At 39.4% G+C, this 125,364-nt stretch overlaps 1 long non-coding RNA gene across 1 annotated transcript; it reads right to left on the reverse strand.

The window, feature by feature from the left end:
- Window positions 1–55,298: 55,298 nt before the first annotated feature.
- Window positions 55,299–118,583, reverse strand: LOC308495481. The gene is made up of 4 exons (XR_013992991.1): window positions 118,534–118,583; window positions 116,630–116,665; window positions 99,286–99,371; window positions 55,299–76,032 (listed from the first exon to the last, which is right to left on the reverse strand). It is a non-coding gene; the product is annotated as an uncharacterized lncRNA (long non-coding RNA).
- Between the last annotated feature and the right edge of the window lie 6,781 nt (window positions 118,584–125,364).

Consider the following 125,364-nt stretch of genomic DNA (forward strand, 5'->3'; position numbering starts at 1 on the left):
ATACTAAGATCGAAGAAACACCTTGGATTCAGACCCCTGAAATTGACAAGCATATACAAAATAATAACTCATTGGAAAAAATGGCATAATAGCATCAAATAAGAAATTATAGCTTTAGGCAAACAAACTATTGACATCCACAAAGCCCAGTTAGTACTTAATACCAATATGTTAATGAAGCACAATCTTGATGCTTTAAACCAGGGGTGTCCAAACTGCGGCCCGCAGCTGCCCGCGGGCCAACTGCGGCCCATGATCCATTGTTAATTGGCCTGCAGCAAATTCCAAAAATATATTTATTTTACTTAAATAAACCAGGTGAGGCGATACATACTTCACCTCGAGTGAGTGGCCGGCTGTTTGTATATTTTACTGCATATGGCCCTTGGTAAAAAACGTTGAAAAAAGTTTGGACACCCCTGCTTTAAACCAACCATGTTCTTTCTGGCAACTTATTTCTAGATCTTTTACACATACTGTTTGTAAAGGATATTGGTCTGATTGGAACCCTATTAATTGGATCAACTCTGGTTGGCATAATATTATAAACACTCTTTGGAAAATTCTCAGGGACTTGCTACCTTTGTACTCTGCATCTTCCTTTTAATTTTTGCTATGAAACTTTTATTCAGATTGATGTGTAACAACCGGCTTTGCAAAGCCAAGTCTAAGTAATAATAGGTATGTAACCATGTAATATTCCTGTATTATTACATGACTATAGTTCCACTTTCTTATGTGATGCCTTGGCACCATCTGTGATATGGCAACCAAGGAATCTGGCAATGGATTGTATAGAGCATTAATTATGACTCTGAGAGCTATGTCAGTCACAAAGGGACCGTCATGCCAGAGCATCACGTGACAGGTGTACCCAGGGAACGCCCTAACCAGGTAACTCCAGACGCAGGGTGGAGCGTGACCACGTGCACAGCTTTATCAGACTGCAGATGGGGGCACCGCACCCAGTCTCCAGCATAAAATCAGAGCTCTCTGAGGGCTCCTGGCTCAGGCCTCAACCGACGAGCTCACAGCCGCACCTGCACTCGTCCCAGACGGAGCCCTCAAAGCCTCGCCTCCTGACCGTCTCACCAGCCCGGCCTGATGCCTGACGCTCCACACCCCAGCGCCATAGGGTCTCTGGCTGAACACCGGACTCTCTCTCATCTTTCTTTCCTAAGACTCTGTTCGCCTGCCTAACCCTATTGCTTCCAAACCTGTGTGACCCTCTTGTGTGAAACCGCTCTCCCTCGACTACTGGAGGCTGTGCTCTGGCCGGAGCCTTGGTTAACATCCGTGGGAAACTGAGACAGGAGGACTAGATCCATGGCTTTATTCTAATAAAGTCTGACAGTGTGGAAAGACACAAACGTGTGTGAGACGGCTACTCTGATAGTCGCGGCCCGCTCACAACAGGCAGGTAAAGGCGAACCACCTACTTACAGTCCAACTCCCTTGTCTGTCTCCCTGTCCATCTCACATATTTACCCTTCCCCACAAAACAGGTTCAACTCTCTTTTCTTGTAAACCTGAACTTATACTTGTATATTTTACAACAGTAAAAACAGCTTTATTTCATCGGAAAAAATATACTTATAAAGACTAATAAGTATTAGTGACAGATCTTTCTGAGAAATTATTTATGAAGTATTTATTAAGTTCATGAAACTAAATGACCTAATTTGATCACATAACTTTAGACTCTTAAAATTCCAGAATCTCTCTTTACAAATTGAAGATAAGCTAGCTGGAAAGGGAAAGGATATTGACAACACTATAAAAATTCAAATATTCCTTCAGTTCCCCAACTAAATTTTGATAAACAGAGCAATTACATTTCAACTAGAGGACAAAGGCTACCGCTTTGTCTCTAGGGGCTGTGCCTGAGATAGTTGGCAAAATACACGCCCATGTTTTGAATACTGCAGGAAAATTTCCATAATGCCCCATTGCTAGGGCTAGCCAGACTGTATCTGTCTACCCCATCACAAAGTCAGCTTACCAAAGTTTGAAGTAGCTTAGGGTGAAGCATAGTGCTATAGATCCTGGGTTAGAGTTCTGCAGAGGTCTTGGGTTGCTTTGAAGTGCTTCAAGAGTGCAAACATTTTAGATTGAATTTAATTTGAGAAAAGCACTCTAAATTCTTTGTTAAGCTATAGTAAACATACTATTTTCCCTCAAATGCACCATGTTTGAACACATTGAAAGCCATAGATGTAGTTCCTTATATAGAACAGAATAGGTTTAAGGACAGATCTCAGAATATAGCTCTTCCTGTCAGAACTGGTATGGATTTGAACTTTTGGAGCTATATTATTGATTGAAGAATGTATAGATTTCCATTCACCATTTTATTTCAGACCTGTGCAGGTCCACTCACAGAAAATTGTACAAATAAGAGGAACGTAGAACATATGTACCGGGTCCAGTGAAACACAAGATAAGGCACAGAGTCACATTAACAGTGCTTGTTCTCAATTTCCTGATGATAGTTGTGCAATTACAGATGTACATATAATATGTTGCATTATAAGAATATTATCAAACTATAAAGTATTGCAGCAGGTTTTCTCTAGGGGCTTCATGTCATACTTTTATATTAACAACATGGCATGGGAGTTAACAGTTAGACTAGATGTTGTTAGTGATTCAAATTTAAAATAAAGATGTCCTCTCCCAATCCTCTTTTATGTTTCAGGATCAGTCAAGTTTAAATATCCTGAGATTGTTGGCATGCTATTTAACACATGTTACTATTTGCAACTACTACTCTTCTTAGGATTTCTCTGGATTTTCTCAATACTGAGCATTCAAAACAAAATTCATTAATAAATTGGATGGTGAGACTGTCACATGACTGCCACTGTCATCCAGATAGTTGATGTCTAATTTCTATGTTCATCAAAACAACTTTCATCATTCTTATTGACTGACATAATAAATCTTATGACATTGAAATAAAAAGATACTTACAGTGCATTTATAACTGTTCTCCATATCTCTGTGAATAAAATTTTGTTTGAAACCACAGCATTCTATTACTTGAAGAAAGGAAGGAAAAAAGAATGAAGGAAAGGAGGCAAAGAAGGAGAAGAGGGAAGGAGAGAAACAGGAGAAAGGAGGGGAGGGAGGAAGGGATATCTGAAAATCACTGGCTAAATCATAATACTGGCCTGGGAGACTACAGCCATGAATTCTAGTTGATTCTGTCAATGGACATGCTGTGTTCCTTTGAGCCTTTAAGTCCTTTCCCCTCAAAGCCTTGAGTTTTAAATCTGTAAAACCCATACATTTAACAAAGATTTACTTCTCTAAACTCAGAGCTGTGCCTGGTGCTAGGGTTCCCATGATAGAACAGGTGTGGCCCATGGGGCTTCTCATCAGAGGGAAGAGGGACAGAATACCAGGTTAAATAAGCATAGTAGCCATAATTCTACCTGCCTCATATGGATGTTGTGAGGCTCAAAGAAGATGATTGCTGCAAATGTGATTTGAAAACTCAAAGTATTGGCCAACTACATGCTGTCAGGGGTTGAAGTTTAGTTGTTTCATTGATATTAGCAGTTTTATCTCACCAATATGATTATAATCACATCGAGGATAAAGATCAACTTGAATGCTTTTTCTTTCTCCCTTTATAGAGACAGTATGTAATGAACATTTAGGGCATTTATTGTTTTACTAGAAATTTGCTCTCTCCCCCATTAATATATTCCCCATTTGGCCCCCTTTCATTTCCTGGAAAACACCAGGCTCTTTTCCTGCCTTTGAGTTTCTGGCCATGGTGTCCCAAAGCCTGGAATCCTGTTTCTCCTTCCCCTACTCCACCCCCACCCTCAGCCTTCACGTGGCTTGCTCCTTCTTACCCTTTAGATTTTAGCATTGATGTTCCCTCTTCCCTAAGGACTTCCCTCTCATCTGTAAGTGGGTGTTCCATTTGTCTCCTGTTCTCTTGCTGGAGACAGACTTCTCCAGCAAGTCTGTCTCTTGGCTACAGTTCAAATCTCAATTTTTCTTTCTTTTTTTTAAACCTTTAGTTGAGCTGCTTTGAGTGTGCCCTGCTGTCTGATTCAGTGGTCAGCCACAGAAGCAGAGGTTGTGATTGCCCCAGACTCTGTACTCCCATTCTTGAGGCTGAAAAGACTGCAGGTTTTCAGAGTTTTAGCCACTTTATGGTGCTGCCTTCAGCCTGCTCTCAGGCTAAATGTAACCTGAAAATAGGAATCTCACCCAAGGCTTCTTCCAAGTGTCAACCACTCCTTGCCATCCTTCCCCACCCCTACACAGAACTTTGGTTTTCTTTCCTATTCATTTTCCATTTTTCCCCCCGAAAAAAATTAAGTAGGAAATACTGGACCTACCACAAGTGGAACCCCCAGGGTGATTCTTTTAAATACAAATCAGGTCACGTAGTACCTCTGCTTAAAAACCCTACAATGGCTCCCCAAATTACTCAGATTAAAGCCAAATGACCCACATAACTACATAATTGGGCCCTCCCTATTCTTACTCTGCTTTTATCTCTGTTTACCCTTCCTTTTATTTACCCCATTTCATTCTCATTGATTTTGTTGTTCCTTCAAGAGATCAGGCGCGTTCTCTACTTTTTCCTCCTCACCTATAGCAGTTACCCCAGATGTCCAAAAGGCATACTGTCTCACTACTTTAAATCTTAGTTCAAATGTCACCTTTTCATTATCACAACTTTCCACCCCATCCTCCATAGCGCTTATTCCCTTTGCCCCTCTTTACCTTTTGTTTTGTTTGCAGCACTTATCACCTTCTGACATACTATATATTATTTATTTACATTGTTTTTGCCTATTGTGTGTCTTCCCTTACTTGGCTATAAGCTACATGGAGGCAGAAGCCTTTGTCTGTTTTGGTTTATTCCTGTATCCCCAGCATCTATATGGGATCTACCTGGAGAGTAGGAATCGGTATTCATTTGTTCAACGAGTGAATAACAAATGAATAAAAACTACATATTTCTTACATTGGGAAGCAACCATTGCACAGAGTATTTAGGGGGGATCTTCATTAGGATTGTCTTCAAATACTGGGGACATAGTTTGACCCTCTTTGGTTCTTAAGGATGTATTTACCTTTTGGAAACTACCAAAATTCTCTCAGAGCCAAGGAGAGTCAAAGAGAACAGTGGCCGGCCCGGTGGCTCAGGCGGTTAGAGCTCCATGCTCCTAACTCCGAAGGCTGCCGGTTCGATTCCCACATGGGCCAGTGGGCTCTCAACTACAAAGTTGCTGGTTCAACTCCTCAAGTCCCGCAAGGGATGGTGGGCTCCGCCCCCTGCAACGAAGATTGAACACGGCACCTTGAGCTGAGCTGCCGCTGAGCTCCCAGATGGCTCAGTTGGTTGGAGTGCGTCCTCTCAAGCACAAGGTTGCCGGGGTTCGACTCCTGCAAGGGATGGTGGGCTGTGCCCCCTGCAACTAGCAACTGGACCTGGAGCTGAGCTGTACCTTCCACAACTGAGACTGAAAGGACAACAACTTGACTTGGAAAAAAGTCCTGGAAGTACACACTGTTCCCCAATAAAGTCCTGTTCCCCTTCCCCAATAAAATAAAAGAGAGAGAAGGTGAATAAACTGAATAGTATCATTTTAGCTTAAAATGCTATTACCGTGTTTCCTCAAAAATAAGACCTAGCATGATTTTTCAGGATGACATTCCCTGAACATAAGCTGTAATGCATCTTTTGGAGCAAACCTTAAGATCCAGTCTTATTTTGGGGGAAACATGGTATAAGACCATGTTTAATTCTTTGGTTCATAGGCATGTTATGAAGCGATTCCCAGGAAGGAGTTTCAAAAACATTTCATTTGCCTGCTGTGTAGTTTATATTGGTATGTGATTTTCTAATGGAATAGTTTTGAAGTTAAGGGTTCTGATTTCTTTTAAGCACCATAGTCGTCTTTTGCAACATTGCTGAGATAAAAGTGTCCACTGAATTTAAATAGTGGAAATTCAGCTCTCGATTCCTATCAGATGTGAGCAGTATAAAGAACTTTCTCCTTAGTATCCTTTCAGAAAGTGTGGGGCTACTGAGTCTGGTGAAGCTAGCTGGGAAAGAAAACTGGGTCGGCAGAGTCTTGATTCCATTGATTTTGATGGTTAGTGGCACGGTTCCTGCATTTCAATAATGGGAAAATGAAGTTTACTGAGGGTTAATATTAAAGGTAGTTGTTGAATTTGTCTTTTTTTCTGGCTTCTGATATTCTTAGCAGTGCATTTTTTATTATTAATTATTTATATTATAATTCCATAATGTAAATCAAGTACATTCTAATCATGCTGTAGTATTTTTTGTTTTAATCACCCTACCTTTTCTCTGAGTAATGAGTGGCCATATAATTGCACTTTCTAGTACTTCTTAATTGGCCACTATTATCAAATGAGATAATAACCTATTGATTTAACACTGTGGGTGCTTATTAAGCAGACCTTCCTGGTACTGAGTGAATTAGAAAAAAGCACTGTCCTTGTTTAGTTAATAGATTATTGTGCTATCTGCACTATTACCCTCACTCTGCATGTATTTTTTTGTTTCCTAGTATTAGAATACGACATACTGTCTACCCCTACACTTTTGCTGTCAGCATACTAAGAAATGAGTGAATAGGTAATTAGGCTTTCCTATAGTTGTTTCTAATTCTTTTTCCTGATACTATAGACTGAAGATATCAAACAGGTTTCATCTGAAGTTCCCATCCAAATAATATTTTTAAATTTATTTTTCAGTTACAATTGACATACAATATTATATTAGTTTCAGGTGTACACATAGTGATTACACGTTTATATAACTTAAGAAGTGATCATCCTAATAAGTCTAGTATCCATCTGACCCCACACAGTTATTACAATATTATTACTATATTTTTTATGCTATACTTTACATTTCCATGACTATTTTGTAACTACCAAATCCTTTCTTAATCCTTTCACCTTTCTCACCCATCCTCCCGACCTCCCTCCCATCAGGCAACTGTCAATTTGTTCTCTGTATCTATGAGTCTGTTTCTGTTTTGCTCATTTATTCTGTTCTTTAGATTCCACATATAAGTGAAATCGGATGGTACATATTTGTTTTTCTCTGTCTGACTTACTTGACAATTTATAGTAATTATCTGAAGCACCACGTTGAGGAGTGTACAGCCAGTCCAGCTCAATGGGAAAGCATGCCATAATTGATTAGTGATGTCAGCCATCGGCCTATGATAGAAGAGATTCAAGACACATTCTGATCTTATTATAGGCCCTCGGAACAAGAACAAAAGACCTCAGGGGTGGGGGGGTGCTTAAAGGGTGAGAATAACTATATTTCCTTAACCTGAGTATTCTGTGCTCATGGACTTTTGGGTGACTATATTATTTCCCCAACAGACCACATGGTTCAGAACACCGTGACAAGAGTGGGGGGACGGACACAGGGAGAACACAGGAGTTTATATTCACTTTGGCTGGAAGTCTCTTCCTACGTGGAATCCAAATTTAAAAGGTTTTCCTTTTGTAAAGTGCTCTGATACTTCCTGACATAATGAAATACAGTTTACCACCAACCAAGGCAAACTAGTTTGGGATATTGCTATTTAAACACTTCATGCTCAATATTGTTTGCATTAAATATGCATAAAATATAATTCATAAGACTTTTTAACACCATTTTTTTCTGGTACCTATCAATACCTGCTGTAGTCAACTATTTGCTATTTGGGATGTTTTTCTGGTGGTGTGATCTAATTTTCATTCCTGATGGGTCTGAGCTCCCAGATTCCCTACTTGTATACTTGCAGTAATGGGCTATTATGCTTTACCTCTGGGCATTGCAGAACAATGGAACAGCCCAGGAGGTTCCCCCAAACTCCCTTCATACAAGGTGTGACAATTAAGTTTGTGAACTTGTTGCAACCATGTTGCTAAGCTTTTTTTGATATCAGAGGGATTACTCATTATGAATTCGTACAAACTGGACATACAGTTCACCAAATTTACTATTTGGAAGTGCTGAAAGGTTGCATGAAAAAGTTAGATGACCTGAACTTTTCACCAACAATTCATGGCTCTTGCATCATGACAATGTACCAGCTCACACGGCACTGTCTATGAGGGAGTTTTTAGCCAGTAAACAAATAACTGTGTTGGAACACTCTCCCTACTCACCAGGTCTGGCCCCCAATGACTTCTTTCTTTCCATGAAGATAAAGGAAATATTGAAAGGAAGATATTTTGATGACATTCAGGACACCAAGAGTAATACGATGACAGCTCTGAAGGCCAATCCAGAAAAAGAGTTCCAAAACTGCTTGGAAGGGTGGACTAGGCGCTGGCATCGGTGCATAGCTTCCCAAAGGGAGTACTTCGAAGGTGACCGTAGTGATATTCAGCAATGAGGTATGTAGCACTTTTTCTAGGATGCATTCATAAACTTAATTTTTCGACCTTGTACACTTTTCTACTCCACCATGTTGCAGCACCCTTATTCTCCTATATAATATCAGTCACTCAGAAAAAAAACACAGCCTAATTTTTGACCTCATTGCCTAGTAGGCAATGGCCAGATGTCATACTTAACTTCCAGCCACTGAAGCCACAGGTATGCTGCATGAGCAGAGTGGTAACCATCTTAATCTGCCTCTTATCATACTGCTGTTTCCCTCAAGCTGTACCTATTATCTCTTGGAGCTTTTCCTATGACCAGGTGAGTAAACAGGAAATTTGAGCCTAAGTTGTAGATTTGTAGATGCTGGTCCCAGTCAAAATGGTCTCTTACAGTATTACAGCCTCACTTGGACCCGCTCCCCCTCTTCTTGAGACTACTCTGGTATTACCTGCATCTAACATATTGTCTCTCCCCCTGGATTTTAGCCTCTTGACTGTTGTTCTCAAGGCCTGTTTTTTTTCCCATTTTTCTTCTGTCTCTGATCCTGACTCCCTCACTTCATTCATTGTATGTCATTGAAATTTGATTGGAATCATCTTACCCCTTATCCTGCTCCAGCTAACAATGCACTCCAAAAACTAACCACAAAGTTGGAAAGGCTGCTTGCTATACTCTCCTGGTTCCCTGAAAACTATATAACTAATTTGATTAACTATTTAATGATATAATGGTTTACCTTTCATTTTCTGCGAACAACTCATCATTTCTGAAGAAAAGATTTCAGGTTACAAAATGTTTGAATACTTAGAGTTATTCATCATCTGTTATCAGTGAGCAATTTACTCTCAAGATGATTTGTTAAGGCCCAGACGAGCTGTGGAACCAGGCTTGAAAAGAATTTACATGGAAGAAGTCTAAAAGTGTTCTTGTCCTCTTTCCAAATATAGAGATAAACATTCTGGATAATATGGGCATACATTCTAATTAATTAGTCAAAAGTTGCACTGTATAAAAATAGCAACACTTTGTATTCCAGAAAAAGTACTGGTGGTAGTTAACAAATAATAATTATATTCTCATTTTCAGTAATCAGAAAAATTGTTTGAATAGAACAAATGAATGGTTTCCCACAGCTGAATAAAAATCAAAATAATTAGCATTGTATTATAAAAGTTCACTTTAGAGACAAGCTATTTTTAGGACTCTATCCTTGCAAATATCCTAAGACATCCTACACAGAATAAAGAAATAAAAGAAGAATGAAAAATGCCATTAACAGCTCCAACTACTTATTCTGAATAAGAATGAACAATGTTTGGGCTTGGAAAAACATAGTAAGTAATAGACCAAAACATTGTTCGAGCCACTGTGTACATAAAGCGTACCAACAAAGCGCACAAACCGCAAACCCACATCTTGAAGAGAAGGGATTCCCTAAATTAAAAACATCCTCAGGAAATCCTGGCTAATTGAAGATGGTACAATAATTCCATGTTTCCCCCCAAATAAGTCCAGGTCTTATACCATATTTCCCCAAAAATAAGACTGGGTTTTATATTAATTTTTGCTCCAAAAGACACATTAGGGTGTCTTTTCAGGGGATGTTTTCCTTTTTCATGTACAACAATCTACATTTATTCAAATACAGTCATGTCACCTTTTTCTGGAACATTGTCATAACGTACTAAATGCGTCTGTCTGGCTCATGATGGTAACTGGGGCTTATTTTTGGGGTAGGTCTTATTTTCAGGGAAATACGATTCTTCACAGCAACTCGAAAAGAACTGAGTAAAATCTGTTGTCACAGGAAGGATAGAGTTCATTCATTTCCCATCTCCTGAAGTAGAAGTCAGTTGACTATAAATAGGCCACCCAAGCTTCAATATTTATTATTTACCTATTTCTTAATAGCTTAGCATCATTAAATAGAGTAACAAGGCACTGAATTCAAGACTAAATTAAGTCATATAAACAGAGTCCTTCTGAATATTGGTTCAAAAAATATAAAAATAGGGTTACAACCATGAATCTATCAATTAAAGTGACTTTTTAAAATGCCATCACCAACCAGCAAGAGAGCAGAACGTTCAAGGTCAGAACAACAGCTCTAATGCTGAAATTCATTTTGGACAGTTTACACATTACAGGTTTCTTTTGTGAAACATGGCCAAAGTGAAAGCCTTTGAAAACACAAATTGTAATTATGCTGCTGTGAGGAGTTCTGGAATCTATAACCATAGCTGGAAATCAAAGGATGATCTACAAATGCATTCCCAGATGTTTGTTGACCATCTTGTGTGCCCTATATGTTTCTTCAATTCAGTATGCCCAGACTGGGCTCGTTGTTTCTCCTCTCTCTTGCCCATGCATTTTAACTGGGATATAGCTTTTCAGCCCCAACAGTCCCCTTTCCCTGCTTGGCTCCCAGAATGCTATTAGCCAATTTATATTAGGGAAGAATGGAGTATTTATCTCTGTAGTAACAGCTACTGACAGCTGGTTCCTTAAAAATTGCCCTACGGTGAAGACTACCAGTCAAAAAACACAGTCAGTGGGTTTTCAACTACAAGGTTGCCGGTTCAACTCCTCGAGTCCCGCAAGGGATGGTGGGCTCCGCCCCCTGCAACTAAGATTGAACACGGCACCTTGAGCTGAGCTGCCTCCCAGATGGCTCAGTTGGTTCAAGCAGGTCCTCTCAACCACAAGGTTGCTAGTAGGACTCCTCCACTCCCGCAAGGGATGGTGGGCTCCACCCCCTGCAACTAACAATGGCAACTGGACCTGGAGCTGAACGGCACCCTCCACAGCTAAGATTAAAAGGACAACAAATTGACTTAGAAAAAGTCCTGGAAGTACACACTGTTCCCCAATAAAATCCTGTTCCCCTTCCCCAATAAAATTTTTTAAAAAACAAACAAATACCACACATAAAAGAAGAGCTTATCAGGTTTTCAGTGCATAGTCATTAACTACAATGGAAAGCAAATCAAAAGAAAGTCTCCAACATGAAAGAAAAGGCCAAAGTAAACAAACAACTCAGTGGAACTAGACAATCCATAAAGTAGAATTTCAAAATACTTATAAGTAGAATTTCAAAATATTTATAATTAATAGCTTGGGAGTTTAGAAACAAATAATGAATCCATGGAAATATTGAATCCAGGATATTTTAAAAAAGAAAAACAACGACTAGAGAATAAGAAAGAGCTCTTAAAAATCTACAGGATACTAGCCAAATTTTAAAATCCCCTGGAGGTGGTGGAAAGTAAAGTTGAAAATATTTCCCGAAATTAGAACTAAAGACAAAGAGAGAGAATCAAGTGAGTAAATGTAGAAAATTACAGAATCAATTGATGGAAACCCATATCCAAATAATAGAAGTTTCAGAAATAGAGAACAAGGAAAAAAAAAAAGGTGTAGGAAATCAAAGAAACCATACAAGAAAACTTCCCCGAATTGAAGGGTGTCGTGCAGGAGATGCTGCTCGCTGCGCCATTTGTCATGCAGGGCAGCATATGGAGTCTCTGGTCCCGCTCCCCACGCAGGACATGGTGAGGCCAAAAAGGAACACCCACGGAGCCACAGATAGGGAAGTCATACTACTATGTTCTTGCTGGCAGCACTATAGTCTCACTGGAAGCTGGATCCACACTGTCCGCAACCTGCCATCCTCTCTTGCTAGCTCAGCCACCATCTTCTTGCTAGCCCCCATTTTCTATTAGCGTAGCCACAGCAGTTATATTAGTGGGCAATGGCTCAGTGGTTACAGCTGACGGCCAACTAGCCACAGCTGATGGCCATCCAATCACAGTTGATGGCCATTTCCTACCTGAGCCAGCACCTTTCCACATGAGGCCAAGAGCCTGGAAACTGCACTCCTGGCTCTGTCCTCACAAAGGGTATGTTAGGATATTAGGAAGACCCACTGAGTGCCCAATACAAATTATAATATCAAATGTTAAATCATAATAAAAAGTTTTTTAGAGATGCAAAGAATCAGAAAAAGTTGTCCCTTAGGAATCTTTAAATTGGAAAAACTCAGTCTCTTCCCTCCTCTCACACTACTATCACACTCACAAAACTTGACACCAGGTGTGCGGGTTTTCCCCAACAGCAAGCAACTCTATAACACCAGCTGGGTATCCTACAATTCAACTCAATTCTAACACTACCCAGAAATAGTATCAGATCCCACAGGTTAAGGGCTCAGACCCATAAGACTGCCCCCACTTCAGATGCCAATTCCAAGTCCAGATTGTCACCTTTGCTTCTGACTGACTACAGATCAAAGGTTCCAGCGACCCCCTCCTTAGGTTCGATTAATTTGCTGGAGCATTCACAGAACTCAAACGTTTTACTTACTAGATTGCTGTGTAGTCTAGGGCTGGGTAGGGCACATGGAAGCGTTCTGATTCACCAACCTGGAAACTCTCTGAAACCTCTCCTTTTGGGTTATAGAGGCTTCATTACATAGGCTTGATAGATTAACTCAATCTTCAGCCCCTCTCCCCTTGCCAGAGGTCAGGGGGTGGGACTGAAAATTCCAATCCTCTATTTATAGGCTTGGTTCCCCTGGCAACCAACCACCATCCCTAGATTACCTAGGGGCTTTCCCAAAGTCACCTCATTAACATAACAAAAGACACCTTTGCTGCTCTCTTCACTTAGGAAATTTCAAGGGTTTTAGGAGTTCTGTGACAGAAACAGGGAGGAAGACCAAACATATATTTCTCAGTATAAATCACAATATCACTGCTTCTTAGGAAGCTATTTAAAGATGGGCTGCACCAAACCAAAGAAGAAAATCAAGAATGAATGAGAGGTGAGGTCCAAGAAACTGGGGATCAATACAAGAAAGAAATGAAGAAAATTCCCCCACACAATGGTGAAGGAAAGCCCCCAGGATGGCAATTGTGGTTAGATAACAACCAGTCTACATTGGAGTGAGAATGGAGGCAGGACGTGAAAAGGTAGGGAGAAGTGTGGGCTGAAAGAACACCTGATATGTTTCATTGTCACAAGGATTTTTAGCTATCTGGTAGAGAGTAGAGACTAGGGAAAGTTTAGGCAGCAGTATATAAATAAAGAAGCAGCAAACAAGGGAATTATTAATTCTATGAAAAGGAAAGTTGTACAGTTTTTCATAGTCACAATACACCATGTGGCTCAGCTATGTACAATATTTATATATCAAAATAATATTTGCAAGAGACAATATTGATTTTAAAATTATAATATAACTATCAGAAGAATAGAGTGTAGCTTTAGGGAACCGTATGAAAAATAAATCTGTTTTCAATAGTTACAACTTAATAGATAATGTCTAAACTGTGAAAAATAAGAAATAGCTGTAGAAGCATATAATGAAGGAATATGGAAATACATACCAGGCCAGAAGAAAAGCTGAAAGAGATACAAGTGGTTGCCTCTGGAGAACAGGACAGCAGTACGAGGTGAGGGTAAGGGACTCCAGTTGTTTTCAAGACTTCTAACACAATTAAACATTTTGAATATGTGATCAAACATCCGATTTAAAAAAAAAAGAATTTCAAATATATGGTGATGGAAGGAGAACTGACTCTGGGTGGTGAACACACAATGGGATTTATAGATGATGTAATTGTACAGAATTGTACACCTGAAATCTATGTGATTTTACTAACAATTGGCACCCCAGAAAATTGAAAAAAAAAAAGAATTTTATAAAATAAAATCAGTGCCTAACATTGTGCACAACCACCTTTTACTGCATGAGGAATAACGGACGTGTTCCCCATAGCAGTGAGCTGCCGGACTCGCCTGTTACCTCTACTACCAAAAGAACCACCTACCGTGTTTCCCCGAAAATAAGACCTAACCGGAAAATAAGCTCTAGCATGATTTTTCAGGATGACATCCCCTGAACATAAGCCCTAATGCGTCTTTTGGCACAAAAATTAATATAAGACCCAGGCTTATTTTGGGGGAAACATGGTCATAACTATGATTTGGAACTTGAGTTCAAATTCTGACTCTGCCAGGTACCAGCTACAAGACCTTAGACAAGGGACTTCATCTCTCTGCGTTTCAGTTTCTTCAGCTGTAAAATGGAGATTTTATCATCAATCTTAACTTTTTCACTGCATTGATTTCAAGTTTGTTTTTTTTCAAACTGTGTCAAAAATCCACAAAAAATTAAAAGTTGATATTTTGACTATTTTATGCATTCAATACCGTTTTGAGCTGCTTTGTACATAAATGACATTATTTTTATTTTAAACCTTTGTTATAGGGTAATAAATTTACCATTATATTGAATTTTAGCGAAAAATACTCTAAACATACTATGGCATCAATTAGATAGTGCAAGCCCCAGGAAAATATCCCAACATAGCAGCAAAAGAGTTAAAGTGGTGTTGTGAGGAATTAATGAGCTACTAGTGAAAGCAAAGATAATTTTGCCATACTCCTCTTAAAAGACATCAAAGTCTTTAAAATGAAGTCAGACTCCTTCAAAGAACTCCAGTCTATACTCGACCCTCTTTCTTTTTTTGTCTCTCTCTCTCTCTCTTTCTCTCTCTCTCTCTCCTTCCTTCCTTCTTTCCTTCCTTCCTTCCTTTTTTAAAATTGTATCTCCCACTACAACTCTACAGCCATTTTATAATCCAGGTGTATCAGATTATTCACCATTCCCCAAGTGCTTTCACATACGTACTTTTTTCCTTGCTAACCTAGCACCTGGAATGCTTCCTTCCTCTCTGATTCCCCCCACCCCTTCCTCACTAAATCCACCTGTATCAACAGTCTTGCCCATTCCTCATTGCCCAGCTCAAACCACACTTCCTTTTGCGGATTCCCCCAGTCACAACTCATCTCTCCATACCCTATATACCGGGGGTGCCAAAAAATGTACACATTTTAAAAGATGTTATCTATGTATTGCTTTTCGAAGTTGAATTGAATTACAGTAGCAATGTGTAGTATGACATTTGCTCAAAAGATGGCGTTAATCAAATGAATACTAGTGTCATTCGATGTATTACAATTTTAATGCATTTTTTTCTTTCTTAAAATATGTGTACATTTTTTTGGCACCCTCTGTATACTCCCATTGTTCTCTGTAACTGTACTTCTACCGCAGTTCTTTGTACATATTTGCTGCTCTCTCCAGACTAGTGTTTTTAGAGTGTGGATCAGAATTACTTGGAGTTCGTGGTAGCAATTCAGACTCCAGAGCCCTACCCCAGGCTTATAGAAGCAGAAGCTCTCCTGATGAGTGCTGAAAATTTGCATTTTTTCAAGCTCTCCAGGTGATTCTGGGGCTTACTAAAGTTCCAGAAAATTTGCCTGAGACAAGACTGAGACACCTTCTGAAAAGAATCACACCTCATTCTTCATGGATTCCTTCTTCCTCCAAATCTGTTGCTCAGGATATAGTAATCATTCAATAAAAGTTTTAAACATACATCTGACCCCCTTCACCCTCTTTTACCATCTCCTCTCCCCCTTACATGTTATATAGAATTGTACAGTGGAAACCTATGTAATTTTACTAACCATTATCACCCCAATAAATTTAATTTTTAAAAAAGAAAGTAAAAAAAGTTTTAAACATTAATTTAATGTGCCCACAAGGAGATCTTGGAATGCAAGGCATAGCTGCAAATCTCAAGACTTTTACAGCACCTTCTACAACTTAGTTTTCAGTGAATATTGCTTTAAAGGAAAAGGAAAGTGCTCAGAGTTCTTAAATATATCAAAATGCGTCATTCTCCCTTCTCTCCGCATTTCCAAATCTACGACTGAGTTTTCAGAAATGTGTAATAAAAGATAGAGCTTTTAACATCTACACCAAAAAATGAACTCTGTGTAGCAGTTCTTAATCAGAATGAGAATAATGTTCTTGCCCTTCACCCCTGCAGCTTTTAATATTGTATGCTATAGTTATCTGGTTCCCTTAATTTACTAACATTTAAATGATCTCAAATTAGATTTCCTGGAGCACTGTGGCAAATAAGTAACTTTTTAAAGATAATGCAGTCTTATTAGTCACAAATCATGCCACTGGTTGCCACGTGCAGCTTCGACAGCTTCCTGAAAAATTGCCCCATTAAAAAGTTTTTTTCATTGTGGTCAGAGTCTGTATATAACCATCTGAGTTTTTATATTTTAGCCACAGTAACATCAAAAGTGTAACATAATAGATAAGAGGCTTCTTTCTCATCCTTAGTGTAAAGCAGGTTCAAGCCCTTTAAACTTTAAATACTTCAAAATTAAATTTAAATATATAATAATATTTTTATATTTCTGTACTGTATCACTCTCCTATGTATCATTACATTTGGTCCTCAAAACATCCCTGAGAGGCTAATAGAGTTGCTATTATTAATTCAGTGTTAGAGATGAAGAAAATGGGTTTCAGGGAAGTCATGTGATTTAGCCCAAGGCATACCATTAGAGCTTAAATTCAAATCTTCTGACTCTACAAAGCACGTTGAGTTAACTGTATTGGAGTTTCTCAAATTTTTGGACTTCCATGGATAGGATATACATACCTAAGGTGTAACTACTGTCGTGCAGGGTGTCATGCAGGGTCTCAGCTCCCGCTCCCCACATAAGAACGCAGGATATGGTGAGGCCAAAAAGGAACACCCACGGAGCCATAGGTAGGGGAGTCACACCACTATATTCTCGCTGGCAGCGGGGTTGGAGACACAGGAAGCAGGAGCCAGACTGTCCACAACCCGCCATCCTAACTGCAATCTGCACTTGCTAGCTCAGCCACCATCTTCTTGCTAGCCCCCATTTTCTGCTAGCGTAGCCACGGCAGTTATATTAGTGGCCAATGGCTCACTGGTTATAGCTGACGGCCAGCTAGCCACAGCTGATGGCCATCCAATCACAGGTGATGGCCATTTACTACCCGAGCCAGCACCTTTCCATGTGAGGCCGAGAGCCTAGAAACTGCACTCCTGGCTCTGTCCCCACAACCCACCCCTACAGGGTCTCACCTCACAATCTACGTGACAAGCAACTTCCGCAAAGGGCCCTGTGCAAGGAGCCTGGAGGTGAATGCAATATCCTGGACATAGCCAGGCTCTCTGGGCACAGCCAGACTTCCTGGGCTTCTTAGGGTACCACCAGTCTCCCCGGGCACAGCCAGGACCTCTCAGGGCACCACCACTCTCTCTGGGCACAGCCAGACTTCCTGGACACAGCCAGGGCCTCTCAGGGCACTGCCACACTCTCTGGGCACAGCCAGGGTTTCTCAGGGTACCATTCTGGAACAGCAATGACTCACAGTCAAGGTGCTTACATATTCTCCATGGCAGTCGGTTGGGACACAAAAGCAAACGTCCGCCAGTTCCACTACATGGTGGTATGTTCCCAAGCAAACAGTCAAGTGGTCCATTAAATTAGGGATAACATCCATTCCCCATAGTCCATAGTCATTCGCCAGGGCTGTCCTTGGGGTGAGGGACCACCTTGACATCACCCTCATCTCCCACGGAGGACTCAGCAAGTGTTTCCTCCTGGGACTACAAGTCCAGCATCCGGGCTGCGTCAGCAAGCACTTCCCAGCCCACAGGGCCACAACGACCTTCGCTTTCTCCGGCCTCTGCTGGTTGGGGAACCGTCCACGTCTTCCCACCCCTCCACGGGGGTCCAGCTCTCCGGCAGCTGCTCCTCCTGGTCTTCCTCAGACTGGGTGTTCATACTCACAAACTGCTCCACCGCCCTTCGGAGAGCTTTGGCCGGCACCGTACTCCGCTCACTGCGCCATTTGTCGTGCAGGGTGTTGTGCGGGGCGGCCTGCAGGGTCTCAGCTCGTGCTCCCCACATAAGAACACAGGATATGGTGAGGCCAAAAGGGAACACCTAAGGTGCCATAGGTAGGGGAGTCATACCACTATATTCTTGCTGGTGGCTGGATTGGAGACACAGGAAGCAGGAGCCACACTGTCCGCAACCCACCGTCCTAACTGCAATCTACCCTTGCCAGCCACCATCTTCTTGCTAGCCCCCATTTTCTGCTAGCGTAGCCACAGCAGTTACATTAGTGGCCAATGGCTCAGTGGTTACAGCTGACGGCCAACTAACCACAGCTGATGGCCATTTACTACCCGAGTCAACACCTTTCCACATGAGGCCGAGAGCCTGGAAACTGCACTCCTGGCTCTGTCCCCACACTACCTACTTGTCCCTACCAACTCCAAGACACCATTGATCATGTACTGACAAACTGTGGCCATTCCAACTCTCTAATGGTGCTTTTCAGAGACGGTGAGATCCCGCAGTACAGGCAGCACCTACTTCACACACATACAAACCAGGCCAGCCTAGACTTCCTGTGGGAAAACGATGGCAGAGTACAAGTCTCTGTTAGTGACATGCTAAGTCTGCAGCTTTTTTTTCAATTATAGTTGACGTACAATATTATATTAGTTTCAGGTGTACAACATACTGATTAGACATTTATATAACTTGCAAAGTGATCACCCTAATAAATCTAGTACCTAATCTGACACCATACAGAGTTATTACAATATTGAGTATGTTCCTTATGCTGTACTTTATATCCCCATGACTACTTTGTAACTACCAATTTGTACTTCTTAATCCTGCCACATTTTTCACACATCCTACCAATCTCCCTCTCATCTATCAACCATAAAAATTTTCTCTGAGTTTGTTTCTGTTTTGTTCGTTAACTTCGTTCCTTAGATTCTGTATATAAGTGAAATTGTATGGTATTTGTCTTTTTCTGTCTGAGTTACTTCACTTAGCATAATGCCGTCTAGGTCCATCCATGTTGTTACAGATGGCAAGATTTCAGTCTTTTTTATGGTAGAGTAATATTCCATTGTATGTATCTACAACTTCTTCTTTATCTATTCGTCTATCATTGGACACTTAGGTTGCTTCCATATCTTTGCTATTGTAAATAACGCTGCAATGAACATACGGATACATATGTCTTTTCCCATTAGTGTTTTGGATTTCTTTGGATAAATACCTAGAAGTGAAATTGCTGGGTCATATGATAGTAGACAATTTTTACTAACAATTGTCACCCCAATGAACTTGAATTAAAAAAATTTGAAACAAGCCTAGGAAGTAGAAAGAATGGATGTATCCTTCTTTATACTCTGTTCACAATGAGGATATCTATGAGACTGGTCATATCAGAATATGAATGTTTTGATGTAAGTATTACTAATAGATATAGCACTGTCAGTCTAGACCATTCGAGATAGAATTGAAAAATAGATATTTTACTGTGGCATTTTGCATTCATCCAGTAACACATCTCACGAGGAAGCAGGTATTTTGTTCATCCAACTTCTACCTTCAGCAAGCAAATGGATCCTCTTGGGGACCCATATTCCCAAGTATAGGCTTGGCTGCACTTTTGAAGGGGGAGCTGGGGTGGAGAACCTAACAGCATAACTTGGGAGCAAAACTAGAGTTTGTAGATTGACCACCAGGCTTCCCAGAAGTGGTTATTGGAAGGTAACTTATAAAGGGAAGAAAAAAGGGAGACAAGTTTCACTAAATGTGAATTTAAATCTAGGATGCTCAATTTTTTATAAAATGGAATGGGCTTCTTCCATGAATATAATGGAAAACCAAAGACCAGATGTTCTACCAATTTTGAAAAATGGTTTGGGGATAGATGAATAAGCTTTGATATCATTGTGGAGAGAGGGTATATATGATATGGGCTGTGGCTGGATGACGAAAGGGAGAGAATTGTAGACATTTATATTTGAAAGGGATCTTACCCTATCATTTTCCCCATCTCTTTTGTAATATTCCCAATAGGTAAACTTCCAATTTTTGCTTTAGGGCTCAGAGATCCTTTGCATCCCTCACAAGGCAAACTTTTCTTTGGTCATACCATTGCAGTTGTTCTTCATTAGTTGGAATTAAAATATAATACTTTTAGACAGCTTCAATACAATGAGCCTTGGAGAAGGCCTGTTGGGGTTGAGGTAATTAGGTGTTCTATTTGCTTCTTGGATTCGAGGATCCAGTTCTGTCCACAAGTTTGGGAAGTTCTCATCGACAGTTTGTTTGAATATATTCTCTTTTCCTTTCTCTCTTTCTTCTCCTTCTGGTATGCCCATTATTCTTATATTGCTCTTTCTGATGGAGTCAGAAAGTTCTTGTAGAGTTCTTTCATTTCTTTTAAGTCTCAAGTCTCTTTCTTCTTCCCTCTGTGTAAATTCCAGGTTCCTATCTTCAATGTCACTGATTCTTTCCTCCATCTGGTCAACTGTACTACGTAAGCTGGTTATTTCATTCTTTATTTCTTCTATTGAGTTCTTAATCTCCAGAAATTCTGTTTGGTTCTTTTTTTAAAATTTCAATCTCTTTTGTAAAATGCTCATGTTGTTCTTTGATTGTGTTTCTGAGTTCATTAAACTGCCTCTCTGTGTTTTCTTGCATCTTGTTGAGTTTTTTCAGAACTGCAATCTTGAATTCTCTGTCATTTAAATCACATATTTCCATATCGTTAAGTTCCTTTTCTGGAGACTTTTCACTTTCTTTCTGAGCTGTCTTGTTGCCTTGGTTATTCATGGCACTTACTGATTTACTATTTCTCTTCCTAGACATCTATAGGAGTGTCTTCTGCAACAGGTTGATAGGAAGAGGTCTTCCTTTTTTTTCCAGTACTTGTTGATAGAATGTTTTATTTTCTTTCTGACTGCAGCCGTTTTTTCTCTCTCACACTGTAGTGTTATGTTTTCTCTGCACTATTCCAGCTTCTCACAGCATGGGGGGATTCCCTGGAAGGTGGGCTTCTCCTCTGTTAACAATTTGCCTGGGTCACAGGGAGCAGTATCCATGTGGGTATGCAGAGAGCTTTTGAAGTTCCAAAGGTCTTCCTGCACCAGATTCAGAGCCCGTTTGTTTCAGCAGTTCTGTTTACTCCTGCGGGGATCCGTCCAGATAGGTGGGTATAGGGGCGGGGTGAGTTGCGAGATGTGGCCCAGAGCAATGGCGGTGACCACCACCGCAGCTGGTCCTGCTTCCACAGCTCCCTCCCCTTTGCCGGAACTTGTTGGGCTGCAAATCTGTGTCTGCGGTCCACAGTTCTCAGAACAGCAAATATTCTGTTTTTTTGATCTGACAGTGCTACTCTTCTGCTTCTAGCACTGGGCAGGTAGGTGCGTGGCGAGCTCTGGGAGTGTAGGGAGTCTCTGCCGTGAGCACTGGGTTCAGCCGTTTTATATGTTGCCCCCTCAGCCCTGTGGGCCATAAGCGGAGCCCTAGCAGCCGGAGTCCTTCCCTATTCCGCAGCTGCAGTAGGTCCAGGATGCAGCGAGCTCCGAGCACAGAGCTAGGTCTGCGTCCTGCCCCTGCGCGTGTCCGTCTCCGCACTTCTTCCTTCCCTCCTCCCCAGCTGGCGCGATTCACCCACCTTTAGGTGAATTCAGTAGTGGGCCTCTTCATCTTTCCTGTCTGCTGTGCAGGGAGTCCTTTGTGGAGTTATAGCTGTTTAATTTGTTGTAAATTCCAGGGGAGATTTCCAGAGGCTCCCCTCATGCCTCCATTTTGATGACGTCTCCTCCATTTCCTTTCATCCATCCTATCTAGAGGGTCCATGTGAAGCCAGAAATAGCATAACGGGTGTAAGAGGAGGAGGACAAGAGCTGAAAAAAATGGGAAAAAGACAGATTATGCCCCTTTGGTGGACTCCATGATATGCTGCCCAGTTCCTTGTTTAGAAATGAGAGAGTATACTATCCTATCCCCTGGAATGCTGCCAGTTGACAGCCCTCGGCTCTCAGCCTGTTAAGGATATTGCCTTAGCTGAAAAAATCCTCCTTGCCTAAGGTCACACCTCCTTTCAGGAGGGACCTTTATGCAGTGACTGACCAATGCAGGTTATAAAGGTCTGGCCCCCACACCCAACTTCACACAACTCCTAAGGGTCATCTCAGCTACAGAGCACCCCAAAGAGTTGACTGAGACTGCCACTGAGATGCATTGCAGCTCAACTTCCTCCCCAGTCCTGCTTCTTTTCCCCATCCTTTCCTATCCACAGATGTTGGCCGAGCTCTAGCCTGCTCACTAATCTCCATCTCAGAGTCTGCTTCCCAGGAACACAACCTGCAACAGCTCTATTTTCCTTACTGGATGCTTGTGAGTCCAGGCTAGGCCGGGAGTTGTAAGGGAACAGAGCAGCTTTTAATTAAAAGAGACTCAAGTTCTGGTTTTTATGTGACTGTGCTTTTTAATACTTAGGTTGTGGTTGTTCGTTAAAAAACTACACATGACTGAAAACGTGTGGAATCTGCGTGAGATTCTGTACAGGAGCAAGACAGCAGATCTTACAGAATGGGCTTGAAAGTCACTATCATGACAAATTAATTTTATGATTTCACCCCACTGAGTCCAGCCTGGTCAATAAACTATTTCCATAGGTCAGACCAGAGATTTCCTGGTGTCAGAGTTTCATTCTTTTCTGGCATTCAAGTTTGGAGATGGTTGCTGTTACTTTCAAACTTGTCTCTGTTAGAAGCCATGCAGTGATTCCAATGATGCTACCAGAATTCCAAACGTGTTTGTCACTCATTTGGATGAGGCTTCAGAGGAGGTTTTTTGTCGGTTCATTTGTTTCTCCTTAATGGTGGTAACTGTTCATTCTATAAGCCCATTTTTTATTTCTGTATATTCTTAAATGTGACCCAACAAAACCTGCTGAATCAGGCAGGTAATAATATTCTCAGTCCAACATGCATATTAAAGTTATAAGAAAAATGTCCTTATTTGGCTAGATAACTGCCTCTGAAATCAAGAAAAATTCCTGAACGTATCTTGAGCAAGGCAGGAACTTTAGGATGAAACGAATATTTCTATATGGATGTTTGAGTTCTGATATGTTTATTTTCTAGGCATCGTCTATCTTGAATTTTCAATTACACTACTATATAATAACTCAGGAAGGCTCTGAAGATGGGAGGTTATCCCCTAATGCCAAGAACTTGGCAGTGATGCCAGAAGAATAGCAAAGAAATTATTCAAGGCAAAAAGCCTCACGCTGGGCTTTATATCGGGCAGCCTCTGCTAGTTATCAAATTGCCAAAACCAGACATTTGGGAACCTGTTATACTTATGCTATTGCAACACATGAAATATCACCCCATTCCCACCATCATCACATTTACTTGTATTACAAAATAGAGAAAAACTTTGTGTAAGGCATGACAGATGTTTGCTTCAGAAAGTAACAAAATGGGATTTGGGCAGGAAATCATTTTTACATGCATTAGGAAGGGTAGAACACAAGCCTTAACAAATCAGCAACCTTGGGCTCTGAGGGCCCGAAGGAGCAGAGAGAACTGGATGAGCTAACAACTGGCTCCTTTCACACTTCCTTTCCATGAGGGACCTAGAAGATCTAAACATCATCCATCTTTGTATTGCCCTCAAATATCAGACCAATATACAGAGAAGTTAAAACATAAAAGTATGTATAACTACATACCTTTACCCTAAAGACATGCAGTTTAGAATAGGATGAATTCTATAGCTGAAGTCAAGGGTATGCATCTACTAGGAAAAGAAAATAGGCATGGGGAAAGAAGTGGGGACAAATTTTGAATACCTCCATCTTAATGTAGAGCTTGGTTTTGAAAGTTTTGACATCAGAATAAGAATAATCAATACAGTTCTAGTTTCCTCTACAAAGCAAACAGAAAACATTTACAGAGCAGCTCTAATGGGCCTGGCATTGAGTTTATCACTGCAGGGAATAGAGAAATGAATGAGACAAGGACCATGCCCTTGAAAAACTCATACTGTAGAGAGGGAGGTAGAAACATAAATAATTACAGAACATGGGGAGACGTCATCAAAATGGCAACTTGAGGTGAGCCTCTGTAATTCTCCCCTGAAATTTATAACTAATCAAAGAACTATAACTCCACAAAGCACTCCCTGCACACAGCAGACAGGCAAGACGAAGAGGCCCACTACTGAATTCACCTACAGATGAGCAAATCATGTGAACAGGGGAGGAGGGAAGGGAGAAGTGCAGAGACGGCGCCATGTGGAAACAGGATGCAGACCTGGCTCTGTGCTCTGAGCTCGCTGCATCCCGGAACTAGCGCAGCTGCGGGAGAGGGAAGAACTCGGACTGCTAGGGCTCCGCTTACGGCCCACAGGGCTGAGAGGGCAGCATATAACACGGCTGAACCCAACGCTCACAGCACAGACCTCGGAGAAAAGACTGAGGGAAGAAGGCTGAAAACGGTGGTTTAAGACATCACTGCCACAGAGAATGGAAGGCTTAGGCACTGAGACTTGCTGCCCCCTCCCTACCTTCCCAGAGCTCACCCCAACCCCACCTGCCCAATGCTAGAAGTAGAAGAGTAGCAGTCAGATCAAAAGAACAGAATATTTGCTGTTCTGAGAACTGTGGACCACAGACACAGATTCACAGCCCAATTAGTTCCGACAAAGGAGAAGGAGCTGTGGAAGCAGGACTGGCTGTGGTGGTGGTCGTAGCCATTTCCCTGGGCCACCTCTCATAACTCACCCCACCACTGGCCCCACCTATCTGGGTGGATCCCTGCAGGAGTAAACAGAACGGCTGAAACGTACTGGCTCTGAATCTGGTGCAGAAAGAGCTTTGGAACTTCAAAAGCTCTCCACAAACCCACACAGACACTGCGCCCTGTAACCAGGTGAACTATTAAGAGAGGAGAAAAGCCCAACTCCCAGGGAATCCCCCTGTGGGGACAGAGCCCCAGGGAGCAGTTTCAAGGCTCTTGGCCTCATGTGGAGAGGTGCTGGCTCCGGTAGTAGCAGATAGCTGTCAGCTGTGGCTGTTTGGCCTTCAGCTGTAACCATTGAGCCATTGGCCACTGATATAACTGCCGCAGCTATGGAGGGAAGCTAAAGAGAGTGCAGAGGAGTGGAGGAGAGTAAAGGAGACTTGAGGAGAGTCAGTCGGTTGGCAGGAAAGCAGACAGCAGGTCACACGTTGTGTGAACCTAGCCTCCAGTGAGACCATAGTGGTATGACTTCCCTACCTATGGTTCTGTGGGTGTTCCTTTTTGGCCTAGCCATATCTTGCATTCTTAACTGGGGAGCGAGAGCAGAGACCCCCCAGGCCACCCCGCACGACACACCCCATTGTGTGAGAAGCAGGAATAGTGCAGAGAAAACAGCACTACTGTGTGAGAGAGAGAGAAAAGGCTGCAGTCGGAAAGAAAACAAAATATTCTACCAACAAGTACTGAAAAACAAAAAAAAGACCTCTTCCTATCAACCTGTTGCAGAAGCCACTCCTATAGATGTCTAGGAAGAGAAATAATAAATCAGTAAGTGCCATGAATAACCAAGGCAACAAGACAGCTCAGAAAGAAAGTGAAAAGTCTCCAGAAAAGGAACTTAAATATATAGAAATCTGTGACTTAAATGACAGAGAATTCAAGATTGCAGTTCTGAAAAAACTCAACGAGATGCAAGAAAATACAGAGAGGCAGTTTAATGAACTCAGAAACACAATCAAAGAACAACATGAGCATTTTACAAAAGAGACTGAAATTTTAAAAAAGAACCAAACAGAATTTCTGGAGATTAAGAACTCAATAGAAGAAATTAAGAGTGAAACAGCCAGCTTAGGTATTAGAGTTGACCAGATGGAGGAAAGAATCAGTGACATCAAAGATAGAAACCTGGAAATTACATGGATGGAAGAAGAAAGAGACTTGAGACTTAAAAGAAATGAAAGAACTCTACAAGAACTTTCTGACTCCATCAGAAAGAGCAATATAAGAATAATGGGAATACCAGAAGGAGAAGAAAGAGAGAAGGGAACAGAGAATACATTAAAACAAATTGTTGATGAGAACTTCCCAAACATGTGGACAGAACTGGATCCTTGAATCCAAGAAGCAAATAGAACACCTTATTACCTCAATCCCAACAGACCTTCTCTAAGGCAAATTGTATTAAAGCTGTCTAAAGTCAACGACAAAGAAAGAATCCTAAAGGCAGCCAGGGAAAAGAAGATGGTTACCTACAAAGGAAAGCCCATTAGATTATCATCAGATTTTTCAGCAGAAACTCTACAAGCCAAGAGGGAGTTGAACCAAATATTCAAACTATTGAAAGAGAGAAATTATGAGCTAAGAATAACATATCCAGCAAAGATATCCTTTAGATATGAAGGAGGAATAAAGACCTTCCCAGACATACAGAAGTTGAGGGAATTTTCTAATACACGACCTGCACTACAAGAAATATAAATAAGGCTATTCAACCACCATCACCAGGGACAATTTGTGGCAACGCAAACATAAAAAGGGGGAGAGTAAAGGCCTGAACTGGAATATGGGAATGGAGAAAGTAAGCGTGCTGAAGAAAATGGAATACTCTAAATATCAAACTTTGTTTTCCATAAACTTAAGGGTAACCACTCAAAAAAATCCAGAACTGAAATATGTACTGTAATAAAAGAAGAAACAGATGGAAACATCATAGATTACCACCACACAGAAATAATAGACAACAACAAAAAGGCAAAGAAACAATGGAGACACAGCCTTACCAGAAAACTAAAGATAGAATGACAGGAAATCCTCACATATCAATAATCACCCTAAATATAAATGGACTGAACTAACCAATAAAAGGTCACAGAGTAGCAGATTGGATCAGAAAGCTGAGCCCAACCATATGCTGTCTACAAGAGACACATCTCAGCTACAAGGACAAGCATAGACTCAAAGTGAAAGGGTGTAAATTGACACTCCAAGCAAATGGTACCCCGAGAAAATCAGGTGTAGCCATAATGATATCAGATGAAACAGACTTCAGGGTGAAAAAGATAACAAGAGACAAAGATGGACATTTCATAATGGTAAAGGGGACTATACAACAAGAAGACATAACAGTCATCAATATTTATGTCCCCAATCAGGGAGCACCGAAATATACCAAGCAACTACTAACAGAACTAAAGGGAGAAATTGACTAGAACACAATTATACTAGGAGACTTAAATACATCATTGACAACTATGGACAGATCATCCAAACAGAAAATAAATAATGAAATAGCAGCCCTAAATGACACATTAGATAAAATGGACATAATTGGCATATATAGAGCGCTTCTTCCTAAAACATCAGACTATACATTCTTTTCTAGTGTACATGGAACATTCTCAAGGATAGACCCTTCGTTTGGGACATAAAATCAGCCTCAGCAAATTTAAGAAGATTGAAATCATACCAAGCATATTCTCTGATCACAAGGTTTTGAAATTGGATGTCAACTGCAAAAATAAAGCAGGAAAAAAACACAATGCATGGAGATTAAACAACATACTTTTAAAGAATGGCTGGGTCAAAGAAGAAATTAGAGGAGAGATGAAAAGATACATAGAAAAAAATGACAATGAAAATACATCCTACCAAAATTTTTGGGATATCGCAAAAGCAGTTTTAAGAGGGAAATTTATATCATTACAGGACTATCTCAAGAAACAAGAAAAATCCCATATAAATAACCTCATGTTAGACCTTAAAGAACTAGAAAAAGAAGAACCAGTGAAACCCAAGGTCAGCAGAAGAAAGGAAATAACCAAACTCAGAGTAGAACTAAATGAAATAGAGAACAAAAAGACAATAGAAAAAATTAATATGACAAAGAGCTGGTTTTTTGAAAAGATTAACAAAATTCACAAACACTTGGCTAGACTCACTAAGATAAGAAGAGAGAAGACACTAACAAAATCAGAAATGAAACAGGGGAAGTTATCACAGACACCACAGAAATACAAAGGTTCATCCAAGACTACTATGAAGGACTATATGCCACCAAATTCAATAACCTAGAAGAAATGGACAAGATCTTACAAACATATTGCCTTCCAAGGCTGAACCACGAAGTACTGGAAAATCTAAACAGACTGATCACCAGTAACAAAATTGAATCAGTCATTCAAAGCCTTCCCAAAAGCAAAAGTCCGGGACCAGATGGCTTCCCTAGTGAATTCTACCAAACCTTCAAACATGATCTAATACCAATCCTGCCCAAACTCTTCCAAAAAATTGAAGAGGAGACAGTACTCCCTAACTCATTTTAAGAGGCCAACATTACCCGGATACCAAAACCTGATAAGGACAACACAAGAAAAGAAAACTACAGACCAATATCTCTGATGAATACAGATGCAAAAATCCTAAACAAAATTCTAGCAAATCGAATACAACAAGGCATTAAAAAGATTATTCATCACGACCAAGTGGGGTTCATCCCCGGGGCTCAAGGATGGTTCAACATCCACAAATCCATCAATGTGATACATCACATAAACAAAACAAAGGACAAAAATCATATGTTCATATCAATTGATGCAGAAAGAGCATTTGACAAGATACAACATCCATTTATGTTTAAAACACTTAATAAAATAGGTATAGAATGAAAATACCTTAACATAATAAAGGCCATATATGACAAGCCCTCAGCCATTCTCATAATTAATGGTGAAAAACTGAAGCCCTTTTCTCTATGTTCAGGAACCTGACAGGGTTGTCCCCTGTCACCTCTGCTTTTCAACATAGTGTTGGAAGTCCTTGACAGAGAAATCAGGCAAGAGAAAGAAATAAAAGGCATCCAAATTGGGAATGAAGAAGTTAAATTATCACTCTTTGCAGATGACATGATGCTATATATAGAAAACCCTAAAGACTCCACCAAAAAGCTATTAGAAACAATCAACGAATACAGTAAAATTGCTGGCTACAAAATCAACGTACAAAACTCCATTGCATTCTTATATACTAAAAATGAAATGTCAGAAAAAGAAATACAAAAAACAATTCCGTTTGCAATTGCAGCAAAAAGAATAAAATACCTAGGAATAAACTTAACCAATGAAAACTGTAAGACATTTTTGAAAGAAATTGAAGAAGACACAAAGAAATGGAAAGACATTCCGTGCTCATGGATTGGAAGAATCAACATAGTTAAAATGGCCATATTATGCAAAGCAATATACAGATTTAATGAAATCCCCATCAAAATCCCAATGGCATTTTTTAAAGAAATAGAACAAAAAAATCATCAGATTTGTTTGGAACCACAAATGACCCCGAATAGCCAAAGCAATCTTAAGAAAAAAGAACAATACTGGAGGTATCACACTGCCTGACTTTAGCTTGTACTACAGGGCTTCAATAATCAAAACAGCACGGTATTGGCAGAAAAACAGACACATAGACCAATGGAATAGAATTGAGAACCTAGAAATAAAACCACATAAATATGGACAGATAATTTTTGACAAAGAAGCTAAAAACATACAATGGAGGAAAGACATCCTCTTCCATAAATGGTGCTGGGAGAATTGGATAGCCACGTGTAAAAGAATGAAACTGGACTGCTATCTGTCACCATGTACCAAAATTAATTCAAAATGGATCAAAGACTTAAGTGTAACACCTGACACAATAAACTGCACAGAAGAAAACATAGGTACTAAACTTATGGACCTTGGGTTCAAAGAGAATTTTATGAATTTGACTCCAAAGGCAATGGAAGTAAACGCTAAAATAAAGGAATGGGACTATATGAAACTTAAAATCTTCTGCACAGCAAAAGAAACCATCGACAAAATAAAGAGGCAACCAACTGAATGGGAGAAGATTTTTGCAAACAGTGCCTCTGATAAGGGGTTAATATCCAAAACATACAAGGAACTCATGAAACTCAACAATAAAAAAACAAACAACCCAATTGGAAAATGGGCAGAGGACCTGAAAAGATATTTCTCCAAAGAGGACATACAAATGGCAAATAGACATATGAAAAAATGCTCAACATCACTAATCATCAGAGAAATGCAAATAAAAACCACAATGAGATATCACCTCACCCCAGTCAGAATGGCTATCATCAACAAGTCAAATAGTAACAAGCATTGGAGAGATGCGGAGAAAAAGGAACCCTCATACACCGTTGGTGGGAATGCAGATTGGTGCAGCCGTTATCGAAGGCAGTGTGGAGGTTCCCCAAAAAATTACGAATAGAATTACCATATGACCCAGCAATCCCTCTCCTGGGTATCTACGCAGAAAATCTGAAAACATTTATACGTAAAGATACATGTGCTCCAATGTTCATTGCAGCTTGTTTACGGTGGCCAAGACATGGAAACAACCAAAATGTCCTTCGATAGATGAATGGATAAAGAAGTTGTGGTATATATACACAATGGAATACTATTCGGTGATAAGAAAAGATGTTATAGGAACATTTGTGACAACATGGATGGATCTTGAGAGTATAATGCTAAGCGAAATAAGTCAGCAGAAAAAGCAGAGAACCGTATGATTTCACTGATATGTGGTACATAAACCCAAAACAACAAAAGAACAAGACAAACAAATGAGAAACAAAACCTCATAGACACAGACTTTAGTGGTTACCAGAAGGTAAAGGGGGTGGGGAGGGGCCGGCCCGGTGGTTCAGGCAGTTAGAGCTCCATGCTCCTAACTCCGAAGGCTGCCAGTTCCATTCCCACATGGGCCAGTGGGCTCTCAACACACACATACACACACACACACACACACACACACACACACACACACACAAAAAGGCAAAAAAAAATGTAAAAAAAAAAAGGGGGTTGGGGGTGGGTGATGAGGGTAGGGGGGATTAAATATATGGTGATGGAAGGAGAACTGACTCTGGGTGGTGAACACACAATGGGATTTATCGATGATGTAATACAGAATTGTACACCTGAAATCTATGTAATTTTACTAACAATTGGCACCCTAATAAATTTAAAATAAAAAAATAAAGAAAATAATTACAGAACACTGTGATGCATTGTCGAATTGCTCAATAGTAGCAGCTATCATTTCTATATTTAGTAAAGAATTCGTTGGGGCCATGTTGCAGATACACCATTGACATCACCAGCTTATAAGCACAATTGTTCTATTTTGTGTCTACCCATTCCTGTCCTAAATTACTCCTAAATGAACCTTTCCTAGACTCTTTAAGTGTTCTGTTTCGTTAGAAGGTTACATAGTTTTACAAACCAAAATATAATATTAATTTTCAAATCTCCATTAAGTACACAAAACTTCGTAAGAGATATCAAAGATGCTCTTACATTAGCTACATATAGAAACTTTTTAAACATAAACTATAGTGGAAATGAATAGCTTTTGACAAAGAAATAATAGGAGGGAGATGTTTGTTTCTAACTATAAAAGATCCTGTTACATCAACCCACCAGTCTCTCAAGGATTGCAAAATGCAGCTAAGGTGTCAGAGTATGCCATTACCTTTTACTATTTCTGTCTCAAATAAATTAATTCAATATTTCAATTATATTCTTCCCTGTGGGGTAGGAAAATTAGTGTATTATTTATTTAAAAGGAATTAAAATTAAAATGCTAGCACTTCCATAATTCTGTCTAATTTTTCATCAATGAAAATAAAAATGAAATTTGCAGAAATTGAAACACATGTAGGTCTTGACCACTTAATTCCCTCAATATTGATATTAAACTTTTGAACAAGATATCCCTTTGGAAGCCTGGCTCTAAATAAGTAATTTATTTTCTTGTACCATTGTTAGAGAAAATCAAAATCTTAATCAAAAACTTATTTCTTGACATATCTGAAAGATAATTCTTACTGGATATTCTGACAGAAAAAAAAATGGAGGGAGAGGAATATCCAGAACACTCCTGTAGGTAGTTACAAATAAACCCGAGTTAAGGATTTTAACAGAGACTCAATAGGATAGCAGTGATGGGCACTCCTTGCAAACTCACCTAAGTGGCTTTTTTTACCTGATAATGTGATGACTGTAAAAAAAAAATAATTGTTGAGCCTGATTTCCAAGCACTCGGCATGAAGAGAAACTCACAGAAAGAATCTTCCGTTGCCTCCCCATGCAATTCTAGAACCCAGTCTGAGGAACATGCGAACAGTGCTAACATAAAAATGCCCAAGGCCACACAGCTGTCCAAGAGCTTCTAACTTGGTCGTGAAAGCTGCTTAGAAGCTTACTCTAACTGGCATAGCATTTAAGCCATCTGTTTTGTACCAAACAATATATATGCCATATTTAAAAGGCAGTGAAAGAGTGTGGAAGGATGATCCACTCCTCCCCAAGATTTCTCAGAGCATGGATTGCATACAGCTGATATCTAGCTCTGCAAAGCTCCTTTGAAGAATCATGTCCACAACATGGAGTCAGGGCACCCACAATATAGGGCCATCCTTACATTTATTCACAGTCTCTGTTCTAATTTGCTGTGCAACCTGCCTTTTATTCAGTGTCCTAAATGAATCCCAGCTTTGACCCTTTTGACCTATTACAATATTTACAGTCTTAAAGGAAGCACTTTATGACTTTTCCTTGACATATCCAAATTGCAGGCATCACTACTCTTGAGTTTTGAGGCCATTATTAAGTTTAATAAGGGTTACTTAAACACAGCATTGTGATACTACAACAGTAGATCTGATAATCAAGATGGCTACTAAGTGACTAATGGGCAGGTCATGTATACAGCATGGATATGCTGGACAAAGAGATGATTTATGTCCTGGGTGGGATGGAGCAGAATGGCACAAGATTCTGTCACACTACTCAGAATGGCGCACAACTGTTTATTTCTGGAATTTTCCATTTAATGTTTTTGGACCGCAGTTGACCACAGGTAACTGAAACTGTGGAAAGCAAAACCACGGATAAAGGGGGACTCTCCAGTGAGGAGAAAAAGAAATACACGTGTAGACATAAATAGTTCAGATAATTTTAGTTATTCATCCATGCTTTGAGAAGGCAAGATAGGGGGAATGCAGAGAGAGTGACTAGAAGGGCTGCTTTAGCTTAGGTAATCAGGGAAGGCTTCTCTAAGGAGGAGAGGATTGACTTGAGACCTGAATGATGAGAAGGAGTCATTCATCTGACAAAATGAAGAATGAGTGTGCCAAGTAGAAAGAACAGCAGGTTAAAATGCCCTGAGGTGGAAATGATATCAGTATGTTCAACAGTGAAACAGAAAACCAGTGTGGCTGGAGCAGAGTAAATGTGGGAGGGAGTAGAAAGAGATGAGGTTAGCAAATTAGGCAGAAGCCAGAGCATTTTTAAAAGCCTTATACGCCATAAGAAGAAGAATGGATACTCATCTAGTTGTGAATGGGAAGTGTTTCAAAAATTTCAAGTAGTAGAGTGGTAGGTCTGACTTATGTTTTAAGACATTCACTTTGGCTGCTATGTGTAGGATAAATTTCACGGGAGGGGAGATCATGTGAGGAGACAGGGACACTAATTTTGAGATTAATGCAATAATTCAAACGAGGGACAATGATGGCTTAGACTATGGAATTAATAGTATAGATGATGAAAAATAATCAAATTTAGAGTATATTTTGCAGGTAGAAGACTTAATGATGGATTGAATGTGGCATGTAAGGAGAAGAAGGGGATAAAGGATAATTCCCAAGTTTTTAGCCTGAGAAATTGTGTAGATTGTGATGCTATTTTCTAAAATGGGAAATGCTTGTTGGGATGCATTAGTGGTAAGGGGATCAATAGTAGGGTTTCAATAAATATTTGTGGACTTAAAGATTAAATATTTAAACAATGAAGTTTTACTGTCCAAACCCATTTGGGAGGAAGTTATGCACACACCTACTATAACTCTAAGGGTATATGGGTATTCACATTTGGATTGCATCACATGCATGTCTGAAAGCCTAGTTATTGCAAAAAGTTGGAACAAACACTATTAATGCAACCATGTACCATTAATACACTTCAAAAATAAACAAAATCACATACAACAAATAAAATGGGTAATAATGGGGCTAAACCAATAGCATTTTAAATTTAAAAAGCAAGAAAACAACCACAGAAGATCACAATCATCTCAGGACAATAATGAAAATGCAGATGGACTGCTGGCCAGATGTACTTCCTGAAAACCATGGGGACTCCAACATCTATGTGTAAGCATGCCCAGTGGGAGCTTACAGTGTGGCTCAACACCTACCAGGTTTCCAAGCAGAATCCCAATTTAAGCCCTCAGGACACATCAGCAATGTTCTCATGTTGGTTTCTGAATACTGAGCTTCAGTAATCTTTAATATCTCACTTAGGAAGTTAGTATAGGTAGCTTCTGGTTATACATAAAATGAAAGTTCTGGAGTTTGATGTCATTTGTCTACGTCAATAAAAGGGAGGATTTGCAACAAGATTTCATTCAGATCCTATCAGAAGGATCCTTATGGGCCAGTGTTGGTTTTGGGACCCTCTTATGAGAACGTCTACCCTAATGAAGCACTTTCCATAGGTTTAGGTAGGGCAAGCAGAAAAAAATCAGCATCTAGTTCAAAGGTTACCTCCTCTTTGTAGCCATTCTCAAGTACCTCCTCCCCAACAACCACTCACTCCTCTGAGCTCTTCTGTCACTTAATGCTCGCATCACTGCTTTGGCTCCCTATGTCTTGTTTCACACACAATTTTTCCCAACTGGATGGTACTTCCTTGGCCCTCATAAGGCCCATGGGGCATGCCTCATTTTATGATTGCCTATAATAGGGGCTTGGTTCATACACACACACACACACACACACACACACACACACACACACATATTTTATTAGTTTTAGGTGTACAAAATAATGTAATTGTTAGACATTTCACCCCTCACTAAGTGATAACCCCCTTCTCCCAATCTATTGCCCCTCTGACATCATATATATCTATAACAATTTCATTGACTCGATCCCCTATGCTGTACTCCATATCCTGTGACTATATCTATATTAAATTATAGTTGACATACAATATTATTCAGCTTCTGCTTCAGGTGTACAGTGCAGTGGTTAGGCACCTACACCGTCCATGAAGTGGTCTCCCTAATAAGACATATGCCCATCTAACACCCTACAAAACCCTTACAACATTATTGATTACATTCCCCAAACTGTTTTTCATATCCCTGAGGCAATATTGTAGTTACAAATTGTGCTTTCTTATCCCCTCCTCTTCTCTCTCATCCCCCCCCATCTAGCAACCATCAGTTTCTTCTCTGTATCTCTGAGACTATTTCTGTTTACTTTGCTCATTTATTCAGTTCTTTAGATTCCACATATAAGTGAGATCATATGGTATTTGTCCTTCTCCATCTGACTTATTTCACTTAAAGTAATGTTCTTTAGGTCCATCCATATTGTTGCAAATGGTAAGATTTCATTCTTTTTTTATGACAGAATAATACTCCATTGTATAAATGTACCACAGTTTCTTAATCCAGTCATCTACTGATGGGTGTTTCAGTTGTTTACATATCTTGGCTATTGTGAACAGCACTGCAATAAATATATTTGTTGTTTTTGATGGATATCAATGGACATTCTATAAGCAAATTAATCTATATCCATCTATATAGATCTATATATTTGTTAATGATAAGACCAATGATTTCCTTATGAGTTATTGTAGTATACGTTTTGACAGTTGGGACTTTTTTCTTTTTTGAAATGCCAGTGCCTGGCTTAAGCATTTTTTTAATTTAAAATAATATATATTAATTAATTGACTTAAAATAACATCAATAAACTCATTACACATTAACATAAATAACATTTTTATGAAAATAACTATTTTCCCCCAAAAGAATGAAAAGAATGAATTGTTTTACATTTTAATATTTATTGACTAGCTTAATAGAAAGCAGCTGGGTTCTTATATCTGCTTTTGCATTCAGTCTATTGTGATGTTTTTATTGAAGTAGATGAAAACAATTTACTTCACACAGATAGGTAGCTGGGAAGGAGAAAAGTATTTTCAAAGTAATTGTGAATATTCTCATTTGACACAACACAAAAATTCGACAAGTGATATTTTCTTAAAGGTTAGTTGCAATACGGAATCTGAAATCATGTAAATGAAATTTTGGTATTTACATTAGAATCCGTTGGTCTGTTTTGTACTTTGAACAGATCTTTTGCCCATGCATGATTTTGTTACATCATGCACTGGTCATTTGGAAAATGTGGGTTCATTGGGTTATTCAGATATTCCAAATATTGACACATTTCATTATAAAATATTTTTTAAATCACATTTGTTAATATCACCACCCATCTCATTAGAAAATTCTTTAAGTTGGGGCAGCTCCCAAGCTCACAGTAGCAGATACAAGTTTTTTAAAATTCTAATATCTACTTAAAAACCTGGTTTTTATCTTTGGCAACAAAAACTGTGAGTTCAAGAATAAACTCAAAATGGATTAAAGACTTAAATGTAAGATCTGAAACCATAAAACTCCTAGAAGAAAATATAGGAAGAAAATCTACAGACATTACCCAGAGTAATATTTTTACTGATATATCCCTTGGGCAAGGGAAGTAAGAAGAAAAAATAAACATATGGGATTACATCGAACTAAAGAGTTTTTTCACAGCAAAGGAAGCCATCAATAAAACAAAAAAAAGGATTATACTAAATGGGAGAAGATATTTGTCAGTGATATATCAAATAAGGGGTTAATATCCAAAATTCATAAAAAAATTAATTCAACTCAACACCAAAAAAACAAACAACCCAATTAAAAAATGGGCAGAGGACATGAAGAGACATTTTTCTAAACAGGACATGCAGATGGCAAATAGACATATGAAAAGATGCTCAACGTCACTAATCATCAGAGAAATGCAAATAAAAACCACAATGAGATACCACCTCACCCCAGTCAGAATGGCTATCATTAATAAATCAACAAACAACAAGTGCTGGTGTGGATGTGGAGAAAAGGGAGCCCTCGTGCACTGTTGGTGGGATTGCAGATTGGTGCAGCCACTATGGAAAACAGTATGGAGGTATCTCAAAAATCTGAAAATGGAACTACCTTAGGACCCACCAATTCCACTCCTAGGTATTTATCCAGAGAAATCCAAAACACTAATTCTGAAAAATTTGTGTACCCCTATGTTTATTGCAGCACTATATACAATAGCCGAGACATGGAAACAACCAAAATGCCCATCGGTAGATGACTGGATTAAGAAGCTGTGGTACATTTATACAATGGAGTATTACTCAGCCATAAAGAAGAAAGAAATCTTACCATTTGTAACAATATGGATGGACCTAGAGAACCTTATGCGAAGTGAAATAAGTCAGTCAGAGAAAGAAAAATACCATATGCTCTCACTTATAAGCGGAATCTAAAGAATAGAATAAATGAACAAACTAATCAGAAACAGTCTCAGAGATATAGAAGAAACACTGAGGGCTGCTAGATGGGAAGGATGTTGGGGATGAGGGAGAAGCTGAGGGGATTAGAAAGCACAATCGGTAACTGCAAGATTGCCACTGGCTTAAACTTTGAGTGCCAAAGCATCCATTTTAAAGAGGCATCCACTTGAAAGATGGCTATCTCAAATAAACACATTGCCAGCCACAGGACTAGGTAAAGAGCCAGGTGGTCCCCCTCCCCCAAGCTCCTTTGTTTTAAAGATCTGTGTTTATTTGGAAAACTGACAATTTGGGCCTCTTTTCTACTCTTTCCAAACTTTAAATTCCCACTCTTATGTTATAAATTCACCAATAAAAAGTGAGCCCACAAAACCCTAGGCCTCCACCCTCAACCCCAATAACAGCAGAACCCCAGGCCTGCATGCACACTCTCACTCCCCTCACCCCTGCCCTCATTGTGTAGCCCTGTAAGTAACAAACCTTTCTCTTTTTTAAAAAATTTCATGATGGTTGTTGCTGAGGGTTTCTTCCAATCATAAGAACCACAAGAGCTGTTCTAGCCACAACATTGGTTATTGATAGGCTGAGACTGGCACACAACAGTTATTTTACAGTCAAATAATAGCATTATGCTGCTATGGCTAAAAATATCAGCATGTGATACCAAAATTGAAACATATGACATCTCAAACGCAAAATAATATACCGGGAGCCAAACAACAGAATGTTGATTCTGTATATGAACTGTGCAAATGTTTTCTTAAATAAGACTAAATAAGTTGTCATGGAAATTGTTCTAATTTGAGACTTACTGGATACACCAATATTTCGTTTCTGTACCTGCAGCACCTCCCTAACTGTAAGACATGCAGCTTAATAGGAACTATAAATTTTGTAAAAAGTCATAGATTAGGTCTAGATCTTTGTCATGGTTAGAAAAAGAAAAAGCATAAAGGGAACTATATTTGTTTTTCTATCATTAAAATTAGAACCTAAATTTTCAAACAGCAACCTGTGTTGTTTTTGAACAGTAAAAGTATGGCATGGCACCATATAATAATTTACTTCCTCAGCGCACCTTCTGTCATGCTATGTCTTCCTAAATTGCCTATAAGTAACTAGAAGAATAAGTTGAAACTGGAAGACTAAAACATCTCCCCATCCTCCTCATTCTTCCAATATAGGACCTCACGGGAATGAGAGCACTAACTGAGCCCTTATAAGAAGTAAGGGGTCTCCAAGCTTTTTTCAAAAAAAAAATATTTTTATTATACTCAGGTGTACAAAACAATGTACTAGTTAGACATTTATCCCCCTCACAAAGTGATAAACCTCCTCCCTCAATCTACTACCCCTCTGACATCGTATATAGCTGTTACAATTCCACTGACTCTATTCCCTATGCTGTACTCCACATCCTGTGACTATATATATAATTATAGTTGACATTTAATAGTATTGTAATCTCCAAGCCTTAACAGTCTGATAGCTAAGAGAGAGGTCAAGACCTACATGGCCCAGCAATGGACCTCTTTCTTACCGTCTGTAAGCCCAAAGAGGAATGACAAGAAAGCTGAGACTGGAGGAAGGCGCACTATTGACGAAAACATCCACCAGAAACACACCAATAGTAATTGAAAATTAAAATGCAAGGAAATGGCCATAGTGAATCACAAACCACTCAAGACAGCTTTGAAAATGGGCTGCTGTTAAAATATCCTTCCTGAAAACCATAAGAACTCCAATAGCAAGCTGTGTGAACATGCACCGTGGGAGCTTTACAATCCTGAATTTGAGTTTTCCAGTAAACTAAAGCACTGTGCTGATTTTAGCTTATGAATACCAAGCTTTGGAAACCTCTCATCCCTCTCTTAGTAAGATAATAGTATGGAAAATGGTCAAAAGCATGGACCCTGGAACCAAATTACATAGATTTCAATTCCAACTCTCCCATTTACTGGCTGTGGGAAAATGACTTAATTTCTCTGGACCTCAGTTTCCCATTCATAAAATGGGGACAATAAAAGTATCAGCTACCTACAGTAGCTGTGACGGTTAAACACATTTAATCTGTATTTAGAAATTGCTTAGGGCAGTGCTAAGCATATAGTAAGCTCTATATGTTTGTCAAACAAAAAAGTAGGTTCTCCTAGTCGTACATAAAACGATAGTCTCCAGAATTATGTGCCATTTGCCTGCAAGAACCAAGGGAAGGACTCATACTTTTAGATTCATTTATAAGCCATCAGGTGAAAACGTATTGCCCAGCTGTGAGCCTGGGACCACATTTTGAGAATCCCTTAAAGGCCTCTAATCTAACCTACTCATGTTACAAATTAGGAAACTGGGGACCATGGCAGGGATGGGAGTTGACCAAGGTAACAATTGTTAAATTGTGGCAGGGTTAGAAATAGAAGCCCAGTCACTGCTCTCTCTACCAACTGCCTCTCTGCCTTCCTAAGGTTGAGTTTCAAATATATCTTATGAGAAACTTATATGTGATCTTGAATAAAAGTCATATTGATAAAGAAGGCATTTCTACTAACAATCAAAGTAAATTATATGCTTGGCACACTGGAATCATGTGTTATGTGTGAGACTGTAGTTCTTACTGTCATTGATATTGTTTATTTCTCAAACCTTTTACCAATATGGTTGTCTCTCTCATGTGACTAAGTAACAAGAGGAATATGTCCTTCTATTAGTATCTCAGTCTGTTTGGACTACAATAACAAAATACCACAGATTAGGTGGCTTATAAACAACAGATATTGATTTCTCATAGTTCTAGAGGCTGGAAGTCCAAGATCAAGGCACCAGCAGATTCAGCGTCTCACTCATTTCCCAGTTCGTAGACTACAGTCTTTTCCAGGTGTCTTTACATAGTGGGAGGGGTGAGGGGGTTCTTTGAGGCTTCTTTTACAAGGGCATGAACCCTGTTCATGAAGGCTCTATCCTCATGACCTAGTTACCAACCTAAAGCCCCACCACCAAATACCATCACATTGGAGATTAGGTTTCAACATGTGAATTTTGGGGGGATGCAAATATTCAGTCAATAATTATACATTCAATAAAATGTCTTTTCAGTCAAATAAACTGAACCTCTGAAAGAAAACCCTTAAGGCAATTTTATTCCTTGCACTAACACTTCAAAAGATCTCTCTTTAATGAGTGACTAGGACAATAGTTTAATTGCAAATTTGATTTTCCACATCAAAATGTCTGCGCCTTTTAAGCTTTATTATACTTCAAATATTAAATTATTAAGAATGTATACAGCACAAGAAGTAAACATGAAAGCCAGGTCAGAGGCAATGAGGTACAATACCAGAAATTGCTTCTTAATTCCTTTGTCAATTAAAAAAAAAATATATATATATATACATATATATATATACATATATATATATATATATATATATATATATATATATATATATATATATATATATGAAGAGCTTGGCCTTACAGCTTTTAAAAAGACATTGCTGGAAGTTGTGAATCCATGTGCTGTGTTTCTAATACCCAAGGAGCACTTAAAGACTCATTTGCTGAAAAGCAAAGCAGAGATTTGGGGGTACCTCCTAACATGAAAACCTACCACTTTTCAAATTTACATTTACTTTAATATTTATCACCAATAAAAACCTAGTGAGCTAAGATTTGTAAACATGAAACATTCAATAGCAAACTCATCAACTGAAGTCTTTTTACAGTTCCATTACAGACCATGATTATCTGTTTGGACTAGCGTCCTATTAGTTTATCACAACCATTATTGACTCCCAGAGAGCAGTGATTGAGATTTGTCCTAGCGTGTGAATTGCATAAATCATTCATTTCCTCCTATGGGTTTCACTAAACACTACTAATCAACAATTACATTTCAACAATGAGATATCAATTGGACTCTATGTTTTGAATATGTTACTATTCTAAAGAATTATTAGAAAAAAACAAGTTAATGAACCACGGTACATTATGAAAATCTTAGATTCAGTATGTCAGAACTGGAAGATCTCTTAGACGTTGTGCAGTTAACTACCCACCAAGGCAAGGAAATAGTGATTTGGGTCAGTGACTTAGTCTTGGAGTCAGGAGACTTTTGGATCCGTGTTCAGTATTCTTTCAAGTTTGGGATTGGGGAGTGTGTGTGTGTGTGTGTGTGTGTGTACACTTCAATATAATTCCCTATTTGAGGTCCAAGTCAATTTAGTTAATTCCAGGGTTTTTCTCTGAAGCAAATCATAATCTGACCAGGTTGCATTGCCAAAATTTCCCATTTATGAATATTAACATTTATGGATATCAATTCATGTTAACTCTTCAGCCATGTCATGTTCATATTTGGAAGAAAAAGAAATATAATCTGGGAGAACTTCCACCTTACAGGCTTTTTCCATTATTTAGAAATATCATTTTTCACATGTGGCTTCTTATATTTATATTTAAAATATTACATATTAAGAAATTAACTATAGAATCATTCCTGTGGTCTTCTAAAGACAGTGGTACCAGCTAATTTATTTTAGGCAAACTAAGGACCTAGGTGAACAGAAATATCATCTTGAAAATGGAATTGCAAAGCAATGACAATGGCTTGGGTCTTTTTTGTGACTTTGTAGAAGCATATTGCCACAACACCTTCTCCCAAACTCTCAAGAGCAGATAACATACTCAGATAATAACTGTTTAAACTTTGTCACTAATTTGGGTTCAGTAGCTATTCTGACACAACGCTTTTCTCGAAGGACACATTAGCCTTGTATAATCCTTCTTTAAAACTTTAAATGACACTCTGTATACCAAGACCAAGCTCCTTGCCCACATCATCAGGGCATTGTGCCTCTTAGCCTTAACAACCAAACCTACAGCTTGTTGCTACTTCTTCGTTTACAGCTCCTACTTTAAAAAAGCTGACTCATTTGTCCACTTGCCTAGATAGAATTTAATCTAGATAGTAGAATTTAGAGGACTACTCCATGCAAACACCCTTAAGGAAGAGCTTCGGGCTCTAAAATTTTTCAGCTATGGTGTGGCATTGGCCCCTAGGCAACAAGGTACCCCAGTACTCATGTTGCCTGTCATCTGGCCCCTTTTCTTTCAGTGTCCCCTGTGGGACAGGGAATATGGGGAGCTGATTATAATGATCTTATTTTTGCTGTATATGTAACATACAGAGGGTGCAAAACATGTATACACACTTTAAGAAAGGAAAACTGTATTAAAATTGTAATACTCAATATATACCAATAACAAAAGATGAATACAAGTCACATTTGACTTCTGCAACGACAAGAGGTGCTCAAATTGGTTACCATCAGCGTCCAGACACTTCTGATTATGGCAAACTACTGCTTGAGCAACGTTGACCAAAGTGTAAACATCTCTTAAAATGTGTATACATTTTATTGGCACCCCCGGTATTGTCTGAATCTATCTGGACTAATTGTATTTTTACCAGCCAAATCTATCAGGCTGTCTGACAGTGCATGTTGGTAAATAGCCTAAGCTTCAGAGCCAGGTAACCTGAGTACAAATCCCAACCCTCTCAACTTATGAGCTATGTGACCTGGAGCAAGATACATAACCTTTCTGCTCCTTGATTTTTTCATGTTATCTATTATTATCTAAGCCTCTGCGACAGTAAAAGAACAAGCTTAAGGTTTCAAATAACCAGTCCAGTCAGTGTCATAAAATGAGCTGTACCACTTTTTTTCATCACTTGTTTGTTTAATGAGAGTTTTGCACTAGGCATTATAAACAATACAATGACATCAAGACATGGAACCCTTTTCCATGAAACCACTTAGTTGGGAATACTGGTGTAAAGGACATGTGCTCAATGAGTTATATGCACGATAAGCTCTCCAAGAATTCAGAGGAGAGACAGACCACTTTGATCTGGGGCCAGAGTGTGGATACAACCTATTTTATCTTCTCCATTTAATTTCCAATATATTTTAGCAAAGCCATAGTTGTTTTTCCTAACTATTCCAGAAATGCACCAACCATCTCTTATTTAAATGATTTTAAGCACCAACATTATAATAATAAACTCATAACTTAACACAGTATAAGCACAAATAAGCACAACACATGAGTCCTATATTTTTGTTCATCTTGTGAAATTTACTTTCATTCAACTGTTTATTACTTTATGCTTAGGAAATAGTATAGACTCATTAAAGAAATTTGAAGAACACAGAAAATATTTTTAAAACACCCCATACCCCAAGATAACCACTACTAACATTTCAGCATCTTTTCTCCCATTTAGTCTATGCGTTTTCACACTGTTGAACTAATATTGCATAATTTGCACTCATTTTAAATAACATTTTTTTCTCTTAATTCAATATGTATAAGGAAGGAAACAAAATTCCTTAACTCTATTACCTTAATTCACCTAACTCTACCAGCTAACCCCACGTGACATTTTTTTAAAAAAGTTACACGTGTGGTTAGCAAATTCAAACAGTAAAATGGTGCATCTTTCCACCGTGTGTGTGTGTGAGAATCTATGCTACATAATATGCCAAAAGATTTTCAAATAGTTTTTCAATTATTTGCAATTATAAGCAATACTGTGTTGAACATTTTGATCAACATATATCATATATTTTGATCAACATATATCACTTCACTTTGGGAATCAGGACAAACCCCTCACAAAAATATGCTTCAGAGAGACAGTTTGGGGAATATAATCAATAAGGTTGTAAAGATTTGGTAGGTGTCAGATGGGTACTTGTCTTATTAGGGAGACCACTTTATGGACGGTGTAGATGTCTGACCACTACACTGTACACCTGAAGCTGAAGTAGAATAACATTGAATGTCAACTATAATTTTATATATATATATAGTCACAGGATGTGGAGTACAGTATAGGGAATAGAGTCAATGAAATTGTAAAAGATATATATGATGTCAGAGGCAGAGGGGCAATAGACTGGGGGAGAAGGGTTATCACTTTGTGAGGGGTGAAATGTCTTAACTGTTACATTGTTTTGTATACCTGAAACTAATATATATATATATATATTATTATATATTGGGTCTTTTTTGTGACTTTGTAGAAGCATATTGCCACAACACCTTCTCCCAAGCATATATATATGCTTCAGAGCAGCTATAGCAGAGGTTCAACAAAAGACCTCTATGATTGCTAATCAGGAAAGCTCTGCCATACACATTAAGATGCCAAGGAGGCAAAAATCCAACAATGCTTAAACAGAATCCCCTTTTTGAAAGTCTTGTGCAGATACTCCAAATTACAATGCGTCAAATTACAAGCACTGATTTTCTATTGAATTTTTTCTTAAGTAAATAAATTGATGTTACGTGATCCAGAGTAAAAACAGGGATAGTATTCATATTATGATTATTTTTTTATTTTTTTATTTTTTTATTAGTTTCATGTACACAAAAGAAAGTAATACTTAGACGTTTATCATTTATATCCCTCACATGTGTCAATCCCCCTTCCCCCATCCACTATCCCTCTCACATCACACACAGCCATTACATTCCCACTGTCTCTATTCCTAAAGCTGTACTCCGCTTCTTGTAAGTGTGTATATATATATATAAACTTGTGTGTATATATATCATATATATAAACTTGTAGTTGACGTTCACTATTGTTCAGCTTCAGCTTCAGGTGTGCAGTGCAGTGATCAGGCATCTACATCTTCCCTGAGGTGGTCTCCCAAATGGGACACGTGTCCATCGGATACCCTACAAAATCTTTACAACATTATTGATTACATTCCTCAAATTAACTTTCGTATGCCCGTGGCAATCTTGTGGTTACTGACTGTGCTTTCTAATTTCCTCACCTTCTCCCCTATTATGGTTATTGATAATTAACAAGCAGCTCAGAAAAGACCAGATTTAAAATAATTGTACATTACTTGAAGATAATGAACAGCATGAAAAAGTGGCTCCAAGCTGAATAGAGGAACTAACTCAAAAGGATTAATGCAGGAAACAGAAGAAAAGCTTAGAAAAAATCCTCAGAGAGATTCAAGAGAATTTTGAATCCATACAAGAGTAGAACAAGCTACTGTGAACAAAAAGGTACAGTTTGCAAACATTATAAATATAATTGTTACATGAAAAAAGAAAATATTTGCTCCAAATAGCAGAAGGAACACAGCTGGAAACCAAATTAGATGTCTAGAAGATCACATTAAAGTACACTTTTAAAATATATTGGGGAGGTGTGGAGGAAGAGAGAGGAAAGCTAAGAAAAAAAAGAAGTTGTGAAGTACGGAGAATAGATATAGGTGAGTCCACGTCTGTCTAATAGAATTTCCAAATGGTGAAGAAGAGCAAGGAGAGATGGGAAAACATAATTAAAGGAGTAACAAAAGATACACTTCCCCACACTGAAAACTATTGTTTTGAAACAAAATACTGAAAAATGGCACAGTATGGTGTGTTGCTTGCAAGAATGGCCATAGTTATTTCCCGCCCTGTATCCATGCCCTTTTGTAATGTGACTTTGAAGCTTCTCCCACTAAAGAGTGGAATCTACTTTCCCACCCCTTGGATCTGACTTGGTGACTTGCTCTGGCCAATAGAGTGTGTTTCACATTGTGTTATTTCCAAGCTATGTCTTAAGAGGCCTTGTGCACTTCTACAGTTGCTTGGAACCAACCCTCTGGTTGCTATGTAAACAAGCACAGGATCATCTGCTAGTGGGTGAAAATAATGTGAAGCACACACAAGCCATCAGAGCTGAAGCCTGTCTATCACAGACATGTGAATGATCCCAGCTGAGACCAGAAGGAGCCAAAAGAACCAGCTATGTAGCTATCTGGTGGAAGAGTCTTTCAGGCAAAGGGATCAAGATGTGCAAAGGCCCTGAGGTGAGAGCATGCCTGCCATTACTGAGGAAAAGCAAGGAGGTCAGTTTGCCTAGAGTGGAATAAGTGATGGAGGAAGGGGTAGGAGATGAAATGGGAGGTGGAGTGTGGTAAATTGTAAAAATGGACACAAATTATTCCCCTTTTTGCATGTTGCCCTTGCAATACGATACTGCAGTTCCTCTCGTCAAGAAGTGGCTCTATATCTCCACCCCTTGCACCTGAGTTGGCCATGTGGCTTGCTTTGGCCAATGGGATATTAGAAAATATAATACAAGCAGAGGTTTAAAAAGCACTTGCACATCAGGTCTTGCTTTCTTGATGTTGCTGAAATCCCTGATGGCCATGTAAGTAAGCCCAGGCTACTCTCCAGGCTACTCTCCTGGATTATGAGACACAGTTATGCTGGTCATCTGAGGTGACACCCAGCCAACCCCCAGATATGTGAGACCATTCACTACAGCTACAGAGACTTGAATGATCCCAGCCAGGATCAGCAGAAAAACTGCCCAGCCAAAATAGCCAAACCACAGAATTGTGAACTCAAGAAATGATAAAAAGCCACAAAATGCTTTTTTTGTTCTACAACAAAAGTTAATTGACGCACATGCTTTGAATTGTAAGGATAATGTGAAAACCATGTAAAATTTTCGAGAGAGGGAATAAAAAGTTAGCTGTATTAGCTAGCATTGAATTCTTCATCCACATTTGGAGTGTTAATAGACCTGATGATAATGTTCGTAGAATTCTGAAGGGAGAGGATCTTGAACCTAAAATGCCATTGCAAAGAAATAGGCTTTGGGGATACCAGAAAGCTATCACCAAGGGCAGTGACAATTTTCTTCTTTTCTTATTGAGGTATATTTGACAATTAAAAATTATATGTATTTAAGGTTTATAATTTGATTATCTGATATACATATCCATTGTGAAATAATCACTACAATAAAGCTGACATTTCCATGACCTTAGATAGTTACCACTTTTTTGTTTCTTATTTATGTATCTGTATGTGTGTGTGTGTGGTGAGAACATGCAAGATCTACCACCTTAGAAAATTCCAAGTATACGATATTGTTAATTATAATCACATTGCTGTACATTATCTCCCCAACCTATTCATCTTGAATAACTGAAACTTTGCACCCCTTAATGAAAGTCTCCCCATTTGTCTCTCCCCCCAGTCCCTAGTAACCAACACTATACTCTGCTTCTGTGAGTTCAACTATTTTAGATTCCACATGTGAGATCATGCAATATTTGCCTTTCTGTGTCTGGCTTATTTCACATCTAGGTTCATCTGCAAATTACAAGATTTTCTGTTTTTTTAATAATGAATAATATTCCATTGTGTATATATGAGATATATACATATAGACATATACACATACATTGTGTATATATGATATATATATATATACACACATACATACATACATACATACATACTACATTTTCTTTATACACTTGTTCATCGATGGATACTTAGGTTGTTTCCATATCCTGGCTATTATGAATGATGCTGAAACAAACATAGGAGTGTAGATATCCCTTTGAGATCCTGATTCAATTTCCTTTGGAAATAGACCCATAAGTGGAATTGCATATGGAATGATCATATGATAGTTCTATTCTTCATTTTTTGAGGAACCTCCATACTGTTTTCCATAATGGCAGTACCAATTACATTCCCACCAAAAGTTCCCTTTTGGGGTTCCCTTTTCTCCACTTTCTCACCAACTCTTATCTTTTGGCTTTTAGATAATAGCCATTCTAACAGGTGTCAGGTGATATCTCACTGTGGTTTTGATTTGCATTTCCCTTATGATGAGTGATGTTAAGAACATTTTCATGTATCTCCGGGCCATATGTAAGTCTTCTTTTGAGAAATGTCTATTCATGTCTTCGCCCATTTTTTTCATTGAGTTATTTGTTGTTTTGTTTTGCTATTGAGTTGTGTGAGTTCCTTATATATTTTGGATATTAACCCCTTATCAGATTTATGATTTGCAAATATTTTCTCCCCTTTCATATGCTGCCTTTTCACTACATGTTTTCTTTGCAGTGCAGAATCTTTTTTTGTTTAATGTAATCCCCTTTGTCTATTTTTGCTTTTGTTTCCAGTGTTTTTGTTATCATATTTAAAATATCATTGCCCAGACCAATGTCAAGGGGCTTTTCCCTTATGTTTTCTTTTAGGAGTTTTATGGTTTCAAGTCTTACATTTAAACCTTTAACCCATTTTGAGTTGATTTTTGTATATAGTGTAAGATAAGATTATGCATTCTGCTCTTTGTAGAAAGTTCTGTATGTGTCAGTTAGGTCCATTTAATTATAGTGTTATTCAAGTCAGCTGTTTCTTCATGGGTTTAATGTCTGAATTTTCTATCCATTATTGTAAGTAGGGGGATTGAAGTCCTATACTAGTATTTATTGCTGTCAATTTCTGCCTTCTGAGCTGTCAATATTGGCTTTATGTTGTTAGGTGCTCTGATGTTGAGTGTGTATATATTTATAATTGTTACACCTTCCTTTTGAATTGACCCTGTTATCATTAGATAATGACCTTCTTTGTCTCTAGAGACAGTTCTAGACTTAAAGTCTATTTTCTCTGATATAAATGTAGCCACCTCTTGATTTTCAAGGCAAGATGGTGGACTAGGTAAACGCTTGCCTCTTCCTCTTAAAATTACTACTGCCTCTCAAAATTGCCTCTTAAAATTACAACTAAATTATAGAACAATCAACCTGGATAACCATCTGAAGACTAACTGAACAGAACTCCTATGACAAAGGATATAAAGAAAAGGCCAGGTAGAGACTGGTAGGAGGAGCAGAGATTCAAAACGGACTTGCCCCACACCCATGTATGGTGGTTGAGAACTGGGAAGGATATCTCAGCTGCAGAGGTCTCTCCTGAAAAGCGAGTGGTCCCAGCCCAACCCAGGCTCCCCAGCATGGAGCACCAGTGCCAGGAAGAATAACCCCCACAACTCCTAGCTGTGAAAATCTGTGGGGATTCTGTCCATCAGTCTGAGATGGAAGTCTGCTGGAAACCCAGACATCCCCATAAAGGGCCCACACACAGACTCACTCACTTGCTGGTACTCACCCTGGGATGCAGCAGCACAGGTTTGGTGATTTGGTAGGCACCAGCGACATATAGGGAGACACTGAGTTGTGTGGCCTCAGGATGAGGGCTGGAAGGACAGCCACCATTATCTCTGTGTTGAGCTCTTCTCCCGTGCAGCCAATGGGCAGGCATTATCTTTCCTGTGCTAAGCCCTTGCCCATTAGGGCCAAATCTGAATCTGCATTGGCCTGGTAAACTCCACTTGCTCCTCTCCGGTAACTCCCTGGGACCCCGCCCCACTCAACTTGCACACAGCTGGAGGCACTTTCCCAGGCCCCAGCCAGCCCTGACTCAGGCACCACAGGAGGCTCTTTCAGTAGCAAACAGCTTGCCCTGGCTCACACATGACCAGAGACACTTTTAGCTGTGGTCAACTAATCCCAGCACACACTGCAGACTTTCTTGAAAAACTCTCAGGGTCTGTAGGCCTTAGGTAGGTGGAGGCTGGCCTTGGTGGGCTGACCCTTTTGCAGAGTGGCCCCAGGCACAGCACTGGCACCAAACCTGAAGCTATATTGACCTGATGAACACCACTCACATGACCCTCACAACACTACTCTTGGTACCCCGGGAGGCTCTATCAGCAGCTGAACCTTAATCAGCCAGCAGGTGGCAGCAGGCCTCGGGGCACCATGGAACTTTTCCTGAGCTTCCAAGTCCCAGTGATGGTGGCAGCCATACCTCCTTCACAGCGTGGCCACTCCCACACACCTCCAGGTCCAGCACAAGCAGTGACCAACCACGGTGCTCCTACCAAGTAGCACCGGGCCAATCACAGGGAGAGGCTAACGTTCATTGGCATAAGAACCCCTCCTACACACCAGAACCAACACACCAGGAAGCTGGCTTCAAACGACAGCGGAGCACCACCAATTAGCTCCACAAGCGACACACCGAAAGGGTGGTCTCAGCAGGCACCAGAGCGCCCTGGGACAAATCCCTATCCATGGGGGCAGCCCCCACACAGCAGTTAATACATTGATGTTGTAGCCAATCATCACAACCAGTCTGCCTGAGGGTCAATTACACTCACTGATGTGCCAACAGCAATCAAGGCTCAAACACAACAGGAGGGAACAGACAAGCCACACAGGGACACACCTGGAGCCTCTGGCTCAAGTGACGAGGGAGACTGAATCACTGGGCCCCAGAGGGCACCTGCTACATAAGACTGCCCAGTCAAGACTGGAAGATGTACTACATCTGCCTAATACATTAACATCATTAAAATGCCCATAGTACGCAAAGCAACCTATACATTCAATGTAATCCCTATCAAAATACCAATGGCAATTTTTTTAAGATTTTTTTTTTTATTGGGGAAGGGGAACAGGACTTTATTGGGGAACAGTGTGTATTTCCAGGACTTTTCCAAGTCAAGTTGTTGTCCTTTCAATCTTAGTTGTGGAGGGCGCAGCTCAGCTCCAGGTCCAGTTGCCGTTGCTAGTTGTAGGGGGTGCAGCCCACCATCCCTTGCGGGAGTCGAACTGGCAACCTTGTGGTTGAGAGGATGCCCCTTGCTTAGTTCTCTTAAAGGCGTTTTCTCCTGTTCTTTTATTTGGGATGTGTTTCTTTGTTTCCTCATTTTGGTTGCATCTCTGTGTTTATTTCTGTGTATTAGGCAGATGTAGTACATCTTCCAGTCTTGACTGGGAAGTCTTATGTAGCAGGTGCCCTCTGGGGCCCAGTGATGCAGTCTCCCTCGTCACTTGAGCCAGAGGCTCCAGGTGTGTCCCTGTGTGGCTTGTCTGTTCCCTCCTGTTGTGTTTGAGCCTTGATTGCTGTTGGCACATCAGTGAGTGTAATTGACCCTCAGGCAGACTGGTTGTGATGATTGGCTACAACATCAATGTATTAACTGCTGTGTGGGGGCTGCCCCCATGGATAGGGATTTGTCCCAGGGCGCTCTGGTGCCTGCTGAGACCACCCTTTCGGTGTGTCGCTTGTGGAGCTAATTGGTGGTGCTCCGCTGTCGTTTGAAGCCAGCTTCCTGGTGTGTTGGTTCTGGTGTGTAGGAGGGGTTCTTATGCCAATGAACGTTAGCCTCTCCCTGTGATTGGCCCGGTGCTACTTGGTAGGAGCACCGTGGTTGGTCACTGCTTGTGCTGGACCTGGAGGTGTGTGGGAGTGGCCACGCTGTGAAGGAGGTATGGCTGCCACCATCACTGGGACTTGGAAGCTCAGGAAAAGTTCCATGGCGCCCCGAGGCCTGCTGCCACCTGCTGGCTGATTAAGGTTCAGCTGCTGATAGAGCCTCCCGGGGTACCAAGAGTAGCGTTAGGCAGGGTCTATGCCTTTAGTTTAATCCATTTACATTTAAGGTAATTATTGATAGGTCAGAACTTACTCTTGTTATTTTGTTAATTGATTTCTGTTTGACTTTCAGTTGTTTTATTCCTCTTTCAGCTTCTTAATTGTACTCGTATTCTGGAGCTCACCAAGAGCTATTCTCATTGACATGTAATTGTTTGTTTATTGTTTTTGTGGTTTCTGTGGGAAGGATGAACATTGGGGCCTCCTAGTTTGTTGTCTTGCTGATATCAGGCCAGAGATAATCTTCAATAACGCAGGGATACTACTTGAAAATATTCTCTGAAATGAATACATTCATTCTTGGGGGCTCCACTGTCATGACCTAATCACTTCCCAAACGCCCCTCACACACGGATACCCTCACATCAGGGGTTAGGTTTCAACATATAAAATTTGGGGGAGGGGGACAGAAACATTAAGTCTATAGCACCCTTTAACTTGCTTTGGCCAATAGAATGTAGTATAAGTGATGATGAGCAAGTTGTATCTGTAGGCCTTAAGAGGATTGGTCCCTTCTAAATCCTCTTTTGAATCCCTGCCCTGTCATGAGAACAAGCGTGCTGGAGGACAAGAAAATATGTGCTGCAGACCCCACTTGTCTCAGCTGAGGCTATTCTAGTGCACCATAGTACAAATATGTGAGAGAGCACGGACAAGGGCAACACAGCTAAGCACCTGCTCCAGTTGATGACCACCATTAATGGATTCCCTATGTCCATATGTGTTGCAATGATTTTGCAGTTCTTCCCATTAAAGGGTGGAGTTTATTTCCTCACAACTTGAATCTGGGATCCGTTGTGACTTTGGCCAACAGAATGTGGCAGAAGCGAGTGTGCCAGTTCCATGTATAGGCCTCAAGACATGCTTTGAGAACGTGCCCGGGTTAGTCTGATGGTGGATGGAAGCCCATGTGAATGAGAGCCTAGTTATCCCAGCAAACCACCAAATATGGGAAAGAACCCGGCCAAGATCAACAAGCTTCCCAACCTACCCACAGCCAACTGCAGACACATAAGAAAAGGGAACAAAGATGAGAAGAAATGTCAGGCTAACTCATAGGCTTATAATAATAAAAGGTTATTGATTTAAGTCACTGAAATTTGAAGTGGTTTGTTATACCACAATAGGTTAGCAATACAGACCCTATCAAAAAAGTAACCTGGAAGAAAGTAACTTTGTATATCTTTGTGACAGTCATTAAACTACCACTCAATTCAGAATTAGGTTTACCGAGATGGGATATCTTAATCCATGTTGATCTTTGCACTAAACCTTTAAATAACTGCTTTGTCCTTGTTTTTGTAAGAAAATACATAAAGAATGTCACCACCTGGATTAGTGGGAGTGGGGGAAGGTGAGAAAGGGAGGGTAAATAAATGTGACTTGAACATAAAATTGCAATTGAAGTATGCTGTCTTAATTTTTTGGTGTTTTGTGCGTGATGCTTATGGTAAACAAACAAAATTGTGAATTATACAGGTGTATAGAAATAAGCCAATCTGAGGTTTCTGGATAAAAATTTAAGCCTGACGATTTCTGACACTGGCTACATGTTCTGATATTCTTAATTGCTATTTGTAAAGATGAATTGGTACCGAGATAATAAATATCTGCACTTTATATTTAGGCCTTAATAGCTAAAGGACTTTAAGAAACATCAAAGCTGCCTACAACAGAAGAGACACTAGTTCCCATAGGAATAAAGCATTAATAACTTTTAGATAACTGCCTGATATTCTATTTGAGCTACTTATGTCCTACATTTTGGAATTCCCTGGACCAGGGTGGAGATTTTTAGTTGCAGATAACTGGGGTTTGAGAAATACTGATGGAGAGTGTTTGGAGCAATACAATTTGTGGCCATTTTAAATAAATATAAGCTAATAAAGAAAATAATGAAGGCCGCTAAATTGGGAAGTTGGCAACACTCATTTGAACACGTGGTATGATTTCATAACACATAGCATGGTATAATAAAGTTGGTAGAAAAGGAAAAAATTTGGTAGCACAAAAACACAAATGAAAAATTGAATTAATAAGCCTTCATCAAACCAGTTAAAAAGAAATCATGATTTAAAAACAATAATGTGAACTTGTGATGTATTTTGGGAAAAAGTAATCCTTTTGATATATCATGAAAGTGGATAGTAGACTCTGTGTTACCCTGTTGGGGGCTCTCAAAACAAATGGTGTCCTTATAGAGTAGCATACTTTACAATCATCCTGGAACATCCTGTTCTTTTGAGGAAGCAAAGACACTTTCAAAGATTTTTGAGTTGTGACACAGAAGTTATCATGGAATCACCCTCACTGGTCTATGAAAATATGTTCTTCTGGAAACAGTAGAGTCTATAAAAGGCCAAATATCCACAATGGTGCTCAAAAGGGACAACATAAAGTGAGCAAAAAACAAATTGCAGAGCATGCGTATGACTGCAATCCTCAGACGAACTCTGTATCAGGACCACCTGAGTCTGGATATTAAATCAGTTCTGTGGGCTTCCTCACCTATGGAAGTTTGGGCAGATACTGCACAAGTGCGCTCATCCTCATTTTTCACAGCGCTGATGAGGACAGCGAGCTTTTTGATACTGAGCTTGGTTCAAAATTGAGTCACATATTTTGGTGAGTTCTTCCTGAATGACATAAAACAAAAATCCACATATAAAAAGGTGGTGGTGCAATGAGTTTAGACGCGTCAAGACCCCATCCCATGTGGATTTTTGCAGCTACATGTTCCCAGGGAACCTAGGTACCCAAGAGAGGCTTTATTGAGATATGAAAAAAACTAAGACTTTCTACCATACTTTCAGGACAAAACCAGGTTTTTTGTTTTTTATTTTCATTAAAGATAAGAAATGCATGCAAGAAGAGAAATGACTTGGTGCTAACAATGGTAACCAGGAAACGTATTGTCTCAATAATTACTGGTAATGTGGTTATAAAATTAAGTAAACTATTAAACTAAAGTCCTAAAACAGAATTTGCATAGTGTAAACAACCAAAAATATTTTGAAGTCTAGAAAAGGGCAGTGGTTCATCAAAAATTCAGCTTTCTGGGGTGGCTGGATGGCTCAGTTGGTTAGAGCGTGAGCTCTAAACGACAGGGTTGCTGGTTCCATTCCCACATGAGCCAGTGAGCTGTGTCCTCCACAACTACGTAGATTGAAGACAAGCTGCTGCTGAGCTGCTGGTGGGGTGGCTGGATGGCTCAGTTGGTTAGAGTATGAGCGCTCAACAACAAGGTTACCATTTCAATTCCCGCCATGGGATGGTGGTTCCCCTCCCCCCTCCCCCCCCCCCCCGCAACTAAAGACTGAAAATTGAAGCTGATAGGTCTTGAAGCTGATAGGTCCTGGAAAAACACACTGTTACCCAATAAGATTTTTTAAAAAAAGAATTCAGCTTTCTTTATCCAGCAGAACTCCAACTCAGGAAAACACTACGCTTGTAGCAGTATTCCCTTCTGGAACTCTGGAGGCAGTGATGTGGAGATGGTAAGAGAAATAAAAACATAAAGTATGCCAAAGATCTTGTCTTGTTGGGACTGGGAGCACTGTAGATAATTGATTATTTCTTGGCATTGATAAGAAAATATGTTTCCTCCTGGGATGTGGAGTGCAGCATAAGGACAAGAGTCAGTGGAACTGTAACAGCTATATACGATATCAGAGGAGTGGTACATTGGGAGAAGGGGGTTATCATGATAACCCCCAAGATCACAGGGTAAAAGCTGATATTCCCCAAACAGCTCTCAAGCAAATGGGAGATTGACTATCCTCTACTATAGAGAACTCAGAAACTGCAGAAACTGGGGAAAGATTTAAATTAAGGAGAGGTTGATTAGCACAGTTATTAAGGAAAAAGTGTTAATAAACCTTTGGGTTGGGGTGAGGCATTCATATCATTCTCAAAGTTAAATCATTTTAGGAAATGTCAATATGTTCAAAAAACGTCAAATGCTTTAAGGCTTCATGTTCAAAAATGAAGTCTGTGTCCACACCACAGTTTTGTGACTAGAATATTTCTGCTCCATGAAGATGAAGGTCATCCCTAATAGAAAATTATTAGGACAGAAGAATAACTTATCTTCTAAGACAGGTATATAGATTGTGTGGGGTTGGGTAGGACACTGTGAATACATAGGAAACCAGTCGGACTAGAGTAGATGGTCCACGGGCAAGTAGAGAACAGGGATGATTATGTAGGGAAGGTCATGGAGGACTCGATGCCAGGTGTGGAACTTTACATATAATTAGGAATGGAGTTATATGAAGAAAATTATATTTTAAGGAGATAATCTGATAACAAAAAAGAGGATAGACAAGAGTAGTGAGAGACTAAGAGGTTGGTGGAAGAATATAAAATCTAGATGAGAGCCTGAGCAAGGGAGTGAGACTGGTATGGAACAAATACTGGTCACAGTGAAAAGCAGATGTTTGTTCTTTATTTTCTTACTACAAAGGTATTATATGCTCACTTTAAAAGTTTCAGTAATACAAGAGTATTTAAAGTGAAAAAAAATCAACATATATATCAGTGCAACCACTATTAGAAGTGATATTTCAAGCTCCTAAATCACTATAGGAAAAAGAGGACACGTACTTTGACAAATCTAGCAAGAAGAGATAAAAGTAATAAACTGACAGAATTATTAATAAATATGGAATTGTAAGAAATATGAAAGGTTGAATGTAAATTAAAAGGCAGACATTTTCAGATGGAGTAAAAAAAATCTCATTGTGTGCTGTTTTGAAAAGATACATCTAAAACAAAACAACACAGAAAAGTTGAAAATATTGGAATGGATAAATATATACCAGACAAATGCAAACAAAAATCAAGGAGAGTGGCAAGAAAATGTCAAGGCTAGAATGCATTAAATGGGTAAAAGAAGGTATCTTCGTGCTGTGAATTAACACAATCCAATAAAATAATCATGAAATATTTTTGAAAGTTGGAAATAAAGAAAAATCTGCATATCATTCTTTTTTTTTTTTGATAACCTATAAAACTACTCTGCCATCTTGACTGGAAGAGAGCAATCATGGACTTTAGTGCACTGAAAAAGAATTTCAAATATGTAAAGCAAAAAAGTTAAGAAATCGGAGAGTGTGATAAAACAACAGTGGATGATTTTAAATACTTTCATCAGAATACTTAAATTAAGCAAATAAAAAGGGAAAATCTGAATAACAATTAACAAGTTTGATTTAATATGTAGAAATATGATATACTATTACCCAAGCAAAAAGAAAATACACATGTGCTTCAATTGCCCATGGAATATTTGTAAAAATTTATTACATTAGGACACAAAGAAAATATTCCAAAATATATAATTCATATAGGAAATATTCTCCAATCATGAGACAGTATAAACAGTAATAAGGAAAAAAAGCATAGAGAAACAAAACATCAAGTAAAACCTAACTATGTTAAAATACATAAATACACTTCTAAACCACTCTCAGATTAAAACCAAGAACAAAACGAAGTACAACACTAAGTACAGATAGGTGACAAAAGAAGGACTATAACACTGCATGTGTAAACTATGGGATACAGTCAAATGTATTTAGAGGAAAATTTATGACTTAATGCATTAAATACAAAATAAGAAAGACTAAAAATAAACTAAGCATTCACCTAAATAATCTAGAAAGAGATCAAACAGAACCAAAGAATGTAGAAAGAACAAAAACAGAAAGTGGTATTTTTTAAAAATTGTAGTTTCCATCCATACTTTCTCCCCTCACTTCCATAACAAAAGGAACCCTCACATAAAAAAATGACAATTTTTTTAATAGTTAACTGAAAATAAAATCTATAAGCCTATGGACAGTCCTGTTAAGGAAGAGAATAAAAAAGAGTTATAGCCATATATATGCAAATTAATACACATTAGAAAATATTACATACAACTTCCAATCAATACATTTGAAAATTCAGATGAAATGGAAGAGTTTTACAGTTAAATCGACAAAATTGACTCAAGGAGAAATGGAAAACCTAGATCAACTAATCATCAAAGAAACTGAGAGAGGATTTACATTTCTACCCTCCCACTCCCCAAACGCTTGATAACATTGTATATCCATTCCTGACAAAACTGTAAGTCAATCAGGAATCAGGAATAGAAGGGCATTTCCATAACTTGAAAAGGTATCAGAAACAATGGCAATCATCATATTTTAGAGTGAAACAATGAGATAGTTCTATTAAAGTCAAAAACAGGAGAAGGATGCCTGTTCTTTATTAATCAATATAAATCTGCATTGTTCTGGAAATCATAAAGTCTTCATCAATGTACCAAAAGGAAAAACAAATTAGATACAAACATTAGCAAGAAAAAGACAAACGTTTCATTATTTATATGATTGTGTACCTAGGAATTCAAAATAATTAACTGGAAAAAAAACAGCTAAGAGCAGAGTTTAATATGATGTCTGGATACAAGATAAATGCAAAACTCTATATCGTAAAAAAAAAAACACCTCTATATCATAAGGATGTCAATTCTTGACACATTACTCAAAAGGTCCAAGGCACTTCCAGGGATTTTTTTCTTTTTACCGAAGTTGAAGAGTTGATTCTATAATTCATCTGGATAAAGAAAATATAGAAGAATAGCCAAGTAAATTCTGGAAAAAAAAAAAAAGAATGACGAAAGAAGAGCAGCCCCATGACATTTCAAAATATATTATCATGCTACTGTAATTAAAACAGTAATAGACAAAAATTGAACAGAAAAGAAACATGTAAAGCATACCCACACAGTTCATGATGAAAATAGAATTCCAAATCGGTGTAGATATAATTCGATACAATAAGTAAATTAGGAAAACTAACTATCTCTTCTGAAAAAATTCTACTTTCCAACACACACACACACACACACACACACACACACACACACACGTCAATTCCATACAGATTAAAGCACTGAGCAATAAAAATATATAAAATTTACAAGAAAATATAGAATAATATTTTTATAACCTTGGGATACAGAAGTCTACTTAAGTATGAGACAAAACCAAGAAACTATAAAAGAAAAATTTTAATGTTTGACTCTACATAATTAAATTTTTATGGCAAAGAGCATCATAAGTAAATTTTTTAAAAGACAAATGACAGACATTTGCAATCTATAGCAGTCAAAAGGATACCAGCTCTACTATCCAGAGACCTCCTGCAAATCAACAAGGAAAAAAGATAAATGACTCAATAATAGAAAAATAGGCAGCGAAGATGAGCAAGCAATCTCCAACAGAATACAAATAGTCAATAAATATATTAAAAGATACTTAACTTTACTAGTGAGTAGGGAAAAATAAAGGAATTTTTCATCCAAAATGCTGACAAAATTCAAAAGAATGATAGTGTCCAGCATGCCAGGAGGGCAATTTAGCTCAAAACTTTTGATCTAGCAGTTATACTTCTAAGATATTTAAAAGAATGCTTTTTATAGCATTCTCTGTAACAGAGAAAAAAAAAAGATGTTAACCTAAAGATCTATCACGTGCAAAGAGTTGAATAAAATACATAATACACCCTACTATGGAATTCTACCTGTTACAATGACTTTCTATTGAGTGAGAAGGGGAAGGGGCGTGGGATAGCAAATTGTAGAATAATACAGTAAGTTCGCACTTAATTTGGTAGATAGGTTCTTGGAAACTGCAACTTTAAGGGAAACAATGTACAACAAAACCAATTTTACCACAGGCTAATTGATAGAAACAAGAGTTAAATTCCTACAGCATATTTCTGGTCACAAAAACATCACCTAACTTCTGAAAAAAGACCCAAGTGCTTCTATTATCAAACATTGAAATAAATGTGAGCTATACATATATTTAAGAAAAATGAATAAAAACAAGTAAGAGAATGATTTTCCAACCTGCTTGTTCCAGTTCAGGGTCACGGGTGACTGGAGCCTCTCTTGGCACCTCAGGGCATGAGGAGGGAACGCACCCTGGACAGGACGCCCTTCCATCGCAGGGCCATCCACACACACCCACACTCACTCAGACTGGGACAATGTAGACACACCACTTCACTCACATGCACATCTTTGGGATGTGGGAGGGCACCAGAGTCCCCAAGAAAACCCACATAGACATGGGGAGAGGCTGCAAACCACACAGTCACTGGCCCGGGCCTGGAATCGTTTTTTCTTTTTGTTTTTTTTTCTCATCAACTTTAACGAAATGAAATTGAACAAAATGTTATTAGAGGACCTGCTGTATGTATAGGATGATTTCATTTTGTAAAACACACAAGAACACATGCACAGAAACAGAAAAAGTACTTGGAAGATCCAAAGCAAACAAATCATCACGGCTTTCTCTGGGCAATGGGACTGGGAGAGGGGTATTTTCATTTGTTCCTTTATATACTACTGTCCTTTTTATTTTTATAATACGCATGTGTTATTTTTATAACAGAAAAAAAAAACATAGTCTCACCCTATAACATTTGGATTAAAAAAAATTATAAGGAAACAAAAAACCAATATGAAATCTCACTACGCAGAGGCGCTTATTATTAATATTAACATGTCAACACTTTGCTTTTCAGTCCCTGTTATGTATTTTGTACATATTTGAGATCTTACTCTATGTAACTTTGGGCTTATTTTCCAATTCATATATTACATTTTCCCTATAGAGAATAAAGAGCCACCCAGAGATAATTGCTTAAGAAATTCATGAACATCAAGTGCACAGAATTGGATTATAAATAATCCATGCATGCTGTCATAGATCATGTATCCTGTCTCAATGATCCATGCATGGCCCTCCTTGATCCATTAACTTGTTCTTTTGTTTAATTTTCATAAAAATCATACAATTATTAAATAATCAATAATATGCTTTTAGTTACGTAATGAACACCCACCAACTCACTCATCAAACCTACTTCTGTGATCCTCTCTTATTCCAACCTCCTTTCCTCAACCCCAATGACCATTATCCTGAATTTTTAATTGATATTCCTTTGCTTTTTAATAAAATATTTTAATCCCAAGTGTGTGTATGTGTGTGTGTGTGTGTGTGTATACACTTAAATAACATAGTGTTTAGTTTTACTTGGTTTTGAATAATACAAAAAGGATACCCTCTTATACGTTGTCTTCTGGGACTTGATATCTTAATTTAACATTATTGAAGTAAAATCTATCCATATTATTATGTGTAGCTGTAGTGCATTCATTTCACTTCTATATAATACCCCATCATGTAACTACACCACAATTTAACCATTTTTCTTTGGGGACATTTACTACTAACATTTTAGTGTATATTTTTCTGGTTATTTTTTGAAGACATTTATATAGTTTCCTTTCTACAAAATTTGAATACTATATATACTTATGTGACCTGTTCCTTACACTAAAGAGATCTTGTGAACATATTCCCACTTCAGCAAATATTCTTCTGTGGTATAAACTTAAGTGGCTGCATAGTATTCCATAATATTTACAAGATATTTTTATTTTACCACCAATTGTTGGGCACCTGGATTACTTATAATTTTTTTGCTGTGATAAGCTTTATGATGTACATATCCTTTAGATCAGCAAGTCTCTTTTTAAGAATTTATTCTGAGTAATATCTGAATAAATTTGCACACAATTATATACAGGGCCACCACATAGGACAAGGGCATTTTCTGTTCTGCACAACATATGTGCTTGTCACAGCAGTTTTTATAACACAAAGAACTTAATGAAGTAAATGGAAAGAACTTAATGAAGTAAATAACTTATGTATTAAAATTATAATAGAGGTGCAAAGTTACTGACATGGGAAGATGTTTACAATTTATTCAGTGGAAAAACTAGGCTAAATGGCAGTATACCATTTTGTAAAATAAAATAAACATAACCTGTGAAATAGTATGGAAGAATATACACCAAAAATTTTACAGCATTATCTCTGAATATTGAGTTTATTTGAGATTTTCATTTTTTCACTTTGCCTTTACATATATTTTGAAGTGTTTTCAACAGTAAAACTTGATTACATGTGCAGTAGAAAGATGAATAAATGAGTTTTTATGCACAGTCATTTAAATATTATTCCTGAATATAAAATACTTTTACACTGTAAGAACTTTGGAAGAAAAAAAGAACATAAAGATATAAATAAAACTCACACATTATCTTATGAACCTAGGATAATTAATTCACAGTCATCAATGTGCTTATTTCTAGTCATTTGTCTCTGATTTTATATTTAAAATAATTGTAGTCACACTTTATATAATCCTGTATGCTGACTTTTCACTTAACATTATATAATATGAACAGACCATAAATATTTTAATGGAATAATATTCCATCACATGGAAATAGCACATTTACTTAATTATGCTCTTAAAGTTCGACCCTTAGGTTTTTCTGTTTTTCACTATACCAGATAACCATGTGAGGAACACCTCTGTGCATGAATTATCCACATTTTAAATAATTTCCTTGAGTAGATTCTTTGAAGTGAAAACACTAAGTCAGAGTACCATCATTTTTATACTTTTTGATATATATTGCCCAAACTGTCTTTACTATGTATTTTAAGGAAGCATGGAATAGTAGGGAGGAAAAAGAAGTCAAAATACACGATCCCATGCCATCTTTAGTACTTGCTGCTTAACCTCTGAGTCGGTAAAACTGATGTAAAAACATCCATCTTATCTAAGTCACAAGGTTACTGTCATAATCAAGTGAGAAAACAGATCCTTCAGTCACCATAAATATTACTTTGTCAGGAATGCTTCTGTTACCTTTCCAGACTCTTACAGCATCCTATACTTATTTTTCCTTCATGGCCTTATAACAACTGATAAATAATTATTCAATTATTTGAATATTGTCTGCTTCTCCCAGATGATTTTAAGTTCCATTAAAATATGGCTGTCATATAGTTGGTGCTCAGTAAATATTTGTTTAGTGAATGGAAAAAAATGAAGTGACACTTTATAAACTAAATCATTAGACATTTGTAAGGTATTTAGATGAGGAGGAGGAGGAGGAGGAAAAAGGAGGAGGATTAATTTGTATTAACATGTAGATGATTCTAAATCTTTAGAGATTCCTTGCCTAACCAAAATTTTATTATGTGGCTTTAATGCTTGTCATGCCAGCCAGAGGAACAGGTAGCAACGTTGCTGGAAGCACCTGATAGGAGCTGAGACTTAGAGAACCGTGTAATTAGTTCTCTAGGTCAGCATGCTGGGAGCTAAGGAGTTGTAGTTACCATTAGTCAGATACAGGCAGTGGTCAGAAATCCAAGGTCAGTGCTATTTGAAGCAGGTGGATCCTGGAGGTCAAGAACAAACTAATGGTAGGTGGTCTAGATAGCAAGGTCCAAATTGGAGAACGGCCAGAGATAAGGAATTAAAGTAGATAGGAGAGTTAAATTCCAAGCACCAGTACTCAAAGCATGGAACTATAAATATGATTCTAAAGCAAAGGGTACTTGAACTCAATGCTTCCTTATATTATTTCTACCCAAACTGAAAATAGTATGGGAAGTGCTTATACGTAGTTCCATATACTGTGTTTCCCCGAAAATAAGACCTCACCAGAAAATAAACCCTAGCATGATTTTCCAGGATGACATCCCCTGAACATAAGTCCTAATGCATCTTTTGGAGCAAAAATCAATATAAGACTCGGTCTTATTTTCGGGGAAATACGGTACATGAGCAAGAGAATGATAATAGCTAGTTGAGAAATGAGATCTGTGAATCTAAAGTAGGTTCTGATAGTAACAAGATAAAAGTGAGGCCATCTGTATGTAAGATCTTATAATAGTCTACACATAAAATGGGAGCAATCCAGCTTAGGATCCTGTAATTCTCATCTGGACTTTTAACAGCATATATTATAGCATAGTGGTTAGTATCATGGACTCTGGAAATAGGCTAGTTGGGTTCAGATCCCAACTCTATCATTAGTTGTATCCTTTGGACAAGTTACTTCATCTCTGTGTACTAGTTTCCTCATCTGCAAAACAGGGATGATAGTACCTACCTCAGTGGGTTCTTGTGAAGATTAAATGAGTTGATGTGTGTAAGGACCTTAGAACAGTGCCTGGATGTAGCAAATGCTATGTTAAGTATTTATTATTATTATTATTATTATTATTATTATTATTATATAAGACCAAACAAAAATTGATTTATAAAAATGGATAAATACACTGCATGTTAACTTTATCTAAAATAATAAGGTCTCTAAACAGGAATTTTTCTCATTAAAATAAGAATTTCACTTGCACCTAAACATAGTTGACTATATGAAAATTGAAAGCATTCGTATGTAGCAAAATTTATCACAGCAATCCCATATGTGTGTTTATTCTATAGATGCTATTTCATGAACACTGTAAGTTCTATAGAATAAATACACATTTCCTACTGTGTTGCCCCAAAAATAAGACCTAGCTGGACAATCAGCTCTAATGCATCTTTTGGAGCGAAAGTTAATGTAAGAACCGGTCTTATTTTACTATAATATAAGACCGGGTCTTATTTTAATTTTTGCTCCAAAAGACACAGTAGAGCTGATTGTCCGTCTAGGTCTTATTTTCAGGGAAACAGGGTAATAGCAAAAATAAACCACTATTAGGCTGTAGTACAGTTGACCTATAAGATCTGGTCTATAAGAAGGGATGCCCTATTAAATTTTCTCAAGCTAATTCTACTAGAAGCAGGAATATTTGAGTTGGAAGACCTATCTGTGGAAAGATCTGAACATGGGAAGGCTCAGGCTTGGGAAAACTAATTTTGAGAAAGGCTAAACCTGGGGAAATGTTGGAAGACCTGGACAATGAAACATGTTAGAATACCTGAATGTCAGAAGACAGAAGACGTGGAGATTGAGCCCGCTGTTGGAAGACTGGGTAGTTGTTGGAAGACGTGGATTTTCTGGAAGGCGTGGATTTTCTGGAAGACGTGGCTTGGTTGGAAGACGTGGATTTTCTGGAAGACAGTTTTGTTGGAAGACATAGGTAGGCTGGAAGACATGAATTTGATGGAAGACAGTTTTGTTGGAAGACAAGGATTTGCTGGAAGACATGGATTTGCTGGAAGCCATGGATTTGCTGGAAGATATGGAATTTCTGGAAGACCTGGGGATCATTGGAAGACACGGATTTACTGGAAGACATGGCCTTTCTGGAAGACGTGGATTTTCAGGAAGACCCGAATTGTCCGGAAGATCTGGATTGTCTGGAAGATGTACATTTGCTGGAAGACCTGGAGGTTACTGGAAGTCGTGGATCTCTAGGAAAACATATTTGTGGAAGACCAGGATTAAGTGGAAGACATGAATTTTCTGGAAGATGTGGCTTGGTTGGAAAACATGGATTTTCTGGAAGACATGGCTCTGTTGGAAGACTTGGCTTTGTTGGAAAACATGGATTTTCTGGAAGATGTGGGTAGGCTGGAAGACATGAATTTTATGGAAGACAAAGCTTCATTGGAAGACAAGGACTTGCTGGAAGACATGGATTTTCTGGAAGTCATGGATTTAATGGAAGATATGGATTTTCTGGAAGACGTGGATAATCTGGAAGACCTGGGGGTCATTGGAAGACATGTATTTCTTGGAAGACATGGCTTTTCTGGAAGACGTGGATTTTCAGGAAGACCCAAATTGTCCGGAAGACCTGGATTGTTTGGAAGACGTAGATTTTGTCTGGAAGACGTAGACTGACCGGAAGACTGGATTTGGTGGAAGACACGGATTGGCTGGAAGACCTGGATTTTTCCGGAAGATGTGGATTAATGGAAGACCTGGATTTGGTGGAAGACATAGATTTTCTGGAAGACATGGATTTTCTGGAAGACGTATTTTTGTTGGAAGACGTGGGTAGTCTGGAAGACATGAATTTGATGGAAGACAAGGATTTGTGGAAGACATGGGTTTTCTGGAAGCCATGAAGATGATGGAAGATATGGATTTTCTGGAAGACCTGGAGGTCACTGGAAGACCTGGATTTCCTGGAAGACATGGCTTTTTTGGAAGACGTGAATTTTCAGGAAGACCCGAATTGTCCGGAAGACCTGGATTGTCTGGAAGACGTAGATTTGCTGGAAGACCTGGAGATTACTGGAAGACATGGATCCCTCGGAAGACATATATTTGTGGAAGACATGAATTTTCTGGAAGACTTGCTTTTGTTGGAAGACCTGGATAAAGTGGAAGACATAGGTTTTGTCTGGAAGATGTGGATTGACTGGAAGACTGGATTTGGTAGAAGACATGGATTGCTGGAAGACCTGGATTTTTCCGGAAGATGTGGATTGATAGAAGACCTGGATTTGGTGGAAGATGTGGATTCTCTGGAAGACATAGTTTTGTTGGAAGACGTGGATTTTTCTGGAAGATGTGGCTTTGTTGGAAGACGTTGGTAGGCTGGAAAACATGAATTTGATGGAAGACACAGCATTGTTGGAAGACAAGGATTTGCTGGGAGACATGGATTCTGTGGAAGATGTGGATAGTCTGGAAGACCTGGGGGTCATTGGAAGACATGTATTTCCTGGAAGACATGGCTTTTCTGGAAGACATGGATTTTTCAGGAAAACCCGAATTGTCCGGAAGACCTGGATTGTCTGGAAGACGTAGGTTTGCTGGAAGACCTGGAGGTTACTGGAAGACGTGGATCTCTAGGAAGACATACTTGTGGAAGGCTGAGATTAAGTGGAAGACATGGATTTTCTGGAAGACATGGCTTTGTTGGAAGACGTGGATTTAGTGGAAGACATGAATTAGTTGGAAGACCTGGATTTTTCTGGAAGATGTGGATTGAATGGAAGATCTGGATTTGGTGGAAGATGCAGATTTTTCTGGAAGATGTGGACTGAGTGGAAGACCTGGATTTCTTTCCGGAAGACGTGGATTGACTGGAAGACCTAGATTTTTCTGGAAGACGTGGATTAGTTGGAAGACCTTGAAATTGGTGGAAGACGTGGATTGTCTGGAAGACCTTGAAACCATTGGAAGATGTGGATTTTCGTGGAAGACATGGATTTTGTGGAAGTCCTATAATTGCTGGAAGACTGGATTGTCTGGAAGACATGGATTGTCTGGAAGACGTGGATTGTCTGGAAGACGTGGATTTTCTGGAAGACTGGGATTAGCTGGAAGACGCTGATGTTGTTGGAAGACTTGGAATCACTTGGAAGACTTGGAATTGCTGGAAGACCTGGAGATGTTGGAAGATCTTGATACTGGCGCCATTGGAAACCCTGGACATTGGAGACATTGGAAGCACAGGATGTTGGAGACATTGGAAGCCTTGGATTTTGAGGACATTGGTTATTCTGGACATTGGAGTCTTTGGAGGCCCTGAATGTTAGAATTAGTGGATATTGGAAGCCATGGATCCTGGAAGCCCTGAACACTAGAGACACTGCAAGTCCTGGACCTTGGAAGCCTTAAACATTAGAAGACATGAACAACAGAAGACCAAGACATTTAGAAATCCTAAAATCAGAAGCCCTGGATATTGGGAGACATCGGAAAACGTGGATATTGACATACTCTTGTTAAAAGACACAGAGTTTGAACGATGCTACCTTTCAAAGATGTTGGCGCCCCTGGACAATTGGAGACCTAGACTTTAAGAGACCAGGATGTTCAGAGACCTAGTCATTCAGACATTGGGGATGTTGGAACACCTGAATGTTGGAAGACCAGGTTCTTGGAGATATTGAAAGACTTGGGCATTGGAGGAACTGGTAATAACAAGATATTATAAAATCAGGATTTAGAAGACACTAAAAGTTGTAGGAACTGAATTATATAAATGCTAGGAGATACTGGAATTGGACAAAATGAAATACATGGACTCTAGGAGACTTGTATATAGGAGACATCGGAGGATTGGGAACATAATAAAACTGAAAGTTGAACTTTGGACTCTGAAAGATAAGACCTAAAACTTGAAGGTTGATTGCTGGAGATATTAGAAGATCTAGAATTTTAATGACCCCAATATTGAGAAGATTAGAAGACATTGGCACTGGAGATGTTGCAGGCCAGAGACTGGAAGATATGGATGCTGTAACATTTAGAAGATCTGGCAATTGTAGATTTTGGAAGCTATGGAGCTCAGAAGACCTGATGTTAAGAGACACTGAAGAATTGAAAAGCCTAATCTTAGAGCTACTAGAAGGTCATGTTGAAAGATACTGGCAGTGTTGAAAGACTCTCATATTAGAATCTGATATTACATTTAAAAAATATCATAAGGCTATTGTAATAGACTTCATGACTATGGCACCTCTTTCACTAAAAAGCAAAACACAGGGAAAGGCCATTTTAGGAAGATGACAAAGAAACAGGGAAATTCAAGTAAAAGCAAGTAGTTTGAATGGGTTGGAACCTATCTTCATAGTCTCAATAAACTGGCCTTCTGGAATGAGGAATTATCAAAGAATAAGCAATATCAAGGTTGGGGGTACTACTTGGCTTTAGATCGGGGGTCAGCAAACATTTTCTGTAAAGAATCTGATAAATATTTAAGGTTTTGCAGGCTGTATGGTTTCTATTGTAATTATTCAATTCTGTCACTGTAGTGCAGCCATAGACAATACATAAATGAGTGGGCATGGCTGGGTTGCAATAAGTTTATTTTGGGGGGGAAATAACCAGTTGGGTTAGATTAGGCCAAAGGGCCTTAGTTTGCCAATGCCAGATCTAGATGCCAAATCTAGGGTACGGTAAACTTAAGTACATTCCAGGCTAGCATTTACACACAAGAGCATGAACAGAACGATTTGAAGCCCAATGGTAAATAAATATACTGTGTATGTGATGATACTCAGATCAAGCTGGCTAGAATCTAAGAACAGAGTTTACATAGATCTCCACTTAATCGTTTCAGGAGCCCAAACAAGGAGATTTGTATCCAGAGCCAAAATTAAGTAGGTAGCATTCAGGGCCCCAGAGAAGGGGGCTTAGAGTTCAGTGAGGATGACCTAATTTAGTAGGCTGGAAGCTTAAGAAGTAAGGGAGAAACTCATCCCTACAGACTGGGGTCATCCAGCTAGGACTAAGCTGCACTCTCCCAAGAGAGAGAGAGAGAGAGAGAGAGAGAGAGAGAGAGAGAGACAGAAACAGAGACAGAGAGACAGAGACAGAGACAGAGACACAGAGAGAGAGACACACAGAGAGAGAGAGAGAGAGAGAGAGAGAGAGAGTCCCCAGCTCAGTGCAGACAAGAAGTCAGTGGCAAAGCCCTCACTCTAAGTCCCGTGTTCTGATCATTATAGCACTCATCATGCCACTACCAATTAATCAAGAAGTAATACTAGGTGTTTGCAATGATGGAGGAGAACAAGGAGACCATAGCTTGGTAGGCTCACTTCAGGCACTCTAGCTTCAGCTGGTAAGTCTAATTTCTGATCTTACCCGCCAGAGCTTAAGTGACAAGCTTAAGAGATCAGGGTTGACCTATAGGCTGAAGATCTCTAGTATTTAGACAGGGCTGAGGAAGACAGGGACGAGCACATATATTGTATGCAAGAGAACAATGGCAGACAAAACTGGTTAAGGTACACCGGGATAGGGCCATGATGTAAAGGTTAAGTAGTGGAATACAGAGACAACAGGCAGTCCCTGAAGACTTTTGGACAAGGAAGTAACAGAATCAGAATTGTGCACAAGGGAAGTTAAGTCAGGCAACAAGGTGCTGAGCACCAGAAACTACTAGATAGATATACTAGAACACAAAAGACTCCAAGTTAAAACACTGAAAGGGTTGGGATGTGAGTTATGAGGCCACTACAACCATCCAGGGTAAGAGGCAGTGAGGACATTAATTATGGCGATGACAGTTCTGTTGCTTAGCAGACACAGCATTACAGCGACGATAAATACTCCACATTCTGAATACCATTATTTTAAACTTCTTGAATGCCATCACAGAATACATGAAATACAAAAAAAGTTCAGAAGCTAGCTATGAGGAATTGTCCTCATCCAGTAAGATTACTTTCTCTCAAAGGCAGCTGAGCTAATAACTTGTGGTTTAAGCAAACCAGGTCTTAACATAGCTTTATCTTTAGCTCCTATCAATAAAGAGTGATTTAATCATATTAAAGTGGAACAAGTTGGTGGATTATTTTCTACAGAATAGGAATACTCTGGATGTGAAAAAGTCATTACCTTTAATCAGTACATAAATAAATATCATGCTTTGATAACCTCATTGTAAATAAAGTACATGGAATCACCACAGGTCAAGGAGTAACATAGGGACAAAGGAATTGTTGTTTCAGGTATCTTTCAGAAGCGAAGAAAAATATTAAAAATCAATTGTTATTCCTTGTCTCTTCTTAAAACCTTCATGCATACTTTATTGCAAGGGAAATTAGATGAAATATCAAAATATTAAAATTTTGCAAACACAGGAATAAACTATCATATTCTAGTTCTATAATGCTTATTCATGTAATAATAATAATAATAATGATAGCAACAATTTATTGAGTGCTTACTATGTGCCAGGCACTGTACTAAGCATTTTATGTAACCTTACAGCAGTCCTATAATGCAGGTATTTTTGACCCCATTTTACAGATTAGAAATCCAAGTCTGAAGTGGTTAAAAAATATGCTCACAGACAAAGCTGGCAATTGGAGTGACGGGACGAAAACAGGTCTGATTGCGAAGCCTTAGGCCCCGTGCTGGCTTCTCATGCACCAAGAGCCCAAGGGTTCTTCTGCCAGGACTAAACACCACTCATTCAGAAAGAGGGAGTCCCCAGCCCAGGGCAGACAGGAAGCCAGTGGCAAAGTCCTCACTCTATGTGTCTTGTTCTCATTATCGCACTCACCATTACCAATTCATCAAGAGCCAACTCTAGCTGTTTGCAATGATGAGTTAATTACATCTTAGGCTTTACATAACAATGCAAGAAAGATGAAGTGTAATGTCTCAAGTACACTAGATTCATATTTGATTTCTCGATATTTGTTATTCATGCAAATGAAATATACTATTTATCCTTTCCTCTATTTTCTCTTTGATTTTATGGTTCTCAAGAATATATACACTTTGTTCATAGCACATCATATTTATTTCTAAATTCTTAGATAAACAACCAGAATACACTGACATCAAAGGCCATTAAAAGGCAATAATACTATGTAAAGTTCAGTGATCAATGTATTTCACAGCACAAACATGATTCACAGACTCTTTTAGGCTATCCACACTGTAGAAGCCCTTTATTAGCATTCAGGTGGTGGCAGCTATGTAATCCAATGTCTAGTTTAAAGAACCATCTCTGCATTTTGAACTTAAAAGATTTTAAACAAAGAAAAGTTTCTTTTTAAATGTAATGCCAGTTTTCTAATATTTTCTACAAATTTCAGCAGCCTGGGTTCCATTTCTCTTCCACTCTTTTTTTTTTTCTCCCAGTGGTTAAATATGTCTGGAAAGGAAATTTCCATGCACTTCATAATACTGAACACAAACATTTACCTGAGCCATTTGGTGACAGAAAGATTCTTTCCACTCAAACTGTACATAAAATGTACTAAAAGAAATTTTAGATTTTCAATTTTGGGGACTATTCTTAACTTAAAAAAAAGAAACACCTATTTACATGGCAGTTTTGTCATTTATTTTTGCACTTTTATATTCTCTAATCTGCCATCTTGAATCAATGTCTGTCATTAACATCTTTTTCTACCACTATACCACCTTTCACATCTTCCTTCCTATAAGTTCTGCTGATTTGTTAAACTCAACCATATTAAAATGCTCTATTACCCTCATGAATGATACATCTTAGATTATTTTAACTGGATATTGACTTAACCAAGAATTAAATTTATCTCAATGTTTTATTTCAAATGACCTGGGCCCTAGACAAATATTTCCATGTATCAAGCCAAAGTCTAGGCATTCCTATGACAACTAAAATCACGCAGTAGTCAGTTTCCCATTACATTATTTTATATTAACAGTTCCTGATTTATGTTGTTTCATTTAAAATTTTATTTTTCTAATTCTGGTCAAATTAAGAGGGAAAAAATTGCCAATGCAGGATTCTCAATGAATGGTAAAATCAGGAAAGTACATTATTTAATGGCAGATAGAACCACTGTTTAAACTGGTAAAACAATCATTGACTTAATGTTTACCTCTAGATATGATTAAGACTTTGCCAAGTATCCATGGAAACTTGAAACAGGAACCATATAGAGTTCTCTGTTTTCGTTTATGGAAACAGTAGACACAAAATGTTAGTGTTTTCCTTAAAATATCCATGCGTTATTTTCTCTAAACCCTGTAACTCAGAAGAAAAATAGCAATTATCACATAAAAAGAAACTCACAGGAGGTGCTATCTTTCCTTCCAAGAAGTTTGTGCTATGTTTGTTTCACTTTTTTTATGGCATCTATGCCTAACTCTCTTTTCTGGGAAGGACTAAAATGTGGTAATGCTTGAACAATAAGTACAATTTTTAAAATAACAAGAACACCATACAATAATACTACTACTTACCTTGGTCTCTATGAAAGGGCTTGGGTACTCCCAAAATCAACCAATGAGGATGAAACACCTTTCTCTCAAGGTAACAATGTCAGAGATAGAAGGACTTTAGAGATGGATCCTATTCTTTCATTTGACAGATAAGGTAAGAGGGGAGTGATTTGAATAAGACCATCCATTTAGCTAGTGCAGAGTAGACACTTGAAATCAAGGTGTCCTAGCTCTTGAGCCCATACCATTTGCGTTATATGAATATTTCCATTATAATTCTGTTTAGACGTAGAGCAGTGGTTTGCAATCATGATTGTATAAAAAAATGACTTGAGGAGCTTTCAAAATACACAGATGCTGGCCCCATCCCTGATTCAGCGTGTCTAAGGGCGGGTCCCAGAAATCTGTATTTTTTTCAAAGGTCCCCATCATGATTTTGATGTGCAGTCAGTATTGAGAATCAGTGGCTTAGAGCAAGAGTATAAGATCCTCTGGCACTGTGACTAGTCACTAGCTCCAAAGCACCCTATCATGGGTTTTCAACTTTCATGTGCCTCTTTTGAACTTGAGGAATGTCTGTCATCTCAACTGTAACTACGCAAGTAAGCCCTTTTAACTTTTGTATTTTTTCCCCTTTTCTCTGATCACTTCAAACTCAGATATATGTAGCCTATAATTCAGACCTCCACGTTGGGGTGGGAGATTACTGGATTTCTCCAGAAGAGAAAGTATCAATATCTTTTTCTGGAAGATATTCAACTGTTTCAATCACTGGGAAGACCACATATGGGAACAGAGAAAATCGATGGAAATGAACTCTAGCAGCATCTCCTCTTTGATCGGATATCCAAGTAAACCCAGGAATCCATTATAAATATACTGCCTTTCAGGACCTGATACAATTGCTGAAAAACAAATTAATTTATATCCAACTGGTTAAAAGGAGAGGGTTGGATCCTTTCTGTTGAGATAGCAAGTTAGGGCTAAACAGAATTCATATAAATTTCAGGTCAAGGTACAAAATTGTAATGTCCAACCAAGTAGAGTAGCCCCCTCCTTACATACTAGAATTGAGTTCCCAAAACCCTCATCATCAGGGGAATTTGTGTTGGAGGAATTTATGAACTTTGGGTGAAAACTGGGGCAGGGAAGGGAATATTATGAAAGCTCAGACAACTGGTTTGTCACTGAAATAAAACACTAAGTAAAATGAATGTTGATGGCATTAAATTTACATTAGCAATAGTGATTATTGGGCAATTCATTTCTACTTCTCTCTGATCTCAAGGTGAGGATAATCAAGCATCAGTGAAAATGCTGGTCATCACACTCGTGATAGGGAAAGAATGGAGAAGATTAGATTTTGTCTGGAGATAAGTAAACTGTCTTCTGCTTCACTTTCATCCTCTGACATGTGGATCACCACAGCATCAGAGCTGATCAGATTCTGAATCCCAAGGTTCAACTCTCTGTGTGCAGCTTCTCTGCCTGCTGTTTGTATTACTGCTTTCTTTAGAGGGTTGTGGGTAATCATTTAAGCCTTGCCTGAAGGTCAGTAACTATTCCACCAGAAACTTCTTCCCTCTGAATAATCACAGCATTTTGATTTGCAGAGTGGGTACTTCAACATTCTTTGAGTTCTGAATGTTAACCTATGCTGACCTCTTTTATCAACTTCTAAGGTGATCATATCTCTGAAATATTTTTCAACTGTCTTCTGAGGATGACAACTTAACAATTCAGCAACGTCACTTAATTCGATTTCTTCAAATCCTTCACTACTAAACGTTTTGCAGAAACAATATTTTCAAGTTCGACCACTGGAAGGAAACTTTCAGAATCAGTTACAACTTCATTCCAAAGTGTCCACCAGGCTCCATTAAGGGTTGATTGTTTTATTGTTCTCACTGATTCTTCTACTATCATTAGAGTGTGACAAATGGAGAAAATTTGCCAAGCTTCTCTCACAGTGAGTTCTGGTGTCTCTCTCATAAGTTCTGCAAGGTAGTCAAACATATGCTGAGGGCAGTACATCGTGAACATTTTTAGCACTCCCAGATGCATGAGTTGAAGGACTGGAGTTATTACAGGTCGGGGGGAGGGATGGAGATAATTTTAACACAAAGAGAAGCATTTACTATTGTACTTTTGTCAGTGTCCAGAATCAGCAACATTGAATTCAAGATTTTTGGGGTTTAAATGTTGTTTAACCTCAAGAACACAATACTTCAAAAACCAGCCCAAAAAGCGTTTCTCAGTGATCCCAATGTTATGGTTTCCCATCATGTAGCCAGGAAAGCATTTCTCACATCCTCTTATAAGAGGACATAGATTTCGAAGTCTGTGAAGCAACATGGGTTTAATCAAAAAGTTTACATTGGAACAAAGTAGAACTTTGCGCTTGTCTTTTCCAGGCTTGAAGCCTCTGGTCTTTTTCTCATCCTTTGCCATATGTGCAAGCAGGCATGTGCTTCCAGAATAGGACCATTTCATCAGCACTGAAGACCTGTTTGGCAAATAGCCATTTTCCTCAATCATTTTCTTCAGGTATTCAGGATACTCTGCAGAAGCTTCATGATCTGCTTCCTCTGCCAGCCACTTCTGTTCATAGACCACAGTAGTTCTTAACCCTATCCAACCACCCATTACTCATGAAAAAATGTTAGAACTTTTCATCCAGATCGAAATTTAAACTTGCATTTTTGTGATGCTCGCTGATGGATTATACATGCAGAAAGAGGCCTATTTGGCCTTCTCTATTTTAGTAGCCATGAGTGCAAATCTCTTTCCATTCTCTATATTTTGGGATTTCGAGTTATGTGTGATTTTCTCAATGATTCTGGTATGCCCCTCGATACACTAATACCTTTCCGATTTTTCTGATAGCCCTAATACCTTTCTGATTTTTCTTTATTGTACAAATTGTAAATTCATTAACACCAAAAAACACCCTACAGAGGTCTTTTTTCCACCATTATCGAAACATTTCAAGAACTCTCATTTTGTTTGCAATAGACATCACCTTTCTTGCCCTCTTCACTTGTCTTGCATTTCTATCATCCACTTTCTTGTTTTTGTCTTTTATTGGTGGTTTTTGTTTGTTTGTTTGTTTGTTTTGCTTGGGTGCCATTCTCACCCGAACTTACGCAAATTTACAATTACTGAAAGTTTTATATCACTGAGTGGTACACAACACTAATATAATATATAAGAAGCAAATGACAACATTCACAAGACAAATAGAAAAAGCAAACAGCTTTTGTACGACTACACATGTATGTGATTGACAGCTGCAGAGGGAGCAACAGGTAGAAGAACAAGGGCAGAAGCAAGCAACTCAAATGCTGGTCTTGTCACATGAGAGTCAGCAAGACAACATGATGGTGACTTGAACTTGCATATTGTTCCAAAACTCTCAAAGGTGCAGACTAGGTAAAGTCAAATTTTGTATGAGAATGACTTGCAGTTGTGAAGGGATCAGGGAACTCAGGAGTCAAGGTCAGGCTACCAGGCTGAGATGAGAAGCACAAATATCACCATCTAGGAGAAAGCATATACAAAAACAGAAAATGAAGTCAGGAACAGAGGCAGTCTGCATAAGTATGTAGCTTATAAACTAGTGAGGAGAACAGAAATTTGGGGTAATAATATACACCAACTTGCTCTTACAAAAGCTGTACCAATTTGCATGCTCACTAGCAGATGAGTCCTTTTCCCGCATGTTCACCAACATGAAATATTATCAACCATTGTAATTTGTGCCAAGCAGAAGGAATCTCACTTGTGTTTTAATTTTCATTTCTTTAACCATCCTTCCATATGATAAACCATTTCTATCGCTTCATTTTTAAATCGTCTATTTATACAGAGGGTGCCAAAAAATGTACACATATTTTAAGAAAGAAAAACTGTATTAAAATTGTAATACTCAATATATACTGATAACAAAAGATGAATACAAGTCACATTTGACTTCTGAAATTACAAGAGGTGCTCAAAGTGTTTACCATCAGCTCCAGACACTTCTGATTATGGCGAACTACTGCTTGAGCAATGTTGACCAAAGTGTTCACTTGTGTACATTTTTTTGGCATCCCTGGTATTTTTGCCTACTTTAGAAATTTGTTTCTGACTGATTTATAGGCACTATTAGCTTATTAGAGAACTCTTACTCTTAATTCTATGTTGCAAGCAGTTTCTTCAAACCTGCATTTACTTTTTAAATTTATTTTGTCTTTTGCGATAAAGAGTTTTCAAATATTTATGTAGTCAAATGTTTCATACCTTGCTTTGAAAAGCTTCCCCTGCCCTAAGATGATAAAAATATGTTCACGCGTTTTCATTCACTATTTTGATAGTTCCGTGGTATTATTTCAACGTATTGAGGAAAAGGTGGCCTACTCAATAAATGCTTTTGGAATGACTGACTATCCATCTATAAGAGTGTCTGAAAGCTCCTCTCAATGATATTTCCCCTCTGTACTAGAGCCACCAAAGTTCTAGTAGTCAGAGCACCAAGATAACCAAATTGGGGGCTCAAGTTGATTCCAGCTGATCGCTCAATTTCTCCAGAGGTCAGTGTAGCTTGAGGAGGGGAGTGTTTCCAAATGAATAAATAATTACTATATATTTTGCTGCCTTAAGTTCTGTTCTGCTGCCAAGCTATATTCCTGACTTTTATCAACTGAGTGATAGTACCAAGTTCTCAGATCTCTGATCTTCTGATAATGGTTTCACTGATAAATAGTCATAGTTTGGGAACAACTGGATAACTTTGAATATGAGTTGGCTGTTAGAGGAGATTAGGTGTTTACTCTTGACTCTGTTAGGTACAATAATGGAACTGGGGTAATATAGGCAAATACAGAGGGTGCCAAAAAATGTACACATATTTTAAGAAAGGAAAAAACTATTAAAGTTGTAATACTCAATATATACCAATAACAAAAGATGAATACAAGTCACGTTTGACTTCTGCAATTACAAGAGGTGCTCAACATAATTTTAACACAGTTTTTTCCTCTCTTAAAATGTGTCTACTTTTTTTTGGCACCCTCTGTATTCACTTTTTTTGGAGGGAAAGCTGAAGCAACTACACCTATCATGTAATCAGTCATTTATTTTATGAAAAAATGTTAATAATTGTGGGATCCAGATGGTTGGCAGGTGGGCATTCATTGCACTATTCTATTTCTCTGTGGGTTTGAACTTCCTCATAATAAAGAGTGTGTGTGTGTATGCACGAGTGCCTGAAGTAATAATCTCATGTTTCATGGCTACATTTTAGGCACTATCAATGCCTTTTAAGGTTAAATACAAGATGAAGAATTACAACTAAAAAATAACTAACCATTGGAGGGAAATCACTTTAAATATTTGTCTCACTTTAAGTCAATAGATTAAATACTAAGGCATTACGAAGCCTGAATCCCGATATCAATTTAAAGGTAAGAGACTCAATTTTCAAGTTTTCTTTTTCTCTACCAAATTCGAACAAAAGATTTATAGCTATTTTACCTGAAACCAGATTATTTAAACTTGGGGACAGTTCAACCGCATAATACTAATAACAACTGCTTTCTATACCCCATACCCCACAGGAGATGGAAATTTATGGAAGGAAATAAAGAGCAAGCAAGGGCATAAAAACTGATAACCATAACCCTGGGTAGGAAGAATGACTGTTATATGTTTAACTAAATCACTGGGTAAAACTTCATTCAACCAACTTTCAAATGATAGAATATACTTCTACCCATAACATTCACTTTGGGTAAGAGTTTCATCCAGTGTCCTCTGACCTTGCTAAGGATATGTCACTTTTGCAAGATGCTGGAGCCAAGTTAGTGTGAAGAATAAAACCTCTGAAATAAACTTCCCATGTTACCTTTCAGTTCTGCAAGCTAGACAGAGACTTAAAGCTGCTAGGATGATAATAAATAACGGTGTAACCAAGTGCACCTCTTCTCAAGGTGCTTTTCCAAAGTCCGTTTATCTACAGGGTTGAGAGCATAACATCCTTCTTCTAGTCCTTGTGAGTCTAAGCTGCCTGGCAACCTCTGTAAGGAGAAACAAAGCCTCGCTGGTTGAGCTCTGGGGCTCACACGGCTCAAGTGTCCACAAGGGCTGGGGGATCTCAGGATGTTTCTTCTGTTGGCATTTCAATCGAGAACAAGGAATTTTTTTTAAATGCCACACCCTGTGAGGATTTGTATGTACAAATAGGATTGAATGCACTGCGGTTTCTGTTATGAAAGGACAGTTGGTCTTAAGGGGTTTGTGTGTATACCAGCTATGCAGAGCTCATTCTCCCTCTTCAAAAATCTTCAAACACACGCACACAAGTGGTGAGCTCAAACAGTACAGACCATCAGAATCATTTAACACTTTAAAGTATAACACCCATAAATGGTAACCAATGGTGAAGTTTCCATAAGAAATCTCATTTTTTCAAAATATATAAACTATCCACGGTGCATTTACTAATGTGATAAAGATGTCATTCCCCTGACTTTTGAGACCAAAGATCTATAATACAACATTTCCAAAGTAAACCTTCATGATCTAAAATTTCAGAAATTCAATTGTTCCCCTCAGTCAACTCATGCTGAAAAAGAATATATCATGTACAAGGCCATGTGACATGAGGAATAAAGAAATGACCTGAGAAATAAAAACTTGATCTCAAGGAACTTAGTCTTCTAGGGAAGATGAATATAACACAATGTAAGGTAGAAAGCCACACATTCCATAAGGGTTACAAACAACGTGATATGGGGGCCTAATCTGCCTGCTTCTGTCCATTCCTACTTTATCTACCCTGGTTCAGGCCCTTCCTATTTCTCATCTGAAGAATGGCGTGTAACTTCCTAAGTTGTCTGCCGGCCATTCAAGCCTATATATTACACTGCTTCCACTCCCCTTTCTAAAATAGGGGTCTAATCCAGTACTTTCTCCACTTTAAATCACTCCCATGAGGCCCCATGGATTACTGAATAAAGTCCAACCTCCCTCTGTATGATGGTGCCTGCCTACTTTCCCAGTCTTATCTTTCACTACCTCGTCCCTTGTAATCTACATGTTACCAGTTAAGGGGCTATTTCAATCATCCAGATTTCTTTAACCTTCAACACTATTTCAAGCACCACCTCCTCCAGGAAGCTTTCTCTGCTCCCCCCAGTTGGCTCTGAAGAACTGATTAGAGCTCTGAGGCTCCCTCTCATGCTTACTCGGATTACAACATTTAGGATATGTCACTGTAGTGCCATCTGTTTCCCTGTTTTAATCATTTGTGAATGCCTTGACAGTATTTGCAACAGAACAGGTCCTCATTTTACTGCATAAATGCTCAGAGAGAATAAGAGCTGCATGCAACATTCACAAGTGTTAGCATTTAAACTGGACCTTGAAGAACGGGTAGGATTTCCAGTGTGTGGAGAATGGAGGTGAGTGGGAGCAAAGGCAGAGGCAGGGAAATGCTGGTTAAGTATGGGGACCAGGTTAGATGAGGCTGAAACACAGTGGGGGCAGAAGTAGTTCGTAAAATACAAAACTGGAAAAGTCTGTTGAGGAAATCGTAGAGGGCTTCAGATGCCCGATTTCGTTGATGAGATGGAGTTATGTTTAACTCTCTTGATATTAATGGAAGGGTTTATGTATGGAATGAATAAAAAAGCAGGTGTTTAGGATAAATCAGACCTATTCTTCCCTGTTACTAGTCTCGGCACACACATTCCTAAGAGAAAAAGTCCTAACTTTTGTGTCCTAAATAATGGAGGGATGTCATGCTGATATTTATCATCCCATTGCTGTTTTGTTCTTGCAATTTAATCTTTGATAACAAAGACAGTCACGAAACATCTTCACTTTCTTTCTGAGGTTCGATGGTTCACTAATCAAATAATTCATAATTTCTTAATAATAATCTATTTTTTCCCAGTAAAATTTCATACAAAATCGTGTGTATTTCTTACTGGATCCAAGTATTTTTTATATTCATAGCTCTGAAAATTCTCCCCAGCAAAAGTCAAAATGGAGCCTATGTAGCAACAGTACCCTCTGCTGGCTACAGAATGGAAAGGCTAAACCCGGGCAGCGAAGGAATGCAAAAAGCCAAGGCGGTCTGCTATGCGCAATGTCGGCACTTCCCCAATTTCTTCCCGTTTCTCGTCAAATAGAATGTTGATTCCACAGGTCCTCCAGGGAAGCAAACTCGTCTTAGCAGGCCAGGGTAGGAAAGTGTTTTGACAAATTCTCTTTTTTCCCTCATCTTTTTGGGTGTTGGCCATGCTCATAGCTTCCAAAGTTTTTAAAGAAAAGGCACATAACATTTGAACAATAGTTTCCTGATCTCCTCCTCCATTTGCTCTTTCTCCTTATCTCATTTTCACTGGACTGCATTAGGCAAAATGAAGCATTTAGTTAGGGAACGCTTTAAAGAATCCAGCAAGTTCACGGACCTAGTGTCTGGCCAAGTCCCAACCTGAAATACAACTAGACTCTCTCCTAAGATGCGCCGTTTGCCCCCTCTTAACCTCAAAGGCAGCAAACAATGGCTCCTCACTCTGACCACAGAAAGCAGCTTTTAACCAGCGCCTAGCACAGTGTCCTGCCGCCTGCTGTGAGTTAAATAATGCATGATAGGGGGGAGTGACGCTGTAAATTGTGGAGTGTGATCCTCATTAAAGTTGCTTGTATCATTGCAAATTCCCACTGAATTGCAATACCAGGAAGTGCTCATGGCAGGCTAAAGAAGAACAAAGAATCCCCAAGTGCAGAGGCATCCCTCTTTCTACAAAAACAATTTCAAAAGCCCTTCCTTGTTACTGGTGGGTCCTTTAAAGCATTTATATTCAACTCAGTTCTGAACGGGTTCCTAAGCCCTAATTAAGGAACCATAGCTTCCTTTTGTGCCTTACTTCGGTGGGGTTTTGGTGGTTCCAATGCGAAGCTTTACAACCTGGGGTGTGGGATAACCTCTCACCTTCAGTCACTTCCACACTCTATACCGTCCCCATGGCCTCCGTGAGCGAAGATCCGGGCTGTGCTCCTTGAGGTGGTGAAGCAGAAGTCCCTCCATCCTTCCGCACAGCCAGGGAGGCATATACACAAGGGAAACACAACTCATTGCCACGGAAGACCAAATAATAGGTACCACAGAGGCCCGGCACTTGGGGCCACGGAGAGGAGGCCATCAATCACTTCACAGTTGATTTGCAAAGCCTGGCATTAGGGTGAGGCGACTGTGGCCCAGTCAGGGTCAGATCATGTACTTATTTAACATTTTCATATGTTGTTCATCGTGGAATTTTTTTGCATTAACTTTGAATTTGAGAGACATCGCATTTAAAATTTTCATCTTGATTACTGAGTCTTGGTGCCCCCTTAAATTTTGCTCCAAGGCAAGTGCCTCGCTTAGATGTGCCCTTGCCCAGGCTCTGATGATTTGAGGGAAGAAATAAGTGAAGGACATGATTTTGCAGGTAGAGAAAGAGTAAAAGGCAGCCCGGAGGAGGTGCTGGTAAATCTAAGCGTGGGCCGCCGCAGGGTGGGGAGGAGGAGGCCCGACTGGCGTGTTCCGGCTGGCTGGCCGGCTGGGAGCCCACGCTGCTCTGCAAGAGTAGTGAATGGCAGGCCCCCGAAGGAAATCAGCTTGGTTAAAGCGGAATACCGAAAGGACGTTCGTTGGCTTACCTGGTTCTGGCTGCTCCAGGCCCGGCAATCTCTTCTCCTAACAGCCAAGGCACCGTCTGCTCCCCTCTGGGGAGAATGCGTCTCGTCTTTGCAGCGCGCCTACACTGAAGCAGTGTCCTTCCGCGCAGCCTTTATCAACCGGCTGCTCTCCGGAGAGACCTGCCCCCTCCGGTGGCCCCTCCAGCGTCTGCCCGCCCGCCCACGGCTGCTATTGCTCGGTGGAGGTCCACTCCCTCGGCGCAGGGCGGGCTGGGCCCCCGCAGGGATGGGAGGACTGTGTGCTGTCACTTCTGACCTGTTCGCTGCGTGTCAGGACACTTCCTCAGTTACACCACTCACCACCCCCCCCCAACTCGGTCCCAGCTGCGGCAGCCAGGAGGCCCTCTGAATTAACCATCTCAAGGCCAAAGGGATAAGAAACTCCACAAGGTCTCTGGTGGTTAACAGTTCCTGATCCGCCTGATCGCTTGGGCAGGCCGCAGATCTTAAAACTGGAAAGAACGTCAGATTTGGGGAGGATTTAGCATTCGCTGTCTCGTGAAAAGTCACCAAGCAAATTAAATATGTGTCAGTATTTAGTACCAGTACTGCATCCTAACAAGTACACACACAAAGAAACCCCGCTAAAGCAAGCTCTACCAAACACTGCCTGTGCACACTTGAAATCTCCACCAAGAGGTGGGAAAAAGTGTTTAGAGAAGGATGGGGTTTCTGGTGGGAATTGGCCTAAAACAAGCCTAGCCCCATGAAACACTAGCCCGGCGTGGGTAGGGGTGTGGGGGTGGGAGGGATTGAATTTGTTGTTCCCACCCAATCCCTTCATAAGACTTCAAGTTTCTCTGAAGCAAGTGCCTGTCTGAAGATTACTTTGGGTTTCTCACAATTAAAATGGCTTATCCAAGGGAGACTGCTCCTAGCCGCTCAGGAAAATACTCCTGGAAAATAGATGTGAAACATGCCTGTTTATGCCACATGAATGTGTTAACTTGCACTGAAAGCAACCAGGGGTTGGAGATGCGTATTTTCCCCAAATCAGGAGTCCTGTCTGCGGATCTTCAATTATTTTTAAGGCTTTAATAAACGAGTAATAGGCAGTCTATATATAAGTACAAGAATGCCAGATTTAGGAAATAAAAACATAGGTCACCTGAGTAAAACCGAATCTCAGATAAACAGGAAATACTGTATTTTGTCAAGTATAATGCACTCCCATGTACAATGTGCACCCACGTTTCTGGCCCAAACTTTCAGGGGAAAAAATCTTTCGTTTTAATTTTTTAATTCAAATTTGCATTTGTTTATATTTAGGTACTTGTTTTTTGTATTATAAAGGAATTTTAGCATTTATTTATTATTATTACACTTTTAACTCATAAGCATAAATAAAAGAATTAAAACCATTTATATAGATACGGAATTAGTACCACCCATGTATAATGCACATCCTTATTTTTCTCTCACAAATTTGGGCATAAAAGTGCACATTATACACAGCAAAATACAGTGCTTTTATAATAAAATATGTCCCATGCAATATATGGGACACACTTATACTTTAAAAATTATTCATTGTTTAGTTGAAATTCAAATTTAACTGAGTGTCTTGTTTTTTTTCTGGCAACTCTAGGAACAACACAACCACTAGTTGAATTCTTTTGTTTATAGTCTAACAAACAAGACACAAGTTCATACTATTGAGAGGTAGGCAAAAAATATCACAAGGATTCTTAATTTATTCATGACAAAAATAATAGTCACATTGAAATATTTATTATGAAAGCAGTAAAAAGATATATTAATTGAGATTGTCAATCTGATAGTTAAGACTATTAAAGCTTTTAATCCAGGAATCTGCAAAATATTCCCTGAGGGCCAAATCAAGCCTGTGGCCATTTTTTCTTTGGTCTTTGAGCCAAGAATGGTTTTCACATTTTTAAATGGTCAGAAAACATCAAAAGAAGAAGAATATTTTGTGGCAAGTGTAAGTTATACGAATTTCAAATTTAAGAGTCCATAAATAAAGTTTTATTGTAACCCAGCCATGCCCACTCATTTTCTTAGTGTCTCAGGCTGTTTCCAGGCTACAAAGGCAAAGCTGAATCAATGCAGCAGAGACAGATCAACCTGCAAAGCTGGAAATATTTACTATCTGGCCCTCTGCAGAAGCAGTTTGTTGACCCCTGATGTAGATGAAACCATCGCCTGCCAAATGGTGTTATAAATAATCCTTAAGTCTGTTAGCTATAACTCTAAGTGGGCTGAACATTTTCCTTATTTGCAGAAATTGCTTGGCTGTCCCTTTTCTCCTAGTCAGAAAAAAAAAACACAAAAACACTATGTTCACATAGATACAAAATCTTGGTAAATTGCAAACCGGTGGTGCTTGAGATTTATTTTAACATCTGTTTTTCACGATTTCTAATTCACCCTTGTCCATTGTGGCACTGCCTCACAAACCAGAATTGCTGTGGTTCTTTAGATCCCTAACCCCATAAACACTTTATCAAGTGGCTTGCCTGCCATCTAGTGGGGAAAGACATGACTGCTTAATGTATGTATGTATGTATGTATGTACATACGTATGTATGTAGACAAACTCTGACTAGTTACAAGCTGTAGAATCATGAATGGTGATGATAATAATAGCAATTCCTTACATTTGAGAGGTCCTTTTACATTTACAAAGCATTTCTCCATATAGTATTTTAATTAATCTTCCCTCAGGACACTGCTATGTTATGAGCAGATGAAGAAACTGAGTCTGAACACAGGTTGACGCAAGGTCATACAAATGGGCTCAAACCCTAATGCCATGTTCTGTCGTGCAGCCTAAACGCCGCTGAACTTCCGTTCCCTCGTTTCTACATTTCTAGCTCTACTCTAGGAATGATTAGGAAGCCTGTTTGCTACAAGTACATTGATTTTAGGAAACTTCCAAGAATAGTCTTTTTAAACAAATATGAGCCATCCAAAATATACCGTCTCAAAAAAAATTCTGAGGAGACAAACATAATCATTTCCTAGGTAAATGTTTAATTGATGTTTGTCAAGAAGTATAAGTTAAGAGCGATTTTCTGATGTAAAGTGCGTAAATTGGTCAGAAGACACGGCTTAATCCTTGGAGGACTGTTTGATTGCTGGCACAACACTTGACACCGGCCAGCTTTAAATCCTTTTTTGATTAAGACATATAATAACATTTTTTTCCAATACAATATGATTCCCTTACTTTTAGGCCTACATGATGATGTTTGCATACAGCTTAGAGAGTATAAGACACAGAGGTCTCAAAAAGAGATCCATTCTAATTGCTCTGTGTCTCAGGAACTTTCAGGAGCTTGCTGTGAATCTGCAAAGGGAACCCTGAGCTCCCTATGCTAACACTCATTTGAGAAGGGAGATTTGTGGGCTCGTCCAGGACTTACTAAGGTACCTGTGTCTTATAACAGCAGCTTGTGTGTTTAGTGATAACCAACTGCAATCCATAAGAAAGAGGCATGTGTACAGTGACATCCATCAGCTGAATCCACAGTTGGGCACGCAAGGAGAATATACTCAATCATAGGCCATCTGCTAAATGCAGCTGGACTTGTCAGATGTGTCCCAAAATGCACCAGGGGTCAACACGAGAAAGAACAGTCTCCACAGCTTTGCAGATCATTGTTCTCAGGCTGTACCTGTTTCTTGTGAACAAGCCCCCAGTGGGGACACTTTAGTATTACTTGCAAATAGCTCCACTTTCATGTTAAAATTTCAGCTTGAGGTAGGGGTGTGAAAACTAAGGCACCTGGGACATGGGAATCCAGTTCTTTTATTGCTAGACTTTCAGCCCAGGCGATCCCTGCTGTTTGCAAGCTTTGCTGATGATGTGTCATAGATAGAGAAGCTCTCTGAAATTCTCTTGCTTGGGCCTGATCCTGGACCCATTTTATTGGTTGCCTCCATTGTTTTGGGAGCCAACATTCTTGCTGGGCCATTTCTAGCAGCTGAGGCCTGGCTATTGATGTGGCTAGTACATGGCTCAACTTAGATGTACCTCAACAATTATGCAGAGGATAATATCGATCATTTAAAAATATGCCCTGAGGTTCACTACTGGTTTCCTGAAGCAGATCAGGTCATCCTAAGTACAATGGTACCTCGTTTTTTTAACATCTCCGTTGACGAACATTTCAGTTTACGAACGCCGTAAATTTTATGGACCTATGATATCATTAGATAGTAAAATTCATGCTAAATTTGCAGTTTGGGAGGGTGATTTTAAAGGTCTGGAACAGATTAATCCATTTTGCATTACTTTCTATGGGGAAACCGTGCCTCGGTTTTTAAACGTTTCAGAACTTGAACGGTCTTCCAGAACAGATTATGTTCGAAAACCAAGGTACCACTATATGTCCCTACAAGTTCACAGCACGAGAATTCCCTAAAGTTGCTACTGTTTATACCGCAACTATTATCGTTACTACTACTGCTGCTACTAACAACTGACACATATAGTCCGTCTTGCTAAGCACTGTTCTAAAAGCTACAAATACATGAACTAAACCAGTTCTCATTGAAGGTACCTGTGGGGTACAATATTACTGTCATACCCATTTTACAGATGTTAAAACCAAGGCTCAGAGAGGCTAAGAGACTTGCTCAAGTTCATGCAGCTAGTGAATGGTGGGGCAGTATTTGAACCCAAGCAGCCCAATTCCAGAGCCCGACCTCAATTCCAAGGCACAGTCAGAAAAAAAGACACACTGCCCACTCAATGAAGTCCAGTGAGTCAGCTTGGTGTTCGCTACCTTCCATGATCTAGCTGCACATTGCATTGTCCTCAGTTGCTATTGCCCAGCCTAGTCCACTCTAGCCACTTCAAAGGACTCATTAGTAGCATGTCGTGTCTCTATTCATGCTGTTCCTTCCGGATTACGCCTTCCCTTACCTCCTTGCCTGTTGAAGTTCTACTCATCCTCTAAGACCAGCTCCAATTCGACCTCTTTGGTAAATACTTACCTGAGGCCCCAGCTGGAAGTAAACATTCACCCCTGAAGCCTCTCTCACAGCCCTTTGAATTTCTCTCCAGGCACTTAGCACCTTTTACCCAGTGTTAGAATTATTTACATGTGTGGCAGTCACCTTCACTAGGCTATAAACCCACTAAAGAAACTCCAGCTCAATGTCTGCTTCAACCAGGACTCCTTCCTTGGCTTCCCCAAAGATACTAACTTCTAAGCTCCCTAGCACTTTGTTGTGACCTTAATTGTCAGTAAGACTTAACCCAGGGTGTTGTCTCTAGTCTGGATCTCTTTCCCTAGAAGGTAAACTCCTTGAGGGCAGCATTTCATTTGTCTCTGTATCATCAGCCTAGCACAGTCTCTTGTTCATGTGCTTGTTAAGTGAACGAAGGAATGAGTAAAGCCTTTCCTGAATTCCCCCTACCAGCAGTAACCACTCCCTTCTCTGAACTCCAATAGCATCTTGTTCTTCCTCATGACATTTGTGTTTTGTATCTTGTGTTTGAATTGTTCATAGACAGGTCTTAGCTCCTTGTTAGATGATAAGCACCTTAAGGTTGGAACTATGTCATGGGTGTATCAACTCACAGAATTCCTGGTCCATACGTGGGCTCAATAAATATTTTCTGAATGAATGATTCATCACAATGAATATAGCCCCTTAATGATTGGCTCATTTGTGGTCCCAAAGAATAAATCAGTTGGATGGTAATTAGCTATGGGTCCCGTCATTCACACCTATACAAACAAGCAGCCATTTATCACTTATCATTTCACTTATCATTTATCACTGTCAGTATTGATATTAAAGGCAACTCGTTCTTTTGAACTTTGCCACTAGAGAAATGGGGGTACAAATATCAACGTCTTCCAAGAGAATAGGACAAAGTGATACAAACCTATAAAGAAAAAATTATTTTCAGGGTCATACAATAGCTGCGCACATTCTGAAAAAAAAATCAGGCAGGGCAATTGTATTCCAATCCTAGCACAGTTAGCCCTTCATATCTGCACATTCCGCATTCGCAGATTCAACCAACCAAGGATTAAAAATAGGAAAAAATTGTTACATGGTCGCTGACTTGTACTACGTAGTTAGACCTACGATGGTTGCATCTGTACTGAACGTGTACAGACTTTTCTTCTTGTCATTATTCCCCGAACAACACAGTGTAACAACTATTTACATAGCATTTACATTGTTTAGGTATTATAAGTAATGTAGAGATGATTTAAATTATAAGGGAAGATGTGTGTATGTTATATGCAAATACTATGCCATTTTATATAAGGGACTCATGCATCGGCAGGTTTTGGTATTTGCAGGGGTCCTGGAACCAATATCCCATGGATACCAAGAGATGACTGTATTCCTTTCACGTTATTAAAAAAAAATTATCTTAGCACTGGGTAAGATAAGTGATAAATTAACAAAGCTTGTAAGGTAAAGGTTTTAAAATATCATAAAAAATTATATGGGTCTACAAGTTAATTATAGGTCACTCTCATGCCATTGATTGACAAATAAGTACAAATAAAATATCTCAGAATGAAATAATCTTTAAAAATGAGCCTTTATAGAATAACACAAGTCTAAGTTTTCAGGGAAGAAAGAAAAAGAACATTTGCTGAGGACAGGCTAGGTCTCAAGTACTGTCCTGGATGCTGTTTTTCCCACATTATCTGTTTTCTCCCTTTGAAAAATCATCAGAGGTCACATAGGTAATAAATATCTGAATTCGAATTTAGTCATACATCTCCTGTGTGCCCCTCTTATTAAGAATTCACTGCAAATATACCACTTTTTGGAATCCCTCATCAATACTAACCCTCCCTACCACAAGCAGTATTGCAGGTGCTATCTGGGCCAGTTAATTGGATTTCAGAGATTTATTCAACACATCTAAGTCCAATTGGTCAGTATTTCTTCCATTCAGCTACCCTACTGTCAATGCCTATCAAATATCTTCCTTTAGATAGATTAAACCTGTGAAGTTGCACAGACTAGTGGTTTTCATTATTTTCCTCTCCCCCAAACTCACAGTTTTAGTAGTCTGATGACAGAAAGCCTATCATGGCAATTCAAATGGGCTGGGTTCCAATGGGTCAATAACTCACTCGGTGGCCTGCAGCCAAGTGGCTAAACAATCGCCATAGGAAAATATGGAGCCCAATTCTCAGCTGTCTGCCACTGATTAATTGGGCAGGTCATTTTTCCTTAGCAGTGTTCACACTCCCTTCCAAGCAATCATAGGTGTGAGAGTAATGTGCAACCGGCATGCAGACAAGAAACTTACTGCCAACATTTATAGACAGTTTCAGATTGGGAAAAGTTTGTGAAAATGTATAACAACAAATTTAAGTAATAGAGATTCACAATCAATTTTGGAAACACTAAGCACTTGTCAAAATTACACAGTTAATTTCTTTTAGAATTAATTGAAAATGAAGGAACAATAATTAGGCACGTAATTATCCATATAAATGTTTTTAAGATTTGTAATTATAGTTAATTGCTATAAAATGTGTTGATTTAAAAAGCTGTTAACAAAATTGCAAATAAAGTTCGCCCAGGCACATGGGCTCTGGGAAAACCCCAACTTACTTTATGACGCAACTCACTGCAGAAACTGCTGGGCTGGCTGTACATTCAGCCTCCCTTACTCTTGTGCCTTTTTTCTCTCTCTCACTTTGTCTCTGCACTTGTGAGTGGTCCCATTACAGTCATGAACTTGATGGCTGCTTGCTCCATTCTAGAGGGCAGTCCAATTTCAATCAAACTACCTTTTCTATGTTTTCTTCCTTAGACCTCTGGAGAGTCCAAAACAAAAATGTCCCCTCATTAAAACAAAATAATAAATATTTGGTGAAAGGAATTTGCTTAACCAAGGAGAGGATCACACTCTTTGAGCCCCATTTATCTTTCTGAAAGCAGACCAAACAATGCCAAGTATATCCCTGGGAGGATAGATGGAATGCAGTAGGCTGATTTTCAGAATCTCAAATAACAAGCGGCAGCCAAGACAGAATTAATTCAAGTGACTGTTTCCTGTCCGTTTGCTTGACTTGTAACAACTGAACAGCTAAGGAGAAGGCCCTTCTTTTGCTCTTGAGAACTAGTTGAGGGTCTGAACTAAGCCTGTTTTAGTGTTTCATCTGCCCTTCATCTAGCAGCTGTCCAACCTGGGGTTATATATGTTTCTGGCATTCACATAACAGAATCCTAATGTTTTATCATCCTACCCTATGGCTTTATGGAAGAAATTCAGAGCTTAGAAGAAAGGTCACTATGAGTTATAGCAGATGAATCCGAATCATAGGGAGGAGGGGATCAGTATTTTTTAAAAGATCCTAATGTGATTCTAAAGTGCATCCAAGGCTGAGAACCACAAGTTTAGAGGTTTCAACCTTGGGAGGTTTTTAAGTAACTGGAACTCAGGGTGCATTCAGCAGGAGTAACTCTCTAGACCAGGCTGTTCAGTAGAAATATAATAGATATTTGGTTCAACTCCTTTATCTATTAACAAAGTGATTGAGGCCCAAGGGTGGAAGGCTTCTACCAGATTATACTGATAATTTGTGGTAGCACAAATATTCTAGAATCAGGCTGTTTTCATTATCCTGAGCAAGACTGGTAATTGAAAGACTGGTAGTATCTGTCCGAATTCTCTCTTTTCTTGATTAGCAAAGAAATATTTTCTCTAATGCTGAATAACACAAAGAAACTGATCAGAAGCTTTTTATTTTATGTTAAAAATTAAAAAACCGAACGTTTAGTCTGTTGGGATTTGTGTGTGTGTGTGTATCAGGCTTTGGACCACTTATTTGATGCCTCCTCACCTGTCGTTTTCAGCACACACACAAAGAATGAGGTGGTTAAAGGGCCCAATTAACTCAGGAGGTTCCCAGTTGAATAGAGTGATTGTTTTCTGGAACAATCTACACATGAACAATCAGAAGCCTCATTAACAGATTTCTATTAAACCAAAGGGTACCTCGAGCAGGGTAGGGGAACATGAAGAGAGAAAGGAAGTCCCAAGCTCACTCCTGCTTCATTGTGAGCAATGCATGTGACTAATACAATTTCTCAATCCCCTTTAAGGGTGTCTTTTTCACATTTTCTCAGGTTCCCAGATGCCACACGAAATTATCTGTAAATAAACTAGGGACATGCAGAGTAGAAGAAAAACAGATACTAAAGCTCTCAACAAAAGACAACACACCAGATAACTTCCTACCCTCCATCTTGTTCCTCCCTGTGCCACTATGACCTAATTTTCAGTGAGTGAACTGCTTTTGGTCAGAAGCATTGGCTGGCCCCGAAGTCCTGAGTAAAGCAGGTGGGGGCACCTTCCAGTTGAATTTAGACTGTCTGGAAACTGGGTGAGTCGACAATGCCATGTGACCATGTATGGCATGCAGTTAACAGAGAAATGATATTCAGCTCAGGTAACAAGTGGTCAGGCTGCAACAGGAATACTGTACAAGGCTTTTGGTACCCTGGAGAGCTGGACTGCTGAGAGTAGGGAAACAAGAAGAACAGGGGCCAAAATCATCGAATGGGGAATGGAGGAGAGAGATGAAGCAAAGCAAGAAGAGTTCAATGAAACAAAAACTCATAGACACAGACAATAGTTTAGTGGTTACCAGAGGGTAAGGGGGGTGGGGGGAGGGAGATGAGGGTAAGGGGGATCAAATATATGGTGATGGAAGGAGAACTGACACTGGGTGGTGAACACACAATGGGATTTATAAATGATATAATACAGAATTGTACACCTGAAATTATGTAATTTCATTAAAATTGTCACCCCAATAAATAAATTTAAAAAAAAAAGAAAAAGAAGAGTTCAATGAGACAGGACCTGTCTTCAGTGAGCAAAAGGGCCGTGTGTCAGCAGGAGGTGACTTGGCCCAGCGATCAGAATGTGCAGGGAGGCAGATTTCAGTCCAATATGAGGCAGAACTAATAAAGATGGCCAGAGAGTGAATGGGCTACCTCAGGACACAGACTCCCCCATTCCTGGAGATGTTCAAGCAGAGGGAAAGAGAAATTATTTACTGAAGACTTCAATTGAGATATAAGGATTGCACTAAATGGCCTTTAAGGGTTCTTTCCAACTCTGAGACTGTATTATCATCTTCCCTTCTCTGGTCCTCAATCTTAACTGGGGTCCTAAGAGAAGTGCTGGAACTCTTCCTGTATTATCAATGAAGTCATGGCTGAGCTCCCAACCTGCCTTCACCAATAGGTGCTGCCTCTCTTGGTTAGTCTGAGAACACAGCAAGGATTTCAGGCAGGTAGCTCAAAAAAGCTCTAATTCCAACCCGAGCAGGGCTTGACCTAAGGCAGTTACAGGCACCTGTACAGAGAGTCCCCATCCAACTAGTTTACAATGCACCCCCCACAGGACCCTCCCCGCTCCTCATCCTTGCACATACAAGCATAATTGCGCCTACTCCCGACCTTTGTGTGCAACAGCCAGCTCTCCTTTGCAGGCTCCCTTGTGATGCAAGCTTCTCAAAATGCGCATGCTCGGTGGCAGGCTCCAACCCTCTTTAGCACAAATTCAGTTGTCCAGTCAGCATTATTAGCCCTGTCCCTAGTCCAGATCCAGGTTGTCATGCATCCTTCCCAAGCCAAGCTGCTAGGCCGCTGGAAGTCTCAGATCTGAACCAATCAAAGACCACACGTTGGCTCTTTGCTATTGGTTTACCTGGTCTGCAGCCCTTGCCACAGATGACACCTCGGTTTTCAAACGTCTCCGTTGACGAACATTTCGGTTTACGAATGCCTCGGAAGTCGAACATGTCACGCGGCTTCCGCTGAGTGCAAGATCCTGAGGCCTAGCTGTCGGCTGTTTTCCAATGTTTCAGAACTCGAACGGTCTTCCAGAACGGATTATGTTCGAAAACCGAGGTACCACTGTAATACAAATACATCCCAGCCACTTCACCCCCTGCTTTCTGACACAACATAGTAACCCTCCCATTTCCCAACAGAGACATGCAACCAAATATATTATGTCATTTTAACCAGGAAACCAAAATTCTTCTCCTGAACACTTATTCCTAAAAGGCTACATCCCTATCTTCACTTCTGCCACACACAAGAAACAAAGTCCAGAGATCTCTGATGTGTGAAATAAGGCAAATTGTTTATCACTGTGTCCCATCAGTGACACAGTACACTGCCAAGATATTTCAAATGGCATTTTCAGTGGCCTCATTTGAAGTGCTACTTTCACTTCTCTTTATTGCAATGCAGCGAAACCCTGCAATTGTTTAAGGAAATCACTGACAGGCATTCTTGCATACTTAAAAGACACATGGCATTTGCTGACTCTCTTAAGGTCTCTCTCCATTGTGACACTTTTCTCCTTTACATGCAGGAAAATGAGTTCCTTCACACAATGGAGACAAAAGTTTTCTTTTCTCACTCAGATAATGGCAATGGAGTACCATTCCATTCTGGGCAGTAAGAAAACCTATGTGGAAATCTGAGGTGGCTGGCACCCTTGGCCATTCCCTCCCCAACACTGCAGGCACCCTAGAAAAAAGCCCTTGTCACTATGCCCCAGGGGCTCAGAGGATCTTGCCGGGATGCACCTTCTCTCCTCTCTTCTCAACCCTCTAGCCCTGTCTGTGCATCTGCGGTTTCCATCCAAGTGCCTTGACCCAGCCCTTTTGACAGCAGTGAGATGTATGTACCCACTGGGCTCTTGAGATTTCAGAGGCACTGATTTTCGGGCTCTAGGACCCACTGGACACCTGCTTTACAGTTACAGGCTAGAGCAGCCTCATTGCTGAGCCCAACTCAGGCCCCCAAGATTCCAGGCAGGTCATTGCTGCCCAGACTCCATGCCATGCTGGGTAGGGGAATAATCTTTTTCCTCTGTTTCAACCTGTACAGATTACAAGTACTTTTGTGGGTATTGGGAGGGCAGGTGAGAAAATAGAGACACAGAAGATGCCCCAGGTCATATGAATAAATGAGGGAGTCAATATAAAGTACTGCTGATAATACTACTACTCCTATTACTACTTCTACAACTATTATTCTTAACATCACCACCAGCAGCAACAGTAGTTTATGAATATTGACAGAGTTCAGTGCACAACATTAGAAAAGCAATGCTTCTGATTTAATCTTGCTCCTTCAGTTCATAATTCTCTGGCAAATATCTCCTTTTGAATGGGATCAACTACCTAATTTATGGGGACCAATGGTACATGAAAATGTGGGTCCTCTTTTCCAAAATTATTGCGAGTTTCAAGACCATAATAGCAGAGCATTGAAACAAGCATGGAACCCTTCTAAGCATAGAGCCCTATGAGATTGCGCGGGTCACAAGCCCATTAAGCTGGCCCTGCTTTTGAGCCCTCAAGAGACACTTAAGTTTTAGTATAATGTGCAGCTGTAGGGACAAGGGAGGGAACATGTTATTGGTTCTCTTCTTCTCATTTCATGAAGACTGTTACTGTTGGTTTTGTTACCTCTTGTAAATTCTTATACCATCAAGAGTATCATTACAATCAGAGATCTGCCACAGTTCCTGGAGGACAAATCTAGGGTTTGTTTTTTTCCCCTTGATTCTTGACATGATGTACTTCCTGTGGAGTTTTGATTCATCTTGCTGACCCTCTCGAATACTATATCAAACAAAAAGTAGGAAAGCAGTTCAATCGCCATTCCTCCCTCTCTGCGGCCCTTCAGTCAAGAAAGGATACATTGAGTATGTGAAAACTAAACTAAGCCACGACAAGGAGAAAGGCTGCCTCTGTTAGGCCCACTTACAAAGAACAAACAGTGCCATTGAAGGCACAGCCCCACACAAGGCTGTGCTAAGTGGTTCTTACAACAGACATGCTAGACATTTTCAGCCTGGAGAGATCCAGTCTGTCCCCAGTCACAGCCCCACCCATCCCGATTGTTCCCTAGCCTTCCTACTTCTAAGCCAGGAAACAAATAAAAGAATGCTAAGAAAACCACCAAACAATTGCGATGAAATTTATCATGTAATGTTATTTAAATGCACGACGATATATTTTTAAATGACAGACATATTTTGGTTTTTGTAAATACAATTAATGCAGAAAAGTGTTTTGTAAATACAATAATACAGAAAAGTGTTTTCACTAGGCTGCTGTCTTGGAGTTTGGCTTTCGGCCCTACATCACCCTTTTTTCTTGCCAAATGACGTACCGTATTTAATTAATTCTCAGATGCTTATTTTCTGCACATTTTCACATCTCTGAAATCAGAGTGCACTTTTCAATCAATGGCATTCTACAATCACTGTCAGCCAGGAGGCATTTGTTAGCTGTCATTGCCTGCGTATATTCAAACTTGGTCATGGCTATTATAGTATCATGATATACGAGTATGATAAAAAGATATGTCTAAATAAGCCACAAAAGCTCTTTCAATAAATATAAAGTTAAAATTCTATGGATATGAAAGCATTACATCATAGTTTATTCGGAAGGTTTTTCTCTCTCTTCATGTTACATAAAAACGTAATTACATAAAACAGCATCTCAAATGTGATGAAACACTTCATATCTTCCATAGAATGCAATATCTGCCACGGACGTAATGGAAGAGTTTGAAAAGCTTCACTTGCACCCACTGAGAAGCCATCCAAAGTCCATATTAGGAAAATTTCTAGGTACTAATAAAAGACTGTTTTTAAAATATCTTTAACAAAATACTGGTTTTTTGTTTGTTTGCTTGCTTGCTTGTTTTACTTTTACCTGCTTTCAACTAGAAATTCCCCAACCTGGAAACCCAAACACTAATCAAAGTACTACCTACATCAGAATACCAATATACTTACTGGACGAGAGTAGTGGACAAATCTTTTTTTTCCTGTGGTCATGTTTTTAGAGGAAGTTAGAATTTTAACATCAGCTCTAGAGCAGCACTGTCATATGATACACATAATGCCAGTCACATATGTAATCGCAATTTTCATTTTGCAACATTTTAAAAAGTTTAAAAAGCAGGTGAAATTAATTTTAATAACATGCTACTTAACTCAGTATATCCAAAATATTATCATTTCAACATGTAATTGATATCAAAATATTAATGAAATATTTTATTTCTGGTGGCCTGCTCTTTGAAATTTGGCATTTTACACTTACCGCATATCACAGTTCACACAAGCCACATGGGGTTAAATGGCTCCCGTATTGGACAACGTAGGTCTAGTTGATACATACATATATCAGCAAAACAAAATAATCCCTTCCAGAATACTTTGCTCCAACACAATTGGTCATAGAAGCATCTGGCAGCGATTTCCACTGCACTCTTGTGAACGTGAACTACAATAAATTGGTTATCCCAACAACAACAATATATTTCTATGGAGCAATCCTGCCGTAGACAGTTTAGAACAGTGGTCTTCAAACTAGGCTACCAGTACATGAATTATTTTCAAGAAGTATGCTAGCAGGGAGAGTTTGCAGGAAATCTACTCTCAGATTCTCATTTTGCATGTGTATTCTCGAATACAACTGATCTGCCTAAAAACAACGTTTTTTTCCACTTGCTTAAAATTAAGCATTATTTTGCAGCCATTCTCAATACTAATCACTTACATGTGGCTTTACTAAAAGGAAAAGCACCTCCTAACTAACAGCAGTATAAACAGTTGATTGATTCTTTTAAATATAACTGGAATGTTTTCCTGTATTACGAAGTGTTTACCCTGGTAAAACTTATGCATAGATATCGTATGTGATTTCTTTCAGGTAAGGTACATCATTCGTTAAACTTGTTAAAACCTGTTTTCTCAGATTGTCTCTTGAAATATCTTTTCCAGTTAAAGTCAATTCTCATTTCATTTTATAAATAATAATGTATTTTCTACTCCCTATTATCAAAAATAAAATATGCTGGTTGCTAGACCAATTATTTTTTTAGCTAAATATACTTTTCTCTTTGATAAAATATGGTTGAAAGTTTGATTCTGTGATCTAATAACATAAATGGATTTTACAATTTTTATATTTGATTCTCAATTATTTCCAGAAACCCAATACTAGTGTTCTAAAAAAACAATGCATATGTGTTTACCAAAGTAAACTATGCCTGCCATCAGATTCCTTGTTTCATACATGATTTATAATCTTACCTACATACTCCATTGTTTAATTTAAAATTACATATGAGAAACAAAATTATTATTTAATTTCTTAATTTATTTTGAAGTGTACATAAATCTCATCATTTTAACATTCAGTGTAGTTTGTTAGTAAACTATTTAATAAGAGGTGTCCCATAGCTGATTTCTCCATCGTTTTAATATTTCTCCTCAGAATGCATATTTAATATTTCTCCTCAGAATGTAGTCAGACACTTTTTCTGAAGGTAAAGCTGATTTGGCTGATTATTTCCATATGAACATTGCCTTTGCCAATTAAGTTATATTCTAAATATTTTCCATGAAATTAATGATCCAAACTTGCAGCTCAAAGTTTTATATTTAAAGGATATAATGAATTAAAGGCATTTCATCAAAATGATTGTATTGGCTAAGACATTGATCTCAGTATTTTGATTTTCTCAACCTTTTGTAAGTGTATTGGATTTAACATAATGTCTCAAAATGAAAGTATGACAAATATGATAGTCATTTGCTAAATCTTGTATGGCCATTTCAGTAAACTTCTCAGAAAGTCAGAAAAAAATGATTTGGCAACAAATCCTTTTGTAAACTGAGGCTTCTTTGCTTTCACACTTTTAAAGATAGGCCTTGGGGTGGCCAGATGGCTCAGTTGGTTAGAATGCGAGCTCTCAACAAGCTTGCTGGTTCAATTCCCACATGGATGGTGGGCTGCGCCCCCTGCAACTAAGACTGAAAATGGTGATTGGACTTGGAGCTGAGCTGCGGCCTCCACAACTAGATTGAGGGACAACGACTTGGAGCTGATGGGCCCTGGAGAAATACACTGTTCCCCAATATTCCCCAATTTAAAAAAATTATGAAGATAAAGATAGGCCTCATCAAGTTGTCTGTTAAAAATTAAAAATTTTAATTAAAACAATTTTAAATCATTAAAAATTATTTTTGATGAGTGGTCACTGTGTGAGTTTTGACCCACGATGTGGACAGTCATTCCATTCCCTTCTATTTATTTATGGGAACAAAGTTTTCTGAGTTTTTATATCTACAAAAGTAAAAAATAGGAAAAAATTATAATGCACTCTGTCTCATTAGAAGTAATAGTTATCCTTAGAGTCATGACTATTACTTGGGGGAAAATAAATAATCATATTTACTTAAGCGATGCATTTTTAACCAAACTCTAGTTTTTAAATAATTACTTATCAAAATGTGTAATATTTTACACTGGTCTGATAAACTCTATACTACTAGTAATTTAATGATAAAAATTTTGATACTCAGAGGCTTAGGGTTATAGGAAAATTTATTTCAGTCCATATATACTTTTTGCAGAGATGTATGGTAGGGTGAAAATAAAAGGCCTTTAAACATAAAAATATATCACATTAGTATAAATTATACGAGGGAAGTTGAATGAAATGCTGATTTCAAGGAGGTAATAAAATCATGTAAAATTTCTGTCTGTTCATGGTTCTTTCTTTGTTTGTTTGCTTTTAAATGAACAATGATGAGTATCAAGTTACTGTAGTATTTTTAGTTCACTGAATCATGCAAAATGCAATGAAATCATATTATTTAAAAGCATAAGTAAATACAATAAGCTGGAAATAACTCTACAAATAATTAAACTTACGATAAGAAACTTCAGACACTAACTTAAAGATATGTGATGGGGTAGATAGTTTTTCAAAATTATTTTAGGCGGCCTATAATTAGAAAGTTTGAAGACCACTGCTACAGAATAGTCTCAATAAAGTCCAGAGGAAAACTGAGCGGAGGGGAAAGAAATTTAGGAAGAAAGGTTTCTTTTTATTTTATAACTATTTTTAATTTCCGAATATTTTAATTTCCGAATATAGTTTATGTATACTAGCTTATTCGCCAGGGAGGTTATTCAACTTTGCAATGGGTGAAATTTTAGGAAATGTTTCTGAACGTTCCACAAATACTGTACTTACTCAATATGGTCACTAGGTGGCATATGTGCACCGGGAGGAAAGCCCTCTTTCCCTTCCCGGGGCTCGCTCCAATCTGCCATCTCCTCCTGCAAAAAGGAAAAGGATACAAATAACAGTGACAATCATAACAAACAAAATCAGGAAATATTTGTTTTAGGTCTTTCCATTTGCCAGGGACAGAACATTTCAGAAAGGGCTTTGTCTCTGAAGGTAACTATTCTTCATTAATACCATTTACGAATAATGTTAATTAATACGTCTCTAGGATATGACATGAACACGCACTTGACCAGAAAACCCAAACCCTATCCACCTAAGAACTTCAGCTCTAGCAAAATCAAAATGCAGCCACCGCCGCAGCAGCAGCAGCAGGACCTATGACATTCCAAATACGAGCTTAAACCTTTCGTTTCACTGTATCTTCAAATGACTGTAAGAGATAGGTGCTAATAGAACCTCCACGTTACAGGTGAGAAAGCAGAAAAATGGTAAATAATACAGCTCGTAAGTGCTGGAGCTGGGATGCAAACATAGGTTTGGTTTGGTTTGTTTCCAAATTCAATAGCCATACCCTTAAATATCACACCGTGTGATGTTTCAGTGTGAGTGTGTGTGTGCGTGCCTACATATCTTTCTACATTTGGCTATACATGTTTATATTTCTGTGCTTTCCTGTGATTCTATGCCTGTGGTTTTGTGCCTGTGGACATGTGTGTGTGTGCACGTGCACGCACATGCACACATGTTCCCTCCAGATCTTTTAGAGACCTCTCTGATAATTTCCACATCTGATTTTAAACAGTCTAGTCATCACAGGGAGCTCAATACTTTTCATTACCTCTTGTAGAGGCTAAGAAATAGATACGTTAAAAGTCACATCCTCCTTTGGACAAGTGTTTATTTGCACATCCTTTTATATGTGATGGAGTCTCTGTTTTCATCCGTATAAATCTGCATGAGTCTGTTTCCATTTGTAGCATGATTAAGCCCATGTCTGTAGCTATATGCCTAAGTTGGCAGATGTATACGTGTGTGTGTATTCACATATGTGATGTACCCTTAGGATTGAGTGCGATATGGGCATAGGAGTACATTTGTAGACCATTTTGTGTGTGTGTGTGCCAATGGGTGCATAGATTGACATGTGAGGGTACATCTCTGTGCATTCGAGTGCCGTGAATGTCTGTATTTTTTAGTGCTTCAGTCTATATTGTCTGTAGATATACGTGTATGTCACTTACTTTTATACACTGAGGATGTTGTGTGCTTGTGTATTGGGGGGGGTATACACCTGGCATCTGAGTGTGCATCTTAATATGCATTTATGTGTCTTAATATGCATTTATGTATGCATGTATGTACAAGTGCATTTATAGAGCTCTGTGTACATGTGCCCATAATGGGGGTTTGGAACATGTAACCATTTGAATGGGTAGAATCTTGTCTTTGGGGGGGGCTGTATCCATGTCTATGTGTACATATGTAAGTCTGTGGGGCTGTACCTCTATCCCAGTGTGTATGTATATATATATATATATATATATATATATACATATATATATATATATATATACATATATATATATATATATATATATATATATCTGCGTGAGTCTATGTGTATAAGATAGCATCTATGTCTGTGTGAACACATTTAGTCTTATGTTTACTGCTTGCAAATATTCATCTATGTGGCTCTCTGCATGTCTACACGTCTGTGTGCATATAGTATGTGTGTGTGTCTGAGTGTAAGTCTATGTGTACCTGCACATTCTTGCCTGTAAGCCCCTTGATCTGTGTCTAGGTCCTTCTATATCATACGTACATGCCTCGCTGTTCATCCACTGCTGTTTGCGTGCGTGTGTCTGGGTGACCATCTGCACGTCTGTGAGGGCCCTGTGTGTGCATGTGCCTACGTCTGTCTGCATGACAATGAATTGCTTTGGATGACTGGGTGCATGCACCTGTGTGTCCATGTGCAGATGTTTATGTTGCTGTGTGCATGGGAGGATTCTATATGCATGGGAATTTTGTATGTCTGTGTGTGTGTGTGCCTCTGTCCCTGTATTTGTTTGTGCATGCCTCTGAGGAATGCATGCATGTTCGCATGCATACAGATGACTATACACACAAGTGTCTGTGCAAGCGTGTGTGTGTGAGAAGGTGTGCTGGGCTCTGGTAGTGTGGGTGCACACATTTCTATGTCAGCATGCACAGATCAATGGGCACGCATGCTTCTGCATGTATCTGTGTGCTGTTTGTTCAGGTATGCGTTCGTGGGTCTCCATGTCTATCTGCACATCCATGTGGAATGTCTCTATGTGTATAAAACGGTATATATGTTTCTGCATACATCTGCACACACCGTCTCTTGGTGAGTCGGTATGGGTGTGGCTCCGTGTATGTCTGTCTCCGTGCACATGCATGTGTCTGTGAATTTACCTCTTTCTGCACACATATGTGATTTTTGCACGCTCCTCTTGTTCATCTGGGTGAGTCCGTGTGTGAGTGCTGATGTGCTTGCCCACATGTTTCTTCATGTGAGTCTTGAGGCCTGTGCCTCTCTGTGTAGATATATGCTTCTGCATATGAAAGTGTCTCGGCTAAATCTATCTATCATCTATCTATCTATCTATCTATCTATCTATCTATCTATCTTCATCATCATCATCATCTGTCTATCTATATCTATCTATCATCTATCCATCTATCTATAATGCATATCTCTCCATATGAAAGCACCTTTATGTGTGCACCCTTTTGTACTTGTGTATTTCCATATGTCCACCCACATGCATGAATATTCCCATGTGTGCCCTATGTGCATGTACACATGGACTTACGTTGCATGCACACACATGAGCATGTTGAAGCATGTGTGCATGAATAACAGCTATGCCTTTGTGTGTATATGGATGGGACTCTGTGAGCATGAAAATGCCGGTAAGTACATGTTTCAAACACGTGTACCTACCTATGAATGCATCTGTGTTTCAGCATTTGTGTCAATGTCTCCATGTCTCTGTGCCTCTGCATAGCAGTAAAAACACACATACCCGTGTCTGCATATGAATGACTCTATGCATGCCTATGGGTGTGTGTGCTCACATGTGCCCATGTGGGTTCGGGTATGCTTGTCTACATTTCTGCATAAATGTCTGGGGGTGTCTGAGAATGTGTCTGTGCCTCATGAGCCTCCAGAAACATCTATGTGTTTTTGTACGTGTGGACGTGTGTGTTTGCACGTTTGAGGTTATGGATCAGCAAACACATCGTCTGGATGGCGTATATACATGGCTGCGTGCTTCTCTGGGTCTGTGCAAGTGTGGAGTATATATTTATGACTATATGTTGCTCTGTGCCTACAAACAGAACTGTAGGCATTCGTGTGTATCTGTGTGTATGCATATGTGTATTTGTGCAAACATGAGATGACCCCTGTTGGGACTCTGTGTTCTATGTTCATATTTGTGCAAACATGTGTCTTCGGCTGCGGCTTTAAGAATGTATAGTCTGTGGGATTAGTTCACACCTGTAGGTCTATGTCAGAGTAAATATCTGTGGCACTGCGTGTGTGCATGTGTTGCGTGTGTGTACTTGTCTATGATGAATATGTGTGTGTGTAGGTGTGAGCACTTTCTCCTGGAAAGGCTTTTCTGGTCATTTCCACACCTGCTTTTCTATGATACAGCCAGCAGAGGGGCCTCGAGATTTTCTTCCTACTCTTGAAGCAGGCAAGAAAATAAATATTAAAAAACAGTTTCCTTTGAAAAATGTTGATGATTGAAGATAGTAACTATGGTCTCATAAGACAGGCTTTTTATAATCTGAAGACAAAAAGCAGGTGGCTGCTCGGATCTTCAAGTCCCACTGCCAGAAGGGATATTTCTGTTGGAGACTCTGCCAACTGTGGCCCCAGGCAGGGCCCATATGCTGCCTCTTGGCTGTCCAAAACCCACACTGCACAGTCCCCATGCCCCCTTTTTTTCCTCCAGGGCGTGCCTATTACACAGGGCTCCAAAGTTACTCCTACCTTTTTCTCCATTCTACTTCTTTTCTTTGGCTAGAAATTCAGATTAAGATACCTGGTGTTACTTAATCCTTATGACAGCATAGGAGGCACGAATCAGTTTATAAATGAGGATGAGGATCAGAGAATTAGAGTGCATTGTGTGGGTCACGTGGCCAATCAGTGGCAGAGGTAGAATTCCAAACCAGGCCCAACTGACACCGAATCCATATTCCTTCTACTCTACCACTGACCATTTCTACTATCGAATGTGCCAAGGTCCCAGTTCCAGGAAGTGGGGGAGTTGAGATGGGGAGCAGACACGTCTACCTCCAAAGACTGCATTTTGAACCTTGATTCTTTCCTGAAATTGTCTCAGTTAATTCTTGGAAGTATTTCATCATGTTTACAAATGGGTAGACAGACTCAAAAGAGTGAAGTCACTTGCCAAAGCTCTAACATGTTATTGAGGATTAAATGTGATAGAGTGGGTGTGGGCCTCCAGAAGTGAGGCTGAATGTTCTAGAGTGAGCATACAAATTGCTCCGCTTTTCTTGATGTTGTGAGGCTTTCTGAATACTGTGGAGGAAGTCTGGGTATTATTAAGAGTGTCCAAAGTTTGGGGCAAATCTCGGTGTTGCAGGGTGAACGTGTGGATTATGTCTCTGTTATTGGCTGTTCTCTATGTTGTAATATGAATCTATGAGAACCGTGGGGGGCATGTCTGAGTCTTCTGGGCCTAGTTTCTGGGTTAGGTGGCATGTCTCTGTGTAGTGGTGTGGTTAGGTGTTGTGGGGTGAGTCAGGGGAAGTGAGGTGAGTCTGAGTGCGGTGGACAAAATCTTTTTGTTACAGGGGAGGTGTCTTTGTCTTGTGGGTTGATTCTCTGTGTTTGGGGGTGATGAGTCTTATGCTGTGGGGTGAGTGTCTAAAGAAAGATGGGTCTATGTGCTCTAGGGCGAGTATACGGGTAGTGGGAAGTGTTTGTAAATTGCAGGTCCTGTGAATGAGTTTCTCGTGGTGTCAGACTGAGAGCAGTATGATTCATGTGTGTATTATGAGGTTGTTTTCTACATCTAAGAAGGCATAGCTAGGGGGTGTGAGGTGAAGCTGTGCGTTTTGGATTTTCTCCATGAATTACGGGCTCTGTGGGTCCTGAGCATCTGGTTTAGAGTAACTGTGTGTTGTAGGAGTGGTTCAGAACATCGTGAATTTTATGGCTATGATTTTTTGGATATACTGTTGGGGAAATCTAGGGACTGGGGAACATGACCTCACATTGAAGAGCATATATGGGTGGTGTGGTCTATACATTGCAGTCTGTACATTGTGGGATCCATCTTGGAGTAATGGGGTAAGACTGTGTGTCATGGGTTGATTCTAGAGGTTCTACAGTAAATTGTAATGTCGTAAGGCCAGTCTTTGCATTTTAGGGTATGCCTGTGCCTTATGGGAAATCTATGTGGTTTTTTTTAAAGGGGGGAGTCTATTGGGTATGCGATTGTGTCGGTACATAGTATGCCATTTCTGGAGGTTGTGGTTCAATGTTGTGCATTATGAGGCAAGTCTGTATGATATAGGCTAATTCTGGACGTGGTATTGGGTATGCCCTGGTGTTATCAAGAGAGTGTGAGCTATTAGGGGTGAGTCTGGGTGTGGGGGAGCTTGTGTTTGTGCTGCGGGACGAGTCTGCGTGCCACAAGACATATCTGCCTTATGGTGTAATTCTCTGTGTTGTGGAGTATGCCAGTGCATAACCGAGCACGTCTTGAGTTTGGGATCTTTATGTTGGGTGATGATTTGTTTTGTGGGGTGAGTTTGTGTGGTAAGGCATGTCTGTGCGTTATAGGGTACATGTCTCAGAAGTGTGAAGCCAGTCTATAGATCATGAGGCTTGTCTGTATGATTGTGGATCATGTATTGATTTTGTGGGATGATGTGAGGTAATAATGAGATTTTTGTGCATGTAGGAGAGTCTGAGTGTGGAAGGAATTGTCAATGTATTGTAGGGAGAACCTTAGATGGGTTGAATTTGTATGTTGTGATTTGAGTCTATGTGTTTTGGAGTGAATTTGGAGAAAGTCTGATCATGATGTAGCTATTCTGGGACTGCGGGAGTGTCTGCACATTTTCAAGGTATTTTGGACATCGTAGGACACATCTTTTCTTTGGAGGTTTGGCCAAGGTGTTGTGGGGATGAGTATGCACACTATAGACTGTATCTGGGTTGTAGGTCTAGGGTGCCTTGTGGGGCGAGGCTGTGTTGTAATGCATGTCTGGGGAGGAGCATAACTGTACAATATGGAGTATGCCTTCATCCCCTGGGGCAAATCTGTGTGCCCTAGAGCAATTCTGGGGGTTGGAGACACATGTTTTCTTTTTGGGTATTTGCCTTGTGGAGTGTGTGTGTTTTGGGGGTGCATCAGAAGGCGATTTTGTGTTTACGGAAGAAACCTTCGTGTCATAGGGTACAACTGTCCATAGTGAGTTTATCTGTATCTACATATTATGGAGCTAGTTGGTGCATTGTGAGACATACCTTAGTGTTGTATGGCTAGACTGTGAATTTGGGGGTGTGGCTGGATGTTTGGGATCTACTTTTACCATACTTGGGTAAATGTATGGTGTAGAGCAAGGCTGTGCATTCTAGGGAAATTTTTGCATTGTGTTAGAGGGCATGTCTTGGTGTTTTAGGGTCTGGGCATTGTGGGGTAAGCCTGCTCATTGCATTATGAGGCATTAATGTAGTAATATGGTGCTGAGTTTTCAGGCAAATCTAGGTATTATTGTAATATCAGATGCCTTATGAGGCAAGTCTTGGCATTTTTTTGGAGAATTTTTGCATTGTGAGGTCAATTTGTGCATTGCGATGGGATTTCATGGGCTGTAGTGAGAGTCTTACATCATGGAATATGTGTGACATCATAAGCTAGTCTAGGTATTAGGAGGTGAGTGTGGGAGTTATGGGAGAGTGGGCATTATGAGGCTTCTATGAATGTTATGGAGTGTTTCTTGGTGTTGTAGTGTACGACTATGTATTTGGGGGCATATCTGGTGGTTGTGTTGCACCACGGGTAAATTATTTTCTTTGTGGATGAGTCTCTGCATTGTGAGATAACACTGTGTATAGGGCTGAAAGTCTGTGAATTGTGCGATGAATTTGGAAGTTGTGTAAAATTCTACACATTGTGGGGCAATTCTACACATTGTGGGGCAAATCTAGTTTTAGAGCTACTGTACAAGACTATGCTGGTGGGGGAGTTTACATGTTTAAGGATGTGACAAGATTTTATGGAGAGGTCCATTCATTATGGAGTGTATGTTTTTAGAAATGTAAGTTCTTGTGCTATGCTGTGCATTTCTAGAGAGTCTATATCTTAGGACGCATATTTGTGTATTGTGGGATGTATGCAAGACTTGTGGAAGAAGCTGTCCATTTTGGAATGGGTGTGTGTTTTTATGCAATTTGGGGTGCTATGAGGTGAATCCGGACATTGAGGAAGAACTCTGTGGTGTTTCTGGATTCTGTGCATTGTTTTGGGAGAATCTAAGTTGTGATTGTTGTCTATACATTATAATGTGTGTCTGGGTATTGTGGGACAAATATGAGTTGTGAATTGATTCTAAGTGAGAGTAAATCTAAGCTATGCTATGTTTGATGCAGGCTGGTTTTGTGTATTTTGGGCTGAGTGTGAGTGGTGGCAAGTGTGGCATGGGGTGATTCTTTGGGGTAGGTCTGTAAGTTGTTGGTCATGGTTGTGTGTTATGATGCAATTCTGCAACTAAAAACACTTGTGAGCTCAGTTTGAGTGCTGTTGTTCCTTTCTATCTATGGCAGGGCAACCCTAGGCTTGTTAAGAGTGTTTCTATAGGGCATGTTTTTATGTTTTAATATTATTTGGCAACTATTTTTAGAGTGTGTTGTGTTGTACTGTGAGTTTGAGACTTTCTGGGTCAAACCTGTGTGTTTTTGTATAAGTCTGGGATTTGTGGTGTTAGTGCAATGTGGGGGAAATTGTGTTAGGCTGATTTATGACTTGAACAGTGAGCTGATGTGCTGTGACGTAATCCTGTGTGTTGTGAGAGAAGTCTGTATCTGGGGAAAGTCTCTACATTGTAGGGTGTTTCTACGTGTTATAGTGCCTGTGTGTATACCGCTCAGGCAAATCTTTGTACCACAGGGTAACTGCTAATTGTGGAATTGTCCTATATATTATAGGACGAATTGTGCCTTGTGATGCTATTCCATGCCTTGTCGAGAGAGGTTGAGTATTGTCATTGACCACAAGTGTTTTTTGGGTCAGTCTTTGTGTTGAAGCACGTGTGTGTGTAAAAGTGTGTGTGTTTTGTGCCAATTCTGAACTTTGTGGCAAATCTGTGTCATGAGTCGACCCTATACAATGTGTGGGGAATCTGTATGCTCTGGGCTGGTTTTGTGCGCTTTGGTGTGGGTCTGAGTGGTGGACAGAGTCTTGGTACTGTGTCTAGGAATTGTAAAGGATGTCTAGATGACGGAGTCATGAATGGAAGAGATGCATGTTTTGAGCATGTTTCTTCACTGTAGGAAGAGTCATGTGACATGAGATGCGTCTCCCCATTGTGACTTGATACTGTGCATTGTGGGGCATTGCAATGCTTTGTGTTATGATTCTGTGTTTTGGGGAGAGTCTGAGTTGTGCATTTGTGTCTGTGCATTGGGATTTTTGCAATTCAGCATGCTGTGCGATGAGTTCACAATCAATGGGGTGAATCTGTGCGGTTGGTTGTGGATGGGCATTGTAGGATGTGTCTCTGTGCTGCAGGGCAGGTCTAGGCGCTTTGTTGCTCTGAGTTTCCCTGTAAGCCAGGTGTTTGCACTGCAAAGTGAGGCTATGTTTGAGGCACGTCTGTTGTAAGGCATGTCTGTGCACTGTTGTGCAGCTGTGTGTTTTTGAAGCAAGTCTGTGTGCTGTGCATTTCTGTCTGCTCATTAATAATATGATGTTTCTTGGTATTGTGGAGTGAATCTGGGCATGACGGAGTGATTCTGGATGGTGGGACACGTGTCTGTACATTATAGGACATGCCTTTGTGTTTGGGGACAAGGCTAGGAGGTGTGGTGTTAGATCAGACTGAGTGGGTTGAACCAGTGCTTCATGGAATAAGGCTGTGCATTGCACAGGATTCAGTGTGTTATGAGACATGTTCCTATGGCATACAAGGTATTCTGACATCTGTCTGGATTGTGGCGCATGTCTATGCAGTGTATGGTTTGTCTAGCTGTGGTTACATAAGTCTGTGAGTTGGGGGCCATAGCTACGCATTATAGGGCTTCTTATGTGGTGGGGAAATGTGGGGAGAATGCTTTGCAGTGAGCCTGGGTGTTGTGGTTCTAGTGTATTCATTGTGGAGCGATTGTGTCTATTATGGAGCAAATCAGTTTATAGCATGAGTCTGTGCATTGTTAATTCCAACCTGTGCAAGGTAGGAGGGTCTGTCTGTTGCATGGTATGCTTGTGTCATGAGTAAGGTCTTTGCATTGTGGGGTTTACCTCTGCTTTGTTGGGGTTTATACTTGGCTTTGTGGGGTATGACTTTGGTGTGTGATGAGTGTACATGGCATGGCAGTATGGACTTTTTGGGGTATACCTGGTAACTGTGTTATTATCCTGTGCATTATGGGGTGAGCTTGTGGACTGGGGTTGTGTTCCTACTTTGAGAGGCACATCTGTATATTGTGGAATGTATTTGTGGGTTGTGGGGTAATCTGTGAGCAGTGAGTTGACTCTGAATGTTCTCAGGTTGAGCGTGGGTGATGCAGGCAGAGAGGTGCATTGTGGGAGATATTTATCTATCATGGGGCATGTCTGCAGATTGTGGGATAAGCCTGTGGTCATAGGTTGTATTTGAGTGCTATGGGCCCTGCATATTGGGCGACTACGTGGGGAGAACTGAAGGTGTATTATATTTGGGACTTTTGCGTAATTCTGTTCCCTTGGGGGCTGTGAGTTGTGGGGATGCCTGTGCACTGCAGACTATGTCTAGGTATGGTGAGGCTAGAATGTACACAGTGGGGCAAGATGGTGTGCTGTGGTGCCATTCGCTACTTTGTGGGAGGAGTCTGCACTGTGAAGTTGAGTCTGTACATTGTAGGGCATGTTGAGGTTCTGCGTACCAGGTCTGTGCATTGGGAGAGTTTTTTGTATGTAGTAGGACAAATCTTGGTATTGTGAAATGATATTTACTGGGTTGATTCTAGATGTTTCACGCTAAGTCTTCGGTGTGTGGAACCAGAATGTGTTTATGTGCCTAGAACAGGCATCGTGGGACATGTTTGCTTTGTCATATGACTCTGTATGTTGAAGATCATACTCGTGGGGAATGGGCCAATCCATGTGCTATGGGACAAGCCTGTGTGTTATAGAGCAAGTCTGGATCCTGTGGAGAGATTATGTGCATTATGGGGCAAGTCTGTAAGCATTGTGGGTAATTTGGGATGTACAGGTAATGTTCGTGGATTGTGATAGGGATGGTGTTGGAGAAGTGTATGTGTTGTGGATTGTTTCTAGGGATCTTAACGTGAGTTCTTTGTGTTGCGTGGCCTATGGGTTCTGTGGGGAGTATGTGTAGTGTCGAGCATGATATATAGGATAGGGTGTATTTAGTTGAAATGGGCGAAATCTCTGCACAGATGAGTTTCTGTATTGCAGATATATTTGTGCACTGCAATACGTGTCTAGGTGGTGTGTGATGAGTCTAGGTGTTATGCAGAGATCGGTGTGGTGGATGCTTCTGGGTGTTGAGGGCTAAGTGTAGTTGACACGGAAACTGTAAGGAACCTGTGGTGAAAGTATGAGTTGTGATGTGATTCTGTGCTTTATGGGTGTATACTCTATATGTTGTGGGTTAATTCTAATTATTTTAGATTGAGTCTTACTATTATGGTCCAGTTCCATGTGTAGAAACAACAACAACAACAATAAGAAGATCAATTAACATCGATAACACTAATTCTGTGCCAGGCACTGTTCCAAACACTTTAGAAGACATTCACTCATTTATTCCTCTTAACAGCCCTAACAAGTACCATTATTATTCCCAATTGATACCTGAGGAAAACAAGGCACAGAGAGGTTAAGAAAACTTTCCAAGTTTACACAATTATTAAATCATACATGTGGGATTGGAACCCAGACAGCCTGAATCCTAAATGTAAGCTTTTAACCACAACCTAGACTGCCCCTTTGTTTAGGGTGTACTGTGCATGTCTTCGGGCATGTCTCTGGGCCTCGTGAGGTATCAAGATGTTGTGGCGTGTCTTGGGTTGCAGAGTACCTAGGGACCGTCAGATTTATCCAAGTATGGTGGGGTTTATCTGTGAGTTGTGCGGTGGGTCTTGTTGAAAGGGCATTGCTTTGTGTCTTGTGGAGTGAATGTGGGTATTGGTGTCCAAGTGTGTGCTTTATAGAGGCAGTCTGTAAATTGTGAATTGTGAGGGAACCATGTGTGCTGTGGGAAATGTGTATATGTTGTAGGGGGTCTCCAGGTATTCTGAGGCTAATTGCTACATGGGGTGGTGCATTGTAGGATGTCTGTGTGTTATAGGGTGTGTGTGTGGGAGTTGGTGTGGTGTGGAGTATGTCTCTGCATACTGGGTCTGTCTGTGCTCATCGGAAGTGTCTTTGTGTTGTAGAGCACATCTGTGCATTGGAGTCAAGTGGGCATTTTGGAAGGGGACAAGTTTGTGCATTGTACAGGAAGGGTGTGTGTTATGCAATGCTGGTAAACCTTCTCTGTACATATTAAAGTACCTCCAGGTGCCTTGGCAGATGTGACATGTATCCTGGAATAGTCTCTATATTCCTGAGGCAAACCCGAATTTATGGGGAAAGCTCTTATGTTATGGGTTTAGTGTGTGTGTCATAATGTAATTCCATGCATTGTATAGGGCATGTGTGTGCATGCTAAGCTACTTTGGAGCAAGTTTTTCTACTGGAGAGTAAGTCTAGGTGTTTGGGATGAGTCTGCGTATCGTGGTAAGTTTGCATCAGAGAGCACCCCTTAATTGTTGGGTGAGCTGTGTTGTAGGATGAGTCAGTATCACGGTACAAGTGTTATAAATTTAGGAGCATAAATTTTGGAACATGTCTGGGAATAGCAGATATATCCACACATGCAACAAAAATTTGTGTGTGGTAGGGTGTGTTTGTGTAATATAGGGCTTATCGCTGAGTTGTAGACTGCATGTGTGTGTGTTGTGAGTCTGTCTTGTGGGGTATACGTAGGTGTTATGCATACAGCCTGGGCACTGTGGGATGAGTCTGTGTATCATGGAGCAGGGCTGCGCATTGTACAACAGATTTCTTAATTGTGACACAGTTCTGTGTGTTTTGAGTGGTATCTGGTTTAGGCTTCTTTCTGTACTCTGTCTGGTGTGTGGGTGTTGTGGTTGGGTATCTGTATGTTGTAGAGTGTTTCTAGGTGTTTGGGGCTAGTCTATGTACCATGTGGTGAATCTTTGTGCTGTCAGATGATTCTAGGTACTTGAAGCAGGCTCTTTTTGCTTTAGTAGTAATAGTGGTGGTTGGGGGGTGATAGTAACATATTAACAATTATAATAGCTCCTATGTGCCAGGCATTGTATGAAGCACTTAACATATCTTAGTTCATTTAATACTCACAACTACCCTTTTGAGTAGGTACTAGTGTTATCTTTGTTTTACAGATGAGCAAACTAAAGAACAGAGAAATATACTTACCCAAGGTGATACAATTAGAAAGGGATGGAACCCAGATTCAAACCCAGGTTGTGTGGGTCCAGAGGCCTTGCTCTTAACCATTACACAAGCTGCGTATCTGCTGTAGGCCAGAGTTGTAGCCCAATAATATGGTAAAGCATGTCTGTAAACTATGATGGAGATCTTTGCATTGCAGGGTTATATGTGTATTATATGTCTACACACTTGGGAATCTTTGTGTGCGCTGTAGGTTTTCCATTTTCGAGTAAGTCTGTGTTGTGATGCAATTCTGGGTATTGTGGGAAAAATCTACAGAGGGTGCCAAAAAAATGTATACACATTTTAAGAAAGGAAAACTGTATTAACATTGTAATACTCAATATATACCAATAACAAAAGATGAATACAAGTCACGTGTGACTTCTGCAATGACAAGAGGTGCTCAAAGTGGTTCCCATCAGCGTCCAGACACTTCTGATGATAGCAAACTACTGCTTGAGCAACACTGGCCAAAGTGTCCACTTGTATACATTTTTGGTACCCCTGGTATGTGTTTATAGACATGCCTGTGAATTGTAAGTTGTGTGGGTGTGATTATGATGTGGGGCAAGTCTACATCCCAAAGGGCTTTTCTGTACACTTAGGATGACTCTCAGTGTTCAGTGGTGCTTGTGTGTGTATATTGATGGGAGAATCTAGGCATTTTGGTGGAATCCTGTTCATGGTTGCGTATATCTTGTTTATGGGCAGCAGCGTGAGCAGTGAAACCGGTCCATGTGCTTTGAGGTAAAGCTGGCAGGTGGAGAGCAAATGGTTGCATGTGTTTGGGGACATAGGTTTGCACTGTGCCGTCACCATAAAGAGTGTAGTTAGGGGGAAGTGAATCTGTATGGAGTGTGCTGTGACAATTCTGTGCATTCTAAGGGTGGAGTGTGGTGCCGTGGAATGTGTTTGTATGGATGGCTTGCATCTGTGTTGTGAGATGAGTGTGAGTATTGTGAATCACGTCTGCAACAGTGCCCTGAGGGGCAGATCAGAACACTTTGGGGGACATTAGGTGTTGCTGTGGCATGAGCGTGTCTGTTGTGGAATGAGTCTTTCCATCCTAGGGCCAATTTGCACTCTGTAGTGCAATGTTACGCATGGTGAGGTGTGTCTGTTCATTGCAGAGTGTGTCTGAAGAATGTGAGGTGTGTTTTGTTGACACAGGGCTACAGTGTGCATTGTGTGGGAACTGTGTGTTTGGTGCAGGTCTGGATATTATAGGGCACATGAGTGCACCATCGGGCCAGTATCCGCATTATGTGGTAACTATGTTTGTTGGGAAGTGAGCTGCTGTATTGAGGGATAAGTTTGTGTGTTGCAGTGCAATGCCATGCATCATGGGGGGATATACATGCCGTAATAGGTACTATTGCATCTCTGTGCTATGGGTTTAATCTGTGTACCATGGGGTGAGTCCTCAAGCTGTGGGGAGAGTCTGTCTTGGGGGGAAGCTGTGCATCCTAGGGCCAGTTTGCTGGAGATGGGGCGGGCCTGTGTCCTGTGGAAACAGTTTATGTTTGTGGGATGAGTCTACAGGCTTTAGGGAGAGTCTGTGTGCTGTGGGGCATCTCAGTTTGGGGGCCAGACTGTGTTCTGTGGGGAGAATCCTTTGGCTGTGAGGAGAATCTGTGTATTATGGGAGACTCTGTGCTATGGGTTTAGTCTGTGTTTTTGTGGGGTGACTCTGCTTGATCTGAGCAGTATCTGTGTACTAGGGGGCAAATCTGCATCCTCTTGGGTTGGTGTGTGTGTCATGGAGTAAGTCTGTTGTTGCGGCAGAGTTTTTGTACCTCTCTGTGTGGGTCTTCCAGCTGTGTCATGGACTGTGTTCTGGGGGGATGTCTGTGTTCTTTGGACAGTCCATGTGCTCTGGTGGGAATATGTGTGTTGTGGGTAGAGTCTGTGTGATATGGGGTGAAGCTGTGTGCCCTGAGGAGGGACTGCATGCTCCAGGAAGTGTCTTCTAGCCATGAGATGTCTTCAAGCTTGGCGGGAGTCTGTCTGTGTGCTGTGGGATGGAGTCTGTGTGCTCTGGTCAGGGTCAATGTGATGTGAGGAGAGTCTTGTGCCATGGGGAGACTCAGCGATGGGCTTAGCTAGTGGGGCATTAGGAGAATCTATGTGTTGTGGGAAGTCTGTGTACTACGGGCAGAGCTCAAGTGCTGTGGTAAGAGTTTGTGTCCCATGGGGAGGATTTGTGTGCTGTAGGGCGTGTCTGCGTCCTGTACAGTGAGTCTTTTGGCCTTGAGAATATGCGTGCTCTTGGGAGACTCTGTTGTGTGGGGTGAGGCTGTGTGCTCTAAATAGACTCTGTGTGCCAGGGGAAGGGCCTGTGTGATATGAGGACAGTCTGTGATGTCAGGATGGTCCATGTGTCATGGGTAGAGTCTTTATGGTAGGCGGAGTCTGTGTCCCTTAGGGGGGTTTTTTGCCTTGGGGAGAATATATGTGCCTGCGCAGGAGTCTCAGTGATATGAGAAATGTCTGTGTGCTATGGGGCAAGTCTTTGTGCCGTGATATTTGTCTGTGTGTCACGAGAAGAGTCTACGTACTGTAAGGTAAATGTGTATTTGTGTTATTTAGCCAGTGGACATTAGAGAGTGAGTTTGTACATAGCAGCACGAGTCTGTTTCAGGGCAAGCCTCCTTCAATATCAATACATAATAATGGCCAACACTCATACAATGATTACCATTGCCAGACACTGTCCTAAAGGTGCTATTATTATCCCCATTTTACATGAGGAAACTGAGGCACAGAGAAATAAATTCAGCTATAGTAAGTGGTAGGTTTGAAACCAGGCAGTCTGTTTTCTGTGCGTACATTGCTATGAATCTCCTCGGCGCTCTGAGAGACTCAGTGGCCTCAAACATTGGGAAGACTTCATAGTCACTGGTGGACATAATGAGGGCAGGTAATCTGGGAGGAAGATAAAGGAAGTACCTCAAAGCCTTCCAAGGATTAAACAAAAATGCAATCTTTTTTTTACAATAACGATGGGGATAACATGTTTTACAATAACGTTCTATTTACAATAACGATGGCAATTTAGGCCAGAAAAACTGACATCATGATGGCAGAATAATTCCTTCAGCCACTGAGGTTCCCAAGACCCCTCCTTTGCCTCTACTGCTGCATTCTGCCACTGCAGAGGGGAGCAAATGCGCAAGTCCTGGCAAGCTTCCGTTGCCAGGGAAACCAGCCTCCAGTTACAAACAAATCACAGCCTAATGCAGCAAGTCAAGAAATGACTGGGGCTGTGGCTGTGAGCCAAAGGAGCCCCTTGCAATAAGAGTGGGGAGAGCATTCTCCCACCCATGCCAACTTTTTTTCTTTCAGAATCAGTAAAGGCTAGAGGCCCGCTCAGAAGTCAATAGGGAAAGAAGGCAGTGTTGGGTTTGGGAATGGAGGGTCAACAGTGGGTGGCAGGTGACTTTAATAGTCAAATATTTCTGTGAGCAACATTTAACCCATCTCCCACTAGAAGACTCTGTGTTTTATTCTTGAGCCTTCCACCTGCAGTGAAAAGAGGTGAACCACTGGGGTGTGTCCTTTATCTGTAAGAGATGGTGGCAGTGGTGGCATAGATTGGGACTCACCCTACCGCCTTTAAACCCTTAGATCAGAATACTGCCAGCAACAGGCTGACAAACATTATTTATTTCTGCTCCTCATACATTTCTTACATATCCCTCTTATACCATTCTAGAAAATTCCAGGAACTGAGTCCAGACAGCTTTAATTCTCCGAGTACCTGAGGAGTAGAAAAAGAGGTTGAAGGAAGAAACTTAGGAGTAGCACTAACCCTGTGGGGGGGAGGGCATTTTTTTGAACACACAATTAGAATGTCAGGTGTGTCCAAGAGGAATAGCACATCTGGAACAGTGGTTTTATAATTCCTCAATTTTAATTTTTTTTTTAAAAAAATCTCATAACAATTTTAAATAGTTAAAATTTTAAAATCCTGTTTGAAAACCACTGTTCTAAACTGCATGTGCCTAGAATTCTTGAAGGGCATAAGCATGAACATGATGCTTTAGAATGCTTCCAGAAGCTGTAAGAAGGTTAGGGATACTATTGTGGAATGTAACCATCTTAGGTAGAGAAAAAATGGCTGACCTGTGGAAAGCTACACCCTACGTAATGAGAGAACAGTTGTTGCCATTTCAAATCAGTGGAGGAAGGTTGGATTAGTCAATAAATGATGCTGAAACAATTGGTGACCTATTTGGAAAAAAAATAAAATTAGATCCTACTTCATACCATATACCAAAAGGAATTCCAGATGATCAGAGTTAATTGTAAAAAATGAAGCAATGAAATGACTAGGGAAAAAATACAAGTGAATATACTCATCAGAAGAAAGAAAGAAATCACAAAATCAAAAATTGATAGTTGTGGATATTTAAAAATGTAAAGCTATGACATGTAAATATAACCCCACCATAAATGATTTAAAAAATCAACAGGCAAACAACAACTGGAAAATAACGTTTTTACCACATATGACAAATAAATTAGGCGACATATATGGGGTTGGAGGTTGGAAGGAGAAACCGTAAACTGCGTCATACCATTTGATCCAGGAATTCCATGCCCACAAATTTTTCCTAGGGGAAAAAAACAAAAACACACAGAGATTTATATGGAAAGATATTCCTTGAGTTATGATAGCAAAAATTACACATATAAACACTCAATAATTGGACATTTAGTGGGACATCTATATGATTGAAAATTATGTCTCCACAAAACATCACATTTCTTGTGGGATATTTAAAAATATGGGAAGTTTCTCCCAATATGTTGTTTAATAACTAAAGCAGGTTGAAAACTATATGTACATCTGATCTTCATTTTATATACAAATATAGATTTCTATTTCTATGCATTCATTTGCATGTATTGAGAGAGAAGAGATTGACAGTAATTATGTTAATAGTGATTATCTCTATGTTATGGGATTCTGGGTAATTTTTATAGTCATCTTTAAATTTTTCCAAATTTATACAGCGATGTGATTTTTCTTATAATTAAAAGGAAAAGACGGCATTTTAAACAAGATATTTTAATAAGTGTTATATAAGCGGTGGGGAGCACAGAAAAGAAAGTCTTAGAATAAAGACAATAAAAAGCAAAGACTGAATGTACCAATGTATACCCACAGAGGGTCAAGCAAAACTAACTCAGTATGTACTCCATAAAAATTATGGAAATATTTGCATGCTAGTAAGTACAGAATTTTTTCTACAAGATGGACTCCTGGAAAATTTTCTTCAGTACACCAGAGAATAGTCACATGTCCCTGGATTCGTCAGTCATTCTCTTTGCTGCAGTGCTCTGTTCAATACCCCTCCCTTTGCCTTCAACATGTTCTCCCCCTTCCCCCCTGCAAAACATGCTACCAGCAGACATTTTCAGCCTGAAAAAAATGGTCCATCTTGTGGGCTTTCTTTTAAGCATTTTCAATCTTATTTTTCTTCCTGGATTTGATCATCTAACTCAAAAATCTGCCTATCTTTTTTTCCCTTTTCTTCCTGTTGAAGTGTCAAAACAATCTGAATTTCAAAGAAATGAAAAACCACAACTTTAGATATGTTTTTCTTTTTTCTTACAGAAATAGATCTACAAAAGCCATTTCCAGGTAAAAGGACACACAAAAGCTTACACCTTTTCAGGCACATTTCAGCAACAAACAGAAAAGCTTTGTTGATAGGAATCTCTGCTATCCTTCTCATATCCCTTTTCGAAGAAAGAAACACTGAGAATATTCTGTCTTTACTGCACAAATTGATGTCCACAAATACAAATGAATTATTTTCAAGATAAAGGCGCAGTTATAATAGTCATTACTTCTTTTTTTGTGTGATTTTTCATCCTAAAACCAATTCTTGATCTTTCCCATTCAACACACGTTCATCTCTCACATGAAGTAATGAATGCAAACATCATAGGCTGCCCTCATTCTCATTTTCTCTCCTGTACAGACATCCAGTCACATGATTTTCTTAATTAAAAAAAATGAGGAATGGTGTCCTTTTCCCTATTGCAAAATAACATTTTTTTCTCATGCTCTCTCCATACTGTGAAAGGAAATCAGAATTTAGAGTATCTTGAATTGTAACCCATTTCATCACGCCTAATCCAAACATTGTAAAGCTAAGATACCATTCTGAATGCAATTTGTCTTTTTAGTGACATCTTCGTCAACTCTTATTTTGGGAAATATCTTACCAGAATCATAAGGAAGAAGTGTCTATATTTTCTTCCAGCAACTCATTCACCACTTAAGAAACAAACTTTAAACTAGAAAAGTGACTGTGGAACATTTAGAATTTAATACATTTTCCCAATGCCGCTGACTAGAGTCAGAAATTCCTATACAGTTCTGTATTATTGTATTCCATCAAAACATGTCACTTGCTTTAGAAAGCGTATTTGGGGTACCTATTTTACAAAATATTTCTCAGCTACTTACCAGCAGCACGCGTTCTGCGTCTGTACCAGCTCTGAGTTTGTCGCAGTGAAGGGCGGGGGGCGGAGGGGGGGGGAAGCCGCAGCAGCCACTTGAAAGTGGGCTGTGCTCTGGAGAAGGGATAAGCTCTATGGAAAGAAATGAAATGCCTTGGGATTAGCCTCAAAATTCCTCCAAAAACATAAAATCATATTAAGCATTACATGTTAAAAAGTACATGCTCATCAAAGGACAAATTTTAACAGCTAAACCTCTGATCTAAAATGCACTTAAATTGCCTTGATTTCCAGTGGAACCCCTACGATGCCATGGGTTTTTGGCTCTCCCGTCTCCTAGCAACAGTCTCATTAATGTTTTTTTCTGCAGTGGTCCTACTAGGCATCAGACAAGGTCTAGTCTCTGGTAGTGAGCATTACCATTTTGTTGGTCAATATGTGTTTTCCCCAGGTAAGTAATAAGGAGAGTCAAGCATTCAATAACAAGTTCTCCAGAAGATTTTGGTTTCAAATGATATTCGATTCAAAGGACATAGATTGTTCTTGTCCTTTCCCTTGGTGCGATGCTGTCATTAGACCCTGGACCTAAAGGTGAGCCTCAGCAAAAGATGCCTAGCCCCTTCTGTAATCCCCAAATTACACAATGTCCCACAACTAGAAATCTAGGTCCTGAACCAGTGTTGTTATCCACTGTGCTCAGAGAAAAAAAATGCATGGAATTCATCCGTATTCTTAGCCCTGTCACCATGACTATTACCCATCAGCATGGCTACTGGAGATATATGTCATAAAAACAGTGGATGAAATATAACCAGATAAAAGACAACCCATTTATCTACAATTATTAACATGTAAAATATTGACTATATGTTAAGGAAATAAGAGCAGATTCCTACACAGTATGCATAATATGATCACTTTTATATCTTATCTGGATAGGAATAAATGTACATAAAGAGATCCGGAAGGATATATACCAAAATGTTAAGGGTGATTATGTCTGGGTTTTCTATGGATAGTAGAATTTGAGTGGAGTTCAAATTATTTTTCTTTTTGATTATCTATTTAATAACTTTCTGCAATTAACATATATCCCTTAGGTTATCAAAAGAGAACCATCACAACAATGTGAATGTACTTAAAGCCACTAAACTGTACACCTAAAATAGTTAAAATTAAAATTTGTTATGTATATTTTACTGTAATAAAAAAGAGAGCAAGAATTATTTATTTACCCCAAAAACATGTATTGAGTCTCACCACATTCAAAATCTGTACTGGGGCAGAGATTAGAAAAATGAATAAAACACAGTCCCTTCCTCTTCAAAAAGTTTGTAATCTAATGAACAAGTATCCCCCCAATTTTTTAAAATTAAAGTTTATTGAAGTGACAATTGTTAGTAAAGTTACATAGGTTTCAGGTTTAATATATCATTTATATATCACATGGTGTGTTCAGTATGGGTTTTTATCATATATGACATTTAGAAATACAGGTATTTTGCTAACATCCTTTTTTTCAAATTTCACCAATTTTGGGTAACATTTATAATTAGGGTTGTTACATTGTCTGCCTAACAATATTGAACTCCCAGTGGGTGGAAGAAGTAAAGAAATAAATATTCAATTTTAATATGTAAGTATACATGTGCGTTTGTATACTTGTATAGAATTGTCAGATTTCGCAAAGGCGGGGTAGAGAAATTGTTCTAGATTACAGAAGATAAAGAGATATGACAAAAAAAAGAGATATGAGGCACTGTACACCAGAAGCTAAACAATAATGAATGCCAACTATAATTTTATATATATAATATGATGGCTCAGTGCGAGGTCAGAGGGATAGTGGATGGGGGGGGGCCCACAGTGTGAGGGATATAAATGATGAACGTCTAAGTATTACCTTGTCTTGTACACCTGAAACTAATAAATAAATTTTAAAAAAAGAATAACAAAAAAAGAGAGAGATATGACACCAAATATGATGTGTGATTGTTGATTGGATCCTGAATAGAAAATAAAACAGCTATAAAAGACATTTTGGGAACAACTGGGACATTTGAATATAGACTAGATATTAGATAACATTAGATCAATGTAATAGTTGTTTGGTATGATAATATAGAATGATGAACTTGTTCTCATGAGACACATAAGTACTGAGAGATGAAATGCCATAATGTCTACAAATCACTGAAATGCTTTAGAAAAAATATCATAGAGATATATAAAGCAAATGTAGAAATATGTTAATAATTGGTAAATCTACGTTAAGTACACATAGGTGGTTGCTGTGTTACTCTTTGATCTAAAATCCAGAACATTAAGATAATAATGAAAATAATTATTGCACAATAATTAGATTTAAAGCTAAATTTCATAAACGTCTTGGAATGAATGGCAGTTGGAGTTGTGATTCCTCAGAGCTTTCCATACTGACCAATTGGATGATGACCAATAATTAGATTTAAAGGTAAAATTTATATACGTTTTGGAATGAACGACAATTGGAGTTGTAATCCCTCAGAGCTTTCCATACTGACCAATTGGATGATGAATACTTGCATGCGCCATCTAGTGGCGAAATCCTGATTTACTACGACCGAAACATTTCTGAAGAACACAATTTGACAATTTGACAGTAGTAATATCTACCCACTAGATCTTACTATCATTTTATTGTAACAAATAAATAAAAATCAAGGTGTTTCTTATTACTGGATATCAACAGAGTTAAAAGGTTCCCTTAAATTTCAGTATTTGTTCTTGGTTATAGGGGAATGCCTCTGTTCAGGTGTCCTAACAACATGGCACATGTCCACATAGGCCCCACAGGCAAGGTTCAAATGCAAGCTCACATAAGTCTGTGAATGAAATGTCCTGTTAATATCCTTGGAACATGGCAAGACAATCAGTCTTGTGAGGTCTGTTCTTCACCACCTCCTTATCTTGTGGAGGGCTGCCAGGAGGCACTTTTTCACCCACATCCCTCATTCTGGTGAGGCATCTTGCTTCTTCCCTTAGGGTACAACTTCCAGTTATAAAACCAACTAGATATAATGTGGAAACAATTCCTCCATGATAGAGTGAGTCACTGCTCATGTCATCTGTCATCTTATCCCTGTGATTCATTGTCATCCTGAGGGAGTAAGGATGTGAGGAGCTTACACCACGCTGATCTTCTGAGCTTCCTTTTGCTGTTCTTGTAAGTGATAGATGGTTGGCATCCATTTGGCTCACTGTCGTCAGACCCACTGAGTAATATGGCAAAGTAGCATGCCAAACCTAGCAGCTCCTGTCGCTCGGAGACTGCATCATTGCTTGGCAAAATGTATCTACAAATGTGTGTGTGTGTGTGTGTGTGTGTGTGTGTGTGTGTGTACAAAAAGAGAGAGAGTGCACAAACTTCATACATTCTGGTGAAACTTGAAAGCTTTCTTTTAGAAATTGGAAACAAGAGGAGTGTTGTCGCTTTTATGATTTCTATTCAAGATTGTGCCAGGGTGGGGGTGAGGTGGAGGGCAGTGGCCAATGTTGTAAAATTACACAAAGAGGTAAAAGGAATGAAGAGTAACATGATGAGATTAACACAGGCACCCAAGTAACAACTTAGTCATAAGTAAAGGAGTAAAAATCATGAAGATAAAACTATATGGCACCATTGTGAGTCCAACACATTGTTTCAAGCCAAGTATGTAGAGTTGGCTTTCACCCCTTTTCCCTCCCAGCCACCCCAGTGCAGTGGCTCTTGATTTGATTTGCCTGCTTAGTCACCTAATGGAAACTTCCAGTCCCACTCAGGAGCCAACCTGAAGAGGCTCCTAATGGGCATCAAAACATCATCATCATAATGACTGCAATGCATCAAATATATGAAAATCAAAATTAACCCCCCAAATCATTGGTTACCATTGGTAACAACTCCTTATTCTAAAAATTGAAAGGGAAACATTCAAGCATTTATCTTAACTCTCCTGTGCAGACCGTATTTCAACATAATTAAGTAGCCAATAAGGGAAAGCTCTTTTTCTTTTCTTTTTTTTTAAAGAAAATTTCCAGCTAATAAATACAGAAGGAGTGAGAGAATTGGGAGTGGGGAATCACCATTTTGCAACTCTCAGCAAAACAATGAATCTAGGCAACAATCTTCAATAGCTGCCAAAACCAGTTAGTGAACAATTAATGAGGAACTTCTTTTAAAACAATAATAAAAACTTCCCAGGCCGAGTCTCCCCACTATCTTTTATAATGCTAGTAGAATTGTTTTATCAAGTCTGAAAGGATAGCAGGAGAAGAGAAAATTACAGCTCTATCTTGTGTTCTAGAATTCCACCATTTCCAAACAAGATATTAACATTTTCATTGGTGAGCTCTGGGAAGGATATTTATACCAAAGGAGGGACTCTATTCTAGGCCTGGACTAAATTATTCCCTGATTTAAATGTAATCCCATCGAAATATTTGAAATAAAGTAAACTGTTTAGGAAGGATCCTCAAGATAGAAATCTGGGATTCTGGACTGTTCGGGAAGGTCATCAGTGCTACTGTTTGTGTGAGACCCCAGGGACTTTGGAGCTGATCCCTGGATCCCCATTTGGGACAAGGACGAGAGCAACATTGAGAAGGGCTGGCAGAACTGGAACAACATACCACTGAGGCTGTATCAGGAGCTGTTGATGTTCCCCATGCCTGGTACTGCTACCAAAACATGGCTCTAATTTCTTTTAAATCAGGAGGTAAAAGAGAAGATGATCGTGTTTGCAATGTAATACCTAGAAAATCTGAGAGGGTAACGCATTTACCAACGTTTCTTTGCATAAAAGGAAGCTCAGTTGAATTTTCCAGCCATTTGTATGTATCAGAACACAGCCTCCAGCATGGGACCAGCATAAACAAAATCACAGAAGATCACGTAGGAAGCTCAACTCTTCTGCTGAGAATTTGGACAAAAGTGAATTCTATCTGAATTCAAAGGCTTTTGTTATGAGGAGAAGAAAAGGCCCAGAATGGGAGCTTATGGTTAAACCATGTAGAAGCATTAATGACTAAAAATTAAGGAGAAAGAAAGAGAGCACCATGAGCAAGAGAGTAATGAAAATTAGTCAAGATCCTGAGATGGTTCTCTTTAGTCTGTCCTTCTCCAGATTAAACATCAAAATTTCATGAGCTTTTCCTCATATGACAGAATTTTTTCAGAACTTTTCACCGTTTTGAATCTTGTCCTCTGGAGATCCTTTAGTGTGTCTTTCAGAAGGTGGTATTACAAACACATCAAAATAGACCAGATTTTTCCTGAAGAACACTGAGAAGACTAGTGTTGTTATTCCTGATGATCAAACATACTTCTGGACACCCTAGAGCCAAGCATGGGGGAAAGGGGAAAGCCAAACATTGTACTAGGTGCTGTGGGTGAACAGTGAGTGAGACAGACAAGGTCCATGCTATAAAAAGAGCTTACAAGTTTAACGGAGAAGACAAACCAATACAAGGAATCAAACGAATAATAAGAATGTAAGATAGTGATGAAGGCTACAAAGAAAATAAACAGAGTAATATGATAGCATACCTGGGTGGTCAAGAAAGGCCACTCTGAGAGAGTACCATTTGCGGAGAGACCTAAACGACAAGGAATAAGTCCAGAAACTATATGTGGAAGCACTTCCTGGGCTGATAAAACAGCCAGTGCAGATGTCCTGAGAATGAATGAGCCTGACCTGTCCAGGGACAAAAAGATGAAAATAAGAGATAAAGCCCAAGTCAACTATAACTGAAAAATACATTGAAAAATAAAATTAAAAATAATTTTAAAAACAGGAAGACAAGGGTCAGCTCATTCGAAATGCAAATAAACTTGGATATCTAATTGCGATGGGAAGCTATTGCAGGGTCTTAAGCAGGTAAATTACATGATATGATTTATGAGCAAACCTGAGATTTCTCTAAAGAAGAAGAAATTCTGCCTGTGGACTGCAGTGTTAGCTCCTGTCCAAGAGTTTTCAGCCTGCCAGCATGCTCTATAGATTTCAGACTTGTCAAGCCTATCTCCAGCCATGTGAGCCAATTTCTTGATATCATATGTATGTAAATATACAGAGGGTGCCAAACAATGTATACACATTTTAAGAAAGGAAAACTATTAAAATTGTAATACTCAATATATACTGATAACAAAAGATGAATACAAGTCACATTTGACTTCTGCAATGACAAGAGGTGCTCAAAGTGGTTACCATCAGCGTCCAGACACTTCTGATGATGGCGAACTACTGCTTGAGCAACACTGACCAAAGTGTCCACTTGTATACATTTTTTGGCACCCCCGGTATAGACAGATATATAGAAGATATATATTTGATACCATACATATACATTATATCTCCTACTGGTTGGTTTCTTTGATAGAATCCTGACTTATACACTGATTAGAGCATCAGTGCCCATGGGGAGGTTGACAGTCCAAAACTAAGTCAAAAGAGACCAAACAGCAGAGTCAGTCCACGTCCAAAGACAAACCAATAGGAAAAGAAAGAGTCAGACATGTAATTCTGAGAAACCAGGGCAGAGATAGAGTGAGAACCAAGGCCTCACATCGATCATTCGCAGTCAGAGAGTCACGGGAGAAAGACATGAATGGTGTTAGAGGAACAAAGCTAAAGCTTGCCCTCATCAACTGCACAGGGGTAGCAAGTTGATTCTACACTGATCAGACACATAGTATTTATAAAGGATAGCTGAGCGTTGGTGCTTTCGCATAGGGCAGGCAGAACCCCATGTCTCATCTCGGGTTTTAGGAGGATCCAAAGACGTACTGGTTCACTTTCTTCTAAGTGACTGTGGA

The sequence above is a fragment of the Rhinolophus hipposideros genome (assembly GCF_964194185.1).
Source record: "Rhinolophus hipposideros genome assembly, chromosome: X".
In the NCBI taxonomy this organism is placed as follows: domain Eukaryota; kingdom Metazoa; phylum Chordata; class Mammalia; order Chiroptera; family Rhinolophidae; genus Rhinolophus; species Rhinolophus hipposideros.